This window comes from Poecile atricapillus, chromosome 2 (assembly GCF_030490865.1).
Source record: "Poecile atricapillus isolate bPoeAtr1 chromosome 2, bPoeAtr1.hap1, whole genome shotgun sequence".
In the NCBI taxonomy this organism is placed as follows: Eukaryota; Metazoa; Chordata; class Aves; order Passeriformes; family Paridae; genus Poecile; species Poecile atricapillus.
This window is the reverse complement of record NC_081250.1, coordinates 109,098,009-109,242,187: the sequence shown is the minus strand read 5'-3', so window position 1 is coordinate 109,242,187 and position 144,179 is coordinate 109,098,009. Positions and strand designations below refer to the sequence as shown.

General features: G+C 36.9%; 1 long non-coding RNA gene across 1 annotated transcript; it reads right to left on the bottom strand.

Annotated features, from left to right (window-relative positions):
• Nucleotides 1-42,244: 42,244 nt before the first annotated feature.
• Nucleotides 42,245-140,251, bottom strand: LOC131576644 (uncharacterized). Its single transcript, XR_009277024.1, has 5 exons — nucleotides 140,092-140,251; nucleotides 83,161-83,357; nucleotides 62,141-62,216; nucleotides 44,818-44,864; nucleotides 42,245-42,494 (listed from the first exon to the last, which is right to left on the bottom strand). It is a non-coding gene; the product is annotated as an uncharacterized LOC131576644 (long non-coding RNA).
• Nucleotides 140,252-144,179: the final 3,928 nt, after the last annotated feature.

The following is a 144,179-nucleotide window of genomic DNA, read 5'->3' as shown; positions in this document are numbered from 1 at the left end:
AATGTTTAAAGGTTCAGGTTGCATAAAGAAGAGATGTTTACATCTGCAAATGTATTATTCACACTGCTATAGAAGACATCCCATGTATGACACTTTTCTGCCATGATGCCAGAAGAGCACGGTGTCACTCCATCACTCATGCCACACTTTAACTATTGAATCAGGTGCAAGGCAGGCTGCCATTTATAGTGTTTAATATGTTTCCTGTAAATGTGCAGGAAATATTTGTTTGAAGTTCTGATGGAAGCAGTATTGATGTTCACAGAGATGCAACAAACTACTTGATGAAAGAAATCATTTTCAAGAAAGAGTCCTATGGGGGAAACAGAGCCTGTTTATTTACACAAAGATCAAAGCAACTTTCATATGAATTGATGCTAAATATTTAGTACTTGAGTGACTAGTAAAGAACCCTCTAAACTTCTAAAGGAAAGAATAAAAATGGGAGAGAAATCCTCATATATAAATATATACATACGCTCTCTGTTGGCAAAATCTTCTTTATTATTTGCATTACAGTAGTGTCTAGGGTCCAGCTTGAGATCAGACCTACTCCATCAAGCTGTATCTAAATACTTAGCAAAATACAGCCTTTTTCCTGGCCAGCTTACCATGAAAACAGGTGGGCTTCAGGAAGGAGGACAAATTCTTATTCAATTTGTGTGAATTTCCCTTATAATTTAAAAAATATGTACATTAAACAAAATTAAATAAACTTGTCATTAAATTACTCCAAGCAATGGAAATTGATTAATGTCCATGTCAGGAAAAACAAATATGAACAAAAGACCCCATATACTAACTGCTCCCAATGAAAACTTTCCTTAGGTTTCCTATCTATATTCTCATTTCCTTCTTCATCCAAATCAAGTTTAATTACAAAATTCAAAATCAGAGCTGAGTTTTTCTTACACAGTTTCAGAGGATATTCAGACACACACTGCTCAACCACAAAAATAGTATGAAAAAGGAGTAGTGCAGGAATAGACACCCAGCCACCAAAGAAAACCATCTCTATGGGTTGCCAGCAGCCTCAACCTCACCCAAAATAGCTGCCTCTAGCTGGCACAAATCTGTCTCCCTCCTTAAAGGTGAATCCTGAGGTTTCAGGAGGAACTGTGCCAAAACTGATGACAACATCTGAGTGACAGAATTTCTGCAGCTAGGGAGTGGGTGGGCTGCAAAATAGGTCAGTGGCATGTATTTCTTATAGTTCACCACCTTCTTTCTAGCCTCTAGCTGCAGATCTCTAACCCTGCAAAACCTTCCTCTAGAAATCAGCACAGTACTAATGTACATCTATGACTCAGGGACCGTGGTTAATCTGGAGCTAGGCTAAATTCACACCTCCTTAAATCAGAAAAGCTTTGTCCTCCTATGTGTAATGTACAACTTTCCACTGTATGGTCCTGAATAGTCCTCATTTCTGCAATAGTTCTCCCAATAGCACATTAAGTGTGCCTTTACCATCTGTCACATGTGGTTTGTTCTCTCTCTTGTTCTTTATTACTAGCAATATAAAATAACATCTAAAGAGTAGGAAGAGTAGGGTTGCTGTCTGCAAGGAGTAAATAAAGTGAAAAATTGACGACAACTTGTAACAGACATTTATGAAAAGATCTTATTTGTTTTCTATTCCTTCTCATATTCAAAGTAGATTCTTCAAGCTACAGTCACTGGTATGGTATTCATTACTCATTCTTTCTCCTCAAAGAGGAATTATGTTATTTTAAACTTAAATAGTGAAATTTTTCTCTCTTTGCAAAGGTTTATGATAAATATGCTATAATGCAAACTAGACTACCTCAAACAAACAAAAAAAGTGCCATTGCTTTAAATTCCTAACAATAGGAAACCAGTAAAAAAAATTAAAACAAAATCCACTGTGTACTAAGCCTTGTAGACAATTTCAGGCACTGAACTATATTGAGCTCAGGAGAATTGACTCCCTTCTTTTCAGCGCCTAATGGAGGTCATGTACTCCTTGGTTCTAGCAGCTATAGACTTGTGAAGTGTCTGCATTAATTCTCTGTGCGACCTCAGATGGTCTCACTTGCCTGTCACGGCACAGCTGGTCCCTTTTGGATACTTGACTGCTTAAGTCTAAAAAAGTCTGGGCCCTGAAATTCTAGTCCAACCTCCTTGCCATGGGCTGGAACACAAAGAATTTTCCATATCTTCCCATGAGAGCTCAGAGCCATTGATGTTATTGTCAGAAAGATTTCCTTGAAAATTAATTCATTTTTTCTCTTTTCAGTTCCATCTTATTTTATTGAATAACATTGCACTTTCTTAAACCTAGTCTAAGGCTTTGCTAATAAGAAGTTCAGTTACAGATATTACAGCTGCTTGGAACCTTTCAAAATTTGCTTTTTTTTTGTTTTTTAATAGCTGTTTATTAATACCAAAATGTTTCACAAAATTGTATAGATTTCAACATCAGTACTGATGGCATGCTTTTTGAGGTCATGGATGAAACCTGTGGCAACCCTAAAAAGGCACGTGTAGACAGAAATAAATATTAGAAAACTAATCTTTTCATTGCACAAATGCATGCACCTTTTTGAAAGAATATTTATTATCCATTTTTTGAACTCAAATTACAATTAAATTTTTAATTGATACCATAAAACCATATTGTCAGTTCTCAGTCAACCATTATATGTGTATATTAAGACAATGTAATTATGTTTTCAATTTGTTTGTCATCAGAAATACATACTTACCAGGACACATTCTAATGGCCTGTCTCCTCTGGGTTTGATACAATTCAATATTTTCATTAATGATCTAGAAGGAACAGAGAGCAGGCTTATTAAGTTAAAAGATACCATTTATTGGGAGGGACCAAAAGAATGTTAGAGGACAAAGACAGAATTCAAGATGATCTTAAAAAATCAGAGATATAGACAGAAAATATTACAAGACTTAGTAGTGGTAAAAGTAAGATCCCATAATTAGTCATTATTAATTAACGACATAAATACAGGATGAGGAATAACGGTCTACAGACAGTTCTGTAAAAAAAATAAATGAAGGATTGTAAGGGGTCACAAAGTGAACATGAGTCAACAGTGTCATGCTGCTGTGAAAAGGCAAATGCCTCAGAATCTGTACAGCAGGATGTATAAGAAAGACTATGACTGGAAGGAAATGTGAAGTAATCCCTCTTCTTTGTTCAATGTTTTATTCAACCCTGTGGCCTTAGACAGAATATTGTGTCTAGTCCTGGGCAGTATACTTCAATAAACTCATAGATCAATGCAGAGACAGGCAAAAAAAAAAAAAAAAAAAAGGATCAGAGGTTTAAAAATATGGCCTATGGGCAAAGACTAAAGGAAATGAGTAGTTTAATTCAGAGTAGAGAAGACCAAAGAATGGTGTTTGCTTTACATAACAAACAAACAAAAGGGATGAGATGATTTCTTGAAGTTCTTTTCTTGTCCTAGGATTTCATGATTCCTGGCTGCTGAAGTAAATAAGACTATAGTTCTCTGGAGCAGGAACACCAGCCAGAAATATATAATACCTCCAAAATAAAAAAAAAAGAGACATCTTTAAATTTCTCAGACTCTTATTATAGGAACTTGGATAGAGAAAAAAGTGTAGCTGACTCAGAAAAATACATCATCATTAAGAAGCAGCAAAGAGTCTGTGCAATTCACTGGACAAGAACTTAAAGTCTACTTGTACCATGTGATTTACAACTTACTTCCACTCCAGAATTCATAGAATTAATTATAAAATGGTTTGGGTTGGAAAGGACCTTAAGGATCATTTTATTCCACCTCCCTGCCATGGACAGGGACACCTTTCACTAGACCAAGTTGCTCAGAGCTCCATCCAACTGGGCCTTGAACACATCAAAGGATGGGAATTCCCCATCATTATAAAAATGTCTTGATATTTTAAATAATCATTTAACAATCAAACTAAAAACAATTCAAGGTATAGCTTCTATTCAAGTGTAATAGTCAAAGAGATATATTAGATAGTATAGGAATTTAAATCTCTATGTCTGTAAAATTAGAACCTTGTTTTTTTATTTTTTTGTAAGCACAAAATCAGAATTAACTATTAGACCCTGTAAAAAAAGGCTTGAGTTATCATGTGCTGTACTTCCTAACAGATATCTCTATAAAATCCTTAAATCAGCTCTTTACTATACTTCCCAAATGTAAAAAACTGAATTGGTGAGGAAGTTTCAGAATTAAGTACTGGGAAATGTGGTGGTAAAAATCACTTCAAAATGAGCAGCTTACACAATATAGGTCCTAGATACAGTTAATTTTTACTTCTACAGTGAATACAGTTTCTGTGAACCCCAAAGGAAAGGATATTCATCTTGTTTCATCCTGGAGGAAGGAGCTGCCTAAAAGGAAAACTGCTGAGAACACAAAGCGGTGACACAACGTTTGAGATGTTCTATAGAAGCAACATACAGAGACTGCACCATTCATCAAGCTGCACATATTGTTCCTTTGCAAACAGTGCTTTTTCCTCCAGCTGCCAAAGTGGTGAGGAAAATCATTTAGTTCAAGTCATGTGAGTCCTCTGTGGAAGTACTGGACTGGAGAGTACTTGCTAGGACTTCCAGACAAAAGAGGACAATACAGGCAACTCAGGACAGGAGGGAGAGCATAAAACCAGAATATTCTGGGAGTTGTGGTCTTTTGTCTCCTCATCCAAGGAGCTACAATGAACTGAAAATGTTGTACCCAGAAAATTCCCTGAAGTCTTTCTTGTTCCAAACTTTATTCTGGGAGCATGAAGACTGAGGACCAAGGTTCATCTTTCTACTGGGTTGGTGGGGCAAGGAAAGAATAACCTTGGCTTGTGTCTCATTAAGGAGTGTCATTGAGACCAAATTGAAAAGGTGTGAAGTTGCCTAAATAACAAAACAATTCCCCAACTCAGAGAAAAAAAAAAAGGTACTGGACTCCAAAAACTTTGTGTCTTGATAAATAGAACATGACACCAGGTAGCAATAAGAAAAGAATTTTCACTTCAGAAAAAAAAATCTTATCAGCCACCCACCATGTGCTATAATTTAAAAGCTTTTGAGCAAAAAGCACTGCTTTACTGCTAAAAGGTTTAAAATGCTGCAGTATGTAGACCAAAAAGTCTTGATTAGCTGTGGCAGATGAGTCAGCAGAGAAACAGTTCACAATGCAGTGCAGCCCTTACATTTTGACATGTATTGTTAAGGGCTCCCCAAAGTCATTCCAAAGAGGCAAAGAAAGAAGGAAAAAAGAAAAAAAAATAAAAAGGAAAAGGAAAAAAAAAAAAAAAGAAAGTGTGGCATAATGAATTCAACCTTGAAAATAACATAAGGGAAAGGATATGAAAATGGAGGGCATAGCATTTTTCACCACCATAAATTTTGTGGAGATTTTAGAATTAGCATACAAAATTTAGTCTTTCCTGCCACAGGGTATTCCTCAAGATGTCTATGTATTGGATTGTCCTGCTGCACTCTGGGCAGAAACTTACTCCTGCAACAAGGGAAGTAGTGTCTTAATATTATGTGCTACAGCACAAGCCCTTTTCTATTTTTGAGAGAAAGAAAATGTTACATAAATACAATAACAGATGTGCAGTAGTGCTGGATGACTACACACTGTGCATCTATCTATGACTCTACCATCTATAAATCTAAATAAACAAAAATAATTTGATGGAAGGGCTGGATAAAACATATCCCAGAAATATGCTGGTTCACCAGCACTGATGTACAGTTAGTTGTTTCTTTCAGAACATGATGAAGTTAAGCTCCCAGAGCAGAAGTCAAGAAGGGAAAAAAGAAGACATAAAAAAAGAGGTTCTGACAGTTCCAGATCCCAAGATATTTCTAGCAATAGTCAAAACTCTGTCATTAATATTCCAGGTTTCTACAGGACTGAATTCTGTGAGCATTCCAGACAATCATATGAAATTACAGTCTGGTTTAGAAGTGAGATGGTTTTCTTTAGTCTCTCAAGGTCTGAAGAGTTCCTGTTAAATGTGAGAATGCAGAAGTTCTCTTGCATTATTTAGCATGGCTGCATGATGGGAAACATTTTACAATGTCCTCTTGTTGGAATTGCTACACTTCTCAATGCAATAACCCGCTATAGAAGTGACTTGGATCAGGATATTGCAAGAAAGAGTTGCAGAACAAGAGCAGCAGCTCTCTGCAGAGAGGAAGTTAAATGACAAGTCAAGGGTTGAGGTAACAGTCCCACTTTCTCCTCAGACAGGGATGCATAATAGACCCACAGCTGCAGCAACATACAGAAAAAAATAATATGACAGCAAAGGTTTTCTCTCTGCCTGGATAATACCAACAACAGCTTCTGTCTCCCCACACTGAGCTGTATATGCTTAAATTTTGAAATATTACCTTCTTTTTTCTTTGTATCCTTAGCTTGAACTGAACAAATATGTTATGAATAATTAACACTCAAGCCTATTTAAATTTCAAAGGTAGTGGAAGTCTTCCTCTCTAATTTTCTAGATTGGTACACACTGTTTTGATTCCAAAATGTTTGTTAAATCAGCAGAGGTGGGGTTTTTTCCCTGTACTTTTTGGAATGTGATCAAAGTCTAAGAAGGTATTGGGATGAGAAAGCAGTTTCCAGAAGCATCATTTTCACCACTGTGAGTTAAATCATGCTCTTTTTCTAGTATAAGAATCTTATCTTTCTGTTGTTACTAATATAGTTCAAAACCAACTTAATATAAATAGAAATACTGATGGATTTCACAGTTTACTGTTAAATTCCTATCATAATTTCACATCATGAGAGGTTTCTAACCACACTGTTAAATTTTGTACAGTTTTTTACACATTTTTATTTTCACTAGGCTTATATTTTACTGTCTTATAACTGTACTGCATCTAAACACAGAACCATAGGGAGACAGGTAGATAAAAAGTACAGATGGTGCTAAGAAAAGTCTTTCAGCAGATCTTAAGCCAGACAGAACTCTGTGTGCTTTATATTGCAGCTGTGTGCAGTAACTGTAGACCATCATACTGCACAGATGGAAGCGCAAGTTTGAGGGCTATTGAGCATGTGGATTTTCCCAGTGTGTCACAATTACAGAAACATCTGTGCTAAATAACTTCAAGCTGATCCACAGCAAAAATTGGCAATGTTCAATAACTCTCAATATCCTCTTTTTCCCCTGTGGTGAGAGGGCCTAGTGATTACAAGTTGGACTATAGTATAAAACATGTAGCTTCATTATTTCAGGGCCTATTTAGAGATTTCTCCCATGGTATATTACCTAAAAAATCCATATGTTTTTCTTTACTTAGCTCTATAGAGCCTGAGTTTCAGAGATGCCACATGCCTGCAGCTATCATTGACTTCCATTAGAGGTGTGGATATAGAAGTTCTCTGAAAATTGAGTCCTGTGGGGATATTTTTAATTGATTTTGATTTGCACAGGGAAAGGGAACAGTCTGGGTGGCATGATCATAAGAGAACAGAAAAGAAACAGAGGCAGTGTGCCTGTAGGAAGGGATTAAAATCTATGAACACATCTGATATTTATACTGTGCCATAAAAACACAGAAAACATTCATCACTTTATTTCTTTTAGTGGAGACAGTAGAGACAGTATTCCCCTGAAAAACTGTTGCAGAACAGAAAACTTGCCCAAATACGCTAAATGATATAATTACACAATCTTCAACATATTTAGACCACAATGAAGCTTAGGAAACTTCACTGTTCCTTATCTATGACTGAGTTAGGACATTGTTTCTCTCCCTAGATTCCCTTGGAGCATTGGAACCCTGAGGATTTTTTTGATGTAAGTGCATCATTCAAATATGACACATTGCCAATTCCTCATGAACTGCCACAGAATGACTTTTCAATCCTTGTTGTCTCTTATTTCATCTAGAAAAGCACCCCAAAAGTCACCAGATTTTTCTCACTTCCATTAAAAGAAATAGGATTCATACATTTCTCAGCTGCAATACAATACTAAAACTTCTGCCTAATGTACATTTTCCATGCATTTTCCAGTGTCAATTGGGACTTTCCAAGTGTCTAATATTGTTCCTCAGAAGCTGTGACCATTCTTTAATGTACTGGACTCAGCAGTAGGATTCCTTCCCTTATATCTAGTATGTTTTCTATTTTCCTCAGTTCCACCCCAATTTCTTCCAAGAATACTATTATTCAACTAAATATTTCCTTGACTGCTTTGATGTTCAGACTCTTGAAATATTAGCGAACTAGTGAATGCATCTTATCTGACATTCAGCCAACTTAAACATCGTTAGTTCTTTCATCTTTATAAACCAGCCTCCAGTTTTCGATAATTACTGCTACCTGTTTTTAAATTCTTCCTAGTTAATCTCTGACTCTCTATGTACTGCAGCTACTATAATATTCTAACTACCATCACATCTGAACTACAGAGGAACTATAATCTTCTTGGTTTATGATATGACTCCTCAGAGGGAACAGCCAAAATCATATTGGCTTTTTATGCAGCCTTATCTCTTTGCCAGCTCTCGCATAATTTTTTTACACTTCAATATATATTCATCCTAGGGTGAATGCATAGCTAGCTGATGTCTGAATATGGGTCTTCTCTCCTTCCTTTTTCAAAGATGTTAAGCTTTTAAGTAGGAACACTTTAAAAAAGTAAAACAAAAACAAACAAAAAAAATTTAAAAAAAAGCAAAACAAACAAAATCCCACTCCAGCATAAAGGATAGATTGAAAGATTGAAAGAATTTCTCAGTCTGTTTTCCTCCTGGCCACCCATCCATCCCCAGTGCACACCCACCTGAAATCATCCAACTCTCCCAGAGTTCTCTCTGCCAACTCTAACAACTGCCAACTTGTCAAATGATTCTGTTATTGTGTCCCCATAGCAACAAGCTTTCTGGCCTGAGTGGCAGTATTTCCATATTGTCAACTGGAAACTTTCCCAAATAACTCTAGGAGCACGTGGAGTTTTCCTGCTATGCATATATCTTTTTCTTTTCTCCTCCCAGTGCTTCATATATTAAAAGGAAGTTATTTATACTCATTGCTACGGATGGTATGATGACAGCTGGCTTTTGAAATTTGCTTTAAAATTCTGTAAATCTGTCCTTTCTGTGGAATTTATGTTCCTTTTGAAATATAATTTGTGAATTTTAATGCCATATTTAAAATATATTTTAAAAAATACCAGTAAGTAACATATCAAAATCTTACTAACAGAACAGAGAAAATACATAACATATTATGTGACACATTCCTTTAAAGTCAATGAGAAATATAAGAGAAATACAGAAGAACTGATGAAAATGTTTTCCTCAAGGAGGAACACATTTCATACCTATGTATATCTCGTACATAACTCTACTGTATGCTTTGACTAATCTTCCAGAGCAACAGTGTTTTGATCATACTGACTGATTATGCATATATTATAAGGGAAGAAGGTGAGGAATAAAAGTGAAATAAATCCCACCAGTCTAAGTCAATTGGGTGAAATTTATACCCCTAAAAATATGGCAATTATGTCAGCTGTCTCAAATTTTAGCAGCATTTTTCAGTTAGATTATTTAATCTCACTGACTTTTGAAGATGTCTCCCAGTGCATTTACCATGGCCAACTAAGGTCATAAGTGAAAGAGTAGGTGAGTGTTCTCAAAGCACGTGGAAACTACATTTATCAGCACCTTTACAACATTCACGTAATACCATTCCAAGTTAGCATTTAAGTAAAAGTGAATAGAAGCCAGTTTGCTGTCTTTTGGACACGATGTGGGTCTACACAGCAAATGGTGAAGTCATCCCCAGTATCCTTGTCAAGTGCAAGTTTTGTGCCTAACTCTATTACCTAGGTTACCAGCATACTGTCAACAATTTAACACCATCATATTCTTTTTTTGGCTGCTTTGCTACATATTAAGCTTTCAATAATGAGTGACAGCTCATCCTATTAATTGCATATTGCTAATTTTGTGGGCTTAAGACTATTATGGTGCTTAATTGCAATGTTCTTTAAGAGGCTTTACTGAATAAAGGATTGCATGTCCAAAATATACCAATGTAAATAACACAAATTCACAAATTAAAAGCTTATTCTAAAAATTAGGACCCCATATATGAAGGTTAGCTATATGATAAGGAGAGAAGCAAAAATACTTAACTGTTTGATGAAAGCAATTAATCATTTCTTAAATAGTCAGCATATTTTTAATCTGAGAATAATGGAGGAAAGAATTAACAAAATCTACTTCAAGAAGAGAGATCCATTTCATTGTAAATATTAATTTAAAAATACAGTAATTTTATGGGTAAAACTTTGTAGGCACTATATAATAAACTAAAGTGTGCTTCATTCACACATTATGTCCTAGCAGCTCCAGCTAGTTATGCCTATATTACAAAGAAATCCTTACCCAGGGTCCACAAAAGCACTGGGTCGAGGCAAACTTTGAGTTCCACAAACGAGACTCTTCCTTGAGCATTGTTTCTGTCTGGGTAAGTACAAAATACAATTAATATCAAAACGCCTGAGTTGGTTAGGTTATGAGCACAAGCTGAGGGAAAAACTTGCCTACATGACAGCAAAAGAGGGGTGGGTATAGGACAATCTGGCAATTGGACAAGGATTAAGCACAGTGCTGTGACATGACCAGAGGGTGACATTGGCCACCCCTGTCCTCACATGCAAGCTTGTCCTCACCCTCACACAAGTGTGCAGCATCAGACTATGAATCACCAAAGATTGACAGCACCCTACCCCCAAATATAGAATGCAGAAGCACAAAACCTGCCAAATCTATGCTTGTCACAGAAAGAACGAAGGAGGAATGAACATCAAATATTCCACAACATTACACAAATATTCAGAGAACCAGAGAATCACAGCACCGCTCAGGTTGGAAAGGACATTTAAGACCATCGGGTCCAAGCATTAACTCAGCATTGTCAAGACAACACAGCAATGTCTTTAAGTACCACAAGTTCATTGCATTCCATGCAATGATCTCATGCCTGGGCTTTTTTGTTGCTTCTCCACGACTGAGTTTTTTTCCCTACTCTTTTTGTTTAGAATGTTATCAGTTTTGAATTCATGAAAATAGTTACTTCAAGCAGCATATGGGCCTTTGCTATGCATAAAACTGTGGTTTCTGAGCTGAATCTTCTGGTATTCTCTTTTTCCTATACAGCTGGGCTCAGATCAGCTCTTGCCCCTGCCTGCTGTGTGGCTGCTGCATTTAAGATACATAAGAGTTACTGCACTTGAGTGTGATATAGCAAATCAGTGCACCAGAATCCCACTGAGGCAGCATGTAGCCTGCGGGTACTAATGGTTCATCAAGAAGACCTTAAAGCCTATTTAATGCCAAAGACTAAAGATCTTTATATTTCTTCCTGCCATTTTACAATTCATTGCAGAGTTAAGTCAAGGAGGGATTTTTTTTTTCCTCATGTAGCAAATTAAAAAATGAACAACTGGGTATTATGTGTTTCTATATAACACAATATGATTCATGCCTCATCCTTCATGCAAGCCAATAGCTCTTTGATTTAGAGCCTGGATAGCTATAAACCATTATTACAAAGTAATCTGGTACAGAAGAATTTGTAGGACAAATCCCTTAAGCAAGAGTTCATGGCTCTTCAGCCCAAACATCCTACATCTATCTATTTAATCTAGTTAATTCATCTATCTCTATATTTATAAAGCATCCAGTCACTGGTAGCCAGATGCCACCAATGTAAATGTAGTTTACTGACAAATGGTGGGGGAGGGGGGTGTTTGTTGCTGACAGATACAGTTTTGTCATTAAGGAAATAAGTGTTTAAAGAAATATAATCACTGTGTTGATATATTTTACAAGACTTTATTTTCTTACATATTCTGACCAATTATGACTTTTCTTTTTTTTTTTTTTTTAATTTCGACTGGAGAATTTATCTTTGCAAATAATAGCTAGGGAGGGGTGGAGAGCACAGGGAAGGGTAGCACAGATGCAGAGTCCCAGATCCTTGCCTAAGCAAGTGTCCACTATCACACAAGGAGCTCCTTTACATGTTATACATGTTAGAAGTGTTAGTTAAGTAATCAGAATGCTGATTTGGAAAAAATCAGTGCAGCTTCCTCTTTTTCTTCCCTGTTAGTCATAGTGACTACATAAAATGCTTCCAAATTGGGAATATTTTCTGTGGAACTATATGTCTCATTAGTTGAAGGCAATGATTATGCTCATTATATATCTAGGTTGGTATACACACAGTTGAGAATGGCATTCACAGAAATGAAATATCCTTGTTTAAGCTCATACATAAGAGAGCTGTTGTTCCATGAGGACAATTCCTGTTGCTGTTCCTGATAGTGAAGGTCCTGCTGTGCTGCTTTTGTTTCTGCTATGACGGGACAAGTTCTTGCCTGCAGGCAAGACTGAACTTCCAAAATGATCATGTTATTCTCTGTGTCTAGCGAGCACGGTGGAAAGCATGGGGGTTTGATATGAGGATACAGGAGAGCTATAAGGATTTAATGTCTGGAATTAATCACACTGCTAGAGTTCACTCTGCCACTGGTCAGTCATCCTGTAAAATATTGTTACAAATCATTGCATGCTGGTATTTTAAAAGAATATTTTTATATTTGTTGTATCAATGAAAATTTTATAATGGCAAGAGTTAGTTGTTTTTTTATTGTTTCAGTGAACAACAAGCATGTGAAAGTGTAACAAACTAATTCTTGGTCAGGCCATAGAGCTTCAAACTTGAGCTGACACATTGTGGTGATGTATATGTAATACAAATACTCTCAATTTTCTGCCAGAAACTAGGCCATCTAACTGCATCCTCTGGAGCAGTGTGAGTCTCAAGCTGCCTCTTCCATGCCTCTTCCCTAAAGCTTCAGAGCAGTCATTCCCTTCATTCTGTCCTCCAGCTGTGCCTCATTTAATCCAGATTTTTGAAGTAGAAAAGAAACTGATTGCTGAATAGCACCATGAAGAAGATAAAATGAGATTTTTACTCTTTTATCTATGGGCAGTAATGACACCCTTCCTAGGAGCAACAGTACCACTCCCAATGGCACTTAATGGCTACATCTCTGATATTATGCTACAGAGACTAATATCTTCGTAGATGACTGCCTTTGTTCTGGAGTACCTTTAAGATAACAATGTAGGGGCACATACTTTTTCAGACTTCTAATATGACACAGTCACAATCCAGGCCCTTCACTGTCCAGTGCGCGCAATTCAATTTTATATCAGATGCCTACATTTGTTTCATTTTTCTCATACACTGCTGTTATTCAGATCTTTTATATTTAACCGCTTCCATTTTTGCTTAACTGTTTGATTATTATTTTTCTCCTCACTCACTGTGTACTAAAGCATGTGCTCAGTCAACCTGAAAAAAATGCAGTGAAAGGAGTAACCTGGAGTCAGATTTTGGTTACCTAAAATAATTTCAAATAAAATCCACAGGAGAGTTGTTCACAGTGTTCCACGATGCATGGAGGTGCCAGGGTCAATTAGGCACCTCCAAAAAATCAGGTGTGTGTTAGAGACCCTGGAACTCACGGTAGTGTATGATACTGGTGAAGAGATTTGTTGTAGGAGGACCTATTATGATGCAGAAATACTGTGGAAAAACTTATTGATGCTGCACATCCACTGTACCAGCAGAACCAGTATTTATGCACATAAATCTAGATCATGTGATCCAAATCCCTATATTTTCTGTTTCTGGTGTGCACCTCTTTTTTATTTCCAATACAATGAAAAATTGGTATCTTAGGACTGAGCATTTCTCAAAAACCAATGCCCATATTAGTCAGCATATATTCTACATTTCCCTCCACTGACTGTGCACTCAATGCATTATCTCCCCGTGTTACCATGACCTCTAAAAAGTAGTTTTTTTATTCCATGCTTCCTAAAAAGCAGGTAAAGCTAAAGCAAAACAAAATATTATTTTTTTCCTCTGATCTCTTTTCTGGCTTCTGCAACTAACAATGCAACTTCTCTCTTTTCCTTGGCTCATTCCTTTCTGAGCACACCTGACACACATAAGGTTTAATAATTTACAGGTAGAGGGACTAGTTTGCCAGGCTAGAGACATATTCCAATTTCTTCCCACAACTCTAATGAGATAAAGCAGTCAGAAGCTTATTGCTACCGCCACATAAAATCAGATTTATGGATGGTTTTTGTCAGAAAGTGGTGCAAGGCTGTTTGAGTGTTCCACTGAATTTCTCCATGCATCTTCCAGAGCAAAATTTTCCTGCCTGTTAATGGAAGAATCACTATTATGAGTATTATCTTTTTTTTTTCCTAATTAAGAAGATAGATAAGATTTCCCCAGTCCAAAATACACTGTGCAATTCTACACAAAACTACTGGCTTTATACCCAGTGGTTATGATTCCCAGAAGACTGTACCTGAGAGAGAGCTTTGTGTACTATAGCTCATTCCTGGTTGACATATTAGGGAGGGGTAATATGGAGCCTGTGGTCCTCCAAATGATCTGCCACTGCTAGCAGAGCTCCAAAGAGTTGTCCTCACATGGCAGAGGTTATCCTGTATTCTCTGACAATGACAGCAGAGCATACTGTGTATCCCCTTCTTTCCCAGCTAAGCAGGAGATGCCCATTGACTTTTGTTTGTTTGCTTTTCTCTGTTTCTGATGTGAATTATTCATTGCTTCTGTTTAAACAGTCTGGGGTTTTGGATCATCTGAAGATGCCGCATCAGCATTATAATTTCAGAAGATTTAGTACAAAAGCAAAAGCAGATCACGTTATATATGGTGGTAGCACATCTAGCTCTAGAAATGGCCAGATCTGAGATATTATATTCTGAACCAGATGGTGCTGTCAGACAGCACAGAATGACAACATTTAGATGATGCAGAAAGGGTAATGTGCCCAAAAAGTGAAGGAACTTTATCCCCACTTGCTGCATTTTTTTTGAATTCAGTTACAGATGGCACAGCAAAGATCATCACAGAAGGAAAAGTAAGACTTCCTCGTAGCTGAACTTAAAAGTATCTGTTGCAACATTTGAAAATTAGGCAGGCAGACCCTTGTTCCTAGTGACTGCCTTTGGCTCCCTCATAGTATAAAGAATAGAGGATAATACAAGGAACTGAGAATTGTTGTTTGTTGTTGTTTTTAATCTGAAAAAACTACAGAATAGTACTCATTCCAATCAAGCAATATTTTTAATGCAAAATATATATTAAAATATGACATGCTGTTTTCCTCTTCATAAACTGGTTCCATTTCAGGTCAAAGTAATTTGTTGTTCAAAATATAACTTAGGGTATAAACAGTGAAATATTTGTGGGAAATCAAATTGAAACAGGTTGAAATTGTCAAAACTAAATTATATCATTGACTCAAGCTGTCACACATTACTACGCAAGTCAGAATTTTTGTTTTGTAGACAATTGTTTAAAAATTATTTTTCATCATAATTTGTCTGCAATTTCTCCCTATTTTGAAAATACTCATAAGGTAATATAGTATTTCTTACCCAGTGGAAATTCAAACGGGGATGTTAGCATTAGTAGACCAATTATCCAAAATGCAGACTTTCCTTCCCAAATATCTCAGGGGTATATATTCAGCATTCACCCCATTTAGAACTGTAACGCTACTAAATGACTGGACTTATATAATAATGAAGCACAGTATTTTTCTTCTCTTAAACTTAAAATAGCTTGGCTTTAAAGTACAGAGGCCACATGCCAAACTATCTTCTTTCATCTGAACTAATGAAAATTAGCACATCAGTCCATAAAGTATACATTAAGATTGTGCCAAAAAAAAAGTAACAATACCTAGGGCATTTCTTTTCCTTGTGGCAGATAGACTCAAGGAAGATGAATTTCAATCCAGAAAATTACCCACTGAATTGATAATGAGAAAAAAAAAAAAAAAGTTACAAAGATAAAACTCCTATTTAATGCAATATGCTACTTCTCTTCCTGTAGAAATTTATTAGAAACACACAAATAAAAGGGGTTTAATTTTGCTGATCTCAGCTCTCTGCAGCCATCACAAATTGGCTGACTGACAAATTTCTAATGACAAATAGGTGGAACTTTTATCTCTAATGAGAAAACATAAATAAGATATTATTCTAGAAATTTAGGACTAAAAAACAGTCTTTAATCATTTAATGGAGATGCAGAGGACAGGCAGAGAAATTACAACATTTTTACCTGTTGCAAGCAGATCAACTCCTTGCCATCTTTGTTTAGAGATGTATAGCACATAGGTCTCTTCGTAAATGATACAAATTTATTTTTGGGTGGGATAGTTAGGAGGGGGGATAAAAAAAATGAGAATCTTTCCAAATAAATGTATGGATGCAGGGAAAATTGGCAAGGTGTAGATGAGTCAACACAGAGACAGGAGTCAGGAAGGAGCAAGGGAATGAAGAGACTTGTCTTTCAGGGGAGCATTTATTAGGACTGATTGCTTAATGAAAACATATTTTAAATTACATAGTATAAAAAATCCCATATAAATTCAAAATACTTTATTATTGGAAACTTGTTTGGGCCTAAATTTTCTCAGTCACACAAGGAAAGGAATTTTATTGAATGTATGCCCTCTTCTCCTGAAGCATTATACTTTTGCAGAATTAGAATGGATGGGAGTATTGCTTTCTGTTCCAGAGTGAAAACACATTCATATGTTTTTTTTGCAAGATTTCTTTCAAAAGCTCATCTACATTCTTCAGCTCTAGCATAAATATGGCATCCACCAATAGCTAGATTTTGCTTGCTTGTTTATTTTTTTAAAAAATATGGCTTTCAAACATGATAAGCAAATCCAGCAAAAACAAATTTACATTGGCAAAAGTGCATCTCATAATGGTTCTGCTGCTGTAGTGATGCCAACCTGGGGAAGAGATATTCACAATACTAGCAGCAATGTTGAGAAAGCCAAGCCAAGCAACATTTTTAACTGGGGTATATAAATATCTTGTGTTTGTTTTTTTATTCCTTTTCTCATGGTAACAAAAAGTATAAATCATCATGTAATCTACACAAGTACATGCAGCAACAAACAAGAGGAGCTAGAAGCCACTGTGCAGCAATTAAACCATGGCACGGTTACCTCAACAGAAACGTGGTGGGATGACTTGCACAACTGAGTGCTGCAATGGATGTCTATAGACATCCGGGAAGGGAGAGGGAAAGAAGCGATGGGGTAGTCCTGTACCACTGAATCAGAGAGCTGACAGAAGTGCTCACCAAGGCACTTTCCACCATTTTATGGCAGTCCTAGATAACCAGAGAGGTTCAAACTAGCTTGAGGCTAGCCATTGTGACAACTACAAGAAGGACTGGAAAGAGGATCTGGGGAACTACACGCCCCTCAGTCTGACCTCAGTGCCAGTGGAGGTCATGGAGAAGATCATCTTGAGTGCCATTGCCTGGCATGTACAAGACAAGGGGATCAGGCCCAGACAAAATGGCCTCGTGGAGGGCAGGTCCTGCTTGACAAACCTCCTTGTATGACAGTATGACCCACTCAGTGGATAAGGGAAGGGCTGTGGATGTTGCTTATCTAGATTTCAGTAAAAACTCTAACATCATTTCCCTCAGCATCCTCCTAGAGAAACCACTCATGGATTGGATGAGCACACTCTTGCTAGCAACAAATGATAGGACAAAAGAAATGGCCTACAGCTGGGCCATGAGAGGTTTAGACTGAATCTTCAGACGAAGGGTTTTCAAGCATTGTAACAGGCTGCCGAAAAAGTGTTTGATTCACCATCCCTAGAGAGATTTATGAATAATGTAGATGTGCTACTTAGTGACATGGTTTAGCGGTGGACTTGGTAGTGCTAAGGTTAAAGGTTGGACTCAAAGATCTTGGAGGTCTTTTCCAACCTAAAAGATTCTATGATTCTATTCTATAAAGCAGACTTGGCAACGGTATGGAGACAACTATACTTGCTGTGTTCCAGGTCTGATATGCAATATTTATTTTATTTTTTTTTACATTAAAAGAGACTAGTAAAGAGGTACTGTGTAAAGACAGTTTTCTTGCTAATGGATGAAAGAATTAATCCATAAATAAGCAAAAAACCTATGACAGTTGCCTCTGTCATCGAATAATTGGAGACAGCTGCAAAAACACATCTCAAGTAGGAATCAATGATCAGGTTTACTGTTTTAGGTAGTTCTCAAAGGTACATGTAGGAATCTAACCTATGAACAACTTGACCCTCATTGTTTTCTCTAATGACTGAACAGGTTCCTTAGAAGCAGTTGCTGACTCCTGACATTGTTCTGTCTGTAGAAGAATGCGTACAAGCTCCACTGTTAAGACCTCTGCCATTTTAACTGTGAGTTACTGAATCTCTAAGGGCTCCTTCAAATCCAGTCTGGCACTTTGGAACCCATTGTGTATAACCCACATGAAACTGAAGGCAATTTTAAAGATTGCAACACTGGAAAAAGAGTCTACACTGAGACATACATTTTGGACTGTGTATTGGAGCATTGTACAAAAAGGTACTGACTTGTAATGAAAAATGGGACTAATTGAAAAGTGGAAACTAACTGCAGATCAGAAAATAATTTCAAAGTTCCATAAATTATTTCCTTCTGGATGATTTCTCATAATGACTTTCTTGTTTTACTTTCTCCCCCCAATACCTTTCCTTGAAGGTTTGCTGGGCTTTTTTCCCCTTTCGTAGAAATAGTTTCATTTTCATGTACAATATGGAATGTCTACACTTCAACCTTTTGATATTGCATCAGTTCCCACTTACTCCTTTATCAGGTAAAACTTGAATTATCAAATATAGAATTTTTTCTATAATTTTATTCCTCTACTTTAAGTACTTCTTCCAGCTACTGATCTTTCTACAAAGACTCAGGTCCCTCTTCAACAAAGTTACTCTTCAGCTATGTAACTCTATCAAAGACTTCATATCGCAGCATTCTCACACAGACGGGATTGCCTTAAAATATCTCAACAGATCAAAATTCACCAGTAGTCATCTTATATTGGTAAGGATTTATGAATTTGTCTCTCTGAGGGTCACTAAGTTTCCTGAGACCAAAGTTTATGCTCACAGTTTACAAGAGCAGGAGTGACATGGCCACTGACAAGTACCAGCAGAATTATTAGCTCGAGCAGACATGCTGTCCAATCCAATTTTAGGCTCTGCAGACCTGCCCATAACTGCAGTTCATGAAAGGTCAGATCTGTCATTTGTGATCACCACACAAAAAAACAGATTAATGTCTCTGTTCCCATTTTGCTAGATAAGTGTGGCTTCATCCACTTGCTCTTTCCCCTGGAGTGTTAGAACAATCTTCATTAGAGTCATCCAGAAAGTTGGGATAGACAAATAGCTTATATGGGAATTTTGTCTCCTCCCCTGCCCTGCACATTCACCTTTTCCATAAGGTCATATTTGGAGGACAAGGAGGGGAACTGGCCTGAGCCTGGAAGCACTAGCAATACATTTCATTATTCTTATTTGATGTGGTCAAAATCTGCATCAGTTCTGTCAGTCACCAATAAGCAAGAAACACTCTCTTTCTGTGATATGGCCTGTGGCCACAGAAGCTCTGAAAAAGTTTCTTGTGGTCTTTCTGAGTTTCTTGGGATTATTTCTTGACTTCTTGCAGCACCTTCTAATTGTTCAAGCCCAGATTTGAACAGGCACCCCTGGGCAGACTCACCATCACAAATCTAACTTGTGACACCAAGCACTCAGTTTTGCTCCAAGTCTTTTGAAACATCTCTGCTTTGAAGCCTTAGTTTGGGTTAGTACTTCAAATGGCTCTTAGTACTATGTAGACAGAAATACTTGCAGAAAGAGAAATTCTCTCTGAGCTCCTTGCTACAAATATTCTTCTGAGACCCTTAGATATTTTTCCAAAAGAGCTTATCACTGCCTCATTTGTTCTAACTTCAACCAGTAGTCAGAGACAATCATGCAGATGTGACTGTGGTTAGCTTTATCTGATGTATGGCATCAGTGTGGACGGTCCCTATTATCCCCTTAAGTCCACCATTGCTTTATTTCTTCCCTATAATTTTTGTTCTTTTCTGATCCCTTTCTTTTATTATACGTTTCCTTTTTCCTTTTGGATGGCCTTGTAAAAATAGATCACCAAATGAAAGTATCGCAGAGTGGATAGTTAATTGTACTAAATTGACAGCCTTATCTGCTTGTGTACTATCATTACTATTGTTATGTTTGGATGGGACATAATTTCTTTCATCTTTTGAAACCCTCTGGAGCACTTAGAAGAACTTGTATTGCCAGTGAAGGCTTGTATAGAAGAAGGAGAAGGAAAACTCTATTTATATGCTACATTGTGGTTTTGGCCACAGCCCACAGAAAAAGGCAGTACAAAGCTGAACTACCCTGTGGAGGAAACCAGAGGAAATCTGGACTGGACACCAAGATGCTGCAGAAGTATGGTACCTTCAAAATTCCTTGGCACATTGATCATATTTGACTAGTCTGAGGACAAATCTATTATTACTTTCTTTCCACTCTGCTTTAGATGTTTTCCAGAGGGAACACCACCAAAACTGCCCATTAGCCCCAACTAGAACCTCTGTGAAGGTATAACGCAACTTTAATGTCCAGCTGTCAGGAGGTGAGTCAGTGGGGAAAAGATTTTCTTGTGGCTTGTCTTTAAAAGCCCTACAAGCTTTTGGGAATCTTCAATATTAGTCAGCCATCAGATCTGTTTGACAGTGTAGAAAGAGGAACTCTGAACATCTCCTCTCCCAACAGCCAGAAGAAGTACGGCCTTTTTGACAATTGAGAATTTAACATTCAATTCTGGCTAGGCAAAGTCACAAAAGTGTGGAAAGGTATAACCTCCTATGGCAGCGGGGTTGGAACTAGATGATCCTTAAGATCCCTTCCAACCAAACCATTCTATGATTCTATACTTGTGAACTAAGAATTTTCACTTGGCTTTTTCAACTTTGAGCCCTTATTTTGCATGCAGTTTTGTGGCCACCGAATGACCACAAAAAGGCTGCCTTTGCCTGGTAAACTGGGGACTCATCAGAATCCAGAGGGGTTGTCAGTGTCTGTCCCTTTGAGTAATACAGCGTTGGCAGAAAGCTGAGGCTTACTACCTTGCTCTGCCATGCTTGCAGAGCATTACTGTGAACACAAAGATGTAGCATGTCTCAGACCACAGTGTGCGGGAGTGCTCGTCCTGCTTATCGAGCTTAAAATCCTTCCTAGTTTATAAAAGACAGAGCAACAAACAGGAAGGGTTGAGCTGAAGTCAATATATAATGGATCTAAGAGATATCCTTCTGTCATGCTGAGACTTGATTACAGCCTAAGTGCTATCAGAAGGGCCATATGTTCCATTCACAGCATGGCTTAGCCCTCTGCGGGCCCAGCAGGAGTGGGCAGCAGCTTGGCAATTTGTCCAAGGTAAGTCATGAATTGACTAGGATAAAGAGATTAGGGCCCTGATCCTCGAGTACCGTCCACCTCGTGGAGTGACTTGTGTGAGTGTGAAGTGGATATGAATGGGCACTGCTTGGCCTTGATAGTGATTTAGCACCACTTTGGGCTCATTTTGGAAAGGTGAAAATGACTGCAGAAGCAGGACCTTAATTCCTGCCCTGCATTTCCTTTCTGCTTGTGTGTTTCTTCAATGATTTGTCTGCTTCTAACTACTACTTTTGAAACAAATTGTAGTGGGGAAAGGCAAAGGTGACTGTGTTCCTTCACGGCGTTTGAATCTGCAGTTAAACACCAGGCGTCTGTGGTCACTAAAATCAAGAACTAATGGGAAAAAGCTAAAGTTTACTTTTAAACAAAGTAAGATTAATAACATAACTAACTAAAAAAAAAATAAAGAAATAAAAAAATAAGTGGGCTAGAATATGGCTTGTCGGCTCACGAGTCAGTGGTACAGCAGTATTTCATGCACTACTTCTGGATTAGGGATCATGTCCTAATTTTCATGCAAATTACTGACTCTGTTTAGAAAGGTCAGTATTGCAAAATTCTAACAAAATGCAACAGCAGTCAAGCCTAGTGGAGTTAAAGGCTTGCTCATGATCTCTTCCTTTATTCAGAGAGCCCTGTAAAAAATAACCCTGTCTCTGTCACAAAGAGCACAACATTATGATCTGAAATAAGATTTCTGAGTCAGCTGAGAGGTGGATAATGTACTAATTTACTTCCATCTAGAAGAGAGGGGGAATAAAACGTCAATCCCCCCTTGATTTTTGTTCTCAAAGAAACCGAACATAAGTATGGTCCCCTGAATCACAGGTATGAATCAGAATTTCACACATTTTTTGTGGTAATAGGCACCACACTCCTTTCTTCAAAAGGGCTCCTCAATTAATGCACATAGGACAAAAGGAAGAACATTGACGTGATTTTATAACTTTAAGCTCCATCTGTACTAAAGGGTCAACTTAATGCTAGCAGGTATAAAATTCCATCTTTTGTCATATGAAGGCACATATTCAGTCTGTGAGTTCTTTTAACACTAGATAGAGCCTGGGATTGCAGCAGTATTGGAGTTTTCTGAGTATTTATTTTCTTGGTTTAAGGAAGGGAAAAAAAGCCACAAAAAATATTATTTTTTGTTTTGACCAAAATAAAGTTCATGTTTTTAACATTAAATAAATGGTGGGGGTTTTGGTGTTTTTTTTTTAATCATCACTTCCGTTATTTTGAATGGTTAGCTTTTCAAAACTAAAACCAGTATTTTTCCCATTTGGACTGAGATGTACCCGTTTTTCTTTCCTGAAGTTGTAATTTTCGATTAATAGATTCCCTGAATGCAGTAACTGTCTGCACAAACTTGCCAGTTTATATGAAAAAGAACAGCATAGGGCAAAGCTTATTTTCTGAGTGGTTGGAGTAGTCTGGTGATGATCCATGTCTATCCATGGTCCCTATGATCTGAAGCAATGGAGAATTTAACATTTAATTCTGACTAGCCAAATGTACAGGGATATTGATAGCATTCCACTTCCTGGACTCTGACTTCAAGGTTTGTTTGCCTTTGCTATCTAAAAACACTGTAAAGCATTTGGTTTAGTCCAGCTTTGCCATCAGAAAGTATTGAAAAAGGAAAATTCCTGAAGTCCAAGGAGGCATCTGTAAAAGTGGGAGAGGGAGACACAGGTTCAGATGAGGTGCTGAACTCTTGATTTGCATGGTGAGATGGTGAAGGCTTGTATGATGTAAGATCAGCTTCAGAGCATGGTTCATTCCACTGGATCCAGTGCTAGCAGGACTGGAATCTCACTGCTTAGCAAGTGAAAAGCATTATTGGAACATTGTTTGGAATGTTTTGCCTTTTTTTGCTATTCAAAACCTCTCTGAAGTAGAAAAAAAACCCTTTTCAATGCATGTACTTAGAATGGACTTCATTCCTTTTTAGCTGCACAAATTTGTGTGCTGCATGCAGCAAGAAATACCAACCTCTGACAGCCCATTTTCTAACGATTCACAAACAGAAGGGAAATTCATCACATGCAAACCTATGTACACTAATTTGGTCACCCCTAGCATTAATGACTTGAACACTCTCCTTCCTACCAACTGTTTTGTTATGCCCTGTGGTATTTCAGCCACTCTCTTCTACTTCCCATGGGAGCTCTGCATTATATTTGGAATAAACCCTTTGGCCTCCAATTTCCCCCATTGTTGCTCCCTGCTAGTAGGCCTCTGTGATTTTCAAAGGTGATGTGGGAAGGAGATACTTTGCAGTCTGATATCCTTTTTATTTAGTACGCGGAAATGACAAGTAAGCCGCACCAGTGGCCCTCTGCTTTGGAAAAGTGCCAGGTTCAAAGACCATAGAGCCTTTTATAAAGCTCCATTACCAGAATAGGTTTCAGTCCTACACCATTCAAGCCCATTAGACATGTGCTCAAACAGATACTTTCCCCATCCCTAACACAGTAGGGTACAAGGTGAGACAGATCAGGATCAGCAGAGAGGTATTACCACTACATTCTCAAATTAGAGTGAAATTGGTTTTGACAATTCTTTCATTGTACTCCCATGGAGAAAGCTTGCCTTCAGTAAATGTTTTTTTTTTAATCAAGTGCATCAAGTGAAACTTCAGAAGTACTGGAGTGTGACTTTAAAAAAGCCTGTGTTCCTTGTAAAATTTTGATAAAGATGCACATTTAAATGGTATCCAAAACCAGTAAAGTAGTATCAGAATTCCGTATCCATATATGTTTATAGTTATTAATCTATTGTCCAGCTATAAATCTATTAGGAAGAGCTTTGACTAGTGCCTTTCATCTGCTCTTTTCTTCTTCCTTAAATAGATCTCACTCAATAACCTTCCTATTCTTGGATAAGAGGTTCAATATCCATTGGTATCTTTTCTCTTGTCAGGCATGAGGTTATTGCTGAATAATGATGATAATTAAAAGTATTCTAACTGATGAGACTAATAAAACAAATTTACATCAATGGTGAAGGGCAAATCTCAACACATTGGGTGTGGTTTAGATAAGCAGCCAAAAGATTGATTATCCAAATGTTATCCAAAGGCTGTGTGCTAAAATGGGAGCAGCAAAAATTCAGATGAAAATCTTATAATAGCAGCTGCTTTGTGGTAAGTTCCTTCCTGCAGCTGGAAAAAGAACTGCTGTAGTTTATAACTGAAGGCAATATAACCATTGATCAAAATGGGCTGATATATGATGCCTTCCCAGCACTTCTCAAAGCCATAATCACAGATACTGACACTTTTTGGACATTGATGAATAGTTTTCAATGAGGTAGGGGGACTTGTAGCTTTCCATTTTGACCACTGAATATAAATAAGCTCCATTCTGGAATTTTATGAGAAATATAAAAATATGCTTATATTAAAAATATATATCAAAGAATGTTTTATGGTATATTTATATTTTCATTTGTAATAAAGATTATAAATTTATATTATTACTTATAATATATTGTCATGTATAGCACATTCAGCTTTCAGCTCTAGGTTTTCCTTGCTTATGAACACTGTTCTCTTCAAAAGAAAATGCACTACCTTCTCAGCTCCATGTATATGCTAGCCCTTTTTGCTTCTCTGCCAACATAAATGTAAGTATTTCTTTTACTTCAGCCATGTTAGCCCTTGTCTACCAGCTAAACTCTTCTCTCCTTCCAACCTTTAAGTATTTTTCAAATCCTATCTTGCCAAAAAATGTGTCCAAGAAATCAGCCAATTTTCTGGGAACTGAGTGAAAAGACAGATAGAAAAAAAAAAAAATAGATGAAAATAATAAAGTGGAAATGCTTATTTGCATTGAAGACTGCAGTTATGCAGCTGTGTGGTTCCTCTCCCCTCCTTTAGCACTGATGGAGTCCACTGTGCAGCAGTGTAAGCACAACCCTGATGCCATCCCTGAGGTGTGCACCAGGCATGAGGGTATTCACCTTATCAATCAATGGAGCAGCTAAAATTCCCTTTTACTCTCCTGCCTACAGACTGTACTCTGCTTAATGATTTTCAGTGCCTTCATGTTCTTGCTGACAAAAATAAATATTAAATAGTTGAAGGAAACAGTTTCGGAATAAAAGGCTAAAACATCTTGATGTAAAATGTTTTGGGTTTGTTTTTTTTTCACACAAATTTGAATATGCCAATTAACAGGCAAAAATTCCATCCTGTGAAAAAATTCACATATAAAATCCAAAAACATAATTACCATGGATAGTTCTTGGACTTGCTTTATTCCTTGTTCAAAGGAACCATAACTCACAATTCTGACTACAAATTCTGGGATTTGGCCTTTAGTTTTAAAATTCAAAATATATTATTTTGCTCAGGATCAGTGAATGATGTCAACATTACATTATTCCAAACACATGATGATTAATGTGGGCTATATAAAATCAGTTGCCTTCCCTTTTTGTTTTCAATTTCCTTGAGTAAAAGAAATGGAAAAACAAAAAGAATTCCTTAAAAATTAAAAAAAAACAAAAACTAAAGAAATTCCTTCAATTTTCTGTGAAGAAGCCTCTCACACTGAGTGCATTAAAAAAACCCCACAACCTAAACACATTAATATAAAAACAATTTCTTTAGATAGCAGCATTCTTTATCCCTCTTGTTATTATTAAAGATGCTGGTGTTTGAATAGCTTTCTCCCTCACAAATCAGCTTTTCCATCAGCTGAGGGAAGTCATAACCCTGTGCTTATGACATCTCATGCTGTTTCTAAAAAATAATTGTTGTGCCACCAGTGCAGAAAAGATCACTGAGCTGATGAACTTTTAATATGTTAAACATTTACTCTGATTCAAAAAGCTATATTTTCAAATTAGATGCATCCTGGCTTTTAATTTTGCATGATCAGAATAAGGTACCTACATGCCCTGACTGCAAAAATTGGAGTACCTGTGATATTGAGTCCTTAAAGTGGACACAAACAAGGGTGTCACAAAACACAAAGGATTTGGTTCTGGTATGTAAAGAAAAGCATTCCTAAGGTTTTGAGTATATATCAACTCCATCAGCTTCTGTCGAGCTGTACAAGAAATGATGATGCAGAACATTCTAAGATGTCCACAGGTGAGGGTTTAATCTTTACCATAATGGTCTCTCTTTCAAAATACCGCTTTACCTCATGAGAATGTTGTGGGGTTTTTACTGTAAGGGTGACAAAGCACTCAAGCGTGTTGCCCAAGGACATTGTAGAGCCTCCACCACTGGAGATGCTAAACATGTATGTGGACACAGTACTGGGCAATGGAGTCCAGCTGGCCCTGCTTGGTCTGGAGAGCTTGCACCAGAGGACTTCTGGAGGTCACTTCAGGGCGCTGTCATTTGAGATCCACTGTTCACTGTCAGAAGCTGCTCTTTCTTGCTGTAATGTAAACTGAATGAGGCTACCAAGATGAACCACTAGCAAAAGCATTTGTTCTTAATAGGAAGGAAAATTAGTTAGGTAAATGATGGAGCATAAATGTGTTTTCTTCTGTTGAATGGTGGGCTTTATTTTTACATTTTCCTTACTATACTGATGTCTTTTTTAAAATGTGAAGCAGTTTCTATGGTAATTTTCTAATTTTAAAAAAGTGAGTGAAATAGCGCTTCATAAAATTTATAGAAAAACGTGATTAAGGTGAAATATATTGTTAACAATTTTCAGTGGGAGAAATATGTCCATAACAAGAAAAATGAGAAAGGGGCAAACTTAAGAAAAACAACTTTAATTCACCTGAAACACTATTTATTCTTTTGATGCATTATATTAGTCAGTTGAATCCTACAGAAAAAGGAAAATAACTTTCCTATTAAAGAACTCTTTATGGGCTCCAGAGTAATTGAACTCTTGGTTAGGGTCTGTGTGGTTGAAAACCAGTTCATAGATAACCATTTATTAGTCAGAGCCATATTTATCAGCAAATCTGACTTAGGAAAAAAAATCTAACATTACTTTCACTCTTTAAACAACTCTGCATACTTTTGGTTTTTGCAGTGCTGCCTGGTGGCTCCCTACTCACCCAGTTGAGGACAAAGAGGGTAGTTTTATACCTCTGGCCCCCCAGCTGTTCCTCCAGTGGGACATCCATCCCTGACACAGCCTCTTAGTCAGGAGGAAGCATTGCCAGCTGAGAGTTGTATGGAAGACCTCTGAAAGAATATAGAACCTCCACATTTTAGAAAAGAATAGCAGCAGCCTTTTCCCACAAAATTCTCCTTGCCTCCTGGCCCACAGGTACAAATTATGGAGGCTTTGGAAGGTGGGGGTCACATATCTAAATCCCCTGCTGACAGGGAGAGCTCTGACTCATAGGCTAAATATAAGGCTGAAAGTCTTTGAGATGGAGGCTGGATGCAAGTACATCCTATAGTCAAGTCACACTTACGGACTGACATTTAGTAACCTTCAGATTTGATAGTATTGGCCTTCTACACAGCTGCAACACCAAACCAAAACTAAGTATAGGCACATAAGTCCCAGCCATTTTTCAAGTTCTTATGGTGACACTAGAGAGACTGGACTTTCACTTTTTTTATTGTCTCACTTCTTTTGAGTCTGGATTTGCTTTAACATAAAACAAACAAACAAACAAACAAACAAACACTTGTTTATCTTACAAATTAGAGTCACTGAGACTGTTAATTTAAAAATTCACTAGAAATCTAATAAGAGTTCCCACTGAAATTAAAAGTTACTACAGCCTCTCATGTCCAAGCAGGTTTGCATGACTATGGGATATATCTGAGCATTACTAATTCAAGTGATCCAGAAACAAATTAAGGACCCAGAACACCTGTGAAACAGAGCAAATGTGACACAAAGAATACTGTGAACCATGTCATCAAGTACCTCCTGCAAGAAGTAATAATCTCCTCAGTTTTAAAGAGAAGCCCACTGCTCCTCCCTCCTCAAACGGTTTGTTTTCCATGTCTCACCCTGCTAACATTTAACTGTTGGAAGTGGGGGGGATCAAGATAAAGGCGAGGCAAACTGGGATATTGACAGAGAATGAAGTGACCCTGGAGAAGAATGCTGATTATTTAAGAGACAAGTTTGACACCTAGGATTGCATAGGTAATAGATAACATATCTAGTTAGCTTGTTATGATTTTTCTTGGACGGTTTTGTCCTAAAACTTCTTTAAGAAAGCAATGTAGACTGGTTACACTGAGGACCTAATTTGATACACTTTTCCTTCAGATACCCCATCAGCCAACAACTAAATCTTCTGAGTTGTTTTGTTGTTTTTGTTGTTGCTTTGCTGCTTGATTGTTTGTTTGTTGGGTTTTTTTTCTTGATTAAAGAGTCTTACATTTCTAGAAATAAGCTATTGTGCATGTAAATTTTTGAAGCAAGAAGTGATGACTAATTAGATATAGTGTGATCGCTAAGCTGTAATAAGCCTTGTGAAAAAAAATCAAATGGATTTTTGGTAAAAAATGAAAACGGGCATCAGTATTAATATAATTTTTGCTGAGATCAAACCCTGAAATTAGTTTAAAAAATACTGGTCTGATTTTATCTGTATTACCAATAGATCATAGAAGCTCCATGAATGTCTCTAAAGCCACTCAAAAATATTTATTGCCTTCCTTGTTTATGAATAGCTCGTACAATAAATCAGTCTTCACATGTTCAAATGCATTTTAACAGTTTTTATCACTTTTAGCAGCTAAATTACCAAGTTAAATATGTAAGGGAAGGAAGTGGAAATTGTTCCACTCAAAATTAAAGATCCTTTTTTAATCATTTGCTATACTCTTTTTCCTCTTAAACATTAAGAAATATTGGAGGGGAAAAAATGGAGTGTAACAGCAACTGCAATTTCAAATTGCTTTACGAATATCAAGATCAAGACTAAAAGAGAAATGATGTTAAAATTAACAAATTTATGAATGGAAATTCACAGAAAAATTCATATAAAATTTTCAGGTTTAAAGAATTACTTGTAATGTCACTACAATATCAGTATGTGAAAAGCCAAAAAAAATTTTTAAAAAAGTATATGGTATATGATTATTTAAGATTTAGAAAATGAAGCTTATATGCCAGATTCCTTATAGGTCTATCTTCTTTTTCCATCTCTTCCACTAACTTTTTTTGACATATTTGAGATTCTTGCCTTGTTTTTGTTTTTCTAACATATGTGGTCAATTTCAAATAATGCTAATTTTCCCCAAGTTAAACCAATTGGCTCATTCACATTTGAAAACTGCATTAATATAAAATGAAAATGAAAGTTAAAAATTGTGTAGCTTTTTCTTAAGTTACATGGATCTTTCCCCATCGAAAGAGTGTAAAATCTCTCTCTCTCTTCCTTCTCTCTTTCATTTGAAAAAAAATTAATAAAAATAAAGCTCTCTCAAAGAACATCTAGGAACTAAAATGGTGCCTTCAAAAAAAATGTTGAACTGGCTTGGCTCTCAGCAAGTATCAGTACCAGTTTCATCACTGATACCACTACAGCTCTTTTCTGTGCAGTTTTGCAAAACCACGACTAACATAGTTCAGATCTTTCTTTGTTGCTTCTATGTGAAAACTCCAATTCTGTAATTAATAAAGCTTAAAACCAATAAGGTTAGCTTTCATGTTCCAGATTTTGTATAACACTTTTTGATCAAGTAAACACAATTAGCCAATTAAGAACAAAGAAAAAGATGAAGGTCATGCTGAAGCAATTCACTATGTCTACCATCAGATTAGGATCGGATTAAGTGAGACTGAACTGGCATTTGCTGTTCCTATTAGTTTTAATTCTGGCCAGTCATGAGGAATTATTTTAGGAAATAATAGGATTAACTAAGTAAAAAAAACAAGATGCAGCATTCACTTTCTTTACTAAAATAGACATATTCTTAAAAAGCTTATCAGCCTTTTATTATTCATTCATACTTATGACTGGTTCTATTAACATATGCTTGTGGCAAGAATATAAAAATCATAGGAAAAACAAGGCAGAACACAACTTGCATATCTGTATTCAGAAATGTTCTTAGCTAACTGTGCCTGACCAATAAAAATTTTGAATAAACAGGGATGAAAGATTTCCCAGTTACTTATGTCAGCTTTCCAACCTATATGTATTTTTGTGTCTTTCACGTTTTTTTATTGGTTTTATGATTTTATTTCTTGTTTAAACATTTTCAGAAACAAGGGGCTTAGATGGAATTCCATGTGTGTGTATACATATTCACAGTGGTCATGGTAGGGAGAAGAAAATCCTTAGCATGTGATCTATTCATCTAGCACAAAGATGAGAAAAGAGGTACCAGTATTCTATCTGAGCATTGAATATACATGTACAGACACGTATTAAAATGAGGCAAAAAGAGGTCAGAAACTGGCTGCAAAGGTCAGGCAAAGAATTCTTCAAAGAGAAATAGATTGGGAGGAGAAATGGATTTTCTGACAAAGAAATGCTTTCAAGTACACAGGAAAATCTCAATTTATTTTTCTTATTTCATTTGCAAACCAAACATCTCTCCATCTCCCAAAATAAAAGGGTCTGTTTTGTTTTTGTAGGTGTTATCAACTTCCAGTCTGAATGAACAGCATACTGAAGAAAAGAAGCAAAGGAAGCAGATTCATAAATTCCATTTAAAATGTTAGAGTAGGGCACAAAAGTAAATGTGAGACTTCGCATATAAAAAGTCTTTTTCTAAAACATCCTGGTATAAAGCATCGGTCTGGTGAGGTAAATGACATAAGTAGAATTTTGGAAAATTCCAGTGCAATAGCACCCATGAACCAGCAACTCACTTAGCTGGGCCTGTACCAGCTGCTTTTTTTCCAGTGCTCTGTAGCCTGCCTGTGCTGCAGGAAGGGGATCTTGCTGCAATATAATTGGGCAGGAGGAACCAGAGCTCCATCACTGCACTGAAATAAGGAGACAAATTTTAGTGAACACAGTAGTGACTGTAAGTATTGCCAAGACCAGGGCTACAGGTTAAGACAGTCCCCTAATGCTCCACCTATATATTCTATAAGGAGCAGAGAGACATCATATACAGTAATTGTTCCCTTTCTGTTTGAGTGTGTGCAGTATGGCCAAGTCTGTGGAAAGTTTGATTGCAGACACAGGGCTTTTTCAGCAAAAAGGCTCTTGTAATTTTAAAAATGTAGAATATTTAACTGATTCCTACCAAATGAAATTACTTTAGTGCTAAGGTGTCGCAGAGATTGGTAGCTGAATCTTGAAACACTGGTGAAATCACTAACATTTCAAATCCCTACAGTGCATTGATTTTCAGGACACTTTTGCTAATCATTGATAGTACTGTTTTCTGTTGGTTAGCAGGTTTCTCTGTGCATGGGTAATTCTATGCAGAATTTATGTCTCAATCATAAAGCAAAAGACACCCGGAGCTTGAAATGATGGGGGCCATTTGAAAACTACTTAGTAAATGGTTAAGTTTCAGCACTTAGCAGCCAAAAAATGTAAATATAATGCAAGTATAGGAATTTTGTCAATAATCAATATTTAGGGAGAGAAAAAAAGGTATGGGAGATGAAAAAAGGAAGAAAAAAAAATTAAGATAGAAATGGGCTCAATTTCTGAATATATTTCCATTTTCTTGTTTTCATTTACAGATCTAAAAAAATTCTCTTGAAACCTTATATTTCACTACTTTTTAGGTTAGACCTGAGCTATCTGCTTGATCCAGTTAGTTCACAGGCAGCTCCAGGTTAAAGAGCAACAAAAAATCTCACTTGCTCCCTCTCCCACAAAAAACTCACCAACACAAACAAAAAAAACACCACTAAACCCTAGTTAGGCTATATTAATCTCCTCCTTTCCCAAGCATTTACTTCAATTACTGTTGGTAATTCCTTTACAAATATTTTAATCAATTTGTAAAACTCACATATGCAACAACAACAAAAAAATCATTTATTATTTGCCCACAGATTTTAAAGGTAAATAATAAATTGAAATCTCATATTTTTAATGCAACAAAATTAGGTTCTACACAACCATCTCAATATTCTACTGTTTTAAGGATATGGAGGAACAAATTCTAGTATTTTCATCTCCAGGGAAAATTCCAGAGTTTTTGTGTTCAGATAAATATCCCAGACATTTTCCAGCTTCGCTTGCTGAGACATCAGGGAAAATACCAGCCCCCACACACAGTGGTTTCTGTGATGAAGAGTTCCAGAATGATGCAGAAAGGAGGAGTTCTGGTGCTCTGGATGGCAGAAGCTGAGAACCTGAACACACCACAGCACACATGTACTGGTCAGTTTGGAAGGGGTATCTGAGCATAGATGTACATCCATCTCTTAAGGAGTTATCTCAGACTTTCTGACATCAGTGATTTCTTTTCTGTGACTCAATGTGCAGATCAGGGAAGAAAATACCACTCATTTTTTGCACGAGAAACATTTTGCCACAATGTACCAGAATTGTGCTGGCTTTTAGACAGGTCATGTAAAGAGAATAAGAGAGAAAAGCTATTTTACCTTGCTGACAAGTAGACATATCTACATAAGCAAAGAACTTTGACCACAGATATCCAGGTAGAATTCTTTAAGTTCTTCTAGAGGCCAAGTGGGTCTGATACAAATGAACAGAGCCCCACTCCTGTAAGTCAATAAACATCTGTTTTAGTGTACAAAATATGAAAATCTATTAAATTATTTTACACAATCAAGTGGAATTTTTAGCATCAGAAATTTTAGATATTGCAACTGTTCTTTTTCCTTAATAAAAATCATGGATGAGTGAATTCATTTTTGTTTCCTTCCAAACTACTCAAACATTGTACATTTAAATCTTAACATTACTTGTATTCGGCTTAAAAAAAATAACAAATTAAAAAAAAGAAAAGAGAGGGGCAGACAGAGGGGAAAAAAGTAATTCCTAAATCCTCTGAGTCAGAGGCTGTCTATTTAGAATATGTTTATTCAAAACCTAGCACAATGGAGTTCTGTTCGCATGACTGGCCTCCTCTATGTTACTGTGATACTAATAATAAATTGTTATAACCACAGAAAGTAAAAATTTTTATGCATCCAAATGACAAGGAAACTTTGACCCCATTTTCAAAAGCACCTAAATTGCCTTCAGAGTCTGAATGCCATTTACTTTCTTACATACAATGGCACCTTTCAAAATGTTACCTAGGATGTAAAAATGGATCACTAACTGAGCCAAGACTGATATACTGTGAATAAAGATGCTCAAAGAAGGCGAGAGGAAAATCCAATTTAAATGTATAATGCCTACACACACACATATGTATACTTACAATCATACATACCCACACGTGTCAATATAATTTACTGTGCTTAAAAAACATAACGTTCTCTTTACCTAGGAGGATTTTACATTAGGTCAAACATCTTTCCAACTGGCAGGTAAGCTTACACTACAAGAAAAACTACTGCTGGGCACTAACTGCCTTTATGAACTTTACAAACTTGTGAATTACTTTGTAAGGTGTGCAAAACTTCAAACCACAGAAGCAACAAAGTAATCCAGAAAAAAAAATAAAATTCTAGAGTGCTTTTTCTGCCAGCCTTTCCTCTTCCCGTGCTGTCTTGATTTTAGTTTCTCTGCTCTGACTGCTACATGTGATGTACCACACATACTGTTAAGCCTCTGCTGAGCAAATTCAAAGCTGCCATAGGGTAAACCAGGCAAGTCATACATATTATTTAAGGTGGTCCAGATGGCTATGGGAGACTTCCTAAATTTCTTCCCTAAAATTTAAAACAAGTTTTAAAATGTAAAAACAAGGAAAAATACTCAGTCTTTGCTAGCAGCATGTAAACCTTTGTACTATTGAAAATTATTGAGATATGTACTATAAGATTTTCTCAAACTTGTTTGTTTTTTTCACAATTTTGATTTCTAAAAAGAACTTCCCAGATTTAAAAAATGGAATGACTCAAATTTTTCTACACCATACCAAAACTCTACCAAGTTTGATCAGACAGAAAATATTAATAAGCTTCTCAGTGAAAGTGAACTTCAAACCAGTCAGGTTTTGCTTTGCCAAACCTGTCAGGCTTGCATAGGATTACTCAGCAGCTCACCAGCTTCTTGCTGACATGATTTTCCCAGGAGTAACATCAGGAAATTTTTATTCCCACAACAGTCATAAGGCTCTTTGGAACCCCACATTTCCAACACACAGTCAAGAACAATGGATAAGCTTAGCCAAGCCATGATAAAGGTGATGATATAACCACTGTCATGAGGCCAGTTCTGAATTCCTTTTCCAGAAGGTCTTTGTCTTAATATTTTCCTGAAATGGAGATTTGGATAAAAACAGTCTGGGTGAGTCAAGATCAAGGTAAGACAGAAATAAAGTTAGTTTACTAGAGATATTTTTAAAGACCTTGCCAGAGAGTAATTTGAGAAATAAGGTTTGCAACATAATTTATTTTAATTTATAATGATATTCTTGATTGCTCTCTATTCCTAAGAGGTTTTTCTGCCTTGTGGTGTTTTTCCTTCTTAATTTTATGCTCAACAGAACTATTTCAACAATGTCTTTTAGGTGGGAAGCTGATCCTAGTTACTGGTACCCCTGTGACCTACAGAACAGATGAGTAAAATGCACCTCCATAACTTTGTCTCCAAGGAAGAAGCTTGGTCTAGAGGGGACTATCATGGACAGTCAGCTTCATCACACAGACCACAGGGACCTCATTAGGACTTAAAATCCACTTTCAGGAGTTGTTCAAGGACTGAAGCTATTCTTTAAATCTCCCAGTTCTGCTGACTACTGTGTACCCAGGAGGCTACATCCTTCCCTATGGCAGTCCAGTCCAGCTATTGTACACTTGCCAACAGTGTCTGCAGAAACTCAATGATGACAAACTCTGATTTTCAGACAGCCTTAACTCTTCCTCCTTTCAGCTACTTGATGCTGAAATGGCAGGCCGTCGAGGAAGGTTGCAGGAGCCATCCATACTCAGAGGCTGCTGCCCACTGACCTTCCTTTCAAGCTCCCACCTACCAAACAGTTCCCTATTATTTTGACATAAATTTGGGAGATTTTTTTTTTTAATGAACACTAGTAGGACAAGAGCACAATTGCCTTGCAACTCTACTCTTCCATGATGAAAATATTCTCCCATTAATATGTTATTCCAAATTTTTTCTAAGAGGACAAATATCTACTTCATAAACTGTACTGCTTGTATTAATTAACAGCCTTTTTTTGTACAGGTAGATTGGATCAGGATTAATAGATTATGAAGACCACTCAGACCTGTCATTCCCTAAAGCATTGGCAGAAAATCTAGCTCAGTCCTGTCTGACAGGTATGGAAGGTCATTCAAACTATGCTAAGAAATAAAGTGAATATAGGTCATTGCTAGTTAATGGCTCTTTTGAACCAAAATAGTTTCACTGTTCATGCATGTTATTTTTATGATGTATTCAGGGACAACAAAGCCTGTCTGCTGTCCTTATTGACTTCAATTTACAATACAGCTATTTCACCGTCCCACTCTGTCCTTAATTCAGTCGCAAAAGGCCATGCACTGGAAAGTTATTATTATTTATATACACTATGCCACTGCCTAGGCACGTAATCAAGGATCGATTGTGCTATGTAGTGTACAGACATATAACAAAGAAAACAGTCCCTGCCTCAGGCACTCACAGTCTGTGCGGCAAGTACAGCAGGTAAACACAAGTGATAAATAGCACAGACCTGGATAAGTGAAAAATAAAATGCATAACATTTATCAGAAAACAGATGTCCCAACTTCCTACCTAGGTTTTATATTTGTCCTGTCTTTGGCACCCCACTTTAGCAGTTTGTTTTTTTAAGCTCTTTCAGTATGAAACTTATTACTTTATGCCCACATGCACATAAATTCCATGAATAAAAATATCATAATAATTTTACATATTCTTAGAAACCATATGTATATGCATTACACAAAAAGTTAAAAGCTAGTGAGGAAGACTAATGGCAATCACAAGGCTTTGCATGTGTATCAGGATGCATGTAATTATGAGTGCATATAGGTGTTTTTACTGCACACCTCAGTTCATTGCATGTGTGGAGCTAATACATATTGATATACTTCAACATCATTATTCTGTTTTATACTTGTAAAGATAGAAAAGTCGCTGGAGAAAATGCTGGATAAATGAGTTGCAAAAAAGTAGCTTAGACAGCTTTTAGAAGTTAAAATGAGTGACAAAGTCACAGTCTTGAATCACTGTCCATATATGTACTCACTAGAAAACTCTCCTTAATTTTCATCATAACTGTGTTTTATGGTGTACATACATGTTTATGGTGTACATTTCATCAACCTAGTTATACTGATTTGAGGGAGACATGCCATTTTATAATTGATGGATGACATTAGGCAAACTAGTGCAATCTGACATTCAGGTCTAGCAATCACGGAAGGCCCAGCAGCAAAGTGAGTCAGTGAAAAATTCAACTACCCTACTGTAAAATGCTCTGGATTTGTCAGATTTGTCTCACTGAATTCATCGAGCTGACCCTTCAAATCAAGCTGCGCACATCTGAGGTCAAAACAAGATCTGTGGTCTCTGCACGTGCAATCCCTGGGCTTCTCACCATCTCCATATGCTGCAACTGTTACCTTTCTCTCCCCATCCAAGTTTTAGCAAGTGGGAAGTCAACATTTTATTTATGTATTTGATTAGTTACTGATATCTAGCTCCTATTTTTTTTACACATGGAGAAGTGTACATGAACAGATCCAAAACAGAAATGATAGGAGAATGAAAGCTTGCTGACACTTCATCTGCTGCTCCACTAGAGACACTTCAGCAGAGATGACATCTGTTTCCAGATGTTGCTTCTTTTGTAGACAAGGAAAGACAAAGTTATTTTCTGGGAAGAGCCTACATATACGGAGTGTAAGTGAAGTATGATTTAGCCTACACCTATGCAACTACATAAAATAAGGTCAGGGCACAGTCAGAAATACAGTACAGTACTGTACCAGGATTGTTGCAGTCTTTTATTGTTATCACACTCCTTAACATTGTTTTGACACATGCCAGATGATGCCTGGATGTGGTTTGTGGGACAGCGCTTGTCAGGAGCTATTTCCATTAGCCAGCCTGAACACTGTGACATTTCATTCTGAGAGGAGCACACACAAAATTCTTGGTTGAAAATAATTTGTCTTAGGAAAATATTAGTCTCAAGGATCACATTCATACTGCACCTACTCTAAGCATCTGCTCATGGCCACTACTGCTAAGAGAATCCTGGAATAGACCTGATTAGGTCACTAAATTAGTTTTTAAGAACTTTTGTGTGTCTGTACATGTGTGTATACACGCACAGAATTTGACAGACACATACATACCCCCAAAAATGCAAAGGAACACTTTCAGTAAGTTTTCTAAGATCATAAATTTGGAAGGTCAGCAATAGTAGAATTTTCTAGAGGTTAAAAATATTCCATCCAGAGTTCAAATTAAAAATTGAAACAGAAAGTCAATGGCTACAAACTAACAATCTCAGAAAACTAAGTCCTCATTCCTGATCTATTATTGGCCAGAAGAAAAGAGTAAACCAATGCATTCATATAATATGCCTTTTTTATCCCTGTCCCCCACTGAGTAAATGATAGTTAAGCACACTTAAACATAATATCTGGAAAGAAAATGAGAATTTTTTACTGGTTAATTTGAAGTGTAGCTCTCTGATTAATTTTAGTGCAGTTATTCCCTAAGAAACTAGTTTATTAGGAGAGGCTGTAAGTGCTACACTTCTTCCCTAGATGTTGTCTTTTATACATTTTCAGATATTTTCCATTACTGTTTTTCAGAAAAGGAATAAAGCACTCTTATCACCAAATCTGTGTACTTTGGGATCTACACCCTAGGGATTTTTCATGAACTTTAAAAAAATTATTTTTAAGGAGCTGAGCCAGGAAAACAGAGACACAAGGTATTGATATTAAATTACATTGAAAAAAAAAACATAAATAGTTTTTACATTTCTGCTTATACTGAATATTTTTATGTTTCAACACAGTGTGTATGTTCCTTTTTGTGGAAAGGGCCTTATAGCTGGAATCCTGAGCTCAGGCTGAGGATATTCCATGATAAAATGTTTTATCCTTCTTGTGTAGCAAGAAAGCAGCCATTCTGTCTTAGTTAAATCTAAATGTCAATGATCACGACTGTTTGTGCCCAGATTTTCTGCCATCCCTGTTAATTGTGTACAGAGAGATCGACATTTGGCACCTAAATTTGCAGATATGGCCAGCAACACTTTGAGAGGATGTCAGGTACTCTTTAGGTGACTGTTCTTGCAGCACTGTAACAACTGTAAGCAGGAACAACCATAAGTTTCAAAACCTGCCAAGATTTTATCACCCTATGACCACGTTTAATTTTTTATTTTTTTTATTTTTTTAGTCCTCTCCTCCCCCACTCCTCCTTAAAAAAACTAGAGATTCTTTGACTGTTCTGAAAACCTGACACTTCTTTGTCTGCTCTTCCAAAGGGAGGGCTCTTTTACACTGTATTCATCTTCAAGCTGGGACTGCCAATTATAGCTCCACCTGGGCTCAGGAATAAAAGATGTCAGACTGCAGCCTTTGTCCTTTTTTGACTGCTTTATACTGCTATTACATTGATTGCTCTTTGTTTCCCTGCAAATGGGGTTTTACAATTGCAGTCCACCTCCTTCCCTCCTTCTACCACACTCCCTACTCCTTGTTACAAGCTTTTTCTTCTTTCCTTTTCTTCATATTTTTTGTCCCCACTTCTGCTAATAATTTTTTGGTAGATGTTGAGTTTTGATAAGAATCAGTCACCTAGCTCTGAACCACTTCTTTATGAGATTTTGAACCACACTTAGAGACCAGCAAAGTTAAGTCAGCAGAGGGATCAATACAGACATATCTCTATTCAAGAATAATTCCGCACCCTATGTCTCATTTACACCTTGTGATTATGACTGTTTTTAATATGTTTTTTATCTCCAGTTTAGAGACCTGATGTGTATTCTTATGAATTAAAGGTGGATCCCTGCCTTTTTGTGGCTTGTTCACATCTGTCCAGAGAGCAGAGCAGGAAACCTTTAGCCAACAATGCCAATACAACACTATAAAGATTAATAGGGTACCTGAAAAGCAACAAGGACTTTGAGTGATTTCAAGGATTCCAAAGACTCAAGAAATCAATTTCAGTGAAAATGTCCTTGCTAATTTAGTACCTGATAGTATTTGACACCTCTGTGCTCCAGTAAGAACACTGAGAAATATAAAGATTTCTGTGCATGCCTTTTGCAATCAAGATTGTAAATGAAAATTAATGCTAGCTAAATCCATACAGGCAGAAAGATAAAGAATACCCTTCTAATACCTATCTATTAAAAATAAAAGTTAGCTCTATTATAATTTTCACATCTAGCAAAAAGAAATAAATCAGTAAAGGAAAATAAATTATGGACACTGGCTAAGTAAGAGTGGAACATTGTCGATTTTGTCAGAACTGCTGCAGCATTGCCTTAGCCCTGAAGAACCATGTGAGGCTGCTGGGGGAAAAAGTCCACAACTCCTCCTGACATGAGACAATTTAAATGTTAGTTGACTTGATCTTTTCATTGTTTCATTGCACATTAACAAAAACACCAGTTCATGCTAGATGCTCAAAATAGGATAAAAGCAATCCATAAAATAAAATCTCTCCTCTGATGATGTTGTAGGTATTAAAATTCTGTTTATAGTGAGGGTTTTTATATGTCCTAATTACATGTTGGAACTAACTATTGTCAATTCTGGCATGCTGAAAGAGCCTTAATGATGACATTATAGTTTGAATAGAATTTTTAAGCAGATCTAACATAAAAAGATGTGTAATTAATCAAATTTTAAGTTTACTTTATATAGGAATAAAGGCCTGCTATAGCTTTCCCTGAGATTATTGCAATCTTTTTGATGCAAACAAGGTCTAGATCTATGAGCTTCCAAAAACAAAATGGGAAAGTATATTACAGACATCTAAGAGGGCTGCAGAAGTAACAAAATACCTAATAAGGGACATATTCCTTCCAGTATCTATTAAAGGTATTATACCCTCTTATTTTTTCTAGGAAATATATTTCATCAGCACTAGCAAACTCATTATCCACATCCCATTACTAGTGTGACAAACAATTTGCACATAGAGGAATAACACAAAAGCAAGCAGATGAGGAGGGTTGAAGGGAGAGTGATGTGATACACACTTGGATGTCGGATGACATAAACCAGATGTGTAAAGGTTCTTTTGTCAACCAGTTGCAGCCTTCACATTGCTTTATTTCTTCTGGGAAAAACAAAAGGTAGCATGCTGGACTTTTCTTTTTTCAATTTCAGGTTTGTTGAGAGAAAAGATAAGTATTTCACAGAAATCTGATACTCTTTGCATGGATTGTATGCACAGGCATTTGGTGTGTAAGAACATATATTCTCTTTACACACATATACACCACAGGACCTACATATAAAAGTATAAAGATGTATGTACAGGCACACTTGACCAGCAGCACACACCAGTTTAAAATGTAGCAAACATTACTCTGCAAGGAAAGAGAAAACTGCTGACCCTCAAGGCTTATAAACACTGTGATCCTTAGCTGCATACCTAAACAAATGTTTTATGTTTTAAGGCTAGCTATGCATAGTTCAAGTTAAAGCTTTAGGTTTTATGTTTGGATCGTACCTACAGTCCAGCTCTCCCCTTGTGTCTAGTCTTGTGTGAATAATGCAGGTTAATCACCGAGGCACACAGCAGTGTGGGAGGACAAGGCAAAGCAGAGAGCAACCCCAGCTCCCCTCTCTCATCCCTGCTGGCTGTGCTCTTCACTTGTGTGCATTGCCTGGCTTGTGCTATGGCAAGCTGCACCCTCATTTAAATAAAATGTGTCTAATGAGTGAGTCTCACAGATCCATTTTATATTTGGTATGTTCACTGGCCTCATCTGTGCTGATAAAAGTTTGTGAAAAACTCGTTAAAAGGAAGAGAAAAAGAAAATCAAGGTAGGCAGAATTAATAGCTGTTGTGCTATATGAATGGTGCCAGAAGCGGCCCTTAAAATACAATTACAAGCTAAAACTCAGAAAGAAAATTCTCAAGCAGATACAACAAATGTACAGGGAGGTCATTTGTGCTATTCAAATAACCATCACATTGAAATGTCGTTGCCAGAAAAGTGGCATTTTCAACAAAAACATCTGCTTCCTATGAGTCGTCCGGGTAACATCCATGGAAAATTCGGAGAAAATGTATCTGAAGCAGAGGTGTGGGAGTTAAAATCTCTGTGTTCATTGTTGAATTTGCCACCATGTTCACACAGGACCTCGAACACATTGCTAAATGTTGCTAAGCTAGCGGGTCTTCATCAGCTAAATAAACACACTAAAAGGTAGTAGAGTTAAAATAGAGCTGATCTCACTGAATACATCAGGAACCTGTTCTGGATTAGAAATATCAACCCACCTTCTGCCACCTAATTTATAGCCATTAATGCTCATGATGTATTTCACAGTTCTTAGATAAATAGGCAGACATGGAAAAAGGGCCACTCAAAGACCATGTTTTACTGTGCTTTGTGCTGATGACTCATTATTTTTCTGGGAAAGAAGGTCACTGCCTCTTGAATCATCAGCAAAATGGCAGTAAATTCTGATTTCAGACTGTGTACAGTGCCTGGGGGGAGAAAGAAAAGAAAGTAGAGAGCATTTTACAGATGATTCCTGAGAATTTTTTCCATCAGACTTTTCTCCACATTTTTATTGAGCACAGGCAGGAGGAGAACCTGTTCTATCTGTGAAAAAGGCCAAAGACATAGCCCTTGTACCTTGTCACTTAAAATTTATTGGCAGAGATCTTCTAGAGGCCATAAACTTCTTTTCAGAAAACCTCAGCATCAGCACTTGTTTCTAGGTGTCCATGTGGTTTCTGTAGCTTCTTGTCAGTCTCTTTTACTGCTGCTCCAGTTTATCTGAGGTGTGTGAGGCTGGGAAGACCAAATCTCCATGAAGGACCCATTCTGGACACTATGGCTCTAAATAAATGGGAGATTTAAGTAAATGGGAGATGCTGTGAAAAGTAACTGACGCTGAGGAGTAATATTTTCATCACTGTAGATAAGCTAGGCATAAAAAAAAGGTCACAATCTAATCTAGGTTTTATACCTGGCCTTGGAAAATTAGCCTGTTCTATTATTCCATTTCTTTTTATTTCTCCATTTTACTGGAATTTTTAACCATCAGGGCTTTCTTTAAAAAGTATGAAAAGTAATTGCATCAAAACTGAACCCTTAGTTGTTAAAAAAATAGTGCATTTTGATCTATATTATGTTATTATTCTATAATGTTCAAAATGATGACATTTTAAAGTTCCCTGCATCAAAGTATCAAGTATCAAGAGGCATACTTATCTATAGGTTGAAGTAAGTTCAGAAACCTGCATTTCTTCCATCTGGAAGCCCTCTTGAAACAAAATGTATATATGTCATTGGTAGCAACAAAGCTTTTATTTATTTTTTTTTTTTTTCCAAGTGCCTTGGAGTTTTAATAGATCAATAGGTATTTTTTTTATTATTATTTTCCAAAAAAACAAAAACAAAAACAAAAAACAGAAGCTTTCTTCTCTGCTGGTTTCAGGTTCCCTAAACTAAATTTTTAACATAGCCAAAGCAGGAATTGGACACTTCAAAAACCTGATATCTTTGTCTGTAGAAAGAATTGTTGTTGGCACTCCTTAGTGCTTAGTTGTCATTAGTTCCTACAGTTTGTTCCTGGGCTTCGAGCCTTAGCAGTCAAACCAGTCTTTTAAGTCCAGGAGATTCACAACCCTGAACCAGAATCTGACCTAATGAATCCCCCCTCAAGTATTTGCTAAGCACTGGCTAAATTTAATACAGTCTTCTCTTTTCTGTGTATTTTTGCAGGCAGATGCCTTTGGAATTAGACCAACACATTCATCCAGAAAACAAACTAATGTCAGGCCAGCATGAATTATTAGACAGCAGTTCCAAACTTATTACAAAGGGCAGTTACATCAAAAAAAATTTAGGTTTGCTTTTGTGATTTTTTTTTGGATTTAGAGGGTAGGTTACTAATTTCACTTCACCCCCTGCTTAGCAACTGTGAAAACAAAATATGTCATAAAATGGCATACTTAGCCTCAACATTGCTAAATTGTAAACTGAACATAAGTGGCACATTCATCATGTTTTTGAAAGCATTCACTGCTCTCCCTCACCCTATGTTTTCCCACCTACCAGCACTCCTCAGGGCAGAGGCCAGACCACTGTGAAAGATAAGAGTGGGAAAAAAACACTGTGGAGATGGAGCCCTGAGGAAGAGAGATGACAGACTGCATAGCACAGCCACAATGGTAACTTTGGGATGGGAAGGTGGAATCACATGTCAAGCCCACAGATTTTTATCCACTTTTGTATGAATCAGAGTTGTGCTGAAAACTGCCTGATTTGTGTTCTCTTTGCCTGTGAACTCTGATTGGAGTTTATATGCAAATTGTGTTCTGTTCTTAGCTAAGGTTTTTAGTAGCAAGAGGAAAAAGTCAAAAGTTTATAACTTTGCACAGCATATCTTCTAGATTAAAAGGCAGACTTTTTTGAAATTCAATCCAAAATATCTAAAAGAAAAGATTTACACAGAAGCTGTCTATTTTTCCTGTGATGGGGAAGTTCAGACCCACCAATTGAAAGACTTTTGTATGGAGGTGCTTTCCAATTATTTATCTTGCTATGATACAGAAGTAGGAATCAACTTAATTCCTGTTCAGTACTGTCATTTCAAACTGTATGTAAATGTAAATTTTACATGTAAAATGTAATGTAAAGCAGGATTGGGGAACTACTGACCAGAGCTTGATGAAACCAATAATACTCTTGGCTGATAACCAGACTGAAAATGCAAACCAAAGAGGAGGTAAAATTTTGCTTTCTAGGAAGAAAGTAAGTTCCACCAACTTTCTTGTATCATCACCAGAGACTGGACACCATCAAAAAGGAACAGGAGAGCAGCACTTCAACACCTGCCTGCAAGGCAGGGTGTGGTTAGGTGTGTGTGCTCATGAGAGAAGCAGACAACTATTGTACATCTGTCTGCCACAAAGGTGTCTTCAACATCAACACCATCATGGTTTGCTTCAAATCCAGTACCAAAAGGCTTTGTTATAAGTTTTTAAGAATTTGGAGGATTTGTATAAAGACTGATTGAAAATAAATGTACATCTCTTTTAAATGAACTAGGAAAAGGTTCCGTTTCATGGAATGGAAAGGCAGGGGGGATCATGAAAGAAGGGCACATGATGGATAAAATGAGAGTATGGAAGGCCATTTTAGGGCTTGAACTTACCCTGGAAGTTTGGAGAACCATATCTTGTGCAGACTCGTCCACATTGCCTGTTGGGAATGATATAGCCAAGTCTGATTTTTCTACTGGAAAGTGCTGACTAGCAGGGAACATGCAGGCTATTAGGAATCTAGACAATTAGTAATCTCTGCTTGAGCTCATTCTCTGGTTTGGTTTTGCATAGCATTATGATTTATAATTTATAATGTTGCAAAACACACAGCCCAGAGTAATGCTCATTACTCCTAGAGATTTCCCTTCCAACTTTAAAAGTACAGAGTGCACATGAGATACTGTGCTTTGTTTCTTTCATAGTCTGGCAATGCTGTAATACTAAATATTATTAGATGTGGTAGTAAGTCAAGAAACCCTGGAGATAATACAATAATCCTAAAAAATATTACAAATTTTACATACTCATATTATTTTTTTCCTATGCAGAGAAAGGTTTCTTCTCCTTTAAGTGTGAGGTTTCTCTAAGAAAGATACTGTTCAAATCAAGGCTTGATGCTGGTCCACTGGCGTTTCCTATGCAAATCTGACAAAATGTGAGGGAATGAGGAGCTAGCATTAGGACAAAATTAGAGTGGGCAGGATATACTCCCAGCTCCAGGCAGCAAGACTTGACCCGCAAGAATGTTGGAAAGAATCTCACTTATTCATCTCAAATGATCTCAGCTAAGATTTCTGGTGTGTGTGTCTGTATACATGGACATGTGAGCCTCTGTTTATTTATTTTCAAATAATCTGTCAGAATCAGGTGCTGCAAAAAGAATTTTAAATTATTTTTCTGTATGGAAGGAGATGAAAAATGTTCATGGTTTTTCTTTTCTTGGAGGCTTTTCAAGATGCTACCCCTAAAACACTTCCCTTTTATGAACTGAAACCAAAGTGGGTCATTTGGCTTGTAAGAGACATCATTATATTGAGCTGTGTGCTAATTAGTTCACTTTCACTGATTATCATTAATACCTGTGGCTGTATGATTCACATAGGCCAATAATATGCACATAAAACCAAGAGAATGCAGATAAAAAACTTAGAGTGACTTAAAAAAGATTAAACACAAGCTGCAAATATGGAAACATAAGAGAACTGAAATGAAAAACCGACATATTAAACATCAAATTTAAATCTGCTTTACAGAGGGATTAAATGCTCACTGTGGACTGTGAGAGAATCCATTTCTAATGGTGAATTTGTATCAGTCCACAGGGAACCCTATCAAGGCACAGCTGACTAATGACTATCATTTTCACTTGATTTCATTAGTATTTAAGTTATAGCATGAAGTACATTCCCTTCGGTGCCCTGAAAGTTAGTGATTTACATACATTTGCTGTGAAGCTTTTGCTTTGACTAATATAAAAATGATTTGCTAGTAGAGAGTGTATTCTTTCTCATGCCTACCCATGTCCACTCATTCAAATACAAATGTTAACTTTTCAAATCATTAGTCACAACACAGTTCAGAGACATGTTATAATAAAAATCAAATAATTCTGTCAACCTGAAATCATTCTGTCTTTCTGGGTAGGATATAAAACTCTTTGTTAGTCATCTTATAGTTGTTTGTTTCCAGATTTTTCTGTACAGTGTGTGCATGCAACATGTCTTTTTCCTCTGTAGTGTCCAAATCCACAGTTAGAGCAAAATATCATGACAAGCCTCAATTTATAGACAAGTGACCATATGTGTCTTTGTGACAATGCCTGTAAAAGAAATTCTGAATATCTGGTCAAGATGGGTAGCTTTTGAAAGAGATGGAAGAAAATGCTGAAAGTAAATGACTGCCTGAGTGTCCCTTGCTGGCACCTTACTCCTGGATTCCTCATCCAATTAAAAATAAAACCACTCATCCTCACCTCCAGTTTTTCCCATCTATTCTCTTGCCTCCCATTACTCAGACAATACCAGCTACCAAACTAGCTGCTTCTCATACATTTTTTCAGACTTTTCCACCTTTTTAGCTTTACTCATACCCCTCTCTTTTTCCTGCTACTCTTCATCTCCAGCTGCATTTTCAACTTCCTCTCATAAAATGACAAATAAAACAGGTACAAGCAGCACTACTTCAGTATTTTGCAGATAGCTCCAACTTTCTTCAGAATATTCTTTCCTTCTGAGCCTTTCTGTCCAAACCATGCACAGACACAGCACACAGTCACTGTTAAATAAACAATATTCTCTATTATTCTTAATAGAAAAGCCCAAACCCACTTTATACATGACACTAGCTTAATTATATGTTGCTCCTTTTTTTTTTTTTTTTTCATTTAATGAGGCTTTAGGAAAGCTTATAAAATATTATGCTTAGATAAGGGTATCTGTAAAACATCAGTTCTACATGCATAAAAAGTTCAGGAAACACTGAGCCTATAGTCATGTTCAGAGGCACAAAGGGATTAAATCAAAATACAGTTAAAAAAGGAGGCTTAAAAGTGCATGGTAAGATGGTTCATCAAATGAACAGAAAGAGGAAACAAAGGTTATGTGGAGAGGGAGCAAGGGGGTAACACACTGTGTTTGCCATGTATAATCACTTGTAAATCCTGGCCACACAGGAAAGGTCCATGCAAAAGACTTCTGATTTGTGTTAGTACCATCAATTATGAGTGTCAGGCAGACACCCCCATCAAAACTGGAATGCTGTAAACAGACACTGAGGTGAGCCCATGTGTCAGACAACTGACAGGCTAAACAGACACAGTGGAAAAGGGAAACAGAGGAAGGATTGCTATTCCTGTGTTGTACCTGGCCTCCTAAAATACTGAAACCTTATATAATTTATTAAAATCACTGAAATGTAAGACAGAAACAGGCTGCAAACCCACTGCTTCATATCCTTTATCCCTAGCTCACCAAATTTTTCCATCTTCTTTGATTTCCTCCTGTATTTTGATTTTATGTTTTTTTCATTAGTGGAACTACTCCAGGTTCAATTATTCCAGTAATGGAGCATGCATGAATCAAGAGTATGGTGAATGAAAATCTTCCTTGATTTTTTTGGGGATGAATGCATCAAGTCGAAATGGTCCTTTTTCCAGATCAGCTACTGCTTCTCTCCACTCTATATAACACTCCTCTGCTTCAGTGCTCTTGACAGAATATTGCTGCTTCAGCAAAAACTTTGAAGGTGAAAAAGTTAGTTCAAAGAATGTGGTGTGTATGATCATGTAGCCTCTAAGTGGAGGCGTAATGCTGAATTGGGGGGCTTCTGTGACTATTCTTCTCTCCCTACCAGTAGTCAGAATCTCCTGCTAACTCCTCTAAGCTTATGGAAACCATGATGCAGATTTATTTTTGTTTATGAAGGGGATGGGTCACAGAAAAATAATCAAAACAGGTTTTCAGCACTAGAAAGGCAAAAAGTGAAAGCTTTCAGTATATAGATAGCATACACTCCAGGGAAATTATGCTAGGCCTCCCAAAGTCGATGAAGAAAGCATTGTTTTGCCCAGTTGATATTGGCTTCTGAGAATACTCGCAGTCCAGCAGTTCCTTGTTTTGTTAAACACTCAAATCTTAATATACTATTTCACTAGAAGGTCATTAATTTCTAAATCCCAGTACAGATGAGACTTTTTTGTGCTGCAGAATTCATCTGAGACAGTAGTTCTGTCCATGTTTCTGTCTGCCAGCAAATGCCCTTTAGCAAATGACACTGCTTTCAAACACTGCATTTCCCTTTGAATTATTTGCAATACCACTGAGTGGTCTGCGGTTTGTTCTCTACCCCAACAATTCAGTTTCAAAACTAAAGTGCAATACTTTAGATTAAAAAGGAAGTCCCTGAAAATTAAGACTGCCAACATGTCATGCATTCTAAATCCTTTTGTAAATTCTGACCTAAAAAGAAAAATGTATTATTAGTTAAGAACAAAGAAATTTATTATTTTAGCCTACTGTTATTTTGCCAGTCCTTAAAAATAGATTTAAATGAACTGAAATCAAAGGAGTATGTGAAAATGATAATGGTTTTAGTGATTCGGTTCACAGTAGCTGTTGACTGCTCTTTGCATTTCAACTTTATCTATTGATAAGATAATTTGTGAGCAAGATATAAACTATTCTTGAGAGTGAAGATGTTGGTAAAGTGGAATACTGGTAGGATTTTATGAAAATGTAGCTGAAGGTTAACTGAAAGTATTTATCTCATTTCAATATCCATGATTAGCTGAAATTTTTACATCTCCATTACATTTAATCAGTTCTTTTTCTGCCTGTATGAAAGATCAGATTCAGGTTGAAGCTTGATATAGGAAATATTTTCCCCATTATCTGCAAATCAGAACATTATTGAAAGCGGCAATATATAAGAATAAGCACTGCCTGAAAGTGCCACTAGGGAGGATGAAAAACTAGCAAACAGAAAGGCTTTTTACACCTTAGAAGTCAAAACAGAGACTGAGCTTTTTCAGTGCCTGGTTCTGCTTAGTTTGTTCTAGACAGAATTACAGGAAGAATTTCATTCATTTGTAAAGGATGTTGAACAGCACAGCATGCTCTAAGTGGCTGAAAATGCTGCCTATTTATTTAAAATGTGATTAACACTCTGCAGACTCAGGCTATCCAAATCCTGATGATTAATTGAACCTCATGTAATTTTCTTATTGTATTTGCAATAAACCAGACTCTAAAATCTTACAGTAAAATACTTAGTCATTCTTACCTATACCTCAGCAAGTCTGTGATTCTTTGTAAGGGGATGCTGTAGCTAAAAGATTGTAGCTCATCCAGGCCAGGCTCAGTGAGGAAAGTACCCCTGGCTGAGAAAGTTTAGAAAATTTAGCATAACTTGAAAGTCTTGTTTCTTCATGAGATCTGGAGTAGTCTTGCTACTGGTATGGCACATATACAGATTCTGTCCAATTTCCTGGATTCATTTGAGTGGACCTCCCTTAAAACAGGTCTATCTTTTGAATATTCTGCTGCTCCCCACTGCTTAGGAACTTTATACTACTTTGGTTCTTGAATTCGTAGCCAGTCTATTGTAGGGTAGCTTAGAGTAAATTAATGGGTGAGAGTTCACCACTGCCAGTGGGAAAGTGACACACAATTATTTGGAGCTTTGGGCACCCATGGACACCATTCCTGTCAATTTAAAACAGAGGAGTCACAACAACACTTGAAAACCATGGCAGACTTAACCTTAACTGGGAGTTACTTTGATAACAGTATAAACTGATTCCTCAAAGAGTAGTATCACCTCTTTAGAGATAGCCCTTTCCTGTTCTCAGATAAACACACTTTCAAAAATTTTGGTGTGTTGCCACTGACAGTGCTCATGTGAATGACATCCACAGACCTTTGGCTGCTGTGACAATGGCACAAAGTATACAAAATCAAGTAATGCTTTATTCTACCAGACAGTAATAAGCATGTAATTATATTGTAATTAAAAAGCAATTATTTACTGGCAACTATTGAAGACGTCTTTAATGATAATTCTGAGTGTGACTACCATGTAATTTGTAGAGAGAAATAAGTGTGCAATTACCCTGTTAGTAACACAGCAATTACCAAATACATCCATGCATCTTTCTGTTTTCTGACATGGAGTTACCGACACCTGCAAAGTGTAAATTATGTGGCAACTACACATGCAGCTGCCAGGTGATGTACAGTAGAATGAAAAGATGGCAGATATCATTTCAGAATTAGGGTTTGATTCATTAATGTAAAACTGGTGTAACAGATTAAAGAACAGAGATCAAATCTGAAATAAGACGAAGTCACTGGAACCCACAGAGCTTGAGAGAGTTATAAATGTGCTGTGAATCAACCCCAAATCTTTGTGTAGAATTATGGGTACAATAAAATATATTGTCACAAGTCTGGAATTAGTGGTTAATCCCTTTCACGTGAACTGATTCTATCCTTTTCAAAAGAGAGAGTTTCTATTGTTTCTGTCTCAGGTTCCTATCACAGATGAGCAACAGAGACTTGCTGTACATGGAGTCTCATATGTCAGCTTCCCACCTCCCTCTTATGTCAGTATTCTAGTGACATTCCCAAATAATGGGTTTGACAGAAGGTGGGCTCAGAGAAGAGGAATTTACCAAGTGAGTGGGAAAGCAGAAGAAAAAGCCCCAAGGCAAGATATGTCATAAACATTTCAGAGAAAACACTAAATACAATATTTTGAAGCAAATGATGTGTCATTTTATGGCTGGTGTAGGCTACATGCATTCTTGTGACACAGACCCCCATTCTAACAAAGTTATTGTTTATTCCACATAAATACAGCCTTAGTCTTAGGCACGAGACTTGAAAATAGATCGACTACGTAGGTGCTCAAAGCTAAAGATACATTTATCTACACTAGCACACACATCATCTCAGTTTTTAAACCTGTGCATCTAAATCACATCCTGAACACCAGAAGATCCCTGCCAAATATTACACTAAAGCACATGCAGAGTTTAATTTTAAAAAGTCTTGGCAACTGAAAATTAGTATGAGCCCTAAGTGGTCAAAATGTTTGAATATCGGTCGAGTTTTATACAACAGCCTACAATAAAGAGCTGTGTTTGAGGCTTATTTATAAGTAATTTATCTAAAATGAAAAGAGTCTTTGTTTTCTTTAAAGAAAGAATGAAAGGAATAGAAAAATATAGGACTGCAAAACCCTTCTGAATCATAAATTCTAAACCCCAGAGAAGAAAGAAACTAATCCAGTGTGATGTGAGACAACACACTGCCATGCTGGAAAGATTTCTCTCTGTCTGTAGTTCACTTCACTTTCTTGGTCTGGGAAACCAAAGTTCAGCAACAAAACTAAGTGTGGCTATTATTCACTTAACCCTCAGATTTCATTTATTACTATCATATTACTTAAACTTTGCCATCTCATTTTATATGACTGCTAAATTTCTTCAGCAGTGCCAGAAAACAGACACTTAATATTTAGAGCAATTCATTTGATGTTCTGTCATCCATCAAGATTTACAGCAATACTGTCCCAAGATGCCTGAATCCTATATACAAAACACAAAGCCGTTGATTACAAAATAGGATGATGAAAGGGGGCTGGAGTGTCTTTCTAGAAAGTTGTGGATGAAAATGTGAGTCATCTTAAAGCACTTATTTTGAAGAGAAGCAGGATAAACCCTTCCTTTCACATCTCTGATAATTTAGAATAATATAGATAATTTAAGTTTTCTCCAACAGCTATACTGTGGGAATGCTGTAATCCTTCTTTGTCCACACATAGTGTTCCAGGGTGATTAATTGTTAATTGACAAATGTCAGTATACCCTGGAGCATATTTTGCTGAAAACATACAGCCAATGATGGCCATTAATTTTTTCTTCTTGTTTGCAAAATCTCAGTGAGAGGCATTCATGTCTCATAATTTATCCAAGGGTTTCTAGAGAACAATAGCTTGCATCCTAGATGCTGGCACTCTATTAAAACCTTGAATTAGGTATAAAGAAGGGTGAGTGTTTTGTCTGAAAGACTGGATTCCACTAAGACAGTGCCTCCACATAAATAGATGACTATTCATTTGTTCAGTTAGACATGTGCCTAAATGTGATGGAACTGAGACCAGAGGGTGATCTGGTCACAAGTACTCTGTGTCTGCTGCTGATGTAAATTAAAATCCCAGGAAAAAAAAAAAAAAAAAAAAAAAAAAAAAGAAATAAAAAACAAAGAAATAAAACTCTAAAAAACAACAACAGCAGAAAAAAAATACACCCAGAATAAAAACCCCAAAATACCAGCCTGGTTTATTGAACTGACTTCCTGCTGTTTTGTTACCAAAACAGCTAGAAAGACTATTAAGCCATGGTGTGGGCTTTTAATGACAATAGAGCTATTGCCTAGTTCCTGTCGCTTTGTTGTATCATTGTTACAGTCCAGTGGTTGCATTTCAGCTGCGGTGTTCCTGGAGTTGGTGTGGAGGCTGCTGCTTCTGCAAGCATCTATGAAAAAGAAAACCTCTTTTGCCAATAATGGATATTGTTGTAGCAGTATAAATGGAGAGGTCAAAGCCTGTGAACATGAAAACATGGTAGTACAAAACAAAAAAAAAAAAAACAAAAAAAAATAGAGGATCAAATTTGTTTTAGTTCTACATAACTCTTCTATGTGGGTTCATTATTTTTATAAAAAAAATTAGTCAAAACAGATGTGAATACACATAGTTAGGTTTGCATGCATGTTTAGCATTTGTGATTATTTGGACTGACAGTGTCTGCATGGTTTCTTTAGGTTGTTGAATAAAGGTCAAAATGCGTTACTGTGCTTCCAGTCCTAGAAGTTTGCTCCCAGAACTGTACTGGGGAAATTCACTCCTCAGTTGTCTGCTTTTTTGCCTGTTAGAGATAAACAGAAACCTTCATTCTCTGGAGCTGTCATTCTCATATCTTTCATGTGTGCTAAACTCACTAGAAAAAATATTTCAGAAGAAAACAATAGAAGTGCTTCATAACTCATACACAGTAATTGGTGTCCTGATGAAATCTGGGGCCTTATCTTGAATTCCTAGCACATCTTATGCTTGCCAGGGCATATTACAAGGAATGTGGTACAACTGTTTGTTGCTGATATAATTTTCAATCCAGATGTACAATCTTCTTATTGTTTACTCTCAAAACATTTATAGATATGTTTAAATACATATATATGGATGAAAATTTCAGTCTAGACAAGTAATGAATAAAGAGCTTCTGAATCTTTTGAGGATATTTTTTCCCCTTTTTAGACAAAAGATCCTATTTTTTTCTATTTTAAGTAACAAGACCTGCAAAAAAACCTTAAATGGCATTATTTAATCTTAAAATAGCCTGTATCTTTTAATAGGTATAGATAAATAAACAGCTTTATTTTAATGTTTATTTTAATGTTTTAAGAGTTTAAAAACCCTTTAAAAACATGATGGACATCTACCATACAGGCTTTTGGTATTTCTCCTACATGAAGCAAAAAAATCAACCCTTCTCTGGCTACAAACTGCACCCTACTGTGTTACTTAAAAGCACAGCAGAAATTTTAGAGGTGGCCCAAACTGTGATTGTGCTTGGAAAATTATTCCTGTAGGATATATATCTGTATAATCTTTACCTTGAAAATAGCCAAAAGGTATCAAGTTCAGGAAAGTTGTATGTGCTTATCTTGGAATCCAGAAGTCATCACAATGGCATGATTTTTGGATACAGGTTTCATGCATTTCTGTGGTAGCCAGAAGGTGGATGAAAAGAGTGTGAAGTGGGATTGGAGGGTGCCTGTGGTACACACAGAGGGAATCCTGCATCCATTGTGTAGAGGTGACAAAAAACTGGAGCACACCAATCTTCCACTTGAGTTGTATGTGTTCTGCTCAGTGGCTTTCCTGCAGGGAACTCACCTTGTGTCCAAATACTAGATTTTGTCACTGGCAAAATATGAAAAAGAAAAATGGCCATTTCAGAGGTCTCAGCTGCTCTGGTAGAAACAAGTAGTAATTCACTGAAAATGTCTCTGTGGGTGGAGAAGGGAAAAACAACAACCAAAACACAGCTCATTTTCCATTCTTCGATCAGCTCAAAATTTAATGCAAGACTCATCAAGCCTAACTAAAGCATCTCCTTAAGCACCTGCAGTTTCATGCCTCTGGGATCAACCGTGTTAGGAAGCTCAGTCATCAATCCAGCCTGTGTCTTCTCAAAGATGACATTTTTCTTCTAAATCTTCCATCAGTTCTGGAAGTCAAATCTTGTTCTTCCCAAGAGTGCTGTTCCTCAGGCAGGAAGCTATACTTTAAGGAAGTCTTCACAGACTAAAGGAAGTTTGGAGGGAGATGGGGTGCGGGGGCACCAGAACATTGAATAGCTCCAGGAAAAGGGCTATAATGAATACAAAAGCCCATTGTTCTTAGGATCAGATATCTGTCCTTGAACTTCAAAGGAATTATTATTATTATTATTATTATTATTATTATTATTATTATTATTATTATTATTGTTGTTGTTGTTGTTGTTGTTGTTGTTGTTGTTGTTGTTGTTTTGTTGTTTTGTTGTTTTGTTGTTGTTTTGTTGTTGTTGTTGTTTTGTTGTTGTTGTTTAATAGTAATAATAGTAATAATAGTAATAATAGTAATAATAGTAATAATAGTAATAATAGTAATAGTAATAATAGAAATAATGTGGTGGTGTTATTGTCATCTTTATTATCATTATAAATAGGTTAATCAGATATGCTAAAATAAGAGCAGACCTGAACTCCCACTGAGCCTTTTTTGAGTTTTAAAAAGAGTTAACAATTTCGTTCATGCTTTTTTCCTCCATTCTTCCTACATACAAGTCAGGAATTGTCTGTTATACTACAAAACATTTCTATTGCTGGAGCACAGAGAAAACACCTGTGTACTTACATTTCCTAAAGGAAAAATAAGCTATATCACAGTTTACATCACTCAGCTGTGTATTTTGCCTAGTGTTTGTGTATAAATTTAAGCACAAATGAGAAGCTTGTGACCATATCTTTGTCTGAAATGTGACCACATGTAGTTCACTATACTTTTTCAAATCTGTATGTGTCATTTCATTATTTCTAGCCTATTCAGACTCAATTTCTTATCCTTTCCATTATCTCCCTGGGAAAAAATGGATGAAATTGGGTCACTATTGTGCTCATGTCATCCCCTGGGCTGCTGGACACCTGGGTTTTTAGGACACTGTAAAATGACAAATTTAGCAAACTTTTATTGCTTTTTATGTCCAAATTCAATATCTTCAAGATATTTCCCAATATAACAACCACAATAGAATGAAGTGAGAGGTATTTAGAGCTCTTTTTCAGCTGATACTTCCCAGCTGCTTCTGTGGAACAGCAATTTGATGCCTTCCAACATCAAACTTCTCTCTCAAAGAGAGCTACAGGGTCACATCTAAGCCCACTACACAGACAGTAATATTCTTCCTTGTCTCTACATTTGAACAAAACCGGTGAAATCATAAGTCTCACATAACACAACAATTCCATATCCCATTGAATCATAATAGAAGGGAAGAGTTTGGTTGTGTTTGGTTTGGTTTGGTTTGCTTCCTTTTTAGCCTGTTTTTAAGTGTGATAGGGAGTTTACAGTGAACTGACTTTAGATACAGTTTACCTCTTCAGACCCTGGCCTCATGGCAGGGTTTTAATTTTACCAACATGCAAAGAATGTTCATGCATCCTTCAATATTTTACCAAACAATTCTCAACAAAGGGTTAAATAACCCATTTAAACAAAGGGTTATTTAAACTTTCTTTACCTATATTTGGAAATATTTTAAATAAAATTCAGTCTATACCTAATTTTCATCAAATTAATTGAACTTTGAGTGTCTTTGAAACTAAAGAGTGTTATTATACTACAAAACAAACCAAAATAATTTTAAGGAAGTCATTGCTTCACAGACATTTGGATTTGCACAAAGTCATGTGGGGCCCTGTTTTGCTGGAATTTACATTTATAAATGTAAGTACTTGAAATAAGTAAGACAAGACAACTCGCAGGTGTGTTTTCTTTTGCTTGTGCACTTACATATAGTAAATTCTTGTTTTGAAGGTTTATAACTGGTAGAAGATTTCATTTACAGCTAGAGCACCTGAATAAGTGACATTCAGAAATGTAACCTTCCTTCCTGTCACAATTCCATTTCATTTCAGGTTAAATTATATCAATGCTTCAGTTGTAGAAACTTTTAAATCAACAAAAGTAGGAACAGTGGGCATTAATTTACTTTATAATGTTTATTCAGTGATACAGGCACTTCTGCATAAACCAATATATATTATTTGAATAACTTATAACAGATGGTTCATATTTCCCTGAAATAAAAAACCAATAAGAATAAGCCTGCAAACTCAAACATTATGAGCAGATTTTCTAAAAGGGAAAATCATGCCGTCCTCAAGCCCCAAGCTTTCAGAGAGCTGGAAAACCTGCAATCAGGAGGTCACAGTATGCACGGGCCTGTCTTCCCTATCTGCTACAGAGCCAAAACTGCCTCTGTTGCAATTAGAGAAACACAGCGCTCAGGGTCGACCTGGCACCGATGACCTCTGGCACTGCCACCACCACATGGTGCCTAAATGATGTTAACAGGAGTGGACAGCGTGCATTCAAAGCACCAGCAGTTCATCGGCAGTGAACAGCAAACACCCAGGCCACCATCATCTCTACACCAACACTTCCACCCCCTCCTTCCAATTGGTTCAGATCCACTGATAATAACTAGAACAGGAAGTACTTGGGATAAAAAATACACACTGCTGTAGGAGCTGAAAAAGAAATTCCTCTCTTCTCAACTATGTGGGTTAATGCCTAAAATTAGAATGCAAAAACTATGCTACCAAGCACAGAATGACTGAAAAGGCCCCTGTACCAGAGAGTGAGATCCCTGCCATAATTTAAATATGGCTCCAAATTGATGAGTAGATTTCATCTGGGTTTTTTTGCTCTGGGTAATAATACAGTGAGAGGTAGCCAGTGAATCAGACTCTGGTATTACCAATTACTATGGTCAGTTACAGCTAAGCATGCAATCGCTGAAGATTAAAAGACACATGGTTTGAGTTTGAATGGAACATTGGTAGAGCATAAATGACACATTTTATTAACAGACTATACAAAATAAAGCAGTGTATTGAGATGAGCACACACAAGATAAGGCAAGAAGGACTAATTTACGCCTTATCTGAGAGAGGTAGGGTGTTAGTGAAATTTAGAAAGAAGAAAGTTGTGCTGTGACAGATAATGTCTAAATATTAGGGAAAATTAAGAGCCTCTTAATTCATTTAATGATATCTTTACCATATAAGTTTTCAAAAAGTACTTTTCCTTTTATCTTTATTTTAGACACTTGGTAGAATAAAAGCTTCTTGGCTGCAACTGAAACATCTGAAAGCTGATTGCTTTGGGAAAACAATGAAATTTGTGGTTTTATCAGTCAGGATAGAAGCAACATAGAAAGAGAACAGGTATTTTTCAAGGAGAAAATGGTGTTAATACAACTTGCAAAGGAGGAATCTGCATCTTATCAAGAAATAGAAACACATTTCTCCACATAAACCTCAGCACTATAGTTTAATTTTGTGACAGCATTCGTTTGCTGTAATAGCTTATCAGCCTCCAGCTTCTCTACTGGGATATTGAGACTTCAGCTCTGGTAAGAATGGCAAGGCACACGAAAAAACAACAAAGAAGAACAGTTAAATGTCTGTCAAAGCAGGTCACAGAGATGCATCTGTTCTCTTTACGGTAGGATTGGAAGTAAGGAAGTGTGGGAAGTGAGTTCAAATTGGAAAGTTAGAAAGCTGACATTGATGTGGTCACCACAGGGATTCCTAAGATTTTCTAGGCTCTTGTAATGCAGTGGTCCAGTGCAATGTAAGGTCTGAAAAATAGAGGAAGTAATCCTGAGATTGCAATGTCTTGCCACACCATTTATTGTTTTTAATGAAAGAGGGAGAGAGAGAAACACAATAAGGTATTTTCCAAAATTGTGACTCAACAAACCACTTACAAAACTTTCCAAGCCCATTGCTTAAACCTGATGACCCTGGATCTCCTAGGACAGTGATGAAATGACCCAAATCCAAGGACTCTTGGTTTCTTACAAAATAAGATGTAAGGGTTACATCTGAAAGCCTGGCTTTCACTTGAAATCTTAATTTTAACAATTCTTTCCCTGTATTGATTACTTATGCCTTTACAGTTCAATTAAAGATCTGTATATGGCCATTGTTCTTAAAGAATAGTGTCCACAGCTGCTATCCACATGCTTTTAATCACAGGAAGAACATTCATCAACCGTACACTGAAATTGTTAATTTTTTTTCTCAGTTCTTGTCATTGGTAAGATAAATGAAGCCTCTCTAGTCTTCAGCCTTCCTTCAATTGATAACAGGCTACTTAAAAAGAAAATATTAAACCTTGTGTGAAAAGTCTTCTGATTCAGATTAAAGAAGCATTTAATAGCTTACCTTGCCTATAGCAAACACCTCCGGAGGAAAGGAAGAAAAGAGTGCAACAAGACAAAAACTAGTTTTTATTGGCTTTTAAGCTGCTGAATGTAACAAGGCACTGCAGCACTTTCATCAGCCATCAACATCTTGGCTCTGGGGTAACAGACCTTTGATAAAGAGAGAATTCTCCCCAGCCAAATAATATCAGAAAAAATATGCAGGGAAGTTCACTTCAAAGATGATCTGCTGGTGCTGAATTTTAAGGAAACTGTCTTGTAACTTGTCACTGTTTCACAGAGCTTTTACTCATCATGGTAGCAGGATTGATAGATAACCCATCAGTGGTTTCACAACAGCTCATGGGCCATGTTTGATAGGAAAAAGTATTTCAAAAACATATGCTAAGATACTAGTAGAGTCTCTAGTTACATTTTTCTGGCATCTCAGTCCACTGTACTATGACATCTACAGTTGTGAAAGACAGTGTGATAAATCTCAACGATTCTCTTTTCCTAATGGGAAGATATGATGATAGGCTGTCTTTCCTAAAGCTACAGAGCTAGATTTATGATTAATTCACTTTAGTATTACAGTTTTATGTTTCTCTGAATATATACAGAAGGGTAATATACGTATAAAAAGTTTGCATAATTAACAGCTTAGATTAATATAGTTTAAACAAAAGCCACAACAACAGTAACTTCTCACAAATTAATGATACAAAATACAAGACTCCAATTTATAAATCAACTCTAATCCATGTCAGTAATATCCAAAAGCCATCACCAGCTGATGGCTCTTTACTGTTTCTCTGACAGCTATATCCCCAGGACAGGCTGAACGTCACTGTTTCCATCTGGTGGAAGCAACACTGGATGAACAAACGCTAATTTAGTTCTCACATGCACTGACACTAGCATGAACCAGGATGAAAACTACATTTTAAAAATTTAGCAAATCAAAGGCAAGATCAAAAATACATTGCTAGCCTCCAGGGCTACCACCAGAAGTACTCATTAATTCTGTGTGTTTCTAGAATTAGGCTTCTGTGGGACTCCCTGCTTATACCTAGCAAATAAGGAGGTATGTAACCAAAATCAGTGGTGGAACTTATATGCTTCAATCTTGTTGTATTCAAAAAAACACTGATGAAGACTCATGGCTTAAGAATTCATATTAGTTCATCTTTTCTGACATCCTTCTAAATAAGAACTTCCTTCTCTTTTAAATCCAGACCTCTTTGTTATGAGAGAGTCTGCATTGAAAAGTACCTCTATTTACCCCTTTTTTCTGTAAATAGAAATGGTGACTCACCACCATAATTTAACAGGAATCTATTGTAATATCACCCTTGTTGAACATTCTTTCACTTGACCCATCACCCAAAGAACAAAAAAAAACTTCCAAGAGGGAAATATCCATTTCTTCTTGAAGTTGCCCAAGGGCTCACAGCTTAGGCTGAAGTTCATGGTATTTATGTGTGCATACTAAGCCCTGATCTCTAATTGGATCCCCATTTCAACCAATTCCAAATTGTAGCCTGAGACATGAAGGCGAGTAGCAGTTCCTCAGTTCTCTCTGGATATGTATACACACAGTCCAACTTATAAATAAAGAAACAGAAAGATAAGGTGCCCTTAAATGGCATATAAATCAATGCATTGTGTGTCAAACCTCTCTGGGTTGCATATTTGCATAATGTAGTATTAGCTATATAATCAGCCTCTTTTAATTATTTATTTTCCCCTCCCCCAGAGAGCCAAAGTGATTCTTTCTCACAGCAAGCCTTATTAAATGTACAGAGATTCCCAAAGCTGTGCCACAAAGTGATTTCTGCATACAAAGCAATACTTTGTTTTTGTATAACATAATACGAAGATAGAAGAAGATGGTTCCATGATAAACATACATATCATTCCATACGCTTGTACTCTCTAGACACATAAACCACACAACAGCCATACCTTTTCTGTTACATGTATCTAAATTCTGCCTACTAATTCTACTAACCTACACTTGTCCAGATCTATCTCTGCTCTAGATAGTGGCAAACAAAGGCATCTTTCTATACACCCTTGACAGTTTAAATGGATATAGAAACCTTCCTGTCTTTTTTGTGGGGGACCTCATGGCTACCATTTTAGGACTAAGTGGTAGCACCTTGACTGTACAGCTTTGGATTCCTAGTCTTCCTATTCCTCATAGGTGCATGAGAACTTTTACTACCAGCTGTAAAAATCAGACGACTGTTGATTGCTCTCAGCTGTAATTAGCACTGAATATACCGGATTGCCATGATCACTCAGAGATGGACAATGTCCATGTTACTCAATTCATCATGTTGGAGGGATATTCCCCAGCAAGGTCATCATTAAAGTGGTGAGAAATCTAAAAAAGGGACAATGCTCCTTTTGGTTGTTTGGGGGTTTCTTTCACACCTTCCAACATCTTTGAAGTTTCTCAGATTTAACAGGTGATAAAATTTCCATTTGAACATTGAACACTGATGTTGTGCTAAACAAGGAATCTCAGTAAATTTTATGTTGGTGATCAGACCAGGAAACATGTAGATCCACATCCATTATCTTCTAGAAAACTTCATAGATTCAATCAATAATAAAAGCTCTTTGTCAAAGTGCCTTTTTTTTGCAATGCATTCTCAGGCTCAGCACGCATAATGCACTTACAATATTTCAGGATTCACAAAATTTCGGGGAAGGGAATTAGCCTTTCACAGAAAATGAAAGAATGTTCCCCCTTTATCACAGGTAAAACCTACTGCATTTTCCACCTTTCAGTGCCTGTGTTGTGTGGAAAAAAAGGTACACCTTACTAAGTTATGACATCAAGCTATCAAAACACAAATCAACTCTTGACCATTAACACAATATGTTGTACCATCACTGCCATCCTATTCTCTTTTGCTGTACACCTTTCTTTCTCACTAACATCCAATATCCTTTTGTGTCAAGACTGAAGAGAGAGAAAAGAATTAACCATATGAATATTCACTATTGTATAATAACCTGTTAACTTTGCTTAGCAAAAGCCTCTGCTGGAAGTTTTGCTGGAGAAAGGAATGCAAAACTCAGCCCTCAGCAGTGACACTTCCTACTAAAATAAAGTATTGGACTCAGAAGATGATCTTCAGAACATGATTAACAGTTTGACATGTCTTGGCAATTCCAGGAAACTGAAAACTTATTAATCTGACTGCACAGCCTAATGTATTTGTTTTTCATAAGACGTATGTGCCCCAAGAGATGTAGTTTCTATTTCAGTATTTTGCTGTATTACTCAAGTGAACACACCTCTCTAAATACCTTCAGCTGTCTCATTGTCCTTAGGAAGTCAGACACATTTCCCACATAAATGAGTCAGTACTTACCTTAGAGATGCCAGTACAGAAAAAGAAAGGTACACTTCTGACTGATGTGGTAACTCAGGACATACTGTTTTAAGATCTGAAAACAGGAAGATGGAATGTATTTTTATTTTTAGTTGAAAGTGACCTTTCAAGGTACCAGTTATTCCTTCAGGTACCTTCAAAATGTGACTTCTCTATTGTATAAGTTCTCTTCAATAATCCACCGATACTCAATAGCTCTTCTTTGGGGGAAGGAGGGAAATAAAAATCTTGGAAAATATCAAATAAAAATGAGAATAAGGTCTTCTGCCAAAATGTTTTCTAAATTTATGGAATACACTTCACCAGAATCACATATTTCTAGACTGTATCAATATTCTTGACTGTATACTGAAAATCAAAACATAAACCACCAGATTATAACAATGACATTGTTACTTTTTAAAGAATTTGGTGTGGCATAGGCAAAGCTTAGTTCTTATTTGGATGAAGTCTTCTTTTTTAAACCCAGTGTTTAATAAAGACAGAGAGTAGAGCAATTATTTCATCTGCAAAAATAAACAGATAGCTATTAAATAGAGCAAATATTTGGTTTTTAAAAAGAAAATGTTTTAAAATATTGCATATATTTGCAAATGTTGTACCAATTTACTTATCCTGGTTTATCTATGTTATGACCAAATTTAAGATTCCCCACATTCAATTTTATTTCTTGTTTTGAATTCAGAGAAGCAGCATTGAATTTTTCTAATTTGTTTACTTCTGCTGTTTTTCTTAACTGACAAAACATAGTAACTGGCTCATAACAATCTCTTCACTACTAAGGTATTAATGAGCTGAGGATGCCAGTGAAAATCTGGATGAACAGTGTATCTTATTTTCTTTGCCTTCAAGTTATGTTACAATAAGGAAGGTCAAGCTATAGTAGTTCCTTTTTCTTGCCCCACACACTGATTTTCCCTGAATTTTTTCTCAGTGTTATATTGCAGTTTATAGTGCAATCAATCAGGGCAAGACTAAGCTGATTGAAATGCATCAAAGTTGATCTATTTACAGTGGAAAATTTCTTAGGTTTTTTGTTAGAGTATTCAGAATAGTTAGGGTTTGTTATCCCATAGTATTTGTATTACCATAACAGCAAGCTTATTTAGGGTCTTGCCAGGAAAAGAAAGAAAAAACTGTTTTTTCAGACATCCTAACTCTTACACAGAAAGTTTGATAATGAGTGGAGAAGAGGAAAGAACACAAAGTGTCAGAGCAAACTATTTCCCAAATAAAAATTAAAAATAGAAGAATAAAAATGCAAAAACATGTTAATAATATTTAGTATGTTGGTTATGCCATAGTCAAGCATTAGCACTATGATCATAGCTGAGACGAGCAAAAGAATATTTTCTAACTCACTGAAGTTAGTCAAGTCAACAAAATAGAAGCATCAACATCTTTGCAAAAAAAATCAAACCAAAAAATCCTGAAACATGAGAGGCAAAAACTTCATTCATTATGTACAAGACCATTGATGTACTTGCCTTATCTGTGGCCTAAGTTATGGACAAATATCTGAATTCCTTAAATAATTTTGCTTTTTAATTCTGGTTTTTCATTCAACGTCCCAGAAATTTTTAAGAGTGGGAAGCTAATACCAAGGGGAAGTCAGGATACAGACGTGATAAGGTAAAATCTCCCTTCCTACCCCAGATATTTCAGTGCTGAAATAACTGTAAAGCAGGCTAAACCTGAGAGACAGAAATGCAAGGGGGAGAAAAAGAGGAACAGAACTGGTTGGTAAGATGACCCATCAATGGAAAAAAAGCAGTTTCAGGTCTGTTGAGGCAGACTGTAAGGAAATCAAAGGCTAAACATCTTCTGTAAGAGAAAGTTAACCTTAAATTTATCTGTTCCTCCTGAGACATTATCAGGATTAAATTCTTTTCTAAGATGTTTGGTAACAGATAAATGGATACCTATTCTCATAAATTTTGCTTCTTATTATTTAGAAATTCATCGTTCTCTACCTGATATTGGCACTGAGACTGTCAAATACTATCACATATCGATGAAGATATTTCTCCAAACTAAACAATTAAACAATTAAAGTTGATTGTGTTTAATAGTATTGCTTCAGTAGAAGAAGCAAGAATGCCACTTTGAGGTAGATTATAAACTAATGAAGATTTTCAGAAATATTTTGACCAGTTATTTCTTTTTGTTCCTCTAGGCATCATCACTGGAAAACAAAGCCCCAGGCAACAGGATTGTGTAGCAGATGGTGTCTGTTAATATAATCAATATAATCTGTAAATCCCATGCATCTATATTTTTCTGATAAGAAAATATTGACAATTTCTCAAATAAGTGAGCTGAACTTCTATTTAACCTTATACAGTTCACTTTTTTCTAATTACTTTATTGATTTCTTTGTTGGAGTGTTGACGATGAGGTGGGAATTTTTCTTCTTTTTTTTTAAGGAACAGCATCCTAAAATAACCAGTCCAATATTTCTGTGCTTAGTCAAAATTGATTAAGTTTCCTTGTCTGTTTCATGTTCTTTATATATTTGTGCCATAAGCTTCCAGCTAGAGATCATTGGCACATTCCTTCCAAATCAAATAGAGCTAGTACTGACCTGGATGCAAATCCATGCTCTGCAACAGATTTCCTGTTGTATCTGACATCCAAATGTTTTAGTGGATCTGGATTGAATTGACTTGTCTCTACAGCTCATAAAATTTAATACACATCAAATTAATTGCAACGTGTCAGGGAACAGAAGAGGAATTGCTGGGGATAGCTCAATGGTATTTTCCTTGCATCATGAGAAGCATGAGAAGACCCATAATTATTGTTGAAATTGTAACTATTAAAAATCAAAAGAGTAAAGTTATACAAAAAGAAGAGGAAATATTTAGTATATTTTTATATATGTAAAATCTATATATTCCACATATACATGTACATGATGTATGACTTATTTTAACATCAGATTTATAACATTTTCTCTTCTTCCTCTAGTTTACAGAATTGAATCCTTTTCATAAGCAGCATTGTAACTAGGCAGTTTCTGAAAACAGAAAACAAGAATGCTAGCAGCCATGAAAAAATTCCCAGAGAGGTTCACTGAAAATCCTTATTTAAAAAGAAAATGAAAGAAAGATCATGATAAATATACTTATACCAGCTGTAGCACAGGAGAAACACTTCCAGTACTCCTTTTTCATAAAGGGGTCTGCTAAACCAGCAATGAAGCATCCAGTAAAACTGGAAAGAGAGCATTTTTTAAAATGTTAAAAGGAAATCCTCCACGTACACAAAATTCATCTGCAAAATCTTTGTCACAAGGATGACAGTTCAGCACAGGACTGAGCATCACCAGGAAGACAATGAGCAGCTGCATTTCCAGTTAATGGAGATTGCCATAACTACCTTAGTGTTTCTTATTAATCCTAAGGCTTCTAAGCACTAGTTGTGATGTGACTGGTTAGGATAAAAAAAGAGGGCTTCCTATAAGAAGGGTGCTGACCATTGAAAGTTCCTAAAGTTGTCTCTAAAGCACTTGGTAAGGGTCAATTTGTAGTATGCACAAATTTGAACAATTATGGCATGTCCAACATTATTATATTCAGAAGTTAGATATATATTTAATTTCAAATTAATACTTTGATTACTAAATTGTGGAAGAATCTTGTGTGTTTCATTTTCAAAACCAATTCCAAAATTCTAGGTCCATTTATTTACAGGATTTACAGTATCAGGCTTCTCAATAGATATATTTTGCATGACATGACTTTCTTCTCTCCTAGTATTATTATATTCTCTGCTCAAATTTTCTTTTATATTTATCCATCTGAACTAATGTAATGTTTACATCTGTACAAAATATTTTGGAAGACAAGTAAGTATAAGCAATTTATTTATTATATTTATATTATTCTTCCCAGTACCCTCTTGGCTGGGACAGTTTCCTTTAGTAGTTTCAAGGGACAAATAAATAAAAACCAAAATGTGTTTCTAGGATGATTTTCAAAAAATGCTACTTTAATGAGAAAATACTGATTTCTGTAATAGCTACTATACAAACTCACCATTTAACAATTGTAGTGATGAAACTTGGGCTGGCTAGCATTTAACCTCTCCTAGATTAACCTTGAACTTGATGGCAATTTCCTTCTCCTCTTTCACATACTCAGGTTGTACCACTTCCCCTATTTTGTTCAGCTTAACCAGTATATTTAAGTTCAACAGGCACTGGCCACTAATAGTTGCAACCCATCTGTGTCTGTGGTTACTGACAGCCTCTGGTCCTAAGCCATGATTGAATCTTTACCACCAAAACCACAAAACCCATCTCTCACCAGCTGATTAAAGAATATTGTAAGAGATAAAAAAGTAGTAGATTACAGTTATTGTGAAAAGCAAGCCATAGTCATATAAACAAGGTCAGTGTACCTTGCATTTCCCCTGATTTAGTATATTCTGATGTACATCCTAATATTCTCTGTGGCCTTTAAGAACTCATGTCATGAGACCAACTTTATTATGAACACAGCTGTATTTCTTGGAAAGTGTGGGACTGTGATAGCCATTACTGGAGAATGGCATTGCCATCTTCTGACCAATGCTTCAGCTCCTCTCTTTCATTTACTGCCTGCATTTCACTGCTGGTCTCAAGTCACAGAAAAGTTTCACTCTTCTGGAAGCCTATGCTGCAGAGGAAAGATGGGGATTTACTCCCTACTGACTATGTTTTCCTGAAAGCTGACAGCTTCATCGCAGGCTCCTCCATGCTTTGGAGCTGGTCCCCACAGTGGAACCTATTCCTGGCTCTGTTTTCCCCCAGACAATGTAAGTTCCAAGAGATTCTTCAGGGATTTCTCTAATGGCCCTGCAATCCACTGTGAGATGGTTTTAAATAAAATAGCATTTCTTTGGCAACTCTATAGTGAAAGTGAGAAAAGAATGAAATACTGGATGAAAATAATCTTTCCTGGATGTACATTGTGGAAAACACTGCTGGGGAATGCATACCATAGAAAACTCACCTAACAGGTGTTGAAATATTAACTTGGACATGTAGCATGCTATGAGCCAGTGCTTTCCTTAGAATCTTGTCAAAGCGGCATGACACTGTCTGAAGGCAAAAACCTCACAGTGTGCTTTAAAGATCACCTATGCTAACAGGCTTTTGGAATGCTCTCAGCATTTTAGGGTTGCAAGTGGGTTAACTAAGCTAATTAATTTTTTTGGACCACATCATTCATAAAGAAAAATGACATTCCTTATCAAACAGCTGTTTTGATTTATTTTTTATTTCAAGTCCCTCAGATTTGCAGCAAGAGTACATTTTTTTTTTATGAGCCTTCTGGCTTTCCCTATAATACCATTATAATGTTCTTTGACAACTGACATTACTAGCATTACTTACATGCCCAGCTCATTGTTCTTAACTAACAAATTTTCTGAACTGACATTACCCAAATAGCTGGACAAGGTGCACAGTGCAATTAATTACTTAAACCTTTTAAATCTATATGAAGAAACACTGTGAATGAGGGTGGCATAAATATTTATTGTCATCTCTCCCTAAATACTGTTGGCTCGTAGACATAATCACAATGGATAGTCCAGTTAATGACCCTGAAAAATAGCTATGATATTTACAGAAAGAGTTGATAGACATGCACAGTTTTCCTTCATTTGTAATAGTGGCAAGGTGCCTTCTGAGGGGCTTCTCAGATCCTATCCCTAATATAAAATGTAGTGGATTTGCATAAATAGCTTGCCAGAAAAAGAAAAATGTCTTTTTGATAATGTCCTATCATGTGCCAACCCTGCCACATTGATGCCACATGCCTCTTTTCAAAGGATTATATCAGTCCATATTTAATTGCAGAAAATAGCTTACATATTTCTTGTAAACAGCATATTTTCAAACCAGAAGTGTTGTGTATAGCTGGTTAACACATAATAAGAAGAATGTTAATTCTTAAATAAACAGCATATGAGTCATTACCCTCTGCACCAAAATGAAACAAATTGGACTTGAAAAAATGTAGGTGCCTTAGAAAGTCTGGTACAGGACTAATGCCTGTGTCAGTAATTGTAAAGGACATTACTATCCCACAACTTTTGGCTAACCTGCATCTTCATTTAGTTGTAATTTTGATGCCATATCTAAATACATTGTCATTCATGATTGTTTTATCCAGATCTGCCTCTCCTTGTGAAAGGTACATTCTTCAGACCTTTTTCATATTCTTACACAAAAAAGTAAAAAATTACCAACACCTGCACTAATGAAGGAAGTGCTTGTGAAAGTGAGTGGGAAAGGAACATTCTCTAATTAAAAAATTGAGAACAAAATAGCAATTGCTTGCAATCTGTTCTTGGGAAGAGAATAAGAAAAGCAACTTTACCTACAGCACAAAGTTGTCACCCAGCTAAATGAACAGCTAGATAGTATTCAAATATTTGAAGAGATTAGAGTGATTGCAGAGCTTACATATATGGAATGGAGCAGATCTCCTCCACACCTAGAGAAAAGGAGTTGACCAGATGTATGCTGGTGTATAGTTCGATGTAAAGCACTAGACTCATGTCAAGGGTTATCTGCACATTATTGTGACAGAATAATGAATATCTGAAAGGAAGAATGGGTTATACAAAACATCCACATTCAAAATCCAAACTTCCTGCCTAAAAGGTAAAGCATTTGAAACTGAACTTTGAGAAGAATCCTGTCTGCTTTAATGCAGCATGAATTTTGGCTGGGATCGGGAAAAAAGTTGTTCTACTGAAGTCTATAAAAATGTTATGTTGGTCAGACAGAAGAAATATCAGATGCTTCCAAATAAAAAGGAGGTAGTTTTTGCCCAGGTAGCTCAATGTTTAACTAATCCATCCAACATCACTCTAATGATATAAAATCCTTTATATCACTACAGCTGTAACTGCAAGCAGATAAAATAATTGTTTCCTGAGTAGTTAAGTAAATGAAGTCTTTAGACCTTCTGATTCCTTCTTTGGCAGACTCCAGAATATCCCATACAGTATCATGCCAAACATCACCTGGTACAAAACAAAGTTCAGGTGTTTATCTCTTCTCCAGAACTCAAGTTATTTGTCCAGAAGAGATTTCTCACAAGCTACTAAGTATTCTAAGAGTTAAAAATCAAGTCTTTAAAAGGTGCCACTATTTTTAGATGTTACAAACTCCTATTACACAGTTTCAAAAGTATTAGCCTTATCAGCTCTTCTATAATGGAAGCAGCACTTATACAATTATGTTTGCCTTCTCCTAAAAGCTTGCAATCTATACAGCAAGGAAAAAAAATAAAATATCCTGAAATACTTGCTTTTCTTTTCTGCCCAACATTCTTATTTCAGTAAAACTGCATTGTATACTAGATGGCAATTACCTCATGCCAGAGAAAGGCCAGACTGTAACCATCATTTTTTTCAGCTTGCATTAAAATTTTAGTGCAGGAACTTGAGCAAAACATAGGTTTGCAGCTGTCACAGCAGGTGCATTGTATACAGTGGTCTATTGAAGGAATAAAGATTAGTAAAGTAAGTGCAACACAGTATAATGTTGTAGGGTTAGTAAAATGTCTTTTAAAAGTATAGCACTTATGATGCTGTCAGTCTATCGACTGGTATGACATAATAAGCACCTTTCCTAAAAGCTGAAAGTACTCAGCTTCTCACAAGTCCCAGCCCCATCTATTGGTGAGAGAAATGACAAACATCTGGAGTCAGCAGCAAGTCTTTACTCCCCTGTATCTGCAGCTTTAGTGTAGGAAAATGGAGAAAGGGATGTTGTTTTTTGGCTTCCTTTCCCCCACAAAGAAGGCACATGTTAGGCATGGCTGAAAGTGAGTCATATTCAAATAATGAGCATGTCTTCTCTACTTAAGGCTATGTGGGAAACTCAGAAGAGTTTCTGGTGTAGAAGACAGTAGTCATATTGTAAAACTTTTATAACTACTTTCTACTGCAAATAAACTCACCACTTTTTAGTGTTATTTTCTTATAAATATAAAATGCATTTCTCTTTAAAAGTGTAATGATAGTTTAAAATGTGAGATCACTTAAATTATGTTTGTCTTAAATTTTATTTCAGACCGAGCCACTATTTTTTGTGGCTATTTATCTGTGTTTGCTTAGTAAATCTACTTCTCCAATTCCATCATACCTGATTACTAACCTCTCTAAAAATGGTCTTTTTAAGTGGTAGTCCCATATTATTACAGTTATATTTTGATGCTGTCAGGAGCAAGGAACAGGCATAAACAGACATATCTGGACCAATAAGCCTTTTACTAGGGATCGGGTGACTTTAGAAGATCCAAGCAAGAGCAGCAACACCCATGACATGTAATTACCTCCAGCACAGACAGTAAGTTGTGAGAGATGTTCACCTTATATTGTCCCTGTTCTTTTGGAGCAGCCCTCACATCATCACCCTAAGGCCAGTAAAATAGCCAAGATAAGCCACAGTTCCTTATTATTACACCAGTCTGAAACTGCAATCATGGTTGAGTAAGGAACTAGGTGTAGAAAGCCAAATCTTAGAAAGGCAAACCAGTAGAAATTTCTAAAGCTGACAATATTCTCACTTTGTTTGAGTTCAGTGCTGAACTGGGGCTTTTTCAAAACATCTGTGACTCATCTCTGCAGCCTACTAATTTCAAAGTGCTTGCTTTTGCATTTCTACCAGCCCTACCAGAGCACCACACAGGTGTGAGACACCTGTGGGCTATTCTGCCACAGTGCTGCCACCTGTTTCTGTGCTGTGCAACCTTATATCCCAAAACAGGTTAGTCACTAAATTTCAGAGTCCTCTTTATGGCATAAATGGAGTAACACAAATTCCACCAGAGGAAGCACTAGATTTAATAAAAGAAAGTAAATACAAAATAAAGTTATGTTTTGCATTAACTTAGTAGTGTGCTCAGTTTCTTTCTGTGTATAACATGGATATACTTGTGTATAAGGACACAGCCAAATTTCAGCAGAAAAGCTGACATGAGGTAATATCCTAATGTTCAATCTATCATTCATGGAGTAGAACTCTGTGCATTAAAAGCACCTTTCACCATTAAGGAAAGCAATAGCAAATTGGCTGATTAGCATAAATGTACAACTGTGTTGTCTCTCAAGAGCTATTATCATGCTTTCCAAATGTAGTTGTTTCAGTTGTTAAATTTATGAATTCTCCTGTTTTTTAATATATAAATCTTGGCATCTCTATCACACATACTATGATTCCCAGTAGGTAACAAAGCCCTGAGAAAATATGAAATGAACTTTTAAAAAAAATATATGAAGCTGGGGGAAAAAAAAATACAGCAATTCAGAAAGGCAATTAATGTTGGTAACAGTCTCAAATAAACTTTTGATTGGGAAATTTACAGAATTCAGTCCAGTGAGATTTTGTTAAGCCTTGATATAAACTGAATAAAGCAAATAATAAATTAGTCTCTTCAATCTTTCACTTCTAAAATAAAATAGCGTCCCACTTTTGGTATAGAATGACACACACACACACACAAAAAAAAAAGTATGTTGATATTCATAAGACTATTTCCCTTCTGAGGAAAAAAAAAATAATCAGACCATTATCCCCGAAATCCAAATGTGCTAATCAGCTGAATTCAAGAGGTCCTTTCCCATGAAAAGGCAAAGAAACCCTGGCATTATTCATTCCATTGACTTAAATAGAACCACTTGAATAAGTGAGAATCTCCCAACTGGGCCAGAGCTTTCTTAGCACTACATTGTAAATTATAAAAAGATATACTGTACTGTATCTCTTCCATTAGGCATAGTTCAGCTGTCGAAAATTGTACCGTTGGTACCTCTTTTATCATCTAGTGAGAATATAGCTCAGATAATGAAATCGTACATTACCCTTTGAGATTTACAAATCTGACACCGCATGTAACGTCTGCTCTCCCTGCTTTAAATTAATATATAGGGAGACATCTCTTTGTATGTGGAAAATCATTTCTTTCAGTTATCCGTAATTTTAGAGGTCATTTAATGAACAGAATGATGGTTTGATAGAATCTTTCTCTCATTGTAACTAATCTAATAAGTATCAAACATTTTAGGTAGTACTGTGCTATCTGTATTGCTGCTCAATGAGGCTGCCACTTGTTCCAAAGACAAAAACCAGACTGGCAGGGAAGCAGCAGTTTGGCTTAACTTCACATACTCGCTTGTCGGAGAATTTCAAATCACTCTTCATATCTTTAGTAAGCTCATTCGTTCAGGAGAAACAGCTTGGACTTGGCAACTGATTTTGGGAGTACATATTTCTCTGATGTTCTAGGGAGTACTAATTTGTGCCTTATAAATTATACAAAGTACCTATCAAGCAGTAAATAGGTAAATGGAAGCGAAGGTCAGCAGTGTTTGAATGAATCCGCTGCTGAAGATTTGTCCTCTGATATTTTAATTGCTCCCCTCTGATGCATTCAAAAGGCATGATTATCTTTAAATAATGGTGAAAATATAGACCCGTTTTTACTCCCTCTGCTTTATCAACCAAATCAAGCTTAAATTTTATGTATTCGCCTATAAGGCACCTCACAGCTCTGTCTGCAGTCCTAGCTTATTTCTTCTCTTTCTCCTCTCCTTGCCCCTTCAGACCTGTCAAGCTGCAGGTTTTTTCCTTGATCTTTTCCTATTTTATATAACCATCACTGCACCATTTTTCAGTTTGCACAGTAGTATCTGTAGTGCTATTCTGACTAGTCTTAATAATTTGCCTGGTTATTTATACGATATTCACATGAAATTATTGGATATGCATTGCCCAGCAGACTAATGCTGCCTGTTGTTTCCAGTGCTTACAGAAACCCCTTTTCAAGTCTTGATCCTATTTTCAGGGCAAAGCAGCATGTTTTTAATGGCAGGAGGATGAAAGGAACAGGTTAGCAGCTGTGTCCATATTGCAGCTCTGTAAATCCACTTGTACAACAGAAGATTGGAGGGCTTGTGCCAATGGTTTGAAACATATCTCATGACTCTTGAATTTTATAAGAAGTTTTGAGGAAGAGGCAATGATGGTTTTTTTTTTCCCCTGTGAAATGTTCACAGCCACCTCCATGTGGTGATCAATCCTAGGTCAGAGTGAATTTTACTTCGACTCACAGTCGCTATCCACTTTAAACAGTTTATTAAGCCCTAGGCAAAGGGGAACCCAGAACTCCACAAGTCACTTTACTGCTGCTGCAGAGGAGAGTAGTAACTGCATCCCCTTCCCTTAAAACCTCAAAGACATTTGTCTTGAAATTTCTGATTTTCAAAGTTTTCAAGAGGATACTAGTTGAGTAGTGACAATGAATTTTGTCCTTCAACCTGTTTTATAGATACAGGTTTCTTGTCAGTAGGTTACAAATTAAATTCCCCAACACACACAGACTATTCAGTAATTCACCACAGCTTTTTAATCATAACTCACAGTATGTGAAGTAGTTCTCCACAGGAATGAAGGATTGTCAGAAAAAAAAAATACAGATACAGTTTATTCTATTATTATTGAGAAAGGGCTGGACATGATAGGCTCTTGAAGTCCATTTTTAGGATTTCTTTAAAACATTTACTCCTTTTTTATCTTGCATATTTTGAAAATACATGACTTCAAAGACTACAATTCCCTGATAGTAGAAGTATTATTCAGGCAGCTTTCTATCGAACTGGAAGATGTTACCCAACTATCACACTTAGGGACTTTTTAACCAGAGGTTTGAAGCCTACAATAAAGATAATGTACAAGACAAACCCTCATGCATTCCCCATTCACTGTAGATGGCTTCTGCTGTGAGCCACTTCTGTTTCTTTTGATGAGAAACTTCCTTAGGAGATGAAATAACAGGTGTACCTACGTGCATGCTGATTGTCTACATCAATTCACTGAAACCTGTGGGAGAGATGCAGCACAACAAAATTGCTTACAACAAACAGCTTGTTAAAGAAGTCTAGAAAACTTCTCTCTTATTTCTCACCCACTTCCCCACACACTCCCCTCTGGTATGTAAGTAGAACCCCTAGATTATAGGGAAGGAAGCCAGGGAAAGTTTCACAAAACCCACGATGTTAGACCTCTGGATTTCTAAATTGTCTGTTTCTGAAGCCTCAATGCAGGCAGCAGCCAGCTCAAACACTTCATCCGCCCACAGATGTGATTATCAGTGCACAAACTGAAAGGAAACACAGAGATGACCTGCTTTAGGTAGGCAGCAGAATGAGTAGCAGAAGAGAAGAAACAAAGCACACCTCAGGCTCAATAAATGCCCACTAGTGGCAACCGCCTTCTCTGTGCCTTCCCAAAACAATTTAAAAAATAGTATAAATCTGAGGAAAAAAATCAGTACCAAAATTTGAAGGAGTGGGGAAGGAAAGCATTTTATTATCCAAACTAGACTGCTATAATTCAGTCAAATGAAGGTGTTCCAGATGTTTTGGTACTGAGGGTAGGATTTCTGGATTGTTTAAAGGGAGTTAGTTCTCAGCTTCTATTATTTACCTTGTACTTTATTTATATTTATATGTACAAATTATTACATGAAAATCTTATACCTGCAGTGCTGAAAATCTTTTTGCCTGGGATGGTTAAAAATAAAGGTGAACTGAAATAGCTTTTGTTCCTATTAATCTTAAAACGTAAATTGGCTAAAAAGAGCCTGTGTTTGCCTTAAGATGCTGTGGAAAGAATATTTAAAATGACATAGGCATTCTTTCCCGGGGACCTCCTGATGGCTCCTGACATTTCAACCTTGTAATGTACCAGGCCGATTTTATTTTGTTTGTGCAATTAGTCGTGTTACTTAGCAATACAAAAAGTGCTTTTTACACTAAACTCCAGGGAATAAAATATGCAGAATTCATGAGATACAAAACACATCAAAATTCATTTCCTGAGCAGAAGCACTGAAACATTGTGTAGCAAAAACTATTACTTTTTTCATTGTGTTTGTAATAAAGAACTCAAGCAACCATGCCCTTCAGGGCTGGGCTCCTCACCACTTCACTTGAACTCAGCCTCTGCATTGAGCCATGGCATGTGAAGTTAATTACTCTGGGCATTGGGGCTCTGAACAGAAGAATGACCCTATTTGCAGCTCCGTGTACCGTGTACCACGCTACAGTGAATTCTTTCAGTACCTACACATCGCACACTCAGTGGCTCCGAATGGAGTAATAATTCTCACACTCTGGAGGAAAGCTCAACTGTCATCTCATTTTCCCAGGGACGCTTGTCTTCCCCGGAAACCATTTAATGGGGGCTGACATCAGTCCACATCCAGTCACTGTCACCCTCCCAGTTCAAAAGGCATGAAAATCCAAGGGTTACAGCTTTCAGAAACTGTCATGCAAGAGGGCAGGCTTGAAGCGTTTGCCAAGCCTGGATCCTGTGATCCTGACGTCAATCAGCCTTTGTGATAAGGCATCAGAATTATGTAGATTCAGAAATCTGTTACTGTGAGTACTCCCCACCCAGAGAACCAAACACTGTCTGCGGGAGACCTGGTTGACATAATTTGGCAAGATGGTTGACTCACCTAGGAGCTGAATATTTTCAAAGGAATGCATAGCTGGGGAAAAATAATTTAACAAAAAAGCACATTAGACATGATTGCTCATCAAATAACTAACTACTTACTCTCAGTTGCTGCTGGAGTGAGAGCTTTCAGCACCTTTAACAAATGAAAAAATGAAAAAATACCCTGCCCCTCTACAGCTCTAACAGAAGCAATGGTGTTTGATTGGATTAGAGAAAAACACACTTGATCCCTTCTTGATATATGTATATGCTGGGATGGGTTGCATTCAAGGAAGAATTAGGTGACTCTAAAAGAAAGAACCTTAAATGTTATATCCTCTGGAGACTGTTCCCAGTTTTGCACAATCCATATTAAGTGACTGTCTAAGACTTCCAATACAACAAGGACATTTTTGATATGCTTATTCCAATACCATGTTCCCCACAGCTGTAGAGAACTAGATTTGTTAGTTGCCGTTAAATGGCATTTCTTTCCTGATTGTTGACTCAGTAATATCACCATTTATTTCTACTAGATTTTTCAGGCCCAATGACTTGGTGGTTTCTTTTTGGTTTTGTTTTATTCCTTTCAGGAAAATATGAGGAAGCATATTCCTATCAACAAAATTTTTGTCTGAAACTTTCCAAATTCTGGAAATAATCTCCCCTATCTCCTGAAGTATCATCAGGAACTCTCCTATTTCTTTATTTTGTTCATTCATTTTGTCTTCTATTCTCAAGCTCTGAGCCTTTTTTTTTTTCCAGAGCACTGCTTTGATGCACTGAAGCTTCAAAACAGACAGCGATGAAGGTGGCACTATGAGAAATCTAGAGCAGGTTAGATCTAGAATGGTTTTGCCTGAATTGACACTTTAATGTGCAGTACTTTCAGGTGACCAGAAGAAAAGGAACCATCAAGTTTTTCCCAGCATTCTCAGAGAAGTTATTGAAAGGCTTTTAAGGGCATAACTTGATTATTGAGACACATGCACTTCCATAAATTCTACTTGGTTGCCTTAATATTAAAAGAATAAACTGGGGGGGTTCCCCCATTTATTTATTTTTTTTTCCTCCAAAATATAAGCCTCATGTAATTTGTTTTCTACCTTATTAAGGAACTGTTACAGCAATCCAGATTATGAAATTTCAGATTAATCTATGTGATTTTACATGCTGCATAGTCACGAATTGTCACAGTCAACATTGACCTCAGTAAGTGCACTTCTCAGGGAAACAGTACTTGACACAGTATCTCTTTCTCTTTTCTATTATTTAGTAGTTGTTATAGTCAGTGGCTTGGTTGCATGATAATACACCTTCTTCTTGTACCTGGATAGCTGAAACAATAAAGCCAGAGAATGAAGACCAGAGAGTTGTGATTTACAGCATATGACACTTCTAGGGGTATTTTTAAGATTAATATCAATTTTTGAACACGCTCCTCAAAGTTTTGTACCTTTGCACATTTTCAAAACTGCCAGACAGTTGTCTGAATAATCATAAATAATATTGAACTAGTTGCATAATCTGATTTAATCTTTCATTATTTTTGCTGAAAATTGACCTTTAATGTAATGTTTTTCTAACATTTTTCTAACATATTTTTATCTTAGTTTACTTCCAAGAAGCTAAGATTTTTTTTTCTTCTTAAATAAAATCTGATCATATAAAAAAGTATCTTAGTCTGTCAAGCATAAAACATACTACTCATGAATTAATATTAATATTTGTACCATTCCAAAGGTTTTAAATGCTCCAATTAAGATATACAATCATTTGGTGGGTTTAGAACACGTTTAGGATATTTAAATTAATTAATTTGCTGGGTCACCACCAAGTCTTCAGGAAAAATTTGGCTTATGGAATCTAATTACAAAGAAAATCACCCTAAGCACATAAATAGGAATTGTTAGAAAAATTATCTATAACTTCCAGAATTCAGTTCAGGTTCAGTCATGCTTTGAGTGACAAACTCTCTGGATCTTGAATTCTTCAGGTTTTTGGAACAACATTGAAAGGTTAATTTTAAAGAAAACACAACAGCAAGCCTCACAGTTTATAGGAGAAAATCAAATGTCATAATCTCACAGAACGTCTACTGCATCCAGATGAAAGGCAAATTTACTGGTTTAAGAAGCAACTGATTTGTGTGTTTTGCAGCAGTGCATCAATTGCTGATGGAAAGATCCTTTGCAGTTTTGCTTCTTTGAAATGGAAGCAATTAATCTGGTTAATATTTTGCAATTTCATCATTTCCTCTAAAATAAAACTTAATTCTTAAAAAAATGAATGTAGAGAAAGAAGGAACCCATGCTGATAAGCACCTTTTAGAGCTCAGAATCAGGGGCATGAAAGTTCCTTCAGAGCAGCAGACTGACATCTCCCATTCTCAAAATGCTGTGGACTGTTTTTCTACATGTTTTTCCCTTCTGTTCTCATTACCTCTACTGATGAAAGCCAAAGAAAAAGCATTTTCCTGAGAACTTTCCATTTTAATAAACCATCACACCAAACAACTGTAACTTCCCAGATACAGAAGAAGCTTGTTATTTGAGACAGAGAGCCTCTCCTTGTAATGCTTATTAAATATGCATTGAGCCTGTTGATGACTCTGCTATCCCATCCAGTGAGAATCCTGGACACATGGGATCATTTCCTAGGAGAGCGATGGAGGCACACTCTTAGATTAGATCTGCAAAATTTGTTCCCTCCGTTTCAATATTTTAGTATCCACGCAGAGTATAAATATGGTAGAAGTAAAAGTTGTATAATTGCGAAGTCTTTATTGAAGTATACTAAATGTACCAATGATTCATGGAATGTGCTCTTTCTGCAAGAAATACAAATGATGTCCTGATTTCTACTGAACTATTCTTACTTGCATCAACTGAAAATCAGGTTCAGGACAGGTGAAGTGTCATTATTAGACACAGCGTTTACATAGGAGATGTTTTTATTATTGTTCATCGCTGAGATATATACCCTTTCCTCTTCTACTGCCATGGTATTTAAAGAGATGGAAAATTAAAGGAAGTAGCCCTCTAACTTCTGTGTTACTATGTTTTTTATTTCTTAAGTACACTAAGAATTGTGCTTTTTTTTCCTACAGATGTCTCAACTCTATTAGCTGTAGATCATCGAGTTATATTCACAGAAATTATAATAAAAGACAGAAATAAAGTCACTGGATGTCAACATCCTGATCTGTTTTATAAAAAAAAAAAAACAAAAAAAACTAAAACAGTATATTTCAGAACAAAAACAAAAACAAATAAATAATATTAAAAAGAAAGAAAGGAAAAAATATGCTCTTGACAGGTGACCAGAGAAAATAACTTGTAGGAAGGTTTTAAGCCCTGAGGATTTATTTGTACCTGCTGGGTTAGAGACGGTCAAAGAGCAGAAATAATGATCAGACAGACAAATACACAACCACAAATAAACCTGTGCCATTGCTCCTGGCAACAGTTCATTATTTAAAACAGTGCTACTTTGAAGAGAAAAGAAAAATGCTTGAGACCTGTTCTTTGTATAAAGGTAATGGAAAGCTCTGTTTAAAGACTGAGCATCGTGAGAGATCTTTGAAGGTAAAAGGCAGTCTTCCAGAAACATTTCTTGTGATAGGCGCTTAGAAACAGGATGTGATTTGTGTAAAATAAACCAAAAGTGTTCCAAAAATTTTCAGGTCTGTATCTATAGCACTTCACAAGGGGTTGTAGATGTCCATGCTGTTTTGTTGCCATTTACTGAACCAAATAATTCAATTTAATTTCTGGTATGATTTACATACTCAGCATACTGGGTTTATTCAAAGGATGCCAATAAACTAGTAAATGTTGCACTTTGATAGAATGGAGGGGGGAAATGGCATACATGAAAGCTTTTCTTCATACACACCTCAGAATGAATCGGTAGCCCTAGAAACAACCTTGATTCTGAGGGATAGCATGCGACCCTTCATGCATTCACAAAGGTTGTTTAAATATCCCACAGGCACAAATATAACTTACCACTTCACTCAGGGAGTAAATAGTTTTTATAGTGTCACTTGGAGCAACTCCTGGGATGGTGCTGTGCAGGGCAAGGAGTTGGACCCAGTGGTCCTTGTGGGTCTCTTCCAACTCAGCATATTCTGTGATTCTGTGAACTGCTAGTCACCTACACCATGAAAAAATCTACAGGGAGCCATTAGATCCATATAGCCTTCCTATTCTGGCTATTCTGGATACTCTGTACTTGTGTTAATTCAGCACACTTGAAGAAAAACAAAGTGCCCAAATGCAAGAAGAGAGCTCGATGCAAGGAGATGGGGCAACAACATTTGCTTCTTTTCTTTTTCCTTTTAACTTTTGAAGAACTACTTGTACCCATCAGTTTATCAGACTGACACATCTTGTTGTGTGACTGCCTGATGTGATGTGGCACAGCCCATCAGGTGTCTGAGAGTCAGGTTCTACTTCTCCGTTTTGACAGCAGCCACTCAGTCCCAGCACAGGTTGCTTTTACTTTCTTTGCTTGCTTTGCTGGGTTAGTATCACACTAACACATATTTGAGCGTAAAGTAGCAGAAGCAGAGATAAAGTCATAACCTTGTGATGACACTTCAGGTACCTACGCTTCCCTCTCAGTCCTTCGCTACTACACTGGTGTCTCTACGGTTTATCTAGACCTTTCATTTTAAGGAACAGAAAAACTGTGTTTGTTTTGTCCCAATTCCATATCAAGCTTAATAATGCATATCAATTACAATGTCATGTCCAGGCAAGTGCATATACAGAGTTTAGGTTAACAAAACCAGCAGGACTGCAACTGCCACAAGAAAATTCCCTTCCAATTTCTTTGTTCACCATAAGTCACCATCAGCATTCTTCCACCCCAGACTTATAAATGGGGTGTTCCACAACATTGCAGTGGCCTTTCTACACACAACCTCTGAAACTTTTCCAATAAAATGAGTCTGAGTTTTTCTTCAGAAGACAATGAATTTACCGACAGAAAAAATCCATGCAGCTGAAGAGCTGACATTCCTCTCTCCTGTTGTTTTTCAGCTTCAGTTTTAAGTCAATAAAAGGAAATCTGTGTAGTTTGAAGTCCCTAGGAATTCTCTCAACTACAAAGAAAGAAGCTCATGTTGCTGAGGTGACAGCAGACAGATAAAACCAATACTCAGGAGAGAAAATACCAGCAGAACCTCACATGGCTCAATTTGAAGCATTATTGTTATTATTTGCAGTGAAATCAATTTACCTAGTATTTTTAGCTGAAGATCAGATCTGTATCTAGCTTTATGTCAATGTTGATGAAAGCATCACTTTTAGCACACAGTCTGAAGGTTTCTTTTTAGTGAATAAAAAATATATTCAAGTGATATTTTTCCCATTGAAGCAAATATATACAATTTCAACCTTCTCTTTAATTATGTATAACAATGCCCACTTTCATCCTCAGACAAGCCCCATACTTTGAAGATCAGCTTTGCCCAAGGTCTGCAGGCAATTCTAAACAAGTGTTTGAAGACCCCTTAAAATGAGCCTAATGCTATTTGCCTCCAGGTTGGTTATCCCAGTTACACTCCCATATAGTGCTTATGCTAAAGAATTAACCTTACTATCATACAAGAATGACTTCTGAGTGGCTGTAGCTGAACTAAAATAACAAAGGGAGCTAAACATTACATATTTCATAAGGGGTTTTAATGAGTCAAATGAGGCAGAGGAGCTGATGGAATAGCACAGATCAATTCTGTAAATATGTGAGTACAGCAGTTACTTGTTTCCAAATTTAATTGCCTCTCTCTGGGTAAAAAAGTTAGGGTAATTATTGCTATAGAAGATTTTTTACTGAAATGTCTTCCCATGCATCAATCTTTTCCTCAGTAATGTGGGAAGTTTGTTTTTATGAGCTCAGAAATCTATTTTATATTTGTAATACACAGAAGCAAAGATTACTCAGGGTCTGTTTTCATTTGGTTTAACGTGTGGGGTCTTTTTTTTTTTTACAGAAATTAGCTTTCCTTTGCCTTGTGATTGCCTAACTTAACCAAGGTCACAAGGGTAAGTTGAGATTTAGAAAAGAAATGTACATAGTTCTGGGGATCTGGGCTCTGCTGTGCAGTTGCATGATCTCATCATGCACAAACTCATCCTTTCCCACAGATCTCCACTCACTTTGCCACTTTCTCCTCCTGTCCTCGTCAAGCAGGATGTAAGAAGAGGACAGGCTCACACTCATCCCCCACTCATCCCACACTCATCCCACAAAGCACAGCCAGCAGAATCACAGAAAAGAAAGATAATTCCTTTCTCTTCCTCTCTTCTGCCATTTAGTTGTTAAACTAAGGGGAATACAGTGAGCAATAAGTACAACAGGCATGTCTGGAACCAGGCCATTAGTGTCATTCACTCAGCAAACTTAAGAGGTATAAGAGGAAGGAAAGCAGAAGCAGACCCCTGTAACAAGTAGATTCATTGACTGACTTTTGGGGCCAGATGTGGCTCTACTGCAATTTCATTGACTTTTGTGAGATTACCCCTGAGTGAATATGGTCTGTAGAGAGATTAGTCCTCTAGGAGAAAATGACACCTCATCAGCCCATATTTTGCTTTCTGGAAAACCAGTTATGTCTTGAGAGCACAGATTAGGGCATGAAACAAAAGGAAAAAAGAGCAATTGCCAGTCAAGGTGAATATAACTAGGCCTAAATCAGTGTGATAGAAATTAAATGGCTCATTTTTATAAGAAAAGAAACTGTGCAGGACATAAACAAATTACAGAATTTTCTTTCTTTGCACAGTAATAGAGGGTCCTTGGAAAGTAAACAAACACCGAGAGCACTAGTGAGGTTTATGTCATAGCACTAGTAAAAATCCCAGCTGAGAAAGGGAAAACTACTTTGGATTTAGCTATAGCAATAAAATTTTTAAAAGAATATATGGACAAGCCTTCTGATAAAATGCTCAGATTATTATTGCAGGAAAAAATGTGGAATAAAAATGTGTGTGCAGAAGAAGGAAAATACATGCTATATAAGAGCTCAGAATTAAAGAACAAGGTTGTCAGGACCTGGTTTTAGCAAATGCAAGAACTAAGGATCTCTTTAAGCATTTGATTGCCTCACAGCCACAGTCTTAGGAACAGTCTCATGGCTCCAGTAAAGACCATTAATAGGCCAGATTCTTCACCCTTACTAACTGCATCTGGGGCTGTCAGCCTGTGACTCCTCCAGGGGACAGAGAAGGAAAAAACATCACAAATCTTAGTAGAGCTAAAACAATAGAAGCCTTCAATGCGCATTTGTTAGCGACACTGGAACAAGGGAGGTGTTGATGAATGTTCCCTTCTGCAGCTGTGTGAGAGGGGTGCTGCTCTCCAGCAGGAGGACAGTAATGGCCAGATGACAAGGTGTGAGGCATGTGAACCCCTTTCACCATCTCACTGGGTTGCAAAGATTAACTTTTAGAATTGAAGTCCATAAAAGCAATTAAACACTCACCATTGTTGTGGGTTAACCCAGGATACTGGAGAACAAAACAAGATCCAGAAGGTGGATCAGGCTGCTAGGGTTGAAGTGGCTCAGGTGGATCTGGGCTGGCAGCTTAAGGGTGAATTATTCATAGTTCTGTTGTGGTTTAACCCCAGACACATTAGGTACCATGCAGCTGCTCATTCACTGCCCTCATCTCCACAATCCTGGTGGGATGGAAAGGAGGATCAGATAAAAGTAAAAACCTGTGTGCTCAAATAAGAATTAGTAATTGAAATAAAATATTGTAATAATAATAATAATAACTGTAATTTAAAAGAGAGATTAATAATTAAAACAATAAAATCCAAGCAATGCACAGTGAAATTGCTCACCACCCACCGACTGCTGCCCGGCCTTTCCCCAGCAGAGATTCTTATGCCACAACTGATATCTCATTTTTCTCCATCCCTTTGGTAGAAGAGTGCAGGTCATAATTTGCTTTTACTTGGAAAGGTGTCCAGTACACCTGGAATCAGCTGCCTCAGGGATAGAAGCACAGCACTGCCATCTGCCACAGACTGATCCAGCCTGCACTAGAACAGAGTGGAGCTCCAGAAACCTGAGATACATTGATGATATTATTGTGCCATGCTACATAACACAAGAGGTTCTTGAGAAGGGGCAGGAAACAGTCTGAATCCTTCTGAAAACTGTTTTGCCATAGAACAAAGTCATGGAACCTTCATGGGAGAACGAGCTTTTAGAAAAAAAATGGCTAGATGAACATCACCAGATGCCAATGGATCAATGGATGTGACCAATAAAATAACAGCTGTGCTTTCTTAAGCTGTGAGCTTTGTAGAATGTATATTCCAAATTACAGTGAGATTGTCAGTCCTCTCTGTCAAGTGACCCAGAAGAAGAATGATTTCAAATGGGGCCCTAAGCAATGACAAGCCTTTGAAAAAAATCAAACAGGAAATAGCTCATGCAGAAGATCTTGGGCCACTTTGGACAGAGCAATAAAAAATGTGCTCTACAACACAGCCAAGAGGAATATCTCTACCTGGAACCCTCTGGCAGGAAGCACCAGGTGAGTCTCTAGGTCAACCCTTTAAGTTTTTGAGTCTGGGATACAAAGGATCTGAGGCCTACTATATTCCAGCTGAAAAAAGAGATAGTGGTTTGAGCTGCTTCAAAAATTATTTGTGGTCAAGCACAGCTCCTGCCAGCACACCGTCTGCCAGTGTTGGACTGGATGTTTGAAAGGAAGGGTCCCCTCTACACATCATGCAGCTGATTCTACACAGAGCAAGTGGGTCACACTGATCACATAGCTTAAATAGTAAACCCCACTCACTCAGGAATTTTGGACTGTGGTGGTCGTGGACTATCCAGAAAGCAAAGATTTCATAATACCACTAGAGAAAGAGGTGGCAAGTGCTGAAGAAGTCCCATGTTGGGCACCAGAAAAGGACCATTGTGGTTTAACCAAGCAGGTCCTTAAACACAACACAGTCATTCATTTACTCAGAGTCCCATGGAGATAGGGGAGAGAAATAGGGAAAAAAGGTAAAATTCATGGCTTGAGATAAAACCAGTATGACATGACAGAAAGGAAGCAAAATAATAATAATAATAATAATAATAATAATAATAATAATAATAATAATAATAGTAATCCTATATACAAAACAACTGATACAAAATGCAATTGCTCATGACCTGTTGCCCAGTCAGTTCCGAAGCTACCTTTCCTCCTGTATAGTCAGGATGATGTCATATGTCATGGAATACACCCTTGGGCAGTTTATGTCAGCTGTCCCAGCTGTGTCCCCTCCCAGTTTCTTGTGCTCCCCCAGCCTCATCACTGGTCAGGTCATGTGAGAAAAGGAAAAGCCCTTGATTTAGTGTAAACACTGCTTAACAATAGCTAAAATATCTTTTTTTTTTTTTTTTTGGTCAGTATTCTGATCCTAAATCTAAAGTACAGCACTATACCAACTAATATGAAGAAAATTAGCTCTATTCCAGCCAAAATCAGGAACCCATTTTTATCGATCAGAACATAATATATAATTGTAATATAGTAACTTTTATCAATTTAGTATAATTGGAAAGGTAAGTTGATCTGATCTATTGTAGTTATGTTTGTGAGTAGAAAAAACAATCAAGAGTAATGAAAGCAAATAACAGAAAGATTGGGTTTTCAGAAAGTTGTTTAAAGTTTTGGCTTCTCTTAAAATACTTGCTTTTAATGAAAACTTACAGCTATTCCAAAGGTTTCTGGAGTCTGTTTTTGCATTTCCCTTTGGAAGAGAACTTACTGCACTGTTGTAATTCAACCACTAAAACTTCCCCACCAGGAACAGGCCAGGGGCAAAGTTACTCTGATTTTTACACTGTCCCAGAACTGTTTTATTACTGCATCCCCTCAGATCCCTAAGTTACAATAGATTTCAAACTCAGCTGTCCAAATCTATTTTTACAATAATTCAAACTGGTTTAATGCTTTTATTTTACATTTTCCATCTGTAGCATATTCATATTTAATATATGAAGCCAATTATATGTGAAAATCTAAAATTATCTGATTTAATGAAAAAATAAAGATCACATGTACACTTGAGGAGAATAGACTTGTGTTATTCCTTATATTTGTCCTATGCAGCTGAATAGAAATACAGGTTTTAGCAGCTTGTTCAGAAATGTTGTTGGTACTATTTATTGCATTCCCATAACTCAACTTTATTCAAAATGGATGTAAACAATAAACAAAATTATCGCCAAGGTTACTTTTTCTAAAAGTGGCTGTTATAATCAGAAAAAGGATGCTATAAAAATGGTAACTCATATTTCACATTTATTCTCCCTCAGTGACTTTATCAATTGTGCTCATTTTGCAAGTCAAAACAAGATTGTTCTGACTGCCAGTACTGCAGCTCCACATGTGACTTGAAAAGCAGACAATAATCTTCTCCTCTCTTTTTCAGCGATAAAGATTTTAGAATAAAAACCATACCCACCCATCTGGATGATGATTCAGGAGGTAAACCTGAGGCTTTGCAATTCTGCTTTGCAGTTCAGATAGTGGAAAACACATATATAATTAAATGTATGAAAATGTCAAAAACCTGAGGCAGGCGCTTGGGCATCCAGTTTGTGATTGTCCTTCTGCTGCCAAAGTTTTTTGATTCCAACAGCAGGCCTTGAGGTATGGCAAGCATAAACATTAATGCAGCAGTGATTTTGAGTAAGCATAGCAATGTCTAAAATAACTGAAATTATACAGAACTGTTGTCTTAGTCAGCGTCTCCAGTGAGCTGATTGAGAGCTCAAGTCTGAATCTGAATCACAGGACTCTCATGGCACAGTTTCTAACAAACTGTCAGACCCTTATCACCTTATGTAGCCCTGAGTGGTGTAGTGGCAGAAAAAACTCTAAATGGAAAAGTAGCTAAGACACTTTTAAAACTCAGTGTTGTATTGGTTTCCAAGTTTTCTGATGGCCTTTTGGCCTATGTATAGAAGAACCAAGGGATTCCATAATCAATGTAATAGATAGTTTTCCACCTTGAATTTTCTTCTCTTTCATATCAAGACCATATTTTTTCTGATCCTTTACTGGTCATCAAAGAAAAAGGAACTAATACACCTGCAAATGAACTCTTTCTTTATAGCAGATACAGTGCACAGAGAATGACTGCTGGAACAGAGGCACAGTTAAGGCTGCCGTTAAAATGTTGGTATGCCTTTTTCAGTGTTAGTGTTTTGGGGATTTTAGGGCTGCTTGTTTCAAAAGTATATCTATTGTGTAGTTTCTTAGTAATAAACTATGTCTTCCTGGTTTACATTGACAGGACCAGATGTGACTCCTTGTATGAACCTAAAGACTTTTGTTTAAAAAGTGAAGGGAAAAAAAAAAGGAAAAAGGAAAAAAAAACATTTTGGAGGCTTTGCTTTGGGAATGATGCTTTGTTTTTGGTTTATTTTTTCTCCCTCACAAATTTAACAGTAAAACGACTGTTTTTACTGCAGTTTAGAAAATGTAAAAAAATACTTCCATGTGGCTGGAACATATAATTTTAAAAAAAGTATTTGCTCTAATTATTTTCCCTTTGATTTATTTGGAGTCTTTAGAAAACATTCCTTCTGCTAACTATTGGCAATGTAACCTACTGTTTGTTAAGAGGCCGAGATAAATTTACAAACCTTTTGTTTAAAAAATCGTTAAACAGACTAAATTAATGGCATATTGTGTGCTGTTTCTGATAATCCAGTTAAGAAAATAGCAATACATATCTAATAAATGTTTTCAAAGTTTCACTGAACTGTCATTGGAGCAACTGCTATATTGATCATTCTCTCTTCTACTCTAAAGGGCTGCTTTTATACAGCTCAGATGTCTATCAAAAGAATAATCTTTCCTTCAATAAGCTTTATTTTGTCTGAACTTTTAGCACATTTGATGTGCTTCTCCTCCTTAGAGTCTACAATTTATAAAAGGCATTTTGAATGGCATACAATGGTTCCGTGCAAGCCACTTAAAATATGCACTTATTTAACTATGGAAATTGTCAAAGTGTCTCTCACAGCTCTACCTGTAACTGTGAAATTGTCTATATACAAATGCTTTGTTGAATGCATGACTTAGAAAGAGACGATAAAGACTTTTGCAGTGTCAAACCCTAATTATCACCAAAGATCAGCTGGGTGTCTGTTTACACATGCATCAACCCAGCAAACTTCCCAGGATTTAACTTCTCATTTCTTTTCTCCTGTCCCATTGTCTGAATTCATCTCTAAACTGGCTTCCTCTTTAAATTTCAGTGAAGAAAACACATTGCTGTCAAGTTGCCCACCAGACATTGGTGCAATTGACATGATTTGCACCAGAGTAAGCAACAACCTAAGTGTGTTTACAGTGAATGCATTTTATTTTAGATGTTCAGCCTTGGGCACTGTCAGGTTACCCTTAGAACCTCCTCTAGCTTGACCTTTCCTTGATTATATTTTTTCCCCTGGCAGAAATCTCTGAATAAGCTTTTCCCTTTGCTATTGCTTTTTCTTTCTTTGCAGCTACCTCTCTTCCTAACATACACTTCACCCACCAAAAATAGCTGTCATAGTTGTAAAGAAGGCAGGCAGGCAGACATTGACTCTTCGCCACAGATCACCCAAATTATCTGTAGCTCTCCTTGCATTTCACCTTTCTTGTTTGAAATGAACAACAACCAAAACTGGCTGCTGTGAAAAGCATATTAAAAGCAAACTCACCAATAAAGTTTAACCATGTTTTTCTGAGCCGTATTTATCTGGCTCATATTACTGGGATTTATGATGTCTGTGTAGCGCTGGATCTTTGCCCCTACTTTCATTTCTTTTCCCCTTAACTGAAAATGTAGCCTAGGTTAAACAAAAGCCACAAAAGCTATAATCAGTAAAAAGAGAAAATCAGATGCAGTGTGAGATATTTCAGTCAAGCAGAACAGCTAGAAACTCAACCAAGAGGTGCTGTTGATCCAGTTTATGTGTGATGCTGAATAAGCTGGAAGCTGTTCTCAAGATTCTTTGTTTAAAAACTGAGTACCAAAGAAAGAATTTCTTCCAAGTACTTCCCCATAGCAAATGTAAAAGTCATTACATTCCTTTTTAAATTCCCCAGATTACAGACAGTCAGGAATCATACAAAGACAGAAAATCTATTCTTAGCTTCACTGGAATGGGTGAATCAGTTCAGATTAAAAGAAGAAACAGCACAAATCTTTGACTGAAACTTCAGCCAAACAATTTCAAATGTTCTAGGATAAAAAGGGGTTTAATTAGCTTTGTGTTATTATTTCTAGCCCGTCACTTCATCTTCTCTAGTGAAATCAAAAAACTAGAATAACAGAAAAAATATTCTTGTTTTTTTTCAAAAAACCTAGAGGCTCTTTACAGACATATACCTAACAGCATGCAGGATATTTTTTCATGTCTGGCTGAGTTTGAAAGCAAATGAATGCACAATAAGAAATTTTAAGAAATAATTTAAAAAAATAATTAAAATTGTATGCTGGGGCAGATATGCAAATTAGTAATTTACAAACCAGCTCCTTGACAGAGTACTGGCAGCTGGAACCATGCTAGAACTGAATCCATCCTCTTTCCTTGCTAGAACTGATGGGCAGAGCACATGTCATATTTAAATCCTGCTATCTATAAACTATTGTTTGAGTGTAAACAATTTGTTCTATTTAGCTTTGAATAAAATATACTATACATGAAAATTTAGTAAATTATAAAAGCCAAACAAAGAAGAGCAGTGCACATTCCAGGACTCCCCATTTGCAAAAGGACCTTTCTGAGCTTGTGCTGCTAATGATGCTACTATGTGATGCTGGAAGCTTTTTATCAAAAGCTTCAGGATTAGTTTTCTATCAAAATGGATGACAAGCATTCACACAGAAAATAATGATATTTTTAATTCATAATTTATCATGTCATGTGATGTCATAAATTAAATAAAGCTATATTAATTCTAAGTGAAAACACCCTTTCAGGGGAGAGCAAGCAGTTCCCACATGACTGTTTCTCAGACAAAGTGGAACATTTTTTTTAAATAGTTCTCCCTTAAAAAAACTATTTTCAAAACCTGGTAAGCAAGTTTACAGGAAGAAATGTCTGGAATGATAAACTGAATACAGTCATTGTTGGAACTAAACAGAGCAAAGCAGATTAAAATATTTTTTTAAATGTAGAAATGAATTTGATATCACTTTTCACTCTCTCTCATTCAAATAAGATTATGTTTGTTGCCAGTAAGATTAGTTCCAGTGTGGATAGGATAAAAAGTGGGGGCTTGACTGAATAACCCTTTCTTTAGTGGAAAACCTGTGGATGAAATAATGACAAAATTTGCTATCAAAATCTGACAAAGAGAAATATTTCACAAAATACATGTTGTTCTTTCTAGTTCTTTCACTAAACGCTGAGGGACAAGAAGCAGCATAAGCTAAAAATATTCAGAAAAAATTGGTCTGGTAACCTTCCTCCCAGACATAATGATAGAGAGCACAGCACACTGCATTTAAGTAGGAAACTGAACAAAACCCAAGCAATTCTAACAACTCCCATGGTTCTGCTGCACTTGTGAATATCAGAGAGCCTTGGAGACAAGGCTTCACTGTTGGCTAGAGGAGTCCTTGGGGAGGTGGGAGCTCTGGCTCAGATGACTCTCTTCAGTTTGCTTTCCCTCCCCTTGCTGGCTGTCCTCATTCTCCCCAGAGAGCTCACACTGCGTCAGAGAGATCATAAAGCATTATCTCCTTTGTTCCAGGAGATAGCTGGGAAGTTGGAACTGAGCTGCTTGACTGTATTTGGACTTGGCTCATTATGAGCATACCCAAAAAAAATCACACAAGGAAAAATTGCAAGCAGAATTTAGGATGCACCTAGATATTTAAAGGGTGAATGGAGATTTAAATGCCAGTCAAACATAAAAGAACATTTAGGTACCTTGGAATTTATCTAGACTGTGCAAGAGCCAGGCACAAACTCATCAAGTTAATAGTGGTCAGATTTCTACATCCACATCTGACCATTTAGATTTTGGGTCAGCATGATAGAAAGATGCAAACTAGATATTGGAAGCTATGCTAGTGCAGAGACTGTAAGTAGTACATGTTGAGCCAGACACTAATTTTAGAAAAAAATGGAAATGCAATTTTGCAGCCCAAAATCCAATGCAGCCTTCTGCATTAAGCCTTCTAATTGTGCTCCTATGAAGTGCATGCCCACTATATATCTTCTCTGGGAATATAGCTTTGGATTATATTTCCAGGTCTCTTAAAACAGAAAACTGCAAATGTGCAGGTCATTACAGATGGAGACAGAACAATACATCACATGTTTACAGGCAAAGTGAAGTCAAATCATTCCATCCACTTGAATTTGACATTAAATTTATTACTTCTTTTCAAGTTCTAAATACTATTGATACAAATATAATTAGAAATTTTCTGATAGTACAATGATTTTTTAACTCAGCAGGAAAAGGCATAATATGATCTGAAGGCTGGAACTCTAATGAGGTACAGTGAACAGTATTCTGCAGGTGAAGAGGTGGTACAGTTCATAATGGTAAGTCCCCAGAAACATTTGTACTAAAAGTTGGTATATTTGTACCAAAAAAAAAAAAAAAGAAAAAAAGAAAAAGAAAAGGGAACCAAACCTTGTATTGTTTGAACCTTCAGCCCAGAGAATTGGATTTGCTTTCTAATTTTGTCAACAAATTCCTGTGTCAGATAAGTGAAGTCACTCATATTAAGCTTTTTATCAATGATTGTCCTAATTACTAATTTGATGAGTAATCATCTTAAAAACATAGAGCTTTTTTTTCAAAGGTCCTGAATAGTTACATCTGTAATTAAAGCCATGGGAAAGATAAATAGAAAATGCTGTAAGTATGCTAAAGTCTCTGAAAAACCAATATTTTGTACTACAATGTTTGCAAGTTTAAGCTGAAGCTTTTTTGGTACATGTCTTTCTCATATGCAAATGGCAATTATCTTCTTACATTACCTAATGGGCATTTTGATAACAAATTCACTATGCATATAAGGCAAAATTTCTGTAATACTTGCCTACCTAAGAAAGTCACAGGGAAGGCTGGTAGTAGTTATTTATCACATCACATATCCCTTTGGCTGCATGAGAATTCCGTACCTGGAATCACTTGTATGTCTCCTTCACACACCAGTGATATGAGGGAACAAGTTTCAAACCTATGTCATCCCCACCACATTTTTTTCCATTTTTTTCTTTGTGCACTGGTTTGAATGGAAATTTAGCTGAGCTGATCACTCATTATATACATTAATCATCATATATTGGTTAATAGCTTTACATAAGTATAGTGGTACTTAGAAATTCAGGAGAGCATGAGGCTCTCCAGTTTCATCAGACATGTTCTGGGCAGGCGACAGTGTGTAGTTAAAAAATACGATACTGAAACAAAGAAAATTACATTCTGTCCATATTTCACTTGAAACAACAGCCAAACACATTGCTTATAGCAGTCAATTTGGACATTTCTAGGGCCCTGAAGAGAGATGGGAAAGCTGTTGGGCAGAGCCATCAGGTGTACTAATGAGATAAGGGAGCTGGAGAGATCCTTTGAAAATAGTTGTTGGAGAGGTTAGGAGGAGGGAGTTTGGAGGTTTGGGTTTTTCATTTTGGGGCCACATATGCTCCAGGAAAGATTCATATTTCCTATCTCAAAGGAACACACATAGTATACCAGTAGGAAATACCAAACAATCATAAGCAGTGCCCAGCAACTTCTACTCTCAGTGGATATAAGTACAGAGATGATGAAAAGGCAGCTAAACACCAAATTGAATAACACTGACTCTAAAATAAATCACAGTACTCAGTTCAAGTGCAACCAATATTATCCACATTCTTTTGCCAAAACAATGAGAAATTATTTTCAATTCTGCACAGATATTTTAAGACAACATTGCTTTTCCTTCACTTCTAGAGGAGAAAATCGTTATGTGGAGAATGTTTAAGAACGTATCTTTTTTTCCTTATCAGACTTTCTATAACTGACTGACCTGCTTATTCTCTTGGAACAAAATAAATCAATAAAAACAATTAGTTGAGTGGCAATTATATGTTTGACAGTTCAGCAAAGTTCAATTTTCTTCAAATGTGGGTATACTAAATTTTGTTGATGAGTTCAAGTAATCTAGATTATTCATGCAAACTAGAACTTACTCAGGAAAATAAACATTTTATTTACACGGTTATTAAAAATATTTTTTTCTCTCGATTATGAACTCTATTTGCTTAAATCATACACAGATTGCTCAAAAATCATACATGACCCAAAAAATAGAGATCTGAAGAGTCTTCAGTATTTCTTTTTAGCTTGCAACCTTTCTCTTACCAGTCAGTTCATGCCAACTAAATTTTATATGTATTTTCTTCCACTAAAGACGACAGAAAACTGATTCAGAAAAGTCATTGTGCTGGATTTCTTCAGTTTAAAGGAACACTTCCACCTTTTATATGCGAAAAAAAAAGAATATGAATAAAAAATTCACATGTGCTCTTATGTTCTTTCAAAGTTAATGCTCTTTGGATCTTTTGTCTCGTAAACCTTTGGGGTTTTTTTGTGTAAAAATATTCACACAAATAAATGCTTTGTATATTTAAAAAAAAAATAACTCATTATGCTTTTTTATGAACATGAGATAATCATATCTCTTTTGAAACACCTCTATGCAAGTGTAAACTACAAAATGCTCTCAGATCTTTAGGAGATCAAAAAGCTCACAGCTTTGAAAGTCAGTCTCAGCTATCTGCAGAAACTTTTACACATTTAGATATTTTATGATTGTTAAAATTTTGAATATTTAAAGACAGGACTAAGATTGACAGAAAGTGGGGTAAGGTATTTCTTGCATGTATTTGTGGTCATATGGGTTCAAAGGAGAGTAGTGTACAAATCTTCTTGTAAAAAAATTAATTTTGGAGGCCTTAGCCAGCAAGAACATTAACCTTTTCAGACACTTTAATATAGATTAATTCAGAAATTCTTTCCCTAACAATCTCACCCAGGCTTTGCTTTGACGTAACTGGGGCTTGTGTATCGAGCTGCTGAAGATCACTAGTTTTGCCCTCATTCTATCTGAGGAAGAATGTTTCCTTCTTCCATCCAAATGAGGTCCTCCCAGGCCAGTCTATTAGGCAATGAAAGGAAAAATGGGGTCAGCTAAAGATGACAGAAAACCATGGAAAACAGATATCTTTTGAGACTAATGCATTACAAGATCTTCTGATGAAGCAAGGAATGGATGAACACCATCTCCTCTTCTCTTCTCTTCTCTTCTCTTCTCTTCTCTTCTCTTCTCTTCTCTTCTCTTCTCTTCTCTTCTCTTCTCTTCTCTTCTCTTCTCTTCTCTTCTCTTCTCTTCTCTTCTCTTCTCTTCTCTTCTCTTCTCTTCTCTTCTCTTCTCTTCTCTTCTCTTCTCTTCTCTTCTCTTCTCTTCTCTTCTCTTCTCTTCTCTTCTCTTCTCTTCTCTTCTTCTCTTTCTCTTCTCTTCCCTTCCTGCACCTTCCCGCACCTTCCCTTCCCTCTCTCTTTTCTCTTTATCTCTTTTGTTCTTAATTTAAAAATTATTTCTTTGAAAAGCAAAGGCAAAATTCATATCTGTCATGTTATATCACTTATAATTTTCTTCACATCTGAAAATTATGTAGTGTATATTTTTGTCAAAACTTGAATCAACTCTAAGGGTTGGGGGCACTATAATTGACTAACCCAGCAACGAACTTATCTATTTCTTTCTTTTCCAGATGCTATCGCCTAAGAAAAAAGAAAACCTTATATAAAAGAAATACAGAATAAGAATGTGGTAATGGGAAGAAGCCAACATAAGACAAATTAAGGATCAACACAATATCTTAGAGTTATATTTCATCACACTAAGCTGGAACATGGGAAAGGAGACTAATTACAGAGATTAGATGGGTCAGAAGTTAGGAAATTAACCTTAGATTTAGAAGACTTACATTCTATTCCCTACTGTGCCACAGACTTCCTAGGTGAAACTGGTCAATTCCTTTTACTTCTGTCTTGATTTCAGTTCTTCATGTGCAAAACTGAGGATAATAATACTTCCCCCACATATTCTGTTGATGGTTTTCATTATTTGAATGTTACAATGGTTTAGATTTGAATAAGGGCAAAGAGAAGGACAAAAGAAACAGCATTTTTTGAGACGCTTAACTGCCTAAAGAGGAAAAGTCTCCAAAATAATTATAACCATTAAAAAAAACTCTGCCTTTGCTGGGTTGCAATTCAAATAGCTGAAATTTATGTTGTAATTTCACTGTGGATATTTATTTCCTTAAATCTCCTCTTTGTTTAAATCAGAGCTCTATCATTACCTTGGCCCAATTTTTGTGCTGAAATAGAATGGTATTTATTAATAGGTTGCTCTTTTAGTTTAAGTCTATAATTTAAAGTAACAATGAAAGCCAAGATTCAGTAAAACCTGTGTCCAGAAGTTCACAGAAGCTCTGGTAAGGGTGGCACCTTTTTTGAAAGTGTTCCTAAATTATGTCAGCTGCACAGCTTTTGGTATTATATACACTTAACAGTTTTTAAAGAACTAGTTGATGATTGAATTTGTTTCTGTACATTCATTTAATTAAAAAAAAAAGATCTCAGTCTTATGTTTATTATTTTCAATATAGCTTATATACTGCTGAGGCTGAAATATATAATGGCACTCTGAATCCAGTTACTCAGGAGACTTCTAAATTGCATCAAATTATGAAATTCTTCTTTTAAAAAGTCAGGGTATTGAAAGACATTTCACAGGGAAAGTTAACAGGAACAAAAAAAAAGAAAAGCTGAGAAGACCAGCCAATAGATTAATTTATATGCACACCCACAGTCTCTTTTTTCCTATGGCAAACAGACAGGCAGCTCATCTGTCTACAGCTTTCTGTCACCTTTTCAGTACCTCTGTATATCACTTATCCACATGGGTATTCCAAGGGGTAAGCAGGAGCAAGGAGCAATTAACTGGGCAGTGCAGTCTAATGGAGTTGTGGCCCTTGTTATGTTCCCCTTATTTGCCTCACCTGCTCCAACACTTCTTCTTAAGAGGCATCTGCCAAACTGCACAGTGCTCTTCCCTACTTGTGAAGGTAATACTCTTCATGTGGCCCCTTAATGGAACAATTTATCCTCAGGGAAGTGAGCCACACTTCAGTTAATGATGATGCTGAAGCTAGTAGGGGACAATGTAAAGGTTAACATGAATATTTTGCAGCTGATATATCAAGAGTATCATCCAGATTGCCTGGGAAGAGAACAAGTGGTTAGCTTGGTCCTGGTCACTATAAATGTCTGTAAAATGAGGAAGATCCAAAGAATAAATTTAACTCAGGCAAGAACTCAGCATCCAAACATCATCCAAAGATAGGTAGAAATATTTCCAGTTTTTAAACACTGGTTTCATCAGGTATAAATGTTGATCTCTATTTGATAAAACAACCCCTCCAACCCACACCCCCAAGTAAATCAACTGGTATTTACAGCTCATGCATGACTTTATGCCCCTCTGATAAAGTCTTAGAGTTACAGACTACTGAAATCAATTAAACTACTTATCACTAGCCTTTAGAGCAGGCTATAAGGACAATACAAAAGTTCTGAGATTAAGCTGTCCATTAAAAGCAAGAATCATCAAGAACTGATAGGTAATTTATTTCCAAATATTATGAAAATGTCTACATACATAACAATTACAGTGATATAATAGGTAATATAAAAATGACATAAAAAATATTAGAGATTAAAAACATCTAATCAAAGATTTGTAGCATATTATTTTATAAAAGAGATCTAGCAGATTTCCATTAACCTATAAAGAACTATATAAGTAGGATTTATAAAATAAACTAAATTTTCTTTTCTGAATTAATGAGTCTCACTATGTAAAAGAGTTTGAATCTTAAATGAAAATAAAACATAGAAATTCAACCACACAATAAATATTGCAGAAACAAGACTTTTTTCAATACCCATGAAACCCTACAAATTAAGAGTTTAATGTAATATTCTGCATTCTATTTCGTACTTAATTGTATTTTCATTTTTCTTATTTTATATTACAGAACATTCATTAATTTAGGGTTTCTGTTGACATTTTTGGTTTGGGTTTTTTTCATTTTTTATTTTGGACTTTAAGCAGCACTGTTACACGCTGCTCTGAGGAAGGCTTGAGAGGGTGTGAGTCTTGGGTTTTCCATTGAACATTTAAAAATAAACAGCCTAGAGTAATAAATTTGCAGACAGATTTTCTCGAAATATCTTTCCTAAAGCATAAGAATAGATTGTTTTCCTTTGTTGTTACTCCCAGCTTCCACTCCAGTAGCAGATTCAGCATATCCTGAAGACAACACAGGACCGAAGTGGAAGTACAACTAATACACCAATGACAAAAGTTGTAGTTCAGAGAAATAAAGATGAAATAGCTCTCCTTTGCACCTACACACCTAAAAAAACATTTTAATCCAGTTTTACGATCTCAAAATGCTTTCCTTCCCTACATGTTTTTTTTTCTTTTCATCTTATAGTTTTAAAATAATAACAAAGACAGAAAGGCACTCTCTACATTGGATTCCATTGCTTCCAGGATTCATTTGGTGTGAGTCAGATCTCAAGACCCTGAGTGACAGCAAACATACCACTCAACATAGCTCATATAGTAAGAACTGACCAGGACCAAAATCATCTCTCTAATCAATCCCATGTTGATCCTGCTGTTCAAAGATTTTGTGTACAGAACCAAGAGAGTAAAGAACTTAAATACAATAGATGACATGAAATCTAGCCCAATTTTCACTTAAGGTACACCAGATGAAACACTAATGATCCCATTATATGCTATGTGACTCCCAAAGGACCAAAATCAAACCCACAAATAACTGTAATTTCTTAAGAAGATTCTTAAACATGTTGATTAATTTTACTCCTAGCTGTCGGGTTTTTTTGTGCAGCTGCTGAAACAGTGCCTTGTCCTGCCATATTCAAACTGACAGCAGCCATCCATAGCAGTAGTTGCATATAGCATTCCCTGCAACAGAGCCACAGTTGTCCATATTTGACCCTGGCATGGAAGCCATTCATAAACGTACAGACCACTATTTAAACAGCAGATGGATTGGGAGGAGTGGGAAATTCCCAGCTTTACTCCTGCCAGAACCTGGCTGTGCCACTTGGCTGTTGGATTTGGCTGTGCCAGCTGCCACCAAAGAGGAGAGAGACAGGTTGTGTTGCCCCGTGACTGAGTGCTGCAGTGCAGGTCTGGGGAGCCTCCTCCAGAAGCAGCGCGGTCTCTCCCTGTACCAATGTGCAACACTGGCTGCCAGGCCACTTCCCAGGGCCGGCATCCCTCTGCCTACCCCAACACAAACTTACCTGCAAAAGGGTTCTTAAAGCCATTTCAAAGTAAAAGCTGTATTCTCTCAACATATCCTTCCCCTTTTCCCTCGGTGAAACTCATCTTTCTGAGTTAAAAGGGAATATATCTTATGGTGTAAATAGGAATCAAGCCTAACATCTCTCTAAAGACACTTATAATCAAATAGCATAAATCATATAGTTAACCTTTTGACATAGTAATTTTAATTAATACATTTTTAATCATACATGACAAGTTGTATCTGTTAATGAGTGATGACACTGGCTAGAGAAAGAAGCATGGTATTGAGCCTCAGAAATTTTACATTAGGCATGGCTGTGTGGATTTCAACAACCACCTTACATCCCATTCAGGAAAGCTCCAAGCTGAAGATTCAATACAGACATATGGGTTGCCTACAGACATTCTAAAAAAACTCTTTGAATCAAAGTCTTCACTTCCAGGTAGCTTTTTTCTCAACATGGACAATAGAAACTACTTAATCTAATTGCACTCTGACAAGAACAGAAGGATGATTTTGGAACTCTTTGGGGCTAAAAGATGTCACTCACACTTTCATCTTGAGATAGTTTAATTGCTGATCAGATTTGCTTTTAATTGCTAAAACAGATGAGTTTTTCTTCTTAAACACAGTGAAGGAAGATGGAGGAAAAAGGTTTTATTTGCTTGTAATGTTAGTGATGTGTTTGATGGTCCAGTTCACTAGAAGATCAACAGCATGTGAAGATTTCCCCAGAGACCTTCATCGTTACTGGTGTAGATCTCATCACAATTCAACACATTTATTGCTCTGTCTCTTTTCACAGATGGCTGTGACACTAGTTTTCCTCCTTGGCTTTTTTTAGCAACTGTACTTTAAAGAAAACAAGCTGGACTAACAAATCTTGTTAAGATTGTAACATAAAGCACTAAAAGGGTAGAAAAAAAATCTCAGTTAAAAGTGAAATGTACCATATGCCCTCGAACAACTATGCATCATTTAGAACTGCCGTTGTGACTGTCTTATTGTCCCCAATTGCACCTGTATATATGTGGAGATAAAACTTTCACTACAAGTTGTAAATATCTTCCTTTGCATTATTTTTTTTTGTCAGTTCTGAAAAATACTCTTTTTGCATAGTTTTTTTCTGAGAGATTTTATATACAAAAGCTATGTAACAGTTTTATAGATATCCTTGATCATTAACATTTTTAGTTCAAGAATGCAAACCAATATCAATTAATGGGGATGAGTTTTTAACCTACTTCCTTTTTACAGGACTTATTAAAGATAAAAATGATGTATGGAGAGTTGCTCTCTTTGAGTGTGTGTTATAACCCTTATTTGCATAATAAAAGAGACTATGCATAAGCTTAAGAGTGATCATAAATGTATACTAATGAAGACATTTCTAGACACGTGAAAATGTATACCACGTTCAGAAAAAAAAATCTATGTTATTAATGTCGACAGATTCAATACAGATGATGTTATGTATGTTAATATTATTATAAATCCTTATTTGTTATTCATAGGCTTATATTAATATTGTCATTATGAATCATATTCTGTCAGTTCCCATGAGAAAATAAAAATACATGATGGCAATACACAGTGGCAAAGTGGCATTGTCATGTTTATATTAATGTCAAGTTCAAATTAAAATTAGTTCTAAAATTAGCGACAAAGACATTGTTTTGCATTTAAAAACAATCAACATTCATGTTAATGCTGCTAATAAATTGATACTGAAATAACCAGCTTCAATAACTATAGATTGAATGAGTTTGTTGTCAAAGTAAATGGAAATACAATCTTTTGAAGTTGTCATTACCGAGCAATGAATAAGGAAAATGTTGTGGAGACACTTTGCTTATGAATATGATGGTCCTGATTTTTTCCTGATGACATTTATTTTGCCCTAGAGTTGGTTTATGGATGTCACCCTGTTTTGTTTTGTTTTGTTTTTTCCTTATGCCACAACAGTCAGGTTCAAGACTTGCTGAAGGGCATAGATGGGTCTGAGATCCAAACAGAGAGTAGTCACTGGGTATCATAGGGTTGATTGAGCAGTACTTCACCTTCATTCACCCCAGCTTCAGTTTTAGACCATATGCAGTGTTGAATTAATTTTGGTCCAGCCTACTGCTAGAAGCAAAATTATACTTGTTCGCCCAGTTGTATTTCCATTCAATTTCTTAAGAAATATTTAAATGAGAATTTATACTAAATATAGGGGGTTTATTAAAATGATTAAAATTGTTTCACCTTTCTTCTTCAGCACTGTGTCTTGTATGTATAATTCAGTCAGCATTTTTGTGCTGTTTTCATCAGGCAAAACAAAGTACCCAGGATCTGCTTACAACAAACAGAAGCCTAAGCCTTGTACTCTTTTTCTCCTCTATTTTATTTTGCTTGGGCCAAAAAAATATAGAAAGATCTATGTACAAATAGCGTTTGGTATATTATTTCCCAGACAAAAGCTAAAACAGTTGTAATACACCATAACCTATAGTGAGTGCCACTTGTGAGAATCAGAGTTCAGATTAAATTATGTTGCTAATTTGAAGATGATTTTTAAAATTCTAATAGCTGATCCTTTGAGAGATATGGTATCTATACAGGGGGAGGTTAATTTTGAAGGAGTTGAGCTGTATATGGACTCTCCTGGACACAACATACTTTCTATACCAAGCAGTACTTGGAAATGAATATCAGTATACACAAAGGACTTTGAAAGTATATAAGAAACTATCTCTTTATTCAGTCATTTAATTTTCATGTTTACTGTCCACAGATGCTTCACAATTTAGATAGGGATTTTCATATTATTCTACCTATGGAACTCGTCCTTATTTTCATAGATATTTGGGCTTAACTAAGGATACAAAAATCTATACAATGAGAAACTATGCACAGGATGCATGCATTAAGAAAACTTATGCTTAAGTTTTCTATCCTTTTTATTCCCTGACAGGTTACCTTTCATTCAACCTATGCATTATTGGCATCATATGGGCATTGATAAAAACATAAAAAACTTGCATAGATGGAGCAGCCATACCCAGTTGTTATCCTACTTGAGAAAACATATCCCACTGTCTTTCACATTAATGCAAACTCTCTAGATTATTGCCTTCTCTGAGCTGAACTGAATTCAGCAGTCACACTGGTTCAAACCTCACTTAATCTACATGGGAACAGTTATTTCAAAAAGAAGGCTAACTAGTAGTCTGCACTACTGTAGAGATGCCATAGGTAGTAAGTGCACAGAAACATTTGGGAAAGGTGAAAAATTCAAAAAGATCTAACTTCAAACTAAGCAGATTCAAAGTGAGAAAGAAATGTTACACCAAGTCCACCCAATCAGAACTGATAATTCTGTCTGCAAAGCTCTAATCTTGTTTCCTGTTCCAGAAAAGATGACCTCAGAAAGGCATAGGACCCTGCTTCAGACAAATACTTTATTGGCATAATTATTTTTAATAATGGAAATTATTCCACTAAAATCTATTTACAAAATCAGTGAGTAAGATAACTCAGTGAGCTTCATCCTTCAGTCTCTTTTAGAAAAGCACTCTTTTTTATCCCAGAAGCACAGAACTTTGTATCAATGTCTCGGAAAAAAGGAAAAAAAAAAAAAAAAATAACAAAAGAGAACTGTACTCTAAAAAGTGTTTCAGAGTTGAATTTTCCTTCTAATGTGCAGGAATAAAATCAAGGGTTTTTCTTTAGGTGTACTTTCAGACTGTCTTGATTTGTGTATGTATAGGTCTCACATTAATCAGTGATGGTGCCACGTTTGGATCATGTCTGTTCTGATACCATCAAAACTGGAGAAAGAGACATCATTCCCTCCCCTCTTTTTTTCTACCCATCTGCCTTTCATTTCTAGGGGATGAGAAACCATGTCTAACCCAGGGAAAGGAATGAAACACAGACAAGCTACATAGCAATCTGCAGCTTAAGTCTGGCAAGAGATCAGCCCCTAAAGTGCTCCCTTTCAGAGAAGCAGCTTACCTACCTTCCATAAGTATGTGAAAGTCTGTTTCTTTTCTACGTTTTGTCAACACTTGTTTATCTCATCCTACCAAATCTCCTTGAATTGAGTTGTGTGTCTGCAAAATGAATCCGAAGCTCAAACAAGCCATTGACATTCTCTGCTCCCACCCAAGAGAAGTTTCATTTTTCTGCTGGCAATGATCCATGACATTTAAATTCTGTCTTCCACAACAGGCTTATAGAAAACGAAGGAAAGAACTACAGTGCCAATGCAGGAAACATAACTTTATCACTCTCATTTAAAACAGCTAGCAAAGCCGGTCAGGACAACGTGAATTTTTGTTTACTAGCTTATTTCTTGAATTTTTACATGACTGACTTTCCGACATGTTGTAGTATGTCATTTTCAAGATCCAAGCATGGTCTGCAAAACAGTAATCTCCATGATGGTGTAAGAATAACAGCCTTGAGACTATACATGAGTTTGTCAAGAACCAATTTAAAACCCATTTTAGCAAGACTAGCAGCTGCTGTTTTAAACAGAAAAGAAAAGGGTAACAAACTCCCCCAATGAACCCAGGCCCTTGGTTGGCTTCTGCCTGGCCACCACTGGTCTGAAGGGAATCCAAAACAGACGGTCTGGCTGTCTGGTGTATTTCTTCTCACTAACTCTTAATGTTAACTCAAGGCAAATCTTCTCTTTGATGTGTCAACTTAAGAAAGCAGCATTACCAGAAAACTTGTCTCTGGGGTCTACAGAAAATCAAGCTGTAGGAAAAATAAGTCCAGACTTCTGGAAAATTAATTTCCTTAAAGAGATGTCCCATTCAATGTCACCTGATAAAGCTCCTATGATTTCATGGCAAGACTCTGAGCACTCAAGCCTTCTTCCCACTATTTTTTAACTCATGCTTTGCATTCCATATTTTTCCTTTTACATCTGGCTAAAAAGAAATTATCTCTTGCAATAATTTATGAATCTGATGAGGACCATATAGCTACAACTTTTCTTCTTTCCTACAATTCACTATTCTCCTACTTCTTATATTTAACTGAATAATAAAAATGAGAATGAGAAAAATATGCTAAATGCATTCTTATAACTACAAATTCATGATTGTTCTCTGACATATGATCTCCAGAGTTTTCCTCAAACTTGCTGTGAAAATGATGGCATTCCCAAGGGAGAAATATTACCATGAAAAAAATATTTTCACATGGAGCCTATATTTATTTAACCATAGTTAAGTCTGGATATTTTTCTCATCCTGTTTCATAATTATATTTTTCTTATATGAGCCCATCCATTTCCATATTTGCTATTGGGCTGAGTAAAATATTAATTGTTCCTCATCTTCAAATCACTCTTTCAATCACCACAACTCTGCATTTATTGGTGCCTTTCTGTAGGTGGTGGAACTGAAGGCAATGGCGCAGGTGCAATCTGGCCAGAGAGGTACAACCACAATGCTGCTTTGCCAAGTAATTGTTCCATTGGTTTACTACACAAGATCAAAAGGTTGCTTCTTATTGCCACTGCAATGCATTACTATCTCCATCGTAGCTATTTTCTAGCTGTCAGCCCCAGAGCTTTTCCAGCACAAGGCATTTCACATACTTCCTTCTTGAATATCTGGGCTTCGGAAGCATTTTGGTTCTGTTCTATAAACAAATCACTTTTTTTTTTTTTTTTTGCCTGGACATGTGTCAGAGTATCCACTATAGGACAAAAAACTTTTAGTCACTACAACTAGGGACATGAAAATCATAATATTTTCTCTGGCCAGTTCTGTTTTGGTGAGATCTACTTGCTTTTCTCACCATTCTGCAGAAGGAGAAAAGTGTTATGTCCCATATTTCACAGGCCCAACAATCCAAAGAAGACACATGTGGCCTAGTTAGTACTCATCAGCTGCTTATAAACATGCATTAATTATCACTGAAAGAAACTTGATATCATAGAAGACCTTGAGCAAATTAGGCAACACTGGCTTTGCAGTTACCCTAGTCTTGAGTTCTCTCCAACTTTCAAACTCTTTTTTATTTTCCAAGTATCTAAAGAGTTTTCAAGAGTGGAAGGAAGAGGAAGAATTGTACCAAGGAATTCGCTGACCCCTTTCTGAATGTCATGCAAGTGATTCTGAAGACAGACAAATCTCTTTTCTCTTGGTTCCTATGGAAACATCCACCTCTACTCTCCTTTATCACCATATATATTATTTCTCATGTCTCTAGGTATTTTCTTTCTGCTTCCCAAAATGCTTGAATTGAATATACTCTCCATATTTACTCCTTATGTGATTTGACACTTCCCTTATCATTGATGGAAGCACTCAGCAAGATTTCAAGATAATCTTTCACCCACCCATTGGTAAAATCTCCATAATTTCGCTAGAGGAAAGGATGGACTGTCAGAATTTCTACACAAAACTGTTCCTATTTTAGGTGTGCTTCTTCCAAAGAGATTATGGGTGTTCACCTCTTAGCTAGTAGGATGAACTGCTGAAAGCCATATGCAGCCTCTCTTCAGCATTGAAATCACACATTGCCTGTGAAATAAACAAAGGTAATAAGTGTAAACATCTATTTATGTGCATGCAGAAATGTGAAATACAGGTTGGAAAGACAATGTGTTGCTTCTTTTTCTAGAGTAAAATGATACTTGTGATAGGTTCAGTACTTTAATCATAACTTTAGAAAAAATATAGTATAAGAAGAAAACTTTACAGACTATGAGTGATATTACCTTCAAATCATGAATAGATCATTTCAGTATTCTGTATTTCTTATTAAATTTAAATGAAGGGGGCACAGGAAGAAAGAAGCCCTTTTCTGAATGCCTAAGACCAAAGCCTGAAACAGTGTTATCCTGTATATATGTGAGTGAGTTTTTACATTACCTGATGAAGAGCAAATTTTATCTGACTTCAAGGTAAATGGCTCTTCACATTTTTTGTTTATAACACCACTTCTACCATCCCCAAAATAGAACTGCCTTTCAACAAGGATATAACATCAATGAAAATTGCAATGTGGCCTCATGAACAATTTTTTCAGTAAAGTCAGGGTGCAACAACACCTGAGTGCAAATAAAAATGTACATCTGTGGGAAAAGAGAGAGAATTTTTTTTTTAATTAGTTCTAATAACAAAACCAATTACAACACCGAGTCATGAAATTATCACTAAATAACAGTGATGGAACTGCATATTAAACTGTGATAAGAAAGCAAGCTAAAGAGCAAGTACTGGGCATATTTCTAAAAAGAAGGCCCAAGTAACCTTCAGTTTCCTTTCTTTTTCCACTCTTTTGCATTCTTACTAGATGATGTGCAAAGATAGCAACACTTATCATTTTAAAACATGGGAAAATTTCAGAGAAGGCTTGTGTTTGGGGGCACATAAGTCTCAAGGTTGTCTTTTTGCCAATGTGCTGTACTGTTATTGCACTCAGGGTGCACTGCTGACAGCCACTGTTCTGCAAAAATGACAGAAAATAAGGAACCAGAGTAAGCAGTTTCACTTCTTGCACACAAAATGTCAACTTAGCTGTTATCTTATGGCCTAAGTGATTAGCAGAAATACACAATCATTTCTGAAGCTGTTTACTGTATCTGCCACAGAGGCAGCCAAATTCCCAAGCTATCTGAAATCCTCTGCTTCCAATTCTCAGGGTTGCTAGCTTATATTAGTGATGATGCTTCAATCTCTCACAGTGATTTTGCTTCCAAATTTTTGTGTGTTGCTGCATTATTTTCTAACTCACTTCCCTTTAAGTCATGTTCTCTTTTACCAGAAGGTTGAATCAGGCACTTTTCAGTACAAAGTCACCAAACAATTATTTGTTGCATAATTTAAACATGTGTTGAGAGAGAGACTACCTGTATAATTCCACTGTGTTGTTTACCCAACATACTGAGATAAAGTCCCTAAAGGCACTGTAAGCATAGGGAAAAAAAAAAAAACAAAAAAAAACCCAAAAAAAAAACAACAACCCAACAAAAATAAAACCACTGAAACAAAAAAATTCCATCTTTCTCATTCTCTTACTCCCTCATACTCACTGGGCTTTTCTCCAAAATACTGGAGGTCAGTTTGAGGGTTTTGCTTTAACTTAATCCTTAGAATTTAAATCTACGTTTGTTTTTACTTCAACTAAAAGAAAGAAATAATAAAACGCAAAATATTTCTCTGAGTTATAGATTTATTTTCTGAAGAGAAAGTTGGATTCTTAGCTCCAGTGGGAATTATTTTTTTTTTCTCTTCAAAATGTGTCTGGTTTTCATAAGGCCTTTAATTATCTAATATAAAATTGCCTGATTTGTCTTTTCAAACATCTTGTTTAAAGCAGAATGCTTAAATCTGCCCCCTCTGACAGACTCTAGCTAAGGTAATATTTTATTTTTTAATTCTGAGATAATTTATTATGATAAATAAATTGCTTTGTTATGGTAGTGAATTACATTCATAATTGCTGTTATATTGGCTTCAGGGCTCATTAAAAATATATGTTTCTGTTGTAATAACTGTTTTGCACCGATGTATCTCAGTATTGTGATTTTTAAAAATGCATATTATGATTGAAATAAAAATGCTGAATTTATATGCTATTTTTCACCCAGGTGGAGACAAGATCATCTACAATATATACTTGTGAGTGACTCCATGGAGAATCTTAGCAAGAAAAAAAGAGGGTTAACATCTTTGGGTGGACAGAACAAACTCCAGTACAAGTCCTCTGACCCCTCATTCTTTATGTGAAATTAGATCCAAGCACCAACTGTCTTCCATTAAAAGACAACTTGGAAATTGTATTATCAAACATTAAAGAAAAGCTTTATCTGGGGACAGATACATGTGTATCAACATTCCATACTCTAGGGTTTCTCAAACTGTGGTCTGTGGAAATCACAGTTTGAAAGCATCACCACACCCTTCTTTGGAGGGCACACATTTTTTCATCAGTTCACAGCAGGGATATGATGAAACAGGCAATAAACCAAACCCTAAAAATGGTGTTCTACAGAAAGGGAATGTATTTGCTGTTTATATTCACATAATGGTAAACTGAAGAAAGAGTGTCATCTTGCAGAATTCCTCTCTCATAAGTGTGCATCACACTTATGTATTTTATGCTGAACCAGAAGCAGCTGCGAGAAAAAGGTAAAAAATATTCCTCCAAGTTTTGAGCTTTTTTTAAAAAGTCTTTAACAGATAAATGACTGTATTTTACTTCAGTAATAGTAGAAGAAAAACCTTCTATCATGCAGGTACCACTGAACAGCCATGGTGATGTTTGTTCCAGACTTAAATGTGCTTCCTACTGACTTTGATTGACAGAGGAAGTCAAAGATGTCTCAGACTTTTGTTCCTCATGGGATTGACCAAAGAACTTTTATATATCTACATTAGGCAGAACAATGACTGTTTTTAAGCATTTGTTCCCAAAAGTATCATCCAAAATCCAGAGCTTTGAGCTATGCTCCCTATATAGTATGAGAGAAGCAAGTGCCTTAGATGTATGATCCAAAAGCTCATACCCTCACCTTGGAAAGCAATTGGACAGTCAAAATACAAATCCAAAGGTGTACACTCTGGGTTTTCTTTCATCACCTTGATGCCAGTCTGTCGGTCAGCCAGGACTGCCCATGACACAAGGGTAGTCACAGCAGCAATGCTTCCCTCCTAACACTTTGCCTGAGCATGGGTTTGTGGGCTGGGATGTGTGAAGTCATTCTGGACCAGTCAGTTTTCATGTGGACCGTAATATGACATCTCAATAACCTGCAAAGGAGGAGTAACATTTTAACAGCCTTAGCCAAACATGGAACCAGATATCAGGTGGTTTCTACACAAGAGTGCTTGGGGATTACACTGGACCTGAAAGTCCACATTTTTTGCAATATGCTGTGTAAGATCTGGAAAACTCTTGGAAATCATTTACTCACCTGCAGGGAGCAATGTGAGTATTTTATTAGTCACCTCCTGACCAGTGGTCTTAACTGGAAAAGTGGCAGAGGCAATGCTTTTAACTTTGAGGAGAGCTGCTATATAAGTTTGGGAGCCAAGCTGAAGGGCAGCCTAGCTTCATTTTCAAAGTAAAAGCTAAGCACCAGCAATAATGAGCAGGATACACTTGTCCCTCAATGGCAAGCTAATTGCAAGCTTTTTAGTGACCGTGTGTAGTGACCAGGTCATGTTTCCTGTCACCAGAAGGCAAGAAAAAGCACTCTACAAGTCCTGCTCTGTGCTGAGCAGTTCTCAAGTAACTCAGGCTGCAGATTGCTGCTTCCTTAGCAATTACATTCAGGAGTGCTCGCCAATCTCTGTCTTAAAAGTCAGCTGTCAGTTCCAATTGCCAGTTCTTCCCATCCACAACTTTTCAGTTAATGGACTGATTTCTGAACTGACCTGGAGTTTGCTTAACCATAATAAGAAATTTCATTCAAAATAGAAGGCTGGGCCATCTCTAACTCAGCTCATAAAATCACACCCCTTGCAATGACAGAAACATCAATATGTACAGGAAGTAAGGAGAGTTTTTAGAGTTATTGAAGCATTAGCCTTGGATGCTGGGTTTTGGTAATAAGAAAATGTCTCTCTCCCTAGCAATGTTAGGGCAAAAAGTATTCAACATGATTACATTGCCAGCAAGAAAATTGACATAACAAGGTTTTCTGACTATATAACCTATATTCACTTAAGTAGGTAATCTAGCTGCTAGCCTGCTGAAAATTACCTGTTTAGTGATACTCAGTGGTAACTGATTTATAATGCAAACGTTTATTGCAGTCATTAGTTTCAATGTCTTTCCTATTTGCTACTGCTAGTGGTGATGGTTTTGCTTGTTGAGTTTTTTCATTAACCTTTATTCCAAAACTTGAGTCTCACCAAGGCCGGAGAGTCTCAGGTTAAAACAATTTATGACCAGATGTCGTCAAGTCATAACACCTCTACCTTTCTCAGATTGCCAGATTAACAGATGTCTCTTAGAAACTGATGGTCTGAGAGAGATTAGATGGATTATTAGGACTCTAGATTTGCAGCTGGAAAGGCTGGGTTTCATCCTCTCAACCCTCCAAAGAGATCAATTCTTCTAAATCATTTAGTAAGAAAAGGCTTTGACTGAATTAGTATTTCCTATGATTTTAATTTATAGAATCAGACCAGTGAAAGAAGACCTATGTTAGCAATACGAATTTAAAAAACATTTTCATGACCATATAAAATTCCTTTATGCCATTTTCTTAAATAATGTTTGGGCTAGAAAAAAACCCAAACTAATAAATATTTAGAAAGAAACAGAAAAGGAGAAAAATTCAGTTTGCTAAAGTAATCACTGAATGTGAAACTGAGATTCCTAAACTATAATTTTCAAATAGCATGTGCCCTGAGACATTAACATTCACAGAGTGCTGCTCTCCACCAGGTCTTAAGGGTGATATTCTTACAGGAGATTTTCACTACAGGCAGTCTTCTGAGGGAAAATTTTAAGTGGATCAGCACCCATTCCTTTTTCATTCTTTTTATTCTCTGATTAGTAGCAGTTTTGTGATATGGATACTTGTCTGTTAGGAACCTGGTGGAAATTACCAAGATCTTTCACACATAGCACATAGTTCAAGGCAAAGATTTATTTCCTGGTATTTTTGATAACTAAACTGTGCTAAAGTATAAGGTGAAGTTTTAATTAGACAGAACTCTATTCAAGTATTGTCAATTAAATACCTTTCTCTTCTTTACAGTTAGTTAGGGTTAGCTTTGAAATCTCATCAAGGTCAAGTATTTCTGATCAACTTTGAAAAAGAGATTGACAGGAAGTATTATTTTTTATTAATATTATTCTCTCATTTTTAGATGACTCTGGATTTGAGGATCATATTTTCACAGATTATTTTAAACTTTGTCATGGAAAATCAAAAAGTTTGATCACAGATCTTTCTGAAGCTGCTGTTGATTTAATTTCCAGCTATATCAAAGACACCTAAAGCATGCTTTGCAAAATATTCTAGGTATGAAAAAGATAAAACATTTTGGTGTAATTATCAGCATTCTGAGATGGTGAACTAACTGGTAAAGCAGTTGGTGGTTGATGTGAGAAGCAGTTCCAGCACATATAAATGATAATGTCATTGAAAAATATGAGTATGAAGGGGCATGCAGTTCCTACTTTATAAATATATAAACTTCACTGACATTGTAAGAAAAAATATTGGAACAAATTTGCCCTTCCCAGTAACCCTCCTCTGTTATATATGATCCTTGATCCACTACTGTGAAACCAAAAGACCAGGTATTCAAAAAGGGAAATTTACATTAGATGTGATTCTAAATGGCTTAGAAGTTTCAAAAACTCTTCTGCAAGCCTCATCTCATTTTAAATTAAAACCCTGCTTGTCTGTCTTTTCAGCTGAGATGAAGGACATTACACCACTTATTAAGCGTCTCTGGATTCCAAAATAAACCTTCCTAGAAAAAGAGATAGGTCTTTTAATCTGCTATGCTTTATGAAAATTATATATTCGCTTAATTTGGAAAAAAATAATGGGCATTCTTCTTTTTAAAAAGATTTTAGCAATTGTGGAAATTGCACCTGTAATCTAAAGTAGAGGCCAGAATCTCAACTAATGTAAAGATTTTTAGTTCCATCAAATTCAAAGTTGCAATCCAATGTACACCAACTATGAATCCATTAAAGCTGTGTACTAAGATCCATTCTATTTGTTGAAATGAAAGGATGAAGATATGATGTAGCCAGCTAGTTCCTTCTGAGCATTGTCAAGATTGTATTGATGTTGGCAGTACGATTCTGACCAACTGTTTTAACATAGAGGGATTTGTTTAAACCTAGTATGTGTATACCTTGCAGGCCTGTCTCAGGGAAGATGGCAACATCCTCTTGCCCTTTTTCAGTACTCTTTGTACATGGTTTTATGAAAAGCTATAATATTCCCAGAGACATAGAAAAGATCCAGCTTGTCTTACATACTCAGAACTGAAACTTTTAAGGTTAGTCTTGAGGGACATTACTACACTGCAGGTCAATAATGCCTCATAACCTTTGCCAAGCCTCCTGAGGGCAAACACACTTATTGTGATACCCCATTCTGCTCTGCTGCAGATGAAAGCCTTTGGAAAGGCTGGCTTAAGGTTAGGAACCGTATGAAGGAATCCCTCCAAGGATGCTCTGTTAGGGGACCAAGCTCGTGTGGAACAGCAGCAAGTTTGCCTCCCCTGAACCTTGCTCTGTGTATCACTTTATCTTTGAAGCAAAGGTACTAAAGGAATTCTTGGCTCTAACAGAAGGTGACAAAATGTTTTAGATCCAAATGCTTCCCAGACCAGTGAAGCATTTGAGACTTCTTTGCTCGTAAACACTACATTTCGAAGCTGAGAGAGAAGACACTGGGTGGGAAGGTTGGTTTGGGGTAGGGGAGGCCAGTTTAGATGGGGTTTAGGTTGGGGGGGATTGAGTTCTATTCAACTTAAGATTGACTATGCTCTACTCCATTTTGTAGTTTCTCAGATAAGCATAAAAATTGCTCCAGGAATTTTTCAGTGGAGAATCATTTTCATTTTGTAATGCACTTATTTCAACAACCCTGGGGCCCTTATCTTAACCTCCTGAACTAGATGACCATACTAGATTTTGCTTCAGTGATAGGCTAGTGTGATAAACTCAGTTTTTGAGTTGCAGCCTATTAAATTATAGAAATGAAATTAAAAATAACCATTTGACTTATTGAATCATAGCTAAAGGAAGCACTTGAAATCTAGACTACATTTATTGTGTTTTGCGCTTACAGTTTCCTTCTTATTTATTGTGCATTTTGGCAAATCAGGATGTCACATTTCCTTTCCAGTTAAAAATTATTCCATGATATTGAAAATTAGAAATTATTTTTTAATTGAAGGAAGTAGAAAAAATTCTGCCTTCCCTCACATGTCCATAGAAAATTAAGGTAAATTAACATTGTTAAATACATTAACAAAGCTAAAATAACAGACTTATTGAAAAAATAGCATTCTTATGTAGGGTGCATTGCTTAAATTCTAAAATGCTTGGATCATGGGTCCATTTTCACTGATAGGAACCAGAAAAATTAGCAGAGAAAATCATATTTTCAGCTGACGCAAATAAATTGCACTGAGCTGAAGTCTGTTTTTCTGTACTGATCTGAACAAATTTCAAATCTGGTCCTTTAATGAGTAGGAGGAAATGTTCAGTAGTTCAAGACGTTTATATTGCAACAAACCTTTCTGATTTGGCTCTAAGAAATCTGTTTCAGAACCAACTGCTTCCAACTATCTAGCTTGACCCCAAAAGTTAATAACAGTGCATTGCACTCCTGAAGTAGAGGGTTTTAAAATAATTAATCATCTTGAAGGAGCACTGTTGCCATATTTTTTGGGTTTGGGTTTTTTTTCCCATCTATATTCCCTACCAAAGGATTTGCTTTCAGATTTGGAAGACATCCAAAATCTAAACTACCTTTTTTTATATCTGTTGTTGCAATGTCCATTTCTTTCCTGGTTAAAGTAAGGTGCAGCTCTAGTGCTTTCTCTAGAATCAAGAGAAATCCTTGCCAGCCTCACAGAAATAAACACAATACGGATCTTAGCTAGAAAACATGGACGGAAGATGCAAAGACATGTAGTGTCTTGTAGTGTTGAATTTTCCTGAGCAACTTTAAAGAAGTGACAATTTGTTGTTAGCAGCATGTGTATTTTCTATTAGGATTAATTACTCTTGTCAAAAGGTTTTTAGACTCATTCAGGCACATTCTGATTTTCAGGCTGCAGAGCTTTGAATCAGGACTATTACATCTCGAGTGCCGAGCGTTTGTCACCCAGTCAGCCCTTCTCCACACAGTCCTAGGACTACACCTCATCCAGAAATTTGGAAAACTTGTTCCACAGTCTATACAAGCCTCATCCCCAAACCAGTCCTTCATTCCACAGCTGAAGCCACTGCAGATAGAGTCTTGCACATCAGAAACTATTAAGCTCAAGTTCCTTTAGTGGCTCAGTGGGATACAAGTAGGTTCAGCACTTCAGAAAAGAAGGCCACTTATTTAATCACCTAAATGTAGATTTAAGTCCCTGTTGTTGAGAATCTAGGCTGCAGAATATGAGCCATTTTCACAGGGACACCCTGGCCCCTTTTTCATTGCTCTAGCAAACAAAGCAGCTGTAAATCCAGCTGGGTTTATGGCTCTGCTGTATTACTGAAACAGCAGAAAGCGACCAAAAAACACTAATGAACCTGTCTGTATATATCAAATACCCCAACATTGTCATTTTTAACTGTCAGATTTTTCAGATAAATAAATTTTTACCTTTAATATTGGTTGTATAATGGACAAAGACCATTAAAGAACAAATTCCTACTTTCTTTGCTTTTCTACTACTGAAATCATGGCTTTTCTAGCAAGAATTTGCTTTCCTGAGAACTACCTGTCTAGAAGTCCTGGTTGCAAAGTGATGCCAATATATAAATGATTTCACCTTTAAGTGCATGTTATGAATAGATAGCATAGTAGACACTTTCATCATCACCAGTCAAAGAGCACGTAAAAAGTAACACTGTACTTTGTCAGCACCAGAAAAGGTGCCTGTATAAAGGTATCACAAAGCATTCTGTGATGGCAGTGAAAAACCAGCTCTGTCACACAGCTGAAGGTTTAGTCAGCCATACTTAATGTCCTTCCTGTGATAAAGGCTCTTTGTGCACGTTTATATGTGCTATTTATATGGAATCACACTTTGAGAAATAATCCATCATTTTGCACCTGCTTGACCATCTCTTCATCAGTTGTTTGCAACCATTTAACTACTCCTATTTATTCTGCACACACAGGGAGGCCTGATTTGGTGAGTGTATTCATGACACACACAAAAATTGCAGGTGAAAACTTTTAATCTGATCAGACCTTTGCCTTATTGTACATCACAGCTGGCAGGCAGCCCTGCCATTGAAAATGTCAAGTCCATAGTTAGGAACTGGTTAGGAAGTAAGCCAAATCACAGAGCTATACATTGAATTGCAATAGATATATTCTGACTACATAATTGGTATGTTCTGTACTGGGAGCAGTCACTTCACTGTTTCTTCATTTTCCACTTTGAGGCAACCCTTCCCTAAAGAGTTTTCAGCTCAAATATATTCACAATATAAAAAAAAATCATAATAAATGATAAGTAGCAATAAATCACATATGAAACATAAAAAATTATAACAAGTTGTATGATTTTCTGGAAATTTATTCTCAGTGCAATATCCTGTCAGAGGCATTAAATCTATTTATGCTAATTATTTCTGTCACTAGTAGGGAAGCCAGCTGGGAATCGTCACAAACACAGATATGGCTTGTGTTTTCTCCCCTAACAAAAGCATGCAATGGCCTCCCAAGGGGCCCAGTACATCACCACAAGTGCTAACTTCAGCCAGCACATACACTGTATGACAATGTCCATGCATCTTTAGCTATAAATCACAACTTTTGTTGTTGCTTCTATTGCAAGCAGGATGTTTCCACTCGTTTTTAAAACAAATATGGTAATTTGAATATTTTGCAGCCATCAGAATCAAGCATTTTTTCACCTCAGCAAAAGGCTGGTGTGCAACCACGACAGCACCACTTTTTAATAATACCACTACAACTTTATGTCCTACTTTTGCAGTTTTCCTTCAACTAAGAGTTGCTGGAACTCCTTAAGCATACGTCTATTTTCATTCTTTTTTAAGCCAAACCATCTCTGTCTTTGCAGATGAAAGAAGGATTGGTGTGAAAATATTTACAACTCCCTCAGCTGCTGTGATAGTTTGTGTTAGCTGCCTTTTCATCCATCACTGACCCAAAGAGCTGAAATCAACACAAAAAAACTTCCTTTTATCCTTCTCCTGGCCATGCCTCTGACATGTCTTCTTTACCAGAGGCAGACATAGTTCCCTGGGCAGGAAATGGACATCTACCAAGGGAAGTAAAAAAAGGTAGTATTTACACAATGGAGACAGTAGGAAATGTATGAATTTCACTATCAGCACACAGCAACCAAATTTCTGGATAAGTAGTAAGTGCCAATATAAATGACTTACTGCTGTGTGCCAGCCACACCAGATACCAGTGGTAGATACTCCTCCTTGGCCATAAATATATGTTTAGTGTTCTGTACTGTGAGGTGGCAGGGTTTGGGTTCAAACTTTCACTGATTGGAAAAACTCTCATGAGGCAGAGCAAGAACAAAAGGGCATTTATTAATATAAAAGTAGCATTTATGGGTTGTGTGAGGACCCCTTCATTTATTCAAAGATAAAACTAGAAACAGTTCCTTCCCCACAGATACAGTAAGTTCATGGTCCTGATTTACAGCATGGCTGCAGTAAGTGGCCATGTGCATGTTCTCACTGAAAATGTGAAGTTCAAAAGGATGAGGAGGGAGAGATACATCCTAAAATTAGCTATATGTTTTAACATGGGCTATAGGATATTCTTCTTCACCTTGAATAATACTTTCTTGTTCAAGTAATACTGCTGGAATGCAAATACATTGCTATAATTTGTATATATATATATACAAATATACAAAGTGCACACATGAGGAAGCCAGTTGGAACACAGGGGAAAAAACTGTGCCAGCTATAATTCCATGAGCTGTATTCATGATATCCCTGCTATTTTGAAAACTCAGCTATTAATAGCTATATGTATATTTAATAATATGCTCCAGTGAGCACATGTTAAAAAATCCAAGTCTTCTTTTTGACAGTAAAATTGTCATAAATTTACTTGTTCGACTTTAGGGAAGGCTGGGGTCTGGAATAGCAGTGGTGTCACAGGTTAAATCTCTTCCAGTGTATGCCTGCTAGCTAGATCTGCTGATCATCAGCTGAAATTCTGGGGACAGGATGAATGGTGAATTGAATTTCTTCTTTGCTCTCTTTCCCTAACATATGTGTGGCATCAGTAGGTATATCCTGGGTAAGGTATTCAGTGCATTGAAAATGCACCAAAAAGATAATGCTGATTAAAAAAACTCAAAGAGTATGATTGTCTAAGCAAATCTAAACTCTTTCGGGAAAATATTAATTTAGGTTTTAAACATTTTCAAAATGTTGAAATATTAATCTATGTAATTACTTAATTGTTTTCACATTATTTTGAAACACAACAATTACAGTGCACAGTCGGAATAATATCTAGGTTTAATAAGAATAATATTATATAATTCTGTTGTACTTTAAAATATTCTATTTATAATTTTATTCCTTAAGCTTCTACATAGCTCTGATTTTTTTTTTTTTTTTAAATCAAGACATCCTCTGTTTCTAAAAGTTTTTGGTTTAAAGTTTGTGATAGCACATATAATTCCAAATTTAAAAGGAGAATTTTAGGAGGGAGTTGAATCTTCATTAATTTTATGGGTACAGTTTATAAAGTAGAAAAAAATATTGAATATTATAGTATAATAAATTAATTTTTTCTTGCTCTTTCCTACATAGAATGAGGATTTAGCAATAACATAATTACACATTTTAATATAGTCGGTTACAATCCCAACCTTGGTGTAATTCATACATAATACTAACTGTACTACTCTGATTTTATGATAAACCATCTGTTTTTTTCAGCTCTGATATGATATGTGCTGACCACTGCTGGGAGAGGTTGCCTAAAGGAAATTGCATTTCTGGCAAAAATCATCAGGAATTATCCTGATAAAAAATGGTATGTGAAAAGATGATGTTGGAGGATAAGTGGTCTTTTCATGACAAATTCAGCCATTGAAACACCTTGATTAAATGCAGTTTTCAGTGAAGTTTCAATGAAATTCAGTTTCACTAAATCACCTTAAATGTTATTCTATATCACCCCCTATATATGCATTATGGGTCTATTTTTCCTCAAGAGAAGTTATCTTGTTTACAACAATGCATGCACCTGAGTACTTCTAATTTGAGGGGATGTCTATGCTTTTAAAACTCACAGACACCTTTTTCTGCAACACGTGGGAGTTTTCCCAGCCTGAAACATCTGAGCAGCAACATAATAAATTAATGTTAGCATTAAATTCAGATATCATTGTTCCAAATGTCTGAAAAGCAAAAAACTATGTCTAGTTCTCTGCTTTACGTCTACATGTAATAAATGTCTCCTAAGTACCAGTATTTATAATAAGAATATTTCCTAATTATTGATGACCAGAACACAGGGCACCTGTCCTATGAAGACAGGCTGAGAGAGCTGGGCTTGTTCAGCCTGGAGAAAAAAGGGCTCTGAGGAGACCTTAGAGCACCTTCAGTACCTAAAGGGGCTAGAAGAGAGCTGGAGAGGGACTTTTTACAATGGCATGGAGTGACAGGACAAGGGGAGATAGCTTTAGACAGAAATGGGAGTACATTTAGACCAGATATTTGGAAACTTTCTAGTGGAAAGTTTCTCTGCCCTTGGCAGTGGGGTTGGAATTAGATAGATCTTTAAGGCCCCTTCCAGCCCCAATCATTCTGTGCTTCTGTGATTGTAAATTTCTGTGTTTTGGAGAGTTCATATAGTTTAGAGCCCTAATCCATTGAGGTGTTTTTACTGCAGTTGTGATGGGCAGCTAGCAAGAAACAGAGAAGATGTGTAGCTTTTATTTTACTAATTGACATTGCAGGAAAGATTTGGAGAACATAAACTTTCTTTAGTTTTTTTTTATCCAAATTAAGCATTGTATTGACAGCTTAAACGTTTTGAATGGATGTAAGTTAATTAACTGCTGTGGCAGTGAGTCAAGGAAAACCTGCTTCCTTTAGCAAAGAAACCTTACAAGACTCTCAGTGCATCTTATTGCCTAACAGAAACATCTACATAATTTCTAAGCCATCTATCAAACATGCTATCTAAATGCTAGCCACAGTTAAGTGAGCTACACAAAAAAAAGTTAGACTATGATTATACTCATTCCATGACAGGAAACTTGTTTATTAATATGGGGTTTTTAAATGCCACTCCACAAGTTAAAAGCTTTATGCACATTCAAATACAGCACATATTTCTACACTGGATTTCAACATATATTATTCAGCACTTGTTACCTAATAAAGCTTTACCTGTTTCTTCAGTGAATGTCTTATTTTCTGTAACTACAGATTTTTGGGCTTGGGGAAGAAAAAAAATAGTAACAGATCATAAGGTATCTTAATTCTACCTCATGAAACTTTTTAACAATACTTTCCCTGTTATAAGTGCCTTAGAAAAAGAAAAATTCTCAGTTTCACTGGTAAAATCTTGAACGTTTAGTTTAATATTGAGCCATGTAATTCTTTTTTTTTCCTTATTTTCTCTTCTGCTCATTTTTAGTTCTTGAATTTATGATAATCAGCTCTGTTTCTTTCTTTATATTTGCATTCTATTTTTATAAGGGATGCTGTCTTGGAGCACTGATGTTCAAAACTGAAGGGTGCCAGACCCAAATCCCACGCTGTGTGGTAGTCTGAAAGATTATCTTGCACATTACAGTGATTAAATTAGACCAGACAGTACCACAGCCCCTGATGTGCATGCAGTTAATACTTTGAAAGGACAGAAACTGTTCCCAACAGCTTCAAAATTGTCCAGCACAGAGTAGCTGCTGTGTGGGCTTTTATCCTCCTACAGATAACGTCAAGCATATCTACTGCTGTGTGCATTCTGCAGCCTTGATAAGAGGAAGAAGAAAACTTTTCAGGACCACATAGCTAAAACTAGAGCTTTCTCTCTAGCAGATTTTTGGGATTAAAATAGTATTTTGTTAGTTTTATAGATATTGAGGCCACAAAAGCGTTTGGATTTTTTTTTTCTGGAGTTCCTACTAGAAAATTCTATGCAGCTATAATGCATTTAATAATTACATTAGTCTTCAGCAACTAGGAACAGAACCACAGTACCCAATGACCTTAGAGATAGGACAGATAATTACTGTGCAGTGACAGAGAAAATTTCAGACAGTAAAGTTGTTGTTGTCTTTACTGTTAGCGGTGATAATGCAGCACATTTAAGTTACGTAATAGATTTATATGTCAAATTAATCTTTCCCTCAGCACAATCCTAGGAAAGCACCTTTGTTTCTATGTACCCTCTAAAGTACATCCCTCGGTGAATCATCAGTCCATGTTATCATTAGTCTTCTGCATTTACTCTGTAACATTATGGAAGGTGGCTTAAGCAAAGTGACCTGAAGCACTGCAATACATTTCATAGATTTGAAAACACCACTGGAGGCAGAGGAAGGAAGCAATCTATTGCAAATGCCCATCTGTGCTTCTGTGCTTTTTCATTATTATTTTGTTTTGCTTTGCTTTATTGTTTTGTTTTATTTTTTGTTTGGGGGGGGGCATTAAATACAGTTTTCTTCTAAGTAGATGAAGGCATTTTGATGAAGAACATGAACAGGTTATGTACTCTCAAATTAAACACATGAAGTGAGAATAGCAGGAAGAGAAATATCCATGTTAGGAGGATAAAATCCACAAAGAACCTTCCTTGTGACTGATGCTTTGTCTTGATGCCATGTTTTCTTCAGCAGTGAGGGCAACTTAAGTGCCCATGTTCCCAATAATCCTCCCAATAATTAGATATATTTGCTTGAGGAGATTTGAAAGGTTTGGGGAAACTCTTTGCTGTTGTTCTGGGATGTTTTGTTTTTTTTCAACCAGCAAGGCTTCAGAAACCTGCTTAAGAGCCTGGCACCTCAGCCTGCTGTAGCACAGCTGAGGCAAATTTGAACAGAGTGGTGGAAGAGGACAGAAATGGTCAAAGGAAGAGAGCTCAGCTGAGTAACATAAACATGTAGTTACACAGGGAGTCTATGGGCTCATTTTTGGCATCCAGTGCTTGGTCCCCAGGGTGCCATCAGGCTCTGCAAGTTCCTCTCACCCAGGGACTCCCTGCCTGCCCTCAAAGCCAGTGCTAATATGGCACAGCCACCCTGGGACCAGGGACCAGGATACTGTGAAAGAGCTATACAGGATGAACTACTGCTCCCCCTCCTCCCCTTTTGCTCCAGAGCTGCATTTACACTCAGGTCCTTGCCTGAGCTACTTGTCCATGAATCTGCACTAGCTGTGCACCTTGATAATCCTGACCTTGATTTATTTCCAGGTTGTCCCTGGACCTATCCCATCCCTGTGACCCACAGAGTGATCTGGACTGGGGCTGACCCTGATACTACCACTGACCTGTTGTGCTCTTCTTGCTGGGTTCCCACAGGGCTACATCCTGTGTGGGAGGGCACTGCCATGCTGGCCACGCTGTCACGCACACACAACTCTCTCCCCGCTGCTGGTGCATCTGGCTCTGTTGTTCCCTGATATCCTGTTTCCCAACAGCTTCAATGGATGCAACAGCTCTAAGTTATGTCTGCTGAAGGCCTGTTCTTGTCTGTGCAGTCTTCTTCTTTACCCACAAGCTATGGTACTTTTCTAACTGTTATAAAGCCCCTCATCCGGCTATCAAGGAAGCTCCAATAAATAACTGGTTTTATTGGCTTGTTTTGTTTTATTTTGGCTTGGTTTGATTTGGGTTAACCTTGGTTTCAATGTAAGGGACAAGATAAAAAGGAATTATTAAGGTCAGCAAGTCACTTCTTAGATCCCCTTAGCTGCAGTGAGAACCTGCATTTAAGGCTGAATGAAAGCTCTTATGCAGGTATGAAAGTTCTTCAGTCCCTAACCCAGTTTAGTTCTCAATCACAGAAATTAACTGAAGGAAGACTGGTTTAATTTATCAACTGATGATTAAGGCACTTCTGTTCAAATTAGTGTTTCATTAGTTATTCAAAATAGATCAGCTTCAACAAGAGCTCAGAAACTAACTCTGTAATACACCTAAGTAGGAGGTTAGAGCAGTAATACATAAGCAAAGACAGCTGGATTAATAAATGCTTCTGAAGAAAGTGAGCAAAGTCTTTTAAATTAAAAGTAAACATTATTTTCTCTTTTTTTTTTCCTGCCAAAGATCTAAACTCATAAACTATTCCAGTCAAACTTAAAATTATATTGTGCAGCAAATAAAAAATTAATTTATTTCCTCTATATTTTCAAGATTTCACTGCTGCTAAAATAATCCTTCATAGATACACCCCCATGAGTGAAACTTTCTTCTCCAACAGTAGCTGCAGGTGGCAGCTGTGTTAAACCATTGGCAAGGACTCTGGTACACGATTCCTTCTCAAGTAAACTGAGAAAATTATTTCCCCAGCCTCTACCCCAGCCTCCCCTGCAAAAGAGTGTTACAGGGGCAGCAGAGCAAGTAGTAGGTCTACCCCTGAGAGCAGGTCTACTCATAACCAAGGGAAGCAATTTAACTTATCACATATTTCTGTTTTAAACTTCAATCACCAGGCAAACATATCCTTGATGAACTCAGGAGTAGCTTCAGCTGGAGCTGGTAACTGGGTTTATAACCTTTCCAGTTATTGTTCCCAAGTCCAGCACAAGTTCTGTAGGTAGGGTAGGATAATTTCACATCAAGTAAGCTAAATAAGAGAAGTTAATACTCTTCATGTGAGACAGAAACTGATCATTTGTCTACTCCTAGCTTGTTTTCAGTGGTGTCTGAGTTAGTTGCTCTTATTTTGCATGGCAAGGACTTCCCAGCCCTTGTGGGCAACCACCAGACTTTCAGCTGAGGTTGCTGAACAGCATAAACAAGAGCAGAGCAGACAATGATCTTGTACTTTCTGATGTGCCAGCACTGCTTCTTGAATGACTGGAGAATAAGCCAGAATAAGCCATTCATTCTCTCTTCAGAGAGTCAAAGTAGCCCTTTCAAAATAATAATAATTAAAAAAACAATACATTTGGAGGGATTTTTTCTCTCTGACCTTTTTCATCCTGAAGTGCATACAGGTGCAGGTGCCAGTGAAAGGATTGGAAACATCTTTCAGGAACTGCCAATAAAGGCAGAACCATGGACACTCTGATTTAGACTGAAATTGTCACAAGATTGTCCCCTCTGGGGACAGTAATTTCCAGCTGCAGGCACTGGTCACTTAAAAAAACAGTATTTCAGTCACTTGTGATTCTGTGACCATAACCTGAGGTTAATGGCTGACATTAACCGAGTCATGGTTAACATCATAATATAGCTGCCATTCAGTGTAAATGACAGCAATTTTAGGCAATGTGTGTTTGAGGCAAGTAAACATTTCCAGATCAGGTCTCGATGAAGTTTCTTGTTTAGTAGTCATGATAAAACACCCTCACATATTTATTAATGAGGCTGATGGATATGAGCACTAATGAAAATGGACAGGTAGGTAATGAGGGAGGTACAGTCAGAACATAGGATTAAAGTCAGGTACAATTAAAGTTCAGCTCCCTAGTCAAACACAGGCTCCTTTGGGGCCCTAAGTAAATCATTTATGCACAGCCTCTCAGTTTTTAAAGAGAGGATAATAATATTCATTATCGTCACACATACATCTTGAGACTATGAGGAGTTTAGCTGTATTTTTTTCCTTAATTCTCAGAAGTGTCCAGTAGATTACCAATATCATGATTATAATACTGGGTAGAGCTGGAGACAAACAGTTGCTACATAAGTTTCCTCCCAGAGCTCTACTAACATACTGCAGGCATCTTTAGCCTTTATCAGTTATGCTGTTCCATTCTTAAGACAAGCTGCCAGGAAAATACCTGCCACCTGTAGGAGTGATGCCACATCATGAGACAATCTGTGCCTCTCTAATGTAGAGCTGCCTTTAAAGACCACATCTCTGGGAGTGACTTCAAAGACTCATCAGACAATGGCAGCACAAATGTCAGATATCCAGTAAAGGAGAAAGCAGAATACCTGTCCTACCAAAGGTTGTAAAACAGAACCAAAAAAAGCAGAGAAATTGCAGGATAAGGAGAGGAGGGAGGGAGCTAGCGAGAGGGAGAGAAACCACTACATCAAGCCATCTGGATTAAAACCAGATCCATCATTCTAAATTGGTGCTTGAGTGCTGAGCAAATGAGCTAGAGGAAGAAGAAAATCAGTGTGTTTGTATAGCTGCATCGTAGGGCATCAAGGAAGTGCTGGTTTACATTCTAGGCAGAGGAAAGTCTGTGCACAATCTATTATCTCTGACTGATATTATGAAGCTGTTACTAAGAAGTGGAGTGTATTTTGGGATATCCCCATGCACATGTACTGCTGACCAAGGTCTGCATTACAACCTACCCAGAACTTAGGCAGCAGTTAGTAATTAAATCTTAATGGTTATCTGCTGAGGTGAAAACACTTGGGACAGAAGAAACCGAAGTTTAAGTGCCTCACCACTCCATAGAAAGAGAGTTTGGAGCTAGAAAGGGTTACCACAGGTATATAAAGATATGGAATGCAGGGATAAAATTAAAAAAAAAAAAAAAAACAAAAAAAACCCACAAAAAACAAAGCAAGCAGACAAACAAAAAAACCCAACAAAACAGGGAGATAGTGAAGGAAGAAAGAAGATCCCTGTGGACAAGCCAAACAGGAGTTAACACATGAGCTGCAGAAGCAGCTTGGGTTGTCACAGAATAAACAGAAACTCACACTGGGAATATAAAGAGGAGTTGTTATTTTAGGCAGGTTTGAAGGTTTTCTTGCTCTATTTAGCAGAGAATAAAGATAATTTGTTTACAGCACCACATGCACCTGAGAAATTAGTTGCAGCTCAGCATGTTCATCCTAGATAAAAATTGGGAAAGGGTAATCTGAAGTAAGGACAAATCTCAAGGACTAAAGTTAATCCTAGGACTATACAGATTTTGTTCAGATTTCAAGGCTTAAGGCACACATATTCTAGTGTCTGGCCAGCGTCTAGCCAGGCAGCTTAGCCAGATCTAAGATGCAGAGGCTATTTATATATATACATGCCTGAAACAACTGAGCTTGCACCTTGCCTTGGTGCAACATCTAGTGTAACAGAACTGTCCCTAAACCATGCTTCCTTGTGTACCAAAATCTGTCCAGAAAACAGGTGAATCCCTGCAGACAACAGTCCATTTCTCTTCTTTCACAGCATTTTGTCCTCAACTAATCTGTCTTTTGGTGATAAACCTGATGGTCATCTTTTAAATGCAAAAAGCATCAAATGCTTTTCAAAAACTTTTTTTGGTTTGTTACATCTTGAGCATTATTCCAACTGGAGTGAAACCGCTGTCCACTCAGGTGCTTGGACTCAGCTGTCTGTGAGATGAGGTCCTGTAAAGTGCACAGCTCCAGGAGCAACAGTGAAATCACAGAATCAGAGAATAGCTGGGGTTACAAGGCACCTCTGGTGTTCATCTAGTCTAATCACCCTGCCAAGGCAGGGTCACCTAGAGCAGGTTACACAGGAATGCATCCAGGTGGGTTTGGAATGTCTCCAGCAAGGGACACTCCAAAAAATGAGAGAGAAGGTGATATTTAAAAGCACCTCACTCATCAACCAGGCCAGTCTAAGACTGGAAAGGGATGTGGAGGAAATTTTTTTTCCCACAAGGATACACTTACCTTAGTGAAATGGAATAATTACTACTGTATGCTCTATTATCCTTCAGATTTTTTGCTTTACTGTCAAATCTGGTTGAAATTACCAGCAGGTTTGGAAGTTTGAGAGAACACTAATACACACTGCAGACATGTAACGTGTACTGCCTTAGAAATCTGGATACAAATATCTTGAAATTACCTTCTCAAGGATGTACATAAAATCCTAATTCGTATTCTTTCTTCAGGTCGACCTGTGTCAAAATAATCTGTTATATGGTAAAGATTGCTGGTTTGTTCCTTGTTCTAGTTTCTATTTCATTTAACCTACTAAGTTCAAGGAAAGCTCAGTTCACTTACAGCAGAAGTTGAAAAATAGCAGGTGTTTCACTATTTTTGATAGTGCTCAAACTTGCTTAAGGAAGAAATAGTTAATGCCATGTCTCAGACTAATCCTGAATTCTTAGGAAAACCCTGTTTGGTGATTTTCAGAGATGCTAAAAGAAAAAAAAAATACTTAAAAAAAATACTTTGAGCAGGTTGGTTTTTCACTTAAAAATCCATTACTTCCTTCAGAAAGCAGCTCTGAAAATCAAAAGAAAAATCAGCTTCTAAAATCAAATTGGAGACAGACCCTGCTTCTGAACCTGTCAGCTTTCAATATCTCAGAACTGAAAATCCTTATAGCCCCAGAGTCATCATATCATGCTAGCCTGATTCCCTCCAGAACCAAGGCTTGAACATTTCCACTGTGTACAGTGTATATACACATTTGAATCCTGTGGCTCACCTCAACTGTGAAGAAAGGTAGAAAGTGCAAAGATAATTTTCTACAAGTTTCTCATAAACTGGCAGCAGAGAGAAACTCTGCATGCTCTGGCAGGTCCGAGAGATCCCTTCCAACACAAAAGCTCACTTTATCAGATTTCAAGTAATCCACACTGCAGGATCACTGCAGCAAAGATCCCAATCAGAGCTCCTGAATAATTAGAAGATACAAAATCATTAGCAAGAAGTCCAGCACTCCCAGAATAACTTGTTAAAATGCAAATAGCTCCATAAATATACAAACAATTTAAGCATCCTCTGCTTCCTTTCCTATTGCAGGTTGGAGTATTGCCAGGAAAAAAAAAAAAAAAAAAAGAAACATGAAGACCAAAAAACCAATAAAACTTCAAGCAAGTTCCACATTTGTGCTTTTATGACAATGTGGTGCTCCCAAATGTAAATAAGTATATTTTTAGCACTATGTTTAATTTCCTTCCTCCCAAGTGTGATATAATAGTAAATGGTCAGAGTCTATAAAGCACGTGCAAACTTTGGAGCCATAGGGAAGAGTGTGGGGCTACTGGAAACTGCTGGTCAAATTACTTTGTTCAGAAAAATACATCCCAGACAGATGCATGACTCATATCCACTGCCATCTGTTAGACGGAAATAAGCCATCTTTGCCTCATTAAGGTAGAAATGATCCTCTTTTGTAGTCAAAGATGACCTACTGACCTGGACCCCAACAGCTCAGATCAAGCAGGTTGGGACAGTTGATGGTATTAGGACCATTTCCTTGCTACTCTCAAAAATTATAATTTAACCAAATTTTCACCCTCTCCTTCTGAAATAATTCCTCCAGGTCAAAGCATTAGGATTCATTACCCTCCCTTCTGTCCTTGGTTGAAGGCAACTAAATGGCATAAACTGTAGCAGAGCATTCCTAATCATAATAAATCCTCCTCTCTCCCAGAGCCTGGTGAAAATCTCCTGGATATGGGAGTGATGTGAGGTGGGATTCACAACATCTGTGAGGCTTAAAGACCATCTCTGTGGGTATTTGCAAGGTGTCAGTATCCAGACAGCAGGTAGAACTGTCAGCCCCCATGAGGAACAAAGCCAGACCTTTGTTCCTCATGGAACAAAGATCACCTGCCTTGCAGTTCTCAGCCAAACTAGAGACTTGCAGGTGCTGCCTGCAGCCATGGAACCTCAGGAGTGCCCCTGAAGGGGTCCTGCCAGATGTGTGCCACCTGGGAGAACCACTGACCACACAGGGTTCAGGCCATGGGCTGACAGTGATGGCTTTTACATCCAAGAATTCAAATTCAGATTCCAAAAAGGGCATATTGTGCTTGCAGTCTGTGTGGATGCAGGCTAGTTGTGTGTGTGTGTGTACAAACTACAAAGGGTTGTATTTCCTGACCTTCCCCAGTCCCAGCGCTGCATAACCATTTTGGGGAAAAAAAAAATAAAGGAACACAAGAAGAGTGCTCTTGAATGCACATATGCAACAAAAGAGCTGAGAGCTAACTGTAAGCTGGTAGTACTACAAAACAGTCAAATATAGACTAATATATGGAGACAAATATAGAAGGATGAAGTTAAGGTTTTTATTCCAGAATTTCCAGTTGTTTCCATTTGTGGACTCCAGTTCTGAGCAAAGACTGCAGGCTGAAATACTAGAAAACACAATGGCTGAACTGGGACTATCTCAAAATTATGGACTTTTCTATCATCACAGGTACAGCATCCAGTTTTCATAACGTCAAATGGCTTCAGAAAGCAAATATACATTCTGTTGTTGCAAATTCTTCCAAGATTACCTCCCCCTGAAGATCAATTTCATAGCCACGGCCACACTACAAAGGAGATTCCTCCTCTCTAATTCCCAAATAAAACAATAGAGACATTATAATAAAAGGTATCTAATATTTACAATTTACGACAATTTCAGTGCTGAAGCATGAATCTTCCTTCTTTTCTCTAAGACTGGTGAATTATGAGACCAAAACGTTTCTGTCATTCCCCACCCTCACCAACCACCATCTCAGGGAAAAAATGGGTTATATCTGCATTTTACAAAACACCTGAGCTGTGCTGGAGTGTCTGACTTGATGCAAACAAGCAAGCACAGCATGATGCCTACTTCCTAGCAGTGTACAGCCTAATTAGATGGAGACCCAAAAGTTCTCGTCAACTCCTACACCAGGGGAACTTCCTTCTAGCTCTTCACAAACCAACAGCATTCCTGCACACCACAAAAGCAATTAATTAGGGCCTCCATAAGTATGGGGAGAATGGCTAAAAGGTTTTGAAAGCTCAGTATTGCATGCAAAGATATTGAATACAGCAGGGGTCATAATGTGGTTCAGGGTTTTGGGATTTTTCACCTTGCCTAGGCTGGAATTTGGAAAAAAAAAAATGGGATGTGAATATCCCAGAAAAGCACAGGTGTTTTTCAAATTTAAAGCCCTACAAAAATGTTTGAAAAATTGCCAGGGACAGTTTGACTTTTCCTTTACTGGCCATCAGACCTTTCCCATTATTTTCCATCAGAAGGTGAAGAGAATGGATAGAGTAATAAAGAAGCATTGGGGAAAACACATTTATTTGTTTTGTTTTACAAAGTTGTAATCTTGTTGTTAGAATTAGCATAATTTTAATTAGGCATAGACAGAATCCAAAAGCTGGCTTCCAGCTGTGTCTGTGTGCTTGCAGGGACATGCTATACCTGCTAGCCATGGGGGATTTGCACGTGTGTGTGTTTAGAAATGATCTGCAACCGTTTTGAAGCCTTCTTTCTCAAGTCTGACATCCCTGCAATGATATCCAAAACAGAGGCTGAGTTAGCCTGAGCCTGGCAGGACATGTCAGTGAGATGGATGAAAGCTATCTTGGCTTAGATGAAAAATCCATGACTGGTATCGGGAGAAGACTTTTTTATGAACTCCTATACTGATTGCTGATACCAATACTAATACTTTTTTTCACTATTATTTTCCTTATTAGAAAACTCTCATTTTCTTCATCTCGTAGTTTTCTGGGTTCACTGTTCCAGTGCTGAGCTTTTTTCTTCCATGTAAGCATAAATTGTTGCTGGCTGACTGCAGTCACATCTTTAAAGCTCACTTCTGCAACTGCAGAAAGAGCTAACCGCTCTGAATACCTGATGTTCAGGGGGTTTAGGTCTAAACTGGTTTTCTAGCCCTTTAGGTACAAACATTTGAAAAATATGTTCCTAAGAATGTCCTTCTAGTTGAATAATTTTAATCATAGAGTTTTGAGTAGGTTTCTCTTTTTTTTTCTTCTCCTTTCTTCTTTTCTTTGTTTTCTTTTTTATTTTTTTCTTTTTTTTTTTTTTTAATTTATATACACTTGTGCATGTGTGTGAAATGCTACTGCTGTAGAAAGTGTGACATACAGTCTAGTGCCACTTATCAAATCCAGGCTGTCTGGCAGTCGATTTCCAGCACATCATGTCTGTCTCGTGAGCTGTGACTACGGCCCATATAGTTTTGATTTCTAGATCTTGTGACTGACCACATACAGCTGCTGTTTACAGAACTGTCATATTTAGGCAGAGGGTGTTAGAGAAAACCTTCTTACACTATAAAGATAAGCTTGCAAGAGTTTAATCAGGGAAATAAAACAGGAGCAGACTAGAAAAAATGTCTAGATACTGAAAAAGCTCTATGTTAAAAAAGGCAATAAGCGCATATACAATACACCTACACACTCATACATAGACAGGTGGGTACACTTATATACTTAGGTGTATATATAGAAGCACACTTCTGTGATCATTGAAAAAAATAACTTTAATACTCATGAATTGTATTCAGTAAATAGCATTCATATTCAGGTTACAATCTGTCAATTAAGAAAGTTGTTCCAATATATTTTGCTGCCAAAGACATATAAATCTCACTTGAAAAGAAATCCCCCTTTTACTTAAGAAAAAATTTTAAGAGTTGCTTCTTTTAGTCTATTCTTTTTCTGCCAACCCTTTTATAATAAAAGGGTACAGTAAGTATCCTAAACTAAGAATTATAGATGACGACATTCTCTTTCATTATCCAGGATAATGAGCAATTTTCATTCCTTGAAAACAAGCAGACTCTACAGCAAGCCTTCAACAAATAAAAAGATGCATAATAGATGCTAGGATCATAAAATGTTTCTCTTAATTTCAGGGGTTTTTATGGATGGCGAAGTTATGCTGTGGATTGAAGATTATTTGGAACAGAAAATAAGATATCTTGAAAGTAAGATCTTTAATTTGATTCTAAAAGTACTATTATGCTTTCAAAAATTGATACTGTTTTGCATGTACTGTCAGCAGAGGTATTGAAATCTCCAATTTGGGAGGTGTGCATTTGTTCCTTTTTAGCTGATTATAAAAGCATCTATGACTCTAAGTCCTCACCTGCAGTCACAGACATTTTTCGAGCTTGGCCCATGAAATTAAACAGTATCTTTAGCAAGCAAATTTGAGAGAACAAAGAAATATTAAAAAAAAAAAAAAAAATCAAAAATATCCAGGAGATAATTGCTGATAAACATCAGTAAGAACTAAATAGAAGATAATTCACTGGAAAAGGATAGATGGAAGCAGCTAGTGTTGATTATTTTTATAAGTCTCTTACCCCCTGTACAAATTGGCCTTAAATGGTAGCTTAGTTAGAGCCAAACTGACAGTCTAAGAACATCAAGATGACAACTCATACACTGTTACTGCTTTTAGAAGACGACAGTAACTAATTTTAAGGGGGTACATGTTATACAGACTCTGTCTGGTTTGTCTCACAGAGCTGGTTCATTTCTTCCCTTAGCCCATTTCTGCTGCAAGCTCAAATTCAGGAAAGGATTTGCAATTAATTTTAAATAGATGAACATTGTCCTTTGACAGACATATTTAGTTTATTTAAAGGAAGAAGAAATCTAAAGAACTAGGAATGGATTTACCAGAGTAATAAAAACGTCACATCAGTGCTTTCCTCCACCCTCACACCACCCCAGATAAACACTTTAGTGCCATCTGAAACTGTTTGCCCGACTCCAGCTGTGCTGTTCCTCATCTCCGTGCATAATGGTGGCCTCACAGTACTTCTCTGATTTGAGACATTTGTTCTTTTGTCCTCTGTGGTAAAATTGCAGGATGTGCTTCCTCCCTCCAGCTTTGCAGACACAAGTTGACATGTAGAAGAACTGAGGCATCAGCTAAATTCCAAGACAGATTGTCACCAACAAGAGGAGACATAATATAAGACCTTTTCTGCATTTCAGAGAACATCTGCTTACATGACATTTGCCCATTACCTAAATATCCCAGCAATAAGTGAAGAAACCTCGTCCCCTTGTTCCCAAACAGGTATGTCCACATTATATGAAGCTTGTCATATGAGTTTTATTATCATTTGCAGACATAAATAATAAAAAAGGTAAAAAGAAAAGCCACTCAAGAACCAAAGGATAAAAGGCATATTTCATTTGGAAAGAGGTGCAAAATCAGATTGGGGAGGAGAAAGAATGGGTCCAAGAATAGGATCCATGGAGATGAAACCTCTGGTCAAAAAACCAGGAAATAATATAAAAGCTTTCAGCTTTTAGTGGTGACAAAGATAAAATGGGTTGGTATTCATTTCACATGCATCTTATGGTTGTTGCACACTTAAAAATCAGTTCCTCTACTCAAATATATCTCTTTTGAAGCACAATTTGTGCAGCAACTGTTTCCTGTTTTTCCCAAATAGATTCAGGTCTAAAATTCATCAGAATATAGGAGCTATACAGACTTCAGTACATAATATATTCAATTAAAACACAATGAATTTTTGGCTTTGACAATCCACTGTGTGTTTAATTATTGTTTGAAGCAGATAAAGAGAATCTAAAGGTCTTCTCTCAAGAAAAGTTGTTCCATTGTTGTTGTCAAATGTTAAAGGACACTAATAATGGAGTATTAAAACAAAAATTGACAACAACAAAAATACGTACACCTATTTTATTCAAACTTAAATGCTGCTTGTCATTTAGCAGGAAAACAAATTACAGTACTCATAAAATATTTTCTTTATTGGTATGATGAAGAATCTTCTTTTCAAAGGCAGATGACTGGAATAAACATTTATTCTGGTGAGCCTAGTGTAAAATGCCTAGATTCTTTAGAGAAGCGTTAAACATTTAAACAGACTGAGTTTCTTTTGAATTTGAAGAATTAGAAGACAATTTAGAGTCTGTAGCATAGTAGCTACAAAGTAGGACTATGTCACATGTAGGTGACAGACTGAAGCTCAAAATAGGAAACCTTGTGTTTGAGGCGTTGGCATTTACTTACACAGCAGTGGCTTACACAGCATTCTGCTACTCAAAACCACATCCTTAGCTCATATTAGGAGGATTTGATAACCCAGAGCTCTGGCTGGTTTTATTCTTCACACCTTCAGGTCTGTGGTCACAGAGAAGTAGTGGGATGGCTTCTATGGCTGGAGTGTTGGGAGGGAAGGGTGAAGGTTCTTTAGAAAGGACAGGCAGGGGAAACGATGAAGGAGTGTCACCCTCTACGTCAGTAATCAGCTGGAGTGCATAGAGCTCTGCCTTGGGATGGATGAGAAAGCAGAGAACTTGTGGGTCAGGATCAAAGGGAGGGCAGGGACAGGTGACCTCATACTGGGCATCTGCTACAGGCTGCCAGCCAGGAAGATTGAGGTGCTCTATAGACAGGTAAGACCAGCCTCACATTTATAGGCTGTGGTCCTAAGGGGGAACACCCTATTGGAGGGTCAATAAAGCAGGTCAGTCAATCCAGTAGGTTCTTGGAAAGCAGGTAACTTCCTTCTTCAAGTGACAGAGGAGCCAAAGAGAAGAGGTGTTGTGCTGGACCTTGTTCTCACCATGTACAAGCTCAAGGACAGCCTTGGTTGCAGTGACCATGAATTGGTGGCATTTGATACCCTTACAGCAGTGAGGAGGGCTCACAGCAAGCTCTCCATCCCAGGGATAGCAGACTTGGGCCTCTTCAGGGATTTTCTTGGTAAGGTACCAGGAATAAATCCCTGGAGGAACGAGAGACCCCAGAAAGCTGGTTAATACTCAAGAATCACCTCATCCAAACTCAGGAGCAATGTATCCAAAGAAGAAGCCAGGCAAAATCACCAGGAGGCCTCTGTGAATGAACAACGAGCTCCTGAATAAACTGAAACAGAAAAAGTTTACAGAGGGTGGAAGCAAGAACAAGTAGCCTAAGAACACAACGAAATTGTCTGAGCTGCCAGAGATTATGTTAGGAAAGCTAAAGCCATGGTAGAATTAAATCTGACCAGGAATGTCATAGGCAACAATAAAAGCTTCTACAGATATGCCAGTGATAAAAGAAAGATTAGGGAAAACACTGCTTGTCTCCAGAAGGAAATGGGAGACCTAGTTACCTGGAATATGCAGAACTCTGAGGTACTCTATGTCTTTTTTTGCCTTAGTCTTCACTGGCAACTGTTCCAGCTATACTGCCCAAGCTGAGCAAAGGCAGGGACTGAGAGAATGAAAAACTTTCAGCTGTAGAAGATGAGGCTCAAGAATATCTAAGGAACCTGAAAGAGCACAATGTGACCAGCAGGTCAAGGGAGACAATTCTGTCCTTGTACCCTGCTTTTGTGAGACTCCACCTGTAATACTGTGTCCAGCTCTGGGGTCCCCAACAAAAGAAGGAAAGGGACCTGTTGGAAAAAGTCCATTAGTATGGTCAGAGGACTAGAACACCTCTCCTGTAAAAACAGGCTGAGAGTGCTGGGGCTATTCAGCCTGGAAAAGAGAAGATTACCATGAGACCTTACAGAGAAATTGCGAATGTTCCATCCCTGGAAGGGTTCAAGGCCAGGTTGGATGGAACTCTGAGCAACCTGGTCTAGTGGAAAGTGTCCCAGCCTATGCCAGGGGGGCTGGAACTAGATGATCTTTAAGATCCCTTCCAATTCAAACCATTCTATGATTTTATGATTCTATGGGAAGTGACTGGTTTTACCTTTAAATCATTCCAAACCTTTCAGCTGCTGCAAAATTTAAGATCTGTTCTTTATGTACCAAGTAGGGCATAGTCTTCACATCTAGACTAATATCTAAAGGGAAAAGGTATCAAACAGCATGACTGAAAGCGCTACTAATCATTTACGCATACTGTTTGGAAACAATTCTCTGAACAAGGTCTGAAAAGTGCCTTTCGAATAAATACAGACCAAGGAAATGTAATCATCAAAAACGACTTAGACATCACACTCTTCAAAAGAAACAAATTATCATCATGACATGTAATAGATCTTGAATAACATTCACATCCCTGTCAGGGGTTTTAAAAGATTGACAAAACGGGATGTGGATATTAAATCTATTTTTTTTTTCCTAAAACAAATACACATGCACAATAACAGTTTCCTGGCAAGCTGAACTTCACAGCTTTTGTCATTTTTTTTACAGGCTGTCTTGATTTATAGGAAGTGTTATCTCCAGTATGCAAGCTAAAGTGCAAGGGGAACTGCTGTCTCTGGCCATGCACAACTGACCCAATTCTTTACCTGTGAAGATTAAAAGTGAAGACTCTGGAAAAGATAATGTTGTCCCCCACATCCGGGTTCTGAGAGCTTCATAGCACTCCCAAGATATGAGTCCCAGAAGCAAAAGCTTCCCTGGGACTAATCTTTCCTTTGGTATCTGTTAAAACAAGAATGATACAATTTCTGGAGGCTGTTCCTTTCATTCCATATCCTGAGGCTGAAGCCCTGAGTTTGCCCAGGGAGCCCTCTAGCAAGCCACTTGTGAAGAGAAAGAACTATGGGAAATCCTCTCCTCCTCTTGGAGACCACCCACACAAGGTTGCCCCACTGATCTAAGGTTGAAAGGCTGTGGTTCCCTCTTCTGCCACAGAAGTGTGTCCCAAAAGTCACACCAGCAGTCCCAGAGCTGGCTGGTTTCTCCTGCATGGATTCAGGCAGTGTAGGAGACCAGCCATTGACTGCCATGGCCTTGCTTCTCCCTCAGGCAACTTCTTGCTTCTCTTTTCTGCTTGTTGGCTTTTTTCCCAGTACCAGGGGCAGGTCTGAGATGTCATCAAAAGAGAAATACTTGGGCTTCACTTCTCCTTCTCCCACCCAGTCTACTTCTGCTCCTTGGCATTGGATTCCAGTGAGAAGGGGAAGGGATGAAGAAAAAGGAGCATTTTTTTACGAGTTCAGTGCTCTGACCTTTGCTACAAACTGGGTCTTTTTTCTTGAATAATGCGGATAAGCTATCAGCACAGTGTTTCTCTCCACAGTGTTGGCCACTGCCTCAGACCCATAGATATCCCATCTCAAACTGAAATCTGTATGCAGCGTACCGAAGGTCACAATAATAACAATGGATATATTCCTCAGAGTCAGTTTTCAAAGCAGAGAGAATGAATGAAATCCCCATCTGTTGCTTTATATCCTGCTGCTTTAATCCCCTGAATCACAAGCAGTGAGCAAGGAAGTGCTGGACATGTGAGAGAGCCATCCCAACTCCTATCTGCCACACTGCCACGGCTGCAGGAATTAAAAACAGTCAAGCTGAGAAAGAGGGTGATGGTTACAGAGACGCCTCTGTGAAGAGTTCTCATCTCTGGAAAGTACTTACTGGACTGAAACAGCCTGGGACTGTTGATCTCCAGGGTGTGCTACAAGAAGCATTACTCTGCTCATATCAGTGATGACCGTGACGTCTTCAGAAAAAAAAAAATTGTGCCAGCTCTGTAACAAGTGAGGGGAGAATGTGGTCGCCTGCTGTAAGTGTTGACAGCAAATTGCCAGGTTTTCTTACTTTGTCTTTATATTTTGTATTGAAAGAACCTTTGTGTACATCCCAAAAAGGTGATATATATGTGCAGGCAAGTGGTGACAGTTGTGCCTTGGTTTCTCCCTGCCACCCTCCTGTGATGTCACTTACTTTTCAGTTGTTATTTAATGGAATTGTGCAATAGGTTCATGTTTCCCTTGTGCAGGTATATCTACAGCCTAGACACCACCTGTAGCCATAACACTTTCAGCTCAGCTTTAGCCTTTAGGCACTAGCAGCTTTTCTCTCTTTAGCAGGGATGGGAACAGGTGTCTTTTGTTCACTTTGCTTTGGTGTGGAACCTGTGCTACAGGGAGGGAGATGAAGGAAGAGGATAGAAGAGTGATTTAGAAGTGAAGTTGTTCAAAGAGAGACTGGTGTCTCCTCTCAGTCTCAGGTGGATTTCCTTTTGTTTAGTCTAACAGAAGAGAATCATATTTCCTGCTCTGCATGCACAAACAAAAATATAAGAAAACAAAACCTCTCAACAAAAGTTTTGAGAGCTGTGACCTTAGTGGGGAAAAAAATGAAACAGGAACAAAACAGCCCCCTCACAATCCCAGCTTCCTTGCATGGCACAAAGCATCATAAACAAAGTTCTGCAGTAATACAGTGTTGATACACAGGGATATACACTACTGCCCATAAAATTAGTCATGTGTTATTGCACAAAGTGGTGTGTTCCATAAGAGCTGCCTATTTAGCAAGCTTGATCAAGAACATTAAATATGAAAATAAGGAAAAAACATTTAACATTGTTGAAAAGTAATTAAAAATATATTTCACCATATGCTTCCCTGCCATTACTTCATTTCAGGAAAACAAATGCCTGGAGCATTTATTATCCCCCATCATTTTTTAAAGAGGCCTAATGTTTCCACTTGGCACAGGAGACACACAGATAAAATGAATCAGCCCTGAAATGAATTGTGTGAAATGCATTTGTCTGAATTCAAAAGCTTCTCTGTAGTCAAAAAAGCAGAAGTATTTCCAATGTCTCAAAATGCGTATCTGAAAAATAACCATTTTTTGCTGGTTTTGCACTGTAATCTTTGAAACAAAGGCTAAAATGCCTTTAGCTTTATTAGGGTTCTGCTCCAGTTGCAGTCAGTATTAGAAAGTTCAGGTTACTAACACAGCTCCTAAACAGCCTTAGTATTAAAAAAAAGCAAAACAAAATTAAAAAAAAAAAAAAGATAAATAAAAGTACAACAGTACATCAAAAAGCTTTCAAAGCACAACTAAACTCTTGAGACTGAGTTCATCCACTGTGCAATTATGCTGTTTCCTGCTCTGTGATGCCAGGCATAAATTTGACCACAGGGTTTTAAAAGACAGATTATAAGCAATTTTATTTTAATTCATGGTGGACAGAAGAAAAAGGTATCCTCTTTCATAAGTGATGAACCAAAGAGCAGTAGTTTGCAGGGCTGAATTTGGAGATTTATTTTTGAAAGTGATGTATCTCTGGCCAGTTAAAGGCAGGGAGGGGAGAGCAGATATTATTCCTCAGAAGAATAATGGATTAATAGAATGGCCACTTAAAAAAAAAAAGTCCTTGTTTTTGTCAAATGATAGGAACAACCATAATTAATGAAAATAATTTATAAACACAGCTGGATAAAGATGTTCATGCTGTGTAGTTGATGTGGTAGTTTATTCATTACTGGCACTGAAACACATGCTGTCTCTTTTTGTCTTTACACCGACTCCTTTTGTGCGTGTGAAACTTGACCCACCAGCCTGTATACCAAAGCTCTGCCATGCAGGACAACTCACTGGCACTGACCTGGCACGTAGCTGTGAGACAAGTGACCTGAGACAGAAATCAAACACAGCAGATTCTTCCTGGGTGACTGGAGGCAAGGAATGCATTGGAAGTGATGTGAGAAAGCCCTCCAATGCCCTGAAATGGTCATTAATAGTCCCTCCCTTTCTGGGAGCAATGAGGGGAGACAGAAACTACTGAGGAGGAAAGAGTATATTACATTAGTCCAAAAGATCTGGCTTTTTCTGTCACCTCATAGAAGGAGGCACAGATTAAAACGTGGTAGGAATCAGGAAAATGTGGATATGGGATTTGGGTCTTTTAGTAGACTCACCAGGAGCAAACTTTGCCACGGTACCACAAAGCCCCTAGTATGCTTTTGCTAGCAAATAACACGTCTTTCCTTCTCCCTTCTTCTATTCCACTCAAGAATGTATTTCAGTGCAAACACTACATTCTGCTCTCATTTGAAAAAAAAAAATAAATGCAACAATGGCTTCAAATGACATAAAAAAATGGGAAAGGTGGATTGAAATGTTTCAACTGAAAACCACAGTGGGGCTTGGTAGCCTGGAAACCCTGGAAACTCCCAAGTGAATCATTATCCTTCATTGCTGACTACTGTTAAAGAACATGACCAGGAGAAAGGTCTAAAAATTATCAGATGCATAGTAAAACCATGATAGCTAACAGAACTGTGTGCTTTGCAGCAGATGCAATTTTGTTGTGGTTCCACATGACAGAAGCTGGCTCTTCAATTCAAGCTCTACAGATGGGTTCGTTCAGGTCTGGAAGTCCCTTTTTAAACAACACTTTATCAGGCAAGGGGACAACACTAATGTAGAGAGTAAAGGTGATGGAGCTGGCAATGTAACAGATTTCTGTCTTTATCAAATGGACCAAAGGCCTACGCTGATCAGTGAATCCCATCAATATAGTCATGTATTTCAAGCACATGGGTCGTTTGTCCTTTACAGAAGAAAATAATCTGAGTTTGAATGAGTTTTTTGAGCACCTCCAACTCATGATATGATCTTCTCTTAAAAGTTTTGCTAGCATTACTGAGTGGAACAGGAGAATGAAAAGAAATCACACTTTAAACCAGAATATGGAGACTTAGTTCTTCAAAGAACAGATTTTATTCTCTAATGAAAGATGAACAGTTTTTCTAATGGATGCTTCATTTCCATTTCAGAAACATGCTGGTGTGAATGGGTATAGCTATACTGGTTGACCATTGTAGATTTAACAATCCCTGTAAAACAAATTAAGAATTTAAGTACAGATTCTAAGAAGTTTACTTAATATTTGCAAACTGATGTGAGATCTTCAAGTGAAAGAAATTCTTAAATGCTGCTAGATTAACTACTAAAAAAACCAATACTTGACTATTCAGTTAGCTGAAAAATCTTCCATTATTTTGTTATGTCTAGAACAATCTATAATCTTCTAAAGACTCGGCATGGTGGATTTGTAGTATAAAGCTAAAAAGCAGAGGAAGGAGAATTGTCGATAACACTCAGCATGGCCACTCCCCAGCTTAGCTGTATATGTCTATCAAAGGCATCTCCTACATACCAGCCCAGGATACATGTCCAAAGGGCCTCTCAGCTTCCAGGACCCTGACATTCAATAGTACAAAACAGCATCATAACAATGTTATATCTATTCACCAATTAATGTGCATATTGTAGGTATTAATGCAAGATCTGTTTTAATTAACTAGTATTTTTAGCTGCTCAGAATGACTGAAACTCACTTTTCTCCATCAAGGATGTACATTGTGTTAAGTATAAATTAGCTCTATTTTGAGCTCAGAAACTGTGCATAAAACTCTTGTTGTCCGGATTAAAAAAAAAAAAAAAAAAAAAAAATTCTGCCAGAAAGAGAATGAATAAATAATTGTCATCTCCTGACAAACATAAAAGCAGTGGAGGAAACACACATGTGATTTGGAAACAGGATTACTCATAGATTCAAAAGTAATAAATCCAATTACCTTGCTTGATTCATCAATAAATGGGAAAGTAGTATTTGTTTTATTATCAAATTAAGTTATTCTTTGGAAGTAATCCACTTAAAATAATTGTTTCCTAGCATCAAGGAAAAGTAATCAGTAAAAAGGAACATAAAATATCTTTCTACTGCTTTCTCTAAAAGGCTTTTTTACATTTTTCTGAGCACCAGATTAGCCCATTATAAACAGTGGAAGAGAAATTCAAGGAATCCAGATAAGTAAATGCTGCTTTTATAACATCTTTTGCTCTAACTACATAGCACAGTGATTTAAAAGCAGAAGTTCTCACACCCTAGACTCAGAATAAAATGGTCTACTGGGAACTCTGCAATTCAGCTGCTGTTGAATTTTCTGTCCTCAGTGAAGCAATGTTGGTGAAACCTTTGACTGCCAGAGCTGAAGTATTCCCAAAAGCATCTTCTGCCCACAGAATGTTACTCTCTGTGTGCAGAGTACAAAAATATTGGCAAGACTGGTTCACCAGTATTGGCACAACAAATACAGGCTCACCTATGTCAGGATAGATGGTTTAAGCAGAGACACAGGGAGATGGAAAACCCTAAAACAAACTGTCTGTTGTGGCTAAAATACACTCCTGCAATTTTATGACTTATGAGAATGGGACCTGCAAATGTAATATAAGGAGCAAAACAGGGAGAAAAATACTTAAAATCTTAACCTTTCTTTTTCTAAGTCTCCTTTCTGCAAGGCAGCCATGTCCCCTACAGTCTTTGAATTCTCAATTAGTAAGGCATCTAGAACACTGTCTTACGTTAAGAGTTTGGTGTGCAAAAGAATAAAATGTCCCTCTACTTATTGAAAAGGAAATCATAAATCCCACCAATGAAGAAAATGCTTTTATTTGTCACCAAAGAACTGATTCATCTAATGCAGAGTGAGATTCAAAACTTGGATTACAGAGATTATCCACTGGTGACCAGAAGTTTATGTATTCACTCTGTTCTAGCAAGACTCAGTTTTTTGTCCATCTGCTAGGGAAGCCTCCACTGTGTTTCTTTGTGAAGAGGTGAATCAACTTGCATTGCCATGCTAGACATACCAGCACAGAATTCAAGACAAGACTATGACTCACTGATGATAAATTAATTTTTAAATTAAAAGTTTACTCACTTTGTACAAGTCACAGTCTGGAGTAGCCTTCTGATAGCGTAAGCTTCAAGCAAACGAACAGTTGTAAACAGTAACTAAAGGTATTGTTTTATGGCAGTGTCTGTGCAAAGCACCGTGGTGTGAGGATCTGTTTCCATGACCCAGACACTCCGTTCTCCCCTGTATGCTATGCTCCTAAATTGCTAGGAGCTGCAGCATTGTGCCAGACCACATTTCTCCAGTGGAAGTAGCCATTAACCCTCAGATATGCAGGCTGTTCAGCTTTCTACTCCTGCATACATTCAGGCTAGGACCTAACGTAGTAATGGACAAGCCACTGAATCCTTTGGAGTTAATTTTTTCGGCTCAGCAATCTGTTTCTGGGTGTCACTAATATTAATGTGGAGGTTGTATGTTCTTATCTAGGACTGTATTTTTAGCTGGCAGAGACCCATCTGAAGGCATAGTTGGCTGTCTAGGGTTGGAACAAAATGTCAACCCATCCAACATCTAAAAATATTAATGTAATTGCATGCTGAAAAGTGATAACTGAGTAAGTAAATACAAATGGATGTCAGCTTCAAATTGTGGAATATGCTAGTATATTTTTTCTCGCAATTGGCATGAACCACTTTATTTTTTTAAGATATTATATCCAAATATTTTTTCATACAACAGTGAAATATTTCAGTTTAACTTTAAATACATTATGAAATAACGCATTTGAATATTTAACAAAAAAAAACAAAACAGCATCCTAACACATTGTAATACTTACAAATATTTACATATTCTTTATAATAATAATTGTATCTAAAAATACTAAGTTCAGAATCTCATTAAAAACTCAGGTGCCAGGATGAGGATTACCACCGTAAACCTTATAGAAACATTATAACTGTACATTCTGCTTCTGAGATAGCATAAGCACACAGCTCCTTTTAATGATACTCATTCTCAAATGAGATTGTTGTACTTTGAAATTTTGGAAACCTGAATTCAGTGGAGAACTGTTTATATCAGAATAACCAATGATGTATCAGAACAAAAATCTAGGATAGTCAAAGGGAGAGAAAACCAACAGTGATTAAAATAAATGAACAAGGCACAAAACTCATAGATACAAATTAAATCAAATACCTTTAGGCTCCTCTGAAGTCTGAAGCATATCACTACTGTCTAATTTCAGGGAGAAAAATCAGAGGACGAATTCTGCAGTGGTTCTAAATAAAGTATACTGTGAGCACAAGGATTAACCGCAGTGCACTACATAAAAAAATTAATCTATTTTTGTCATCATTCTATGACTCCATATTTTTCTGTTCCAGTATAGGAGCATTTATGGTATTTTTTCTCCTCTTCACTACACATGCATGATTTTTTCATTGAGAATTCATTTTAATAACAGATCAGAAGCACCTCTGGCGTGTGTACACAGCAAGACCATATGACCAGGGAGGAGTATTTCCACTTGCAAAATTCTAAATTCTGAAATCCTCCATTATTTCCTCACATGAAGTCCATGGCTCTTACTCTTTAAGTTGTGTTATGGACAGAACTCAGTGCTGAGGAGAGCAGCAATAAGAGACTGAATTTAGAGAGTGAAGATTTGGGTCTTTTAACATTTTAGGGTCTGGGCTAGATGTATCTCTGCTAAAGAAGCTGGAAGAGCTCTGTAGTCCCAGATCTTGTTATGTTCCTCATCTGCAGGGGAACTCCAAATTGGGGAAGACCCAAACTGCTCTGCAACTTTCCTATTCCTGATTTCCTCAAAAAAAGGAAAATATGGTTGTGACTGAGGTGGAAACTACTGAATGTTTCAATTTGTGTGTGGAAGGGGAAACCAAAGGACCAGAACCCATAGGTAGAGCCTCTGTGACAGAGCAAACATTGAACTAAATAACTACAAGTGCTTTAGGCAGAAAAATCTAGCCCTTTCCCACCTTATTTTTAAAATCTGAAATCCCTTAAAAAGGGATTATTAACCTAAAAATGTTTATAATGTATTTATAATGTATTTATTAATATTTCCATTATTTGGACTTCTGCTAAGCCACTCTTATTTCAAATACATAAACAAAACAGCCAAATCCCAACAGGGTGTGTGATCTTAGAGCTTCTCATCTCTAGATTGTTATTCCAAAGAACTGGGCAAACAGAGCAGCAATTAATAAAATATGATATTTATGTTTGAAAGCAGAGAAATTTTCAAGGCAGACTCAAAATGCACAAATATTTTTGTTAAACAGCAGTTTATGAAACCCTGGGTGATACACAGAGCAACGAGTTTTACTGCCAAAGGTTATGTTCTGGGTGCATTCATCAGTTCAGACTTTATTATTTCTGAAGTACTTTGTGGAGCAGAAAAAAGACCCTGCCATAATTCTGTCTGAAGATGGCCCCCTACAAAGGTGGAACTCACGCCCAGAAGAATCAGAAACCTTAGAACCTCAGTGCTTTCAGAAACCAATGTGGAACACGTCTTTTAGACTCTGTCTTTCCTCAGAAACTCACACAGAGCAATCTCATTTTTCCCACCAGCATGGAGAAAGCAGATAGTCACAGAGATCCCTTTCTGTCTGTGATGAACAGCTGTAGGTCTACAGATGTTTGGTTTCATTTGGTGGAGCGCACCATTGTATCCTCTGTGTTAAAAGGTGCTGAGCTGGGGTTTGATGTGCTGTTGTTAAGTGGCACAGCTCCATTTGCACTTCTTGGAGGTCTGGACCAGTTTCTCTGTCTGGGTTTGTCCTTTTGCTAGCTGAGCTCAGTGAACTTAGGTTCACACAGAGAGCACAGGCTTTGAAGTTATCTGAGGCAGGTGTCAATGTTATCATCAATAGCACTTCTGACACATGACTTCAACTGGGATTTTAACTGCATTTTTGCCAATACACAATCCTTTAACTTCCTCTAACTTAGCATAATTGCATTACAGGAATTTCAAGGAGTTCTTTGAAGCAAGGTACAATTAACATCCTTTCAAAGAACATTCCCACTCAGCATTTACCCTAGGTAAACTTCCTTTCTGAAGAAACGTTTGTTTAAGTGTAAATCAGTTTTTTCACTTGTGGAAACAGTTTCCAGTCTCTTCTCAAATACACTTTCACACCAAAACCAGTCTGCAAGTCTTTGCATGTTATAAGGTGAATTGCTAGCTAGAAAGCAGGTAAACAATGAAGTTAATTTTAAAGATTATTAGAAAATGAGTCTCTGTCTCTAGATTACTATGAATTCATGAAATTATTACATTAAAAAGAATTTAATTTTTCACTATGAATTACCATGAATTATTATGAATTACCATGAATTCAAGAAAGAAAATCTACTGACAATGCATTTCTACATAAAAGATACCAGTGGTCTTCCACTTTTTATCTAATTTTTAAATTGTCCTGAGAAATCCTTGCTGCAAGCTTTGGTTGATTGGAAAAAAACCAGCAGCTGTAGAAGACAGATGAAAAGCAACCTGAATGAAGCAAAGACAGGATTATCCTGTCTTCTGTCCACTGCTGAGCAAAGAGGAGACTTCAGCTTCCAGAGTGGTCATTTTAACACCTCTATATAGCACTAAAGTATAAGTTGAGAAAAATCCAAGTGTCTTAATCACTACATGGTGTCATTTAGGATATCATATGACATTAGCTAATCATGCACATCCTCTTCACTTCCCTAAATCAAGTGCTGCTACTGAATGGGAGAAGATAAGAACCCTGTTTTAAAAAGATTTTTAAATGACAATGTTTAATTTCATCATTCTTTTTAGGAAAGAAAAACCTTTATAAGCCATTTAAATAACAATCCGCAGCCCTGTGGTAACAGGCTGGCAAGTGTAGTTGAAGGTACTGTGCTGTAAGAAGCTTTGAAATGTCATAACAAATTCTTTCCTTTCCTTTACATCTAATCACGCTGTGCTCAAGCCATGTAATTTCCAGAGGCAGCCCATTTGTGTGCTGTGAACATTTATGAGTTTATACATCATATAGTATTTATTAGAATTTGGATAGAAACCCAAGAGTTTTAAAGGTGGAGTTGTATCACATTTTGCTGAACACACACACAGAAGAGCTTGAACTACTGCCTCTAATTTTTTTTTTTTTCTTGGATTA